This window comes from Dipodomys merriami, unplaced genomic scaffold, assembly GCF_024711535.1.
Source record: "Dipodomys merriami isolate MVZ:Mamm:240054 unplaced genomic scaffold, mDipMer1.0.p SCAF_28, whole genome shotgun sequence".
Lineage (NCBI taxonomy): Eukaryota > Metazoa > Chordata > Mammalia > Rodentia > Heteromyidae > Dipodomys > Dipodomys merriami.
Genome location: NW_027204270.1, coordinates 17,693,761 through 17,834,806, shown reverse-complemented (window position 1 = coordinate 17,834,806; position 141,046 = coordinate 17,693,761). Strand labels below are relative to the sequence as shown.

Sequence of the window (141,046 nt, the reverse complement as noted above, 5' to 3'; positions counted from 1 at the left end):
TGGACCACCAACCCCTGACTACCCGCATGGGTAGCTCCAGGAGAAGGAGCAGGCCCGGGAGCCGTGGCTCACGCCCGTCATCCCAGCTTCTCAGCGAGCTGAGATCTCAGAATCGTGGTTTGAAGTCAGCCTGGGCAGATAAAACCCGAGACTCTACTCCAAGCTCCGGATAAGGGGGTGCTCGTGCCCCGGCCCCCAAACAATCCACAGTGAGAGGCAGGTGCGTCTCCCTCTGTCTCTGCACCCCCATTTCTCAGAGGCAAGCTAAGCTCTTGGTTGGAGATTTGTTCTGGTCATTACTGCGTGTAGCAGGCAGTATGTATCTGACTTTGAAGAGCATTGATCTTCAGCCTGGTCCCATTCTAATGAGGCATGGGCCGGGAGAGAAGCCATTAAACCCACATTGCTCTTCTCTCTGGAACATTCCTCCCTCGTGGTCCAGCTGAGGAGGGGCTGACAGCCACGAAGCCCACCCCAGCCCCAGCCCCCGCCCCCCAGCCCAGGACAGGGGCGCCCACATGCCAGCTCTTAAGCAGATTTCTTCTCTTTTCTTTTTCTTTTCAAGATGGCCAGTCTAGGTTTCTATGTGAAATCGGCTGATTTGTGAATATTGGCAACTTATTCAATCGTTAAAAAGACAAACTGCTGAGCAAGGAGGGCAACTTTCACAGCAGGAGCGGCCGGCCCTGAGGGCTGACAGGACCCTTTCAGAGAAAGGAGACGCAGCCCCGGGCCCCAGGAGGGCGTTGGGGGGGCCTGTCAGTCTGATGGAGGAGACGCAGGGGCTCTGCCCTGGAGAATCACCCCGTTCTGGGCTCTGCGGGATCTCCTAAGGCTGAGACCCCCGCTGGCGGGGAAGATGGCGTGGATGGGCAGCGGGTGAGCCCGGCCATGTCTCCCACATTCTCCACAAGCTCTTGGAGGCTCAGCAGGATGGGGGACAGGGTCGGGTGCTCAGGAGGGGCCCGCAGCCAGCATGGAATCTCCGGGAAGGCCGAGCAGCCTGATGGCCGAGCACGGAGACGCAGCCTTGGACGCTCTGTGCCTGGAGGGCCCCCAGGGACCGCAGGGCCCACCGTTCCAACACACATAGGGGGAAATGGAGGCTGGAGGAAGGAAGGAACACGCCCCAGGCCAGACCGCAAGAGGGTGACCCAGCCCGGGAGATGAAGTCCCAGGGCCCGGGAGCCGCCCTGGCCGCCGGCTTCATGGCCCCCTTCGGTCTGAGAGATGGCACCGTCGCCAGCCACGGCTGCCCTTTGAATTAACCTTCAGTCCGTGCAGATAAATGGTCCCTCCGTCTGCCATCTTCCACTCGACAGGCCCAGACGTCAGCGGGAGCCTGGGTGTGCTCCAGAGAGCCCTTACCAGAGCTCCAGGCCCCCGGGGCACACAGACCAGCCCCTGGCGGCCCAGGAACCCAGGGCCAGGCTGCAAGGGAGTCGCACCCCTGATCCATCTCCTGACCCCACAAGACCAGGACCCTGACACCTCCTGCCACAGCCAGAAGAAATAGCTCTGGGATGGGGAGCTTGTCAAGAAAAGAGACAGGGCCAGGGCACCGGTGGCTCCTGCCTGTCACGCTAGCCACTCAGGAGGCTGAGATCTGAGGATCACTGAAGTTCAGGAAAGTCAAGAGATCCAGGTTCCCGGCTATCAGGAAAGTCCATGAGACTTTTATCTCCAGTTAACCACCGAAGAGCCAGAAATGGATCTATGGCTCAAAGTGATAGAGCATTAGCCTTTTGCAAAAAAGCTCAAGGACAGTGCTCAGGCCCTGAGTTCAAGCCCCATGACTGACAAAAAAAGGAAGAAGGAAGAGGAAGAGGAGGAAGAAGGAGGAGGAGGCAGAGGAGGAAGAGGAAGAGGAGGAGGAGAGGAAGGAAGGCAGGAGAGAGGATCTTGTCACACCGTAGCTGTGACCTCCCCCCTCCCTTGTGCCACCTTCATTCAGGCTCTTACTCTGATCGCCCCTTCACGCCACTCCTCACAGACCTGTCTGTAGCTGCTCACCTGTCTGTACTTGTCAGAGCCATGAATGCAAAGGCCCAGGGCTGGGCTGTGGGGACCGGCAGCTCCGACACGGGGGAGCTGCTGAAGACTTGGCCCTTGATGCTAGCAAAATCAGGCTTTCCTGTGACAGCTTCCAACTTTTTCTTAACTGCTGCTGGGCACGGGTTGCCCATGCTTGTGATCCCAGCTTACTCAGGAGGCTGAGATCTGAGGATCAATCACAGTACAAAGCCAGCCTGGGCAGGAAAGTCCGTGAGACTTATCTCCAGTTAACCAGCAAAAAGCCCAGAAGTGGAGTCGTACAAGTGATAGAGCACCGGCCTGGAGCACAAACGCTCAGGAACAGCACCCAGTATTGGGGCACAGACCCCACACACACACACACAATCATCATCGTCACTGAGAACAAAATACATAAAAGTACGAAAGTCACGGACCTTAGGTGGCGTGCTCCAGGACTCCCCTCTACCACCATCCACAGCCTCTGCACACTCTTCACTGGAGAAAATGTCCAGCCACCCCCACCCCCCGAGGCGGCCACCTGTGTCCCCAGCCACCAGGGCCTCTTCCCCGGGTCCCCTCCTTGTTGGAGTGAGTTCTCTCCTTCCCTGGTCCTCTCCCTCCTCCCACCCCCGTCCTCCCCTTCCTGGGCTAGATCCAGGAGCCATCGGAGGTGAGGTCAGCCTCTCATTGTCTGGCCACAGGAGAGCCACAGGAGTCCGTGGCACAGAGCTCGGCATGGGGATGGGAACTCAGTTCCCAGGACAGGGGGCAGCAGCCAGGACACAAACAGCCTGTGGCCACCACAGAGAGAAAGGGCTCAGGGCTCTGGCCGGCTCAGGGCGGCTCCCGCCGGGGAGGGGATCCCGGCTGCCCGCCCTGCCTTGCTCCCTCAGGTCAGGCCCACCTTCCCCATCTCTCGAATTCCCATTCAAAGAACAGCACGCGAAACCCAGCCCCGAGATTACAGGGGAAAAAATAGTATTTAAAGGTGCTTATTAAGGGTACTCGGCAGGCCGTTCGAATGTCAAACAGCTGTGCGCAATCTCTAATTTGATGATCTACGTGTTAATGAATCCCAGACATGCAGATTAAATTCTCTTTAAGTCGCACGTGGTTTTAAAATGTATTTCCTTCCAGCATGTCTGGTTCCGAGCAAGGTTAAGCAAACACCTGTGAGGTGGGTCAGCTCCGGAGAGGAGAGCCCGGACTTCCCCCTCCCGCCCAGGCTGGGGGAGTTTGGGAGGCAGTAATCCTACCTACTCCTGAGGCTGAGATCTGAGGATCAGGGTTCAAAGCCAGCCCGGGCAGGAAAGTCCATGTGACTCTTATCTCCAATGAACCACCAGAAAACCGGAAGTGGCGCTGTGTCTCAAAGTGGTAGAGAGCTCACCCTGAGCTGAAGAGCTGAGGGACGGCGCCCAGGCCCAGAGTCCAAGCTCCCTTGAAGTTCAGACCTTGGTCCCCGTGGCCACAGGCAGGGACAGAATCAGAGCCCCAGCACTGTCCCACCAGGCTGACAGCCTCAAGTTCTCTGACTGAAGTTCATCTGGACCACGCCCCTGGCCAGGCCGGGAACAGAGTGGGAGTCTGAATCTCCCTCTTCCTCAGCTGGGGCAGGGGCAAGCTGTATGCAAATGAGATGCAAATGACAATGCAAATCTCCCCAAGGTCCCGCCTCGGGACCCTGTCTCACATTGACCCCACACCCCTAGGCCCTTCAGGGTGCCCCCCTCCCATGCCCGGGGCTCAGGCCCCGAAAGTAAAGGGTAGAGGATGGAGACCAGACCCCATGGTGCTGGTGGGGACCCCAAAGCACACCCCACGCCCACACCCTATTTGTCCCAGGATGAGCTCTGCTAGGCCCAGGGAGCTGCAAACCCCTTGTGCACCCAGGTTAGATAATTGGCCTACAGCCACAGACCCAGCGGTGACCGCCGGTGCAGAGCCCGTGGCTCGGGCCTCCAGCCACCTGTGGTGGACAGTTCTGCCTGCTGGGGCCAGGCCCACCCCTGCGCCTGCCACGCACCGGCCTCCACTGTCACCTGTCCCACAAGCTCACCTGCAGCTACGCCGCCTCTCTGCTGTCACACGCAGAGCCAGCCTCTCACCAGGCAGATGGCTGCCACCTCAGCCACACTGGCCTCCGGTCACTCTCCGGCCTTCCGGCCACCTGCGTCCCCCTGGACCTTTGCACCTGCTGTTCTCTGCCTGGAGTCCAAAGCCTGTGGCCGTTTGCTCAACGGAACAGAAGGTTTTTGTCTCTGTGGACCCCAGAAGCTGGTGTCTCTGGGGTCCCCCCCGCCCCGGCCCCCGCCCACACCCCCCACCAGCGTCCATGTGTGCCATTCCACTTCCTTAGGACGAGACCCGTGGGCGGCGCAGAGCAGACACTCAATAACCGCAGCCCAGATAAATCAGCGAGCAACTTGCACCGTCGGCGGTGGAGAAGGCTTTATTTCATTCCGTTTTGAAGAGGCTCCAGTCAGCGCTGCGGGAGCCGGGAGGCAGCACCCCCACCCCCTGCGTCTCTGGTCCTACGCTCAGTCGACCAACACCGGCCGATCGTGCACCCGGCACAGAGCTGCAGCCGTGGCCCGCCCCACGTCCCCAAGCTCCACGGCCAGAACAGCAGTTACACAGCCGTGGACAAAGCCACCTGGGCCGCCGGGCATCTCCCGCCACCTTCCGGTCATTCATTCATTCAGTCAGCCAGTCAATGTCTGCTCACTGAGGAGGAAGGGGGTCATGTGATTCACCCTGAGGACCTGAGTTCAAATCCTGCCTCTGCCACCTATGAAAGTTTGACCCTCCATGCTCCGTCCAGGCCTTGGGGTCCTCAGTTTGCCCATCTGCCAATGGGGTCAACCACTGTGTCCGCCTCAAGGGACTGCTGATGGGGCAGGGGCTGGCTCATAGCATGCTGTGGCCGCCATCACCAACGCCGTCTGTGAGGGGCCTGGCTGGGCCTGCAGACACCCCTGGCCAGCGTGGTGGCATGCACGCACAGGAGCCCCGGGGCGACCCCGAGGCCCCGGCCCCGGCACCTGCAGGGCGACCTGCAAACCCCATCTTAGCTGTGCTGCTCAATGCGCACGCTTTTCCTGCCCAGCCCATTTCTAGATAACGAAATAACTGCAATACAGAAAGAACTCATTTTAAAAATAAAGCACGAAAGTGTGAGGAGAAGCTGGGCGCGGGTGGCTCACGCTGACACCCCAGCCGAGACCTGAGGATCGCAGTTCAAAGCCAGCCCGGGCAGGAAAGTCCGTGAGACTCTTATCTCCAATAAACCACCAGAAAACTGAAGTAACGCTGTGGCTCTAGTGGTAGAGCACTCGCCTTGAGCTGAAGAGCTGAGGGACAGCGCCCAGGCCCAGAGTTCAAATCCTGTGACCAACAAAAACCAACAAACCAACGAACCTGCACTACAGAAATCTGAGACAAGGATGGGGGGGGAGGATGCCGGCTTGGTCCCCCCAGCCTGCGTCCCCCAAGGGCTCTGGGAGCTGAGCAGGACAGCCACTGAGAAGTTGGGGTCCCCTCCTTAAGGAAGGGGGAGGAGAAGCGGGCTCCAGCCAGGCCCAGGCCTCCCCCCTGCCCAGAGCCCGTTGGGGAGGGGAAGGAAGAGAGGCCGAGGCGGGGGGGGGGGAACCAAACAGCCCCCTGCCCCTCAACCAGGCCAGGAACAAATCAACCTGTCACACCCTGCACAAATGGGGAAACTGAGCCCCCAGAGGCACGCGGCCTTGTCCGAGGCCATGCAGGGGTGAGGACCGGCATCCTGGTGCCTGTGGCCGCCGCCTGGAGGGGTGACGGGACCCCAGCTCTGGCCCAGCCCGCCCAGGCCCTGCCCAGGCTGCGGGCGGCTCGCTCGGCCCCTGGCCTTGACTCTGCTGCCCTCTGGTGGTGGCCGGCGTCGGGCACCGGCCCCTGTCCCCTCAGGAGCAGAGTGTGGAAGGAACCAACCCTGGAATATTCCGGAAGGAGGAAGAGTGGACTCCACTGGTGCGGGGGAGGGGAGCCGTGGCCTCCTCCCCAAAGCCTGGCAGGCACACCAGGCCAGGCCGGACGGGGCATGGCGGGCCGGGGGCCGGGGCCTCCCTGGCACCATCGCCAGTGTGGCCGCGGGGCCTGACCCCTGCTGGCCCCAGAGCTGGGGCTTGCCCCCCCACATCCTGTCCGTCCCCCGCATTTACCCCACCCCAGCCTGGGCCTTGAGCGAGCAGCAGCTTCAGTCTCCCAGCCCAGCCGCCCCACATCCCGGCCCGGGACCCCAGGGAAACCCAGCCAACTCTCCAGTGAGACCACCGGCATCTTTACCTTCATCGCTATCTCCATCATCACCACCATCATCATCACCGTCGCTATCACCACCATCACCATCACCACCATCACCGTCTCTATCACCACCATCACTACCACCACCACTATCACCTCCACCACCACCTCCACCATCACCACCACCACCACCATCACCATCACCATCACCATCACCATCACCACCACCATCACCACCATCACCTCCACCACCATCACCATCACCATCACCACCACCATCACCACCACCATCACCGTCTCTATCACCACCATCACCATCACCATCACCACCATCACCACCATCACCATCACCATCATCACCATCACCATCACCACCACCATCACCACCATCACCATCACCACCATCACCATCTCTATCACCACCATCACCACCACCACCACCACCACCACCATCATCACCATCACCATCACCACCACCATCACCTCCACCACCACCACCACCATCACCACCACCACCACCATCACCATCACCACCACCACCAACACCACCATCATCACCACCATCACCATCACCATCACCACCATCACCACCACCACCACCATCATCACCACCACCACCACCACCATCATCACCCGTTTCCATCCTGTCACCTTCGCTGTCATGGTGTCACTGTTTCCATGGAGACAATGCTGTGGCTGTCAGGGGCGGGGGGGGGGGGCGGGGAAGGAGACCCGGCTCCTCCCCTCACCGCGGCCTCCCTGGGGCTGGGCCCCCAACATGAGTTCTCACGCAGCAAGCCTGGCCGAGCGAGCCAGCGGCTCAGTGTCCCAGGTTTCCTTCGGAGCCGGGGAGCTGGGAGGGCCCCCGGGCCCTGGCGTCCAGCACCCCGCTCGGTGGCCGGCCCTGGCACCCCCGTGCCTTCGTGCCTAGCCCCGCACGGAGCGGCCCCCAGCCGTTCCCCGGCCTGCACCCAGGCCGAGCCCAGAGCCAAGCGGGCTCAGGCAGGCCTGGGCCACGGCCACCCCCGGTGCCCACGCCCCCGGGACACGCCACGCCCCTCTGCCCGGCACGGGCTGACCAGCAGCGCGCCTCTGCCCGGCACGGGCTGACCAGCAGTGCGCAGCCTCACCGGGAGCGGGGAGGGGCGGCGGGCTGTGAGAGGCCATCGAGCAGAGCACGGGACCCCAGGACCGCCCGGCTGAGCCTTGCTGGCTGCTGAGGGCCGCTCTTCTGGCCACTTAAAGTCCACGGGAGCTGCCAGCTAGCAGGACACAGGACCAAGGACCACTAAGGACACAAAACCACTCCGCAGCCTGTACATTCCCAGTTGGAAGCTCTGGAACTTTCTTTTTTTTTTTTTTTTTTGTCGGTCGTGGGGCTTGAACTCTGGGCCTGGGCGCTGTCCCTCAGCTCTTCAGCTCAAGGCGAGCACTCTACCACTTGAGCTACAGCGCCACTTCCGGTTTTCTGGTGGTTTATTGGAGATAGGAGTCTCACGGTCTCTCCTGCCCGGGCTGGCTTTGAACCGCAATCCTCAGATCTCAGCCTCCTGAGTAGCTAGGATTACAGGCGTGAGCCACCAGCGCCCGGCAGCTCTGGAACTTTCTATGTATAAACTACTGGCAAGGGTCTAAAGAGCACCTACTATGTGCCTGGTCCTGTTTGGAGCACCAGGGAGAGAGTCAGTGACCGAAACAAACGTTCCAGCCTGCGTAGGGAAATCTGAATATCAAAAACTCAGTACATGAAGTGGGAAATGAGCAAAAGAGAGAGCAAATGGGGAAAAGGAGCCGACACTATGAAGGAAATTGCAGTTTTAATAAAGTGGTCTGGAGGAGGTGACAGTTGAACAAAGACTTGAAGGTGAGCACAGGAGGAGAGGAGAGGTAAAGCCTGTGCAAAGGCCCTGGGGCAGGAAGGAGCCACCAAGCTCCCGGACAGCAAGAAGTCAAAGGGCCGGGGTGGGCACGGCCCCCTCGGAGGCTCACTGTACTAGACCAGACTTGAGGACAAGGGTGGAGTCGGGAAGACAAGGGAGCACTGAGCAGCACTGAGGGCCGGCAATGGCACCTCAGAGAAGCCAGCCGGTGGGGGGGTGGGAGGGAGGCTCACGTCTGTGACCCCAGCTACTCAGGAGGTTGAGGTTCAAAGATCAAGGTTCAAAGCCAGCCTGGGGCAGGATAGTCTGTGAGAGTCTTGTGTTCTATTAGCCACCAAAAAGCCAGACAGGAAGTGTGGTTCGAGGGGTAGAGCGCCAGCCTTGACTGAAAAGCTGAGCCAAGAGCTCAAGCCCCAGCACCGGCACAAAGTAAATGAGAGATGAAGGCCACGCCTGGAGCCCAAGTTTCTATGTCCTTAACAGGTGAGCGAGAAACTCGGAGCTCGGACACTCAGCCCTGCGTCCTGGGGTCGGGGTGGCGAGCATCTCTGGGGGCCAAGCTGGGTCCATCGTCCTTCTGGGCGGGGGGAGGGGGGCACCAGCTGACCAGGGGCGGCCAGCTCCCACACCTACACCTGCGGGGCCCAGGCCGGCCTCCGTGGGGCACCGGCGCCACCTTGTGTCCACCCGCAGCACTGCAGCCTGGCACCTGAGCAGGGCCAAACCACCAGAGCTGGGGTTTCTCCATATTCTCTTTTCTTTCCCCCCCCCCCCGCCCTTTTTGGTTGTGGGGCCTGAACTCTGGGCCTGGGCGCTGTCCCTCAGCTCTTCAGCTCAAGGCTAGCGCTCTACCACTCTGAGTCACAGCACCACTTCTGGTTTTCTGGTGGTTAGTCGAAGAAAAGAGTCTCACAGACTTTCCTGCCCGGGCTGGCTTTGAACTGCAGTCCTCAGACCTCAGCCTCCTGAGTAGCTAGGATGACAGGCGTGAGCCTCCAGCGCCTGCTCTCACCTGGCTCCCCCACACTGCTGGCCCCTGGTCCCAGTCTGCCTTGTTCCTAGGATCCAGGCTACTGAACAGCACCAGGACAGGAAGTCCCGCCCAGGCGGGGAGCCAGGCTCTGTGTGCACCCAGGATGGCAGCCTGTGGTTCTGGGGTGCCCAGGGGACCCGGGCCAGACCTCACTGAGAACCAGAGGAGGCTGAGGAGGCTCCTGGGGCCAGCGGGAGGGGACCCCCTGTGGAGACCAGAGAATGAAGCTGAGCACGGCTCCTGGGGTGGTATGGGTTCATTCCACTGAAACCAAAGACCAGCCAGGCACAGTCAGGCACACCTGGAACCCCAGCACGCAGGAGGCAAGGGCAGGAGGAGGTCGTGAGTTTGAGGCCAGCATCAAGAAACCTTGTCTTCTCTATCACTTGGGGGAGGGGGCGGGGCAGGAGGGAATAACGGGGAGACGGGGAGGGAAGGGGTGATATTGTCCAAAAAACAGACATACTCCACTCATTGCTTGACTTGTGCAACTCTAACCCCTGTACGTTTTTAGAACAGGAAGATAGAAATAAACCCCGACTTAAAATCAAAGTTGGGGGGAGGCAAAAAAAATTCCCTCCACCTCTCTGCCAGTTTGGATATGAAGTGACCCCCAAAAGTCTTTACCTGTTGAGGACTCTGTCTCCAGAGATGCCACTATTTGGGGAGGTTCTGGAAACTTCGGGAGCAGGGACCTGGCTAGAGGGAGTAGGTGATGGAGCGTGGGTCTCGGGCACATCTTGCCCTGGCCCCTTCCAGTCTCTGTTTCTGTCTCCCCCCCCCTCCCCCCGCCCCCAACTTCTTGTTCACCATTTACTGCCATGATGCTTTTGCCCAAGGGCAAAAGTGTGGTTACCTAGCAACCTTGGACCAAGTCAAACCCTCTACAGCTAGGAGCCCCAAAACTCCTTTCCTCCCTTAAGTTGTTCTATCAGGTGACAAGAAAGGTCGTCAAAGGCGACCTCTGCTCACCTGGCCTCTGCTCACTCGCTACTTCTGTGTATGTGAGTATGTGTGTGTGTGCGTGCGTGTGCGTGCGTGTGTGTGTGTGTGTGTGTGTGTGTGTGTGTGCCCTTCCTTGGCTTCTTCAATCAAGGCTGGCGCTATACCACTTGAGCCATGGCTCCACTTCTGGCTACAAGTCTCACAGACCTTTCCGGCCAGGGTTGGCTTTGAACTTTGGTCCTCAGGTCTCAGCCTTCTGAGTCGCTGGGATTACAGGTGTGTGCTAACATCCGGATGGCTCTCACCAGGCTGCTGGGCTCCGCTCTGTCAAGGTGTCTGATGCTCGTGGAGGCTGCATCTGTTCCACAGGCTGACCGAGGGCGGGGCCAGGTCCAGTCAGGTTGCTGCAGCTTGATGGAGGAGGGTGGCCCGCGGCTGCGGTTTGAGTGGGCGTTGATGACTGCTCCACAGCCTTCCCCTGTGTCTGAGCACACGCCTGTAGTTTTGTCCGTTCTGGAGGCAGATCCTTAGAGGATTGCTTCCCATGGATTCCTTCCAGGTGAGGTGAGACCTTGACCTCTAATTCAAGACATGAAGTGCAGTTCCCAGACTCACATCTGGGTTTGGACTCTGCTCACAATACAATTTTTTCCCTTTAGTTTGTGATCTATCTATCTATCTATTTATCTATCTATCTATCTATCTATCTATCTATCTATCTATCTAAATATATATATATTACTTTATATAAACAAATGTATCTATTGCTGGGCGCTGGTGGCTCACGCCTGTAATCCTAGCTACTCAGAAGGCTGAGATCTGAGGATCACAGTTCAAAGACAGTCTGGGCAGAAAAGGCTGTGAAACTCTTATCTCTAATAAACCACCAGAAAACCGGATGTGGTTCTGTGGCTCAAGTGGTAGAGCACTCACCTTGAACTGAAGAGCTCAGGGACAGCGCCCAGGCCCAGAGTTCAAGCCCCACAACTGACAAAAAAGGAAGGAAGAAAGGAAAGAAGGAAGGAAGGAAGGAAGGAAGGAAGGAAGGAAGGAAGGAAGGAAGGAAGGAAGGAAAAGCAAAGCAAAGCAAAGCAAAGCATTAATCTTGTGTAATGGCTTCTAGACTTGGGGGACAGAATTAGAACCCCTCCACCATAAGAATGTCATGAAGGAATTGCGACCCCCCATTTCCTGCGCAAACACTGAGGGGCTCCCTCACATGGCTGTCTGTAATGTATGTGGGCTACAAGGGAGGCATATGGTCTGTGCTCTGGCGGGGACAGAGGCGGCGGGGGAGGGGGGCGGGAGAAGGGGGTGCTGTCTATGGCCTCAGGAAAACATATTGGGTAATTCCAGTGCCCAGTGCCTCAGGGGTGCACTAAGCCGATAAATAGTCAACTCCCTTGAGCTCAGGCTGGTCTCTGGCTTTCTACTCCTCATTCTCACTCGAGAATTTATGGGTGACAGCCACAGGGCTGTGTGTGTGTGTGTGTGTGTGTGTGTGTGTGTGTGTGTGTGTGTGTGTGTGTGTGTGTGTGTGCACGTGGTACTGGGCTGGGACAGGGCCTCCAGGCTAGGTAAGCATGTACCCCTGACTATACCCCAGGCCCCCAGCCACATTGTTTCATGACAGAAAATTCCTACAGGGCTGGGGTTTTGCCTCCAAGCGCTCTCCTTCCAGAATTTTCTTAGACATGCTAACTACTTAATTTGTTCACCTGAGCTTTGAGCATCAGTCATTGCATTTTAAAAAATAATAAAATAAAAACTGTTGCTGAGCCAGGCGCCGGTGGCTCACGCCTGTCATCCTAGCTACTCAGGAGGCTGAGATCTGAGGATCGAGGTTCAAAGCCAGCCTGGGCAGGAAAGTGATAGAGCACTAGCCTTGAGCATAAAGAGCTCAGGGATAGCGCCCAGGCCCTGAGTTCAAGCCTCATGACCCCAAGATCAAAACAAAAAACAGAACAAAACAAAAAACTGTTGCTGTTTTTTTGTTGTTGCTGCTGTTTTTTGCGTGTGTGCGCGTGCACATGCGCTTGTGCTGGTCCTAGGGCTTGAACTCAGGGCCTGGGCACTGGTGAGTCTTTTGCTCAAGGCTAGCACTCTACCAGTCTGAGCCACAACTCCACTTCCAGCTTTTGGTGGTTTATTGGAGATAAGAGCCTCATGGACATTCCTGCCCGGGCTGGCTTTGAACCTTAGTCCTCATCTCTCCGCCTCCTGAGTAGCTGGGATTACAGGCGTGAGCTACTGATGCCCGGCTCTTTTTCAGTTTTGAACCTAGGGCCTCGCACGGGCTAATCAAGTGTTCCATCACCCGAGCTCTGCACGCAGCTCTCTCCAACGGTTTTCTCAAGGCCTGGCGTTTATACACACACACACACACACACACACACACACACACACACACACACACTCGCTCTGTGCCAGGCACTTCTGAGACTCCACTCCCCAGGCTCCCCTGCAGCTAGAGGAGGCCCCATGGGTGAGGCCCAGTCCTCATGGGGGCAGGAGAGGGGGCCTGGGTGGAGCCCATCTCTTTCCGCCCTCCACAGTGGGTGAGCCACCCCATCCTCCCCCCCCCACTTCCGGCATTAAACACCCCACAAGGGGGCAGAGATGCTGGGTAGGAAGCAGCCTCCTGAGACCCACCTCTCTGGAGCTCTGTGGCTGCCCACACTGAGCTGTGGCCTCAGGCCATTAGCACCTGACAGCGAGACTCCAGGACCGTTGGTGTCTGTAGCATCTTGTATGGTCTACAAGGCAGAAGCCGGGGCTCTGGATGCCACCTCCTGTGCAGGGCAGACTGGGACTCGCGTATTCGGATCCAGCTGAAATAGTTTTTCCTTCTCCTGGGCACCTTTTAAACCCATTTCCATGGATGGGCATTTCTGTTGTCCTTCCTCAGTCGTGGGGCTTGAACTCTGGGCCTGGGCGCTGTCCCTCAGCTCTTGAGCTTAAGGCGAGCGCTCTACCACTTGAGCCACAGCGCCACTTCTGGTTTTCTGGTGGTTCATTGGAGATCAGTGTCCTGCGGGCCTTGAACCTCAATCCTCAGATCTCAGCCTCCCTGAGTAGCTAGGATGGCAGGCGTGAGTCACGGGCCCCTGGCTGTGTGGGGTCTTTAAAGTGGTTCATGGGGCGACTGGCTTCCTGGGTGCAGTGGGGAGGTCGGTTATGTAGAGTCCCGGCGTCCCGGGGTAGTTTGCACGGCAGTGGGCTGGTCCGCGTGGTGGGATACTTGGGGAGGTTGCACCCCGGGGTCCTGCCTGCTGGTGCGCAGGCCGGGGTCCCCGGCTGAGTTCTCTGACTGCGTGCCCGCCATGAGGCAGCCCACACCTGACCGCGTGCTTCTTCAACGCCAGGACACTGGCCCTGGCAGGGCTCTGCGGGGATGAGGGCTGAGTGTGGAGGGAGGGGTGTCCTCTCTGGGGTCCGGCAGGAAAGGGTGCATGGTGGCCACTAGGTGGCAGCGTTGCTCTGTGGAGAGGGCACCTTCGCGTCCAAAGGAAGACAGTTGCTGGCACGCCCTTGCGACATCCCGGGGAGTGGGGACATGTGGCTTCTCCTGGGGTCCAGAACCATCCATATCCTTGGCAAGTTCCATGTACTGGCCCACCCCCCAAACAATTGTCCAAGCTCTCAGTGAACATGGGGCTCCCCCCAGTAGGTTCATTTGTGGGGGGGGGGAGCTGAGGACAGGGAGGGGAGAGGAGGGGCATGCGCCCCTGGGGGAGAGGAGGGGTGGGGTATGCACCCCTAGGGTCCTTCGGCGGGCTGGCAGACCCCCCCACACCCACCGAGAGGACTCCCAGACTCACAGAGCAGAAAAATAGAACCAAAAGTCATAGCAAGCCTGGCGCCGCGAAGCACGCCTGTAATCCTGGCAGTCCGGAGGCCTGAGGACGGTGAGTCAAATCAAAGCAAAGGAGTTACACTTGCCCCTGCTTGGCTGTCTGTAAACACCCAGCCTCTGTGTTACAATGACTCTACCACGCGGTTTCCTGCCCCCCACGGGTCACACCTCACAAGAGACGTCTCCTTCACCCTACTCGGGGCGGCCTCAGAACCCAGCAGCCAGCATGGCGGGTGGCCTCTGCACAGGGGAGCGGTAGGCGTGGAGCGGTGCCTGGGCCCGGCGCCCCCGTGAACCGGGGCATCGGGAATGGATGCACCTGGAAGGAAGGCACCAGCGCGGCCTCTGGCCGGTCCCAGCGCCTCCCTCCCCCGGGGCCACCTGTGAACACTGGCCCGAGATGGGTCCCTGCCTCCTGACAGGGACACCGTCCTAGTGCACATACGTGTGTGTGCACTCTCTCTCTCTCTCTCACACACCCATGATCTTCCATTTCATAATAATGTGGCCTCCCGGAGGTCTATGTTGAGCACATCCAGATGCCTTCGTGTGCCTCAGTTTCCCACGTATGGAGCACCTGCAGGCTCCACACTGTGTCCTGGGGGGTCGTGGGGTCACAGATCCCCCACAGCACATCCGTGTCCCTGTCAGCACCAGCCACACTGTGTGCCATGTTCCCCTCCCCCCACATCCCGCTCCCGGTCAAGGGCTCCATGGACCAATGGACAGATGGACGGACCGACTGACTTTTTGACGGATGGACAGGGCCTACCACTGTACATCCACAGCACTGTGTCTCCCTGGCCGCTGCCCCCCCTTGGGTCCTGTGGCACTGCTGCCCCTGCCCTCCCCCGCCCCGGCCCTGGTCAGCTGGCACTCGACCACCTGAACCACACCTCCAGTTGCCTTTTTTTTTGCTAGCTGTTTTGGAGATGGAAGTCTCTGGGACTTTTCTCCCTAGACTAGCCTAGAATGGTGAACCTCCGGATCTCAGCCTCCTGAATGGCTAGGGTGACAGGTGTGAGCCACCAGCACCCGATGGACGTGTTTGGAGGATTGTGGGTCCTCCTCACAGGGCTGGGGACTCCACACCCCAAGAGAGGGAGGGAAGAAGGAAGGCCAGGGCTGGGGTGGAGGCTACTCAGACCGGAGAACCACCAAAGGCACGGAAGCAGCCCACACATGTGGCGCCCTGGGTTCCCCTGGGTGGAACTCAGGCCCCTGGCCCTCGGGCAGCTGGGGGTCTCCGGGAGATCTCGCAGCCTCTCTGGGGTCTCTTTGGCCTCCAGCTCGGTCCTCAGAGCCCAGAGCACCCCCCATCTCTGCCTGCACGCCCCCTCCCTGCCCCTCTCTGCCCGCACACCTCCACAAGGCCCCCTCCGCCCATCCAAAGTTAATTCCTTGCAAACTTTTCTTGGGAGCAATTTCTGCTGGTGATTACGCCTGCTGCGTGGGCCAGAGCGGCGCTATCTACCTCCGTACAGCAGGGACAGCGGCGTGACACTTGCCTGGAATAGCCCAGGTGACAAGGCGGGGGGGGGGGACTCCCAGGATTATGATAAGGGCTGCGGGCCCCCTTAGTATGCCAGCCCCGGCCCGCGCCAGGCCATCCGCACTGGGCAGATAGGGACGATTCTCCACGCTGCCCTATCTCCTATCGCGAGCGCACATTCAAACGCAGGCCCGCGCCTCTCTCTGCCCTCACGCTCCTGCGGGAAACGGGGCCCGGTGATTGGCAAGGGGGAAAGAAATTAATTGAAGTAGCCAGGTCATTCCCTTCCTATGGATTCCTGGATTTAATGAAAAACCAGAGAGCGTTTTGAAGCCACGTGTGCATATTGGGTGCGGGGAGACAGAACGGGGGCGTGGGGGAGGGGGACGGGGGACGGAGGGTGGGGGATGGAGTTAGTGGGCTTGGGACAAGTGCCACACAGGCCACCAGGAATGACATGCACTGGGCCCAATCCTGTAGGTGGCTCAGAGTTGTAAAATCTGATCACAGTGTGTGTGTGTGTGTGTGTGTGTGTGTGTGTGTGTGTGTGTGTGTGTGTGTGTGTGTGTGTGTGTGTGTGTGTGTCTCAGTTCTGGGACTTGAACTCAGAGCCTGGGTGCTATCCCTCAGCTTCCTTGCTCAAGGCTGGTGCTCTAGCACTTGACCCATACCACTAGTCCTGGCTTTTTGGTGCTTGATTAGAAATAAGAGTCTCATAGACTTTCCTGCCTAGGCTAGCTTTGAACTCCAGTCCTCAGATCTCATCCTCCTAAGTAGCTATAATAACAGGCCTGAGCCACCGGTGCCCGGCTCAGAGCTAAGGGGAGGGGGCCGGGGTGCAAGGGGCTGTGGCGGTAGAGGGACAAGGATTTTCCTTTGTCACTAGATTTTAGCCGTGGCGGGGCACAGTGGCTCACACCTGTAATCTTAGCTACTCAGGAGGCTGAGATCTGAGGATCATGGTGCTGTAGCTCAAGTGGTAGAGCGCTCGTCTTGAGCTGAAGAGCTGAGGGACAGCACCCAGGCCTAGAGTTCAAGCCCCAGGAAAGGAAGGAAGGAAGGAAGGAGACAGTCCCCAGCAAACACGAAGTAGGTCAGGCGCTAGGGCAGTATGGAAGGCTGCCGGGAGGAGGCGGCCCATGAAGCCAGCAAAGGATGAGACCAAAAAAAAAAAAAAAAATTTAGCAGTGAAGAGGCTTCCGGATGGCTTGGCCTCTTTAGTTGTCTCCACTGTCATTATTCCGTGATTCCTATTGTCACAGGGTTGGAGTTGTGTCTGGGATGGGCGTCCACGGTGTGCGGGGCACCCTGCCCGCCAGGCCACCCTCCCGCCCTCTGCCCCTTCCCACCCGCGCCGTCCCCTCTGAGGTCATTCTTTCTTTCTTTCTTTCTCTTTCTTTTTTAGGTCATTTTTTCTTCCTTCCTTCCTTCCTTCCTTCCTTTCTTCCTTTCTCTTTCTTTCTTCCTTCCTTCCTTTCTTTCTTTCTTTCTTTCTTTCTTTCTTTCTCTTTCTTTCTTTTTTAGATCATTTTTTCTTCCTTCCTTCCTTCCTTCCTTCCTTTCTTCCTTTCTCTTTCTTTCTTTCTTCCTTCCTTTCTTTCTTCCTTCCTTCCTTCCTTCCTTCCTTCCTTCCTTCCTTTCTTTCTTTCTTTCTTTCTTTCTTCCTTTCTTTCTTTCTTTCTTTCTTTCCTTCCTTCCTTCCTTTCTTTTTGCCAGACCTGGGGCTTGAACGTGGGGCCTGGGCTCTGTCCCCGAGCTTCTTTTGCTCCAGGCTAGCACTCTACCACTTGACCCACAGCGCCACTTCTGGCTTTTTCTGTGTATGTGGTCCTGAGGAATCGAACCCAGGACTTCATGCATGCTAGGCAAGCACTCTACCACTGAGCCACAATCCCAGCCAGGAGGGCAGTTTCTTTTCTTGCTGGCGAAGACACCAGCTCAGGAACTCCACTGCCATGGAGATGGGGTGGCCCAGGGGCTTGGGGTAGGGCGGGAGAGGGCCAGGCTTTGGGGGCTCAGTGCCCAGCTCGGCCCAGAACTCCTGGTCCTTCCCCTCTGCCCAGTCACCCAGAGATTGCTGGCCCTCAGGGGTGGGCTGGGGGCTGGGGGGTGTGGAAGGCACCCCCCTCCCGTGGGAGCTTGGGGAACAGAGACACCCAGCCCAGCCTCCCACTGGCCAGCAGCCTCCTTGACTGGCTTTGCCAGAGGCCTCCGCGAGGCACTGGAGATTGGCTCAGGGAAAAGGAGGCTCCTTACAGCTCAGACCTGGGGGGCAGGGGGGCGTGCTCTTCCCAGATGGACACCCCCAGCAAGTATGGGGCTAGGAGAGTGTTCAGAGTGGGTTTCTGCTTCCGCGGGTGCTGTCAGGCACCTGCCCCCATTTGATCAATGAGGAAGGCAGGGAAGAAGGTCTTCACTCCGGGAGGGGCTGTTCCCCCCCTACGCCTTCCCCTCTGCCCCCCCTCCCGTCGCCAGGGGGCACAGCAAGGGGACAGGGCTGGGTTGGGCCTGCATCTCTACCTGGCCGGGTCCTCATCCACGCATCAACCTGGGTCTGGAATCTCAAGCTTTCCCAGGTTTTCCCCAGCCACCAATGCAACCCATTCCAGGCCGCTGCCGGGTGCGGCGCAGGTGAACCGGCCCAGGCCTCCTGGGCAGGGCGTGGAGAAGACAGCCAGGCTGACTGGAACGCTGGCCAGGACCCCCGGAACCCCCCGGGACCCCGGGTCTGCGCCCCTCCCCTCCCATGGCTGTAAGGAAGCACCGGACCCTGGGTGCGTTACGAAGGAGAGAGGTTCTAGAGATGTAGGTGCATGGAGCCAGAGGCCTCCGGGGAGAACACGGGCCATGGTGTTCTGGGCGGGGCTGTGGGAAGGGAGAGGCCCCAGTACCCGGAAGCCTGAGGGACTGGGGGCCTGGGCTCCATCTTCTCCAACAGCCCACTCTTCCAGGATGCCACAGTTCTGAGCGCACCCCAGTCATCCCTGTGAGGGATCCCCCAGTGATACCCCTCCACCAGACCCCGTCCAGGACCCGCCAACTCTCAACACACACGTCCCCCCCACGAGTCTTTGGGGGGTCACCTTTTTTTTTTTTTGCTGGTCGTGGGGCCTGAACTCTGGGCCTGGACACTGTCCCTCAGCTCAAGGCTAGCACTCTACCACTTGAGTCACAGTGCACCACTTCTGGCTTTTTCTCCTTATGTGGTGCTGAGGAATCGAACCCAGGGCTTCATGCATGCAAGGCAAGCGCTCTACCACTGAGCCACCTTCCCAGCCCCCAGGGGTCAGCTTTAAATCAAATCCGGGTTTTGCACCCCCCCCGGCCTGCCCACCATCTTCCCCGACTCCCCTGCCAGCGAGCAAGGGCTCTGCTGCCCAGGACTGGACTGACCCCGGCCATCGGGGGACATCTGTGCTTTGTAGGGGGCTCAGTGCCCCCAGCCTTCGCCCTCTAGAGACCCCAGCACCCCTGGCCCCCACCGGGACAACCTCCAGGCATCACTGAGTGTTATCAGGGGCAAAGTCATCCCTGGTTGAGAACCGCCACCCCAGCAGTTCAAGCCCCAGGCCAGGTACCCAGTCCAAACCCCCTACCCCAGGCACAGCTTCAGCCAGGCACCCAGTCCAAACCCCCTACCCCAGGCACAGCTTCGGCAAGCACCGTCTGGGAAAAGAGGTCATGGGGATACACAGGATGTGCTCTGACAAGCCCACAGGATACAGCGTGTGAGCCACACATGGGGTACTCTGCCCAGCACCTGCCTGAGCTACACGTGGAGTACTCAGCCCAGGACCTTATAAATTGTGAGCAACCTGTGGGGTACTTAGTCCAGCACCTGCTGAGTGGGCAAGCTGTCTGTAAGGTACTTAGCCCAGCACCTGGAGAATGTGTGCTTAAAAGAAATGGCCATATTGCGGGAGGGACAAACAGCACCACCTGGGGGAGCCTGCCCTGTTGGAAGTCGCCAGAACTTGAGGTAAAGGTGCAGACCCCACATCGAGGTTTACTTCCCGGAGGTGGGTCGAGGGCTCTCAGCCATGGGCAGGAGGAGGGGTGACAGTGTCACAGCCGGCTGGGGCGGGAAGGAAGGAGGGAGGCACCAGCAAAAAGTTACCCAGCGCGTTGACTGGGAAACCTGTTCACAGAATTCTACCTTACTTCTTTCCCTTTCTGCCTTGGCCACCGGGGAACTCAGCCCAAGGTTTTATACTCGATCCATACTGCTTTTTTTTTTTTCTGTGTAGGCAAGCCCTCTATGACTGAGCCACAGCACCACTTCCGGTTTTCTAGTGGTTTTATTGAAGAGTCTCACAGAGGGGCTGGGGAGGTGGCTCAGTGGTAGAGCGCTTGCCTTGCATGCTTGAGGCCCTGGGTTCGATTCCTCAGCACTACATAAGCAAAAAGAAAAAAGCCGGAAGTGGCGCTGTGGCTCAAGTGGTAGAGCGCTAGCCTTGAGCTGAAGAGCTGAGGGCCCCACGACCGGACCCCCCCAAAAAAAAAAGAGTCTCACAGACTTTCCTGCCCAGGCTGGCTTTGAACCGCAATCCTCAGCTCTCAGCCTCCTGAGTAAGCAGCATTGCAGGCGTGAGCCGTGGGAGCCTGGCTTGGTGTGGATTTCTGGTTCAGCTTTCTCTCCTCCCCAACTTCTCAGCAGGCCTAAAGAATCTGTGTTTTGTTGTAATCGTGCTTTATTGCTTCAGGAAGAAGACACATAAACCCAAATCCAAACTAACCCCTTGGTGCCTTGTTGGTTTGTTTTTAAACACAAAAAAACCCAAGGCCTCCTGTTTGTTTTTAGGGCTTGCAGACTCTTGGGAGTTATTTCATCCTCTCAACAGCAAGCAGGTGAGAGGGGAGGCTGGGCCCGAGGCGGAGGAGATTACGGGAGTGAGAAACAAAGCTAGGACTCACTGGCACAGGAATGCTATGAGTTAGTCAGAACCCATTCATCTGCTTGATGGACAATCATAGCTTTTCAGGTCTTCACCTGAATTAACCCATTAACCCCCGCAGCAACCTTTTCAAACACAGGATTTCCTTTTCAAAGCCCAGAAAGCCAAGAGGAGGAAGAAGGGAAGTGGGGAGGAGGAGGAGGAGGAGGGAAAGGGGAGGGGGGGTTAGCCCTCAGATGGCTTCCTTTCTGGGCCCACTGTTTGTACAAGCCTCCAAAGGCCGGCAGGCGGGCAGGTGAGGGGGCAGAAGGTGGGTTCGAGGCCCTGGAGCACTCAGAAGGAGAAGGAGAAGAAGGAAGGGGTCAGGCCAGGGACCCCACATGGCTGTCAAAGGAATATTTTGTCTACCCAGGGCGGCACAGCTGGTTCAAAGTTAGGGATTTTGTTTTCTTTTCTCTCGCTCGGACTGGCTGCTTTAGCTAGGTGAATAGGCAATCTGAGAATGACTGGGAAAAATAATATTTTCTCTCCAGCCCAGGGCTCCAAATTGCTCAATTAATGGGAGCCGGGCGGGTCTGCTCTTTGAAGGAGCTAGCCGCAGGCCTGGTGTCACCGCCGAGGCCCGTGGGCCACAAGGGAGGAGAGGATTGAACAGGTGTACTGGGGTTAGGGTGGAGGGGGGGCAGGCGGATGGTGGGTGGGAAGACAAACCCCAGAATCTCAGCTGGAAACAGCTAGGGAAAGGGTTGCATGGATCTTAGCTATTAAACGCCTTGCCTGGAAAAATAAAATGAAAAATAATTTTTAAAAACCCATAAGGACCCAAAGAACTCTTTTCATATAGATTCGAGTTTGATTGCAAAGGTAGGAACGGCGCGTGGCGTGGTGGGGGTGGGGGGGTGGGGGGGAGGGGGCTGCGGGGGGAGGGGGGTGCGCAGAAAACGCAGGGCGCCCGCTGAGTTCCAGGCAGACTTTCCACCTTCATTCTCCAGGCTTTGTAAGGAGCCCGTGTGGCTTTTATAATCCAAACGCATCTTCTCAGACTCTTTCCCGGGAATATCAAGGCCCGGCCTTCCCTTTGAAATAGCTTCGAGCTTGCAAATGGTCTAAACGCTTCTGTGCGGCCTGTGACTGCTGCCCTGGGAGGGGGGCTGGGGGGCGTTCAGATCACACAGCAGTGGGAAGGTGGGGGCTGCGGGAGGCTCTGGGCTCCCTCCCAGCCATGTTGCTTCAGCTTCTGTGTAAAGCAGGTGACCAAAATAATCTCCCTGTAGACAAGAATGGGGACCAGGCCTTGCAAGTGGAAGAGCCCCCAAGAAAGACGACTTTGTCACCTCTGGGGGTGGGGTGGGGGACATCTTCTAAATAAGTATGACCAGTTCTCTCGTCTCTCTCCTTTCTCTCTCCCCACCCCCTCCCTCTCATTCTGGCTGAGGATCAAACCCCAGGACCTTTGCACATGCTAGACAAAGGCTGGACCCCACCCCTCACCCCCAGAGCCACAACCCCAGCGCTCCGATTCCTCTTCTATCCTGATTCCCCCCACTCCTGTTCTGCCTCAGAACTGGTCACGTCCTGGACAAGAAACTGATTTGATCCACTCACCAAGGAGAGCAAAGCCTTCAAATGCCAGTCCCAAGGTGTCACAGTGACCCGGATGTAAACCTGCACTCAGGCTCCCGACCTGGAAGTCAAACTGTCATTCAGGCCCCTCGTCTGGCTGGGTGCCCGTCTAGATCAGCCCACGAGGCAGACACTCTGCCAGGAGGAAGCCCAGGCCCCCTGCCCCCCCCCCAACCCCCTCCAGTCACGCCGCTGGGAAATAGCCAGGATTCTAACCCAAATCTCTGGCCATAGACCAGAGTGTGTGCTGTGTGTGTGTGTGTGTGTGTGTGTGTGTGTGTGTGTGTGTGTGTGTGTGTGTGTGTATCTGTGTGTGTGTCAGGGTCTGGGCACTGTCTCTGAGCTTTTCTTTGCCCGAAGCTGGTGCTCTACCACCTGAGCCACAGCATCACTTCTGTTTTTCTGGTGGCTAATTGGAGAAAAGAGTCTCATGGCCGTTCCTGCCTGGGCTGGCTTTGAACCGCGCTCCTTGGATCTCGGCCTCCTGAGCAGCTGGGACGGCAGGTGTGAGCACCGGCGCCCGGACTGTCCATGCTGTGTTGGCAGCTCCTCATCTTTGCATCACACACCCCTCTGTCTGTTGCACAGCAGGGCCACATTTTAAAGAATCGATGACCTCAATACACATCTAACTTGAGCTACTGCCTCCGCCCCCCCCAGTGCTCCTCACCCCAGACCTCTTCCCCCTCACCTGAGAGGCAGGGTTGACAGTTAACCTCAATCTACACAGGAGAGGCAAACCCTCTGAGCCGAGTCACACAGCTGGGGAGTCCGAGGAACCCAAGCCCTGGCTGCGGGGGTGTCTTGAATATCGCAACTCCTCACGTGGTGGGGCTCTCCCCGGGGCCCCTGCTGAGGGCCAGGCGGCCACACTCCGAGCCTGAAGCCCCCAGCAGGCTGTGTGGCAGCCAGGAACAGTGGTGGAGGTGGCCGCGCGCGCTGCAGGAGGGAGGTGAGGTGTGCTGAAGGGCAGGGGTTCAAGCACAGCCCGGCACAGAAACCGATGCCACGAGGGACAGCCAGGGCCACTTGCACTGGAGACAGAGGCTCAATCTGCTACACACCCATGCACACACACCCATGTGCACACATACCCATGTGCGTGCGCACACACACGGGGCTCAGGCAACCCAGACATTAGCCCCGAAGGAGGAAGGCTGGATTCAGGATCCAGGGGCATTCTACCCCACCCCTATCAAGGGATTTCTTTTCACCTGAAGGAACATGAAGAATGCACCTTGGGAGAGCTTTCAGAGAGAGCCAAGTGCCACTGCTCACGCCTGTCATCCTAGCTACCCAGGAGGCTGGGACCTGAAGATCGCAGTTCAAAGCCAGCCTGGGCAGGAAAGTCCGTGAGACTCTGATCTCCAATAAACCACCAGAAAACAGGAAGTGGCGCTGTGGCGCAAAGTGACAGAGCATTCACCTTGGGCAAAAGAGCTCAGGGACAGCGCCCAGGCCCTGAGCACAAGCCCCATGACTGACCAAAAATAAAAGCTAACGTTCAGAGATTCCCAGGGGCTCCCGGGAAGCCCTACTTTCACGCAGAGTCGAAGCCACTACCAGAATGGCTCGGTCAGCGCCCATCACGAGCACTGCTCTGCAACGGGCCCTGATCCAGGACCCGCCCTGCTTTTTGGGCACAAACCTCTGGAAGCATAAAGAAGAAGAAGGTAATCGACTCTGTGCTCATCGTCCCTCCTGTGGCTGTCAGCCCGCAGCCTGTGGACCCGCCTGTGGACACAAACACACCACAACCCACGAACACACAGTCTCTCTTTACAGCCCCCCCCCCACTCCTTTAGACTGTAGTTAGTGCTTGAAGCATACAAAGTCTCCATCCCACCCAGAATAGAAGGAGATCTCCAGTCAGCTCAAGTCATGAGCGACAAGGCTGAGGGACCCCGGACCCTGTGGCTCACGGGAGGGGTGGGGTGAGCAGAAGTGACTTGTCCAAAGGTCATTTGTGACTGCACCCAGAATCCCCTGCGCCCCAGACCAGCCCCGCCCAGAGAGACAGGCCAGGGCCAGGAGTCAGAAACCTCCCTTCGCCCCCCACTCCCTGTCAACCCCCCAGAGGAGCCGCGGAGGAAATCTTCACAGACAGCTTTTCAAAGACTCTCCCTGTGTCATCTATGAGAAGAAATCTTTGGGGAGCAGTCTCCATGAATCAGCTGTCAGCAGTGTTGTGAGCAGGCGGGGGGGGGCGGATGGGGGGAGAGGGGACAGGGAGGAGGGGGAGCGCACTAACTCATTTCCCAGGTCTGTCTTCCCAAGTCCAGAAAAAAAAAAAATGAGTTTAGCAGAGCCAACCACTCTGGGGGCATCTGAGGAAAATGAGAAAGATTAGCAGCATAGTCAAATGTTCCAAATCCTCACGGGGATGCCTTAGAGTCTTCTAGAAGCCTTGTTTTGGAGCAGGGCACCCGTGGGGCTCTTACCTGTCATCCTTGCCGCTCAGGAGGCTGACATCTGAGGATCGCAGTTGGAGGCCAACCCAGGCAGACAAATCTGAGACACTCTTATTTCCTGTTAACCGCCAAAAGGCTGTAGTCAGTGCTTGAAGCATACAAAGCTTGAGCGGTGGCTCAAGCAGTAGAGCACCGGCCTTGAATGAACTCAGGCCCAGGCCCTGAGTTCAAGTCCTAGGACTGGCACAAAAATAAAATGGTGACTCCACCTGGGAAACAGTCCTTGGCCAATTCCCAGACCACACTTCGAGATTCACATCCCTCCCCCTCCCCCTCCCCCACGTGCTATTGTAGCCAATGGTGAGGCTCAGGCAAAGAGGCATCCAAGTGGCATTACCCACCTGGAAGTCGGATCAGTCAAAGCCCAGTCCATGAAGGTCGGCAGAGGCTCTGGGACGGCCAGCCCTAGGCAGACACCACCATACCGGCGTGCAATCCGTGTGTATTTCTGCATTTGCCTTGGTTGATGGGTGGAGGAAGATGACACCAGGACCAGCCCCCTCCTAAGAGCAAAGCGGTGTAGAGACAGCGTGTCCCAGCCCCGCAGGGACCAGCGGCTTCCTCTTTGCCCTTGTCTTGGGTTAGGGGACACTTAGAAGCTCACGTGCAAGTGTGAGCCCAAGGCCTGCTGTTCTCACTGATAGTCACTCATTTTTTTGGCATGGGATTTGAACTCAGGGTCTCTCCTTGAACTTCTTGTTTTTTTGTCGGTCATGGGGCTTGAACTCTGGACCTGGGCGCTGTCCCTCAGCTCTTCAGCTAGAGGCTAGTGCTCTACCACTTGAGCCACAGCGACACTTCCAGTTTTCTGGTGGTTTATTGGAGATACGAGTCTCACAGCCTTTCCTGCCCAGGCTGGCTTTGAACCGTGATCCTCAGATCTCAGCCTCCTGAGTAGCCGGGCTTACAAGCAAGAGCCACCATCACCCAGCTTCTCCTTGAACTTCTTTTGCTCAAGGTTAGCACGCTGCTACTTGAGCCACAGCACCACTTCTGGCTTTTCCTGAGTAGTTTATTGGAGATAAGAGTCTCATGAACTTTTTGGCCCGGGCTGGCTTTGAACCACGATCCTCAGATCTCAGCCTCCTGAGTAGGTAGGATTACAGGCGTGAGCCACTGGCACCCAGCTTTCCGAGTGAGACTCTTATCTCCAATAAACCACCAGAAAACCGGGAAGTGGCACTATAGCTCAAACAGTAGAGTGCTCGCCTTGAGCTAAAGAGCGCAGGGACAGCACCCAAGCCCAGAGGACCCCACGACCGACAAAAAAAAAAAAAAAGTTAATAATCCTCATTTAGGGGAAAATTAAAATTAGCCAGGTAGTGGTAGCTCTCGCCTGTAATCCTAGCTACTGCAGAGGCTGGGATCTAGAGGATCACAGTTCAAAGCCAGCCCAGCGGCAAGTATAACATCTGATTGTTGGAATTTGCTTTTCTTTGTTGTTTGGGAAGACTGACAAGATTCCCCTAGGTGTATGGGTTGCCTGTGTATGTATGTCCCCGGCCTTGAAGCTATCCCTTCCTCTTATTAGTTTGCAACAGCTCTTTACATAGCGAAGACTTGAACCCTCGGGGACAGGGAGACGCTCAGTCTCTCCTCTGGGTTGTCACTGGGCTGTTTTGGTTTTGGCAGGTTGGCTTCTCCTGTGCGTTTTTCTCTTCCCTGCAGTCCAGGGCAGCCCTCTTTCTCACCAAGACCTTCCCCGCCCAGCCCACGGTCCCCCCATCTCTCCACACTGCCTGAGGCAGTCCCTTTGATTTACTGTCCCAAATTGGAAAGTGGTCTTAATGATGTCTCTCTAGGAAGTCCAAAATGAGCCAACCCACTGGGCTCCGCCCCCGCTGGCAACCTCCTAGGCCACAGGTCACAGGTCATCATGCTCCAACAACCCCCACCCCCCCAAAAAGGGACGTCTCCAGCCCCCTGGGGATGGCCGTGGAAGGCCGCCAGCTGGTCGGGAAGTCCCCTTCTCTAAGGCCTGGGAGGGGAAAAGCACAATTCAGTGGAAGGCAAGTGGGAGAGCGGCCCGGTGGGGAGCCCTGCCCAGGGCCAGCGCTGCTGAGCATCATTTCAGCAAGCCAGGGCTCTGATCTTTTCTTTCCTCATCCTGGGGCTTGAACTCAGGGCCTGGGCGCTGTCCCTGAGCTCTTGTTTTGCTCAAGGCTAGCGCTCTCCCACTTCAGCCACAGCTCCACTTCCAGCTTTTGGGGTGGTTCACTGGAGATAAGAGTCTCATGGACTTCCCTGCCCGGGGACTGGCTTCAAACCACAATCCACAGATCTCAGCTTCCTGAGCCACCAGCACCGGGTTCAGTCGGCCCTGTTACACTTTTGACAGTGACATGAGTAGCACCTTCGTAGGTGAATTCACAGAGTTACACGCATCTACTCACCCCTCGCCTCACAGATTGTGCAGTTACACACACACAGAACAGACACACACAGAGATGGAGATGGACCACCAGCCCCCTCACCGCTGAGAGTCACACTCATCCATCCATCCATTCATCCATCCATCCATCCATTCATTCATTCATTCATTCATTCAGCAAACAGTCATTGTGCTCCAAGACTTGGGGGCACAGGACTATGAGGCTTCAAGGAACTCATACTAATGCACACACAGGTACACACACACACACACACACACACACACACACACACACACACACACACACACAGACGTGACATAGAGTCTCCTCTCCATTTGCACTTTCCTTGCTTGGAAGCTTTTTGATGTCAGATGTCAGAGACCCAGGATGCCCGCGTTCCTGTGGAGCCAGCCCTCCTGAGACATGGGAAACCTGTGGCCCCCAAAGTCCTTTCAGAACAGGGTCCAAGGGATGTTATTCTGCAGGGGCAAAAATGATGCCTTTCACAGCTCACCTGGCTCCTTCTATCAATTCAACTCTTGCTCTCTTCTTTCTTTCTTTCTTTCTTTGGTGATACTGGGGCTTGAGCTCAGGGCCTCATGCTTGCTTGGATGGAGCTTTACCACTTGAACCACACCCCAGCTTTGCTTTTGGCTGGTTATTTTGGAGATGGGGAGGGGCCTCTTGGATTGTTCTTCCAGGCAGAAGTGGGGACACCTCTGGAGGCTCAGGGGGACAATCCTTCCTTGCCGCTTCCACTGCCGGGGCTACCGATGGCCACGAAGGGCCCGGCTCCCAGATCTCTGCCTGTGCAGTCCTGTGTCCTCAGCTTCTGCGTGTCCTTCTGCTCTGACAAGAACAGTCCTGGTAACACTGGGGCATACCCTGCTGATCCAAGACCACGTCTCCTCTGCGAAGACCTTTTGTCTTTCTATGGTGTCAGCTTCATGCTACAGGAGTGGGGACCACATGGCTGGTCACAGTCACTCCGGGAGAGAAGGGAGGGACAGCTCTGGGAGGGGGCCTGTCTGCTGTGTTAGTACACAGCCCATGCATTGTGTCATTTACTGAAATAATTGTTGGGGTACTGAGAACTGAACCTAGAGTCTCCATGCCTGCTCCTACCATAAGCAACGCCCCTTGCTCTTTCTTTAAGCCCCCTGTCTCCCAGCCACCCTCTCAGGCCCTACCACTGGACCCTCCTTCTCTCCCTGTCCTCAGATGCACAGGCTGCTGCGTGCTTGGTGCATCTGCCTGAGGATCAAAGAAGCATCTGGAAAGCACCTCGCAGAGCACCTGGCTCACCGTAAGCCCCGACACGCCCTAAATTACTGTGACTGTCCTAGCCACCCTTCCAAAAGTGAGGAGTGGTTTCTACAACCTACCTACGTGTGCACACACATGCACTCAAGAGCTTGCACCCACACTCACACAATGCACACACACACACACTCACAAGCGTGCATGCCCAAACACACAGAGATCCAAACACGTGAATGTGTGCATACATGCACACAGCTGCACAAGAACTTGCACATGCACACACAGGCATGCATATGGATTTATGCACACGTGTGTGTCCAATCTGCACAGTGTGCACACACAGACTCACACATGGACGTGTGTGCACACACATCCTTGCATTCACACAACCCACCCTGCAGGAGTAAACCAGAAACCTAGTTTCTGGAACTCAGCCTTGATGGGGGTGGGGGGCGGGGTGCCAGGAGAGCTGCTGATGACAAATGGGGAGGGTGGGGTGGGGGGAGGGGGCCGAGGGGGAGGGGTCTCGCAAGCACACTTTTTGATCTGTTCTAACTGCTGCTATAGAGAATTAGATGGAATTCATTTTTATGATGAAGGAATTAATGGCTATGGAGAGAATTGGGTTCAGGTGGAAGACTTGAATCCGAAGTAGGGAATAAAGCCTTGAAATTCAAATGAAAAATTACTATATAAGCATAAAGGAAACCTATTTTACACCTGTAAGACTGAATGTATAAATATGAACCCACGGCTCCCTCTGGGAAACGGGGATTGTGCTTTTAATTCACCTAGACAAATAGGCAGTGCGTTCTACCTTCTACCCATCCATTTCAATGAGGGCCAGGCACTGTCAGGGCTCCAGAGCACCCGCGCCAACACCTCCACCTCCGCCGGGCACCTGCTGTGGTCCCCAGAGGATGCGGGCTCCTTGAACAAGGTCATTGCGTCTCGAAGGCTCCCTCCCAGCCCGCATAGTCTCTGCTCCAGATTCCTTCACTCAGCCAGTAACGGCTCAGCGCCAACACCCCTGTGCCAGTCTCTGTGCCCAGGGTAGGGGATGGACACCAAGGGGAAAACTGGGGCCACGAGAGAAGCAACAGAGCCAGGCACCTCACTAGTCAGGAGGCTGAGATCTGAGGATCAAGGTTCAAAACCAGCCAGGGCAAGAGAGTCCATGAAACCCTTAGGTCCAGTTAGCCAGCCAAAAGCCGTAAGGGAACCGTGGCTCAAGAGGTAGAATGGTAGGTAGCTTTGAGTGAAAAGGCTCAGAGTCAGTGCCCAGGCCCTGAGTTTAAGCCCCAATAGTGGCTACTAGTGCGGTGGGGGGTGGGAGAGGGGGTGGGCATGGTGAACTTTCGTCCTTAGGTAAAGTCCCTGAGCTCCTCCTCCCCCGGCCTCGGGCTTTATTTCTGTAGTCAGAAGGGCTGCTTGCTGTCCACCCTGATCTTTCCAGAGCTACGGTGCAGAGGACACCTTCCAGAAGGTCACAGTCCACGTTATCCACCTGCCTTCTTTATTGAGCATCCTTTGTCCTGCGCTTCAGAGCTCAGTCCCGCTGCAGCAGAGAGGCATCCACCTGGAGCTCAACGGAAGTGTGGAGGAAGGCTGCCAGCATACATTAATCAGACACGCGGCCGCTCACTGCCTCCAAAGCGGTGACTGAGGGGCCTGGCTTTGAGTTCTGTTGGAGCAGCATTCATTCACAGATAGCCAGGTGTCCCCAGTACTGCCCCAACAGGGGAGTCTGCAGTTCACCCATGGGGACACATGGGCTCCCAGAAACGCCCAAGTCCAATGCCAAGTGCACTGCTGGCGTCAGGAAATGGCAGCCCAGGTCTTCTGGGTTGCCGATACCCTCCCTGTTCATACTAGCATCATTCATTCATTCACTCATTCATTCATTCCCCCAAAGTGCCCGGTTGTTGTTGTTGTTGGGTTTTTTTTTGAGCCTCTGCAATGGCACTTAGGAGACAGTAACACATCCGGCAGAGCAAATCCCTTCTCTTCGATCAGCTCAGTTTCCACCGAGTCCTCTACTCCTGCGCTCCGGAGAGGAAAGGCCTCTCCTCTCTGAATGAATCTAGAAGCAAGGAGAGGAGGAAGCAGGCCGTGGATGAAGGGATCTCAGTTCCCACAGCTGCTCCAAGCAGGGAGCCAATCTGAGGAGGAGAGCAGGAAGCATCAGATCTGTTCATCTGCATTCCCTCCCCAAGGGACACATCCCCACACCTGGAGGCCTCAGGGCTTTGGACTTTCCCTGGAGCTGATCCGTAGCCCCAAGCGCCAGGCCAGCGGGGCTCTGGGGGCAGCTGTCCCCCTGGACTGAACAACACTGCCTTTTCCAGCGATGCTCAGCCCTGATCGGGTAGACTGTCCAAGGCAGAGCCCACAGCCTGCTAACGCTGCACCTGTTCATTAACGCTGCGACTGAACTTGGACAGGTGATGGGCAGCAGAGCAGGCTGCCCGGGCCCCTGAGACGCTCGGCCGGCTGCTCAGGCCGCTGGAATCCCGGGAAGAGGCAGGTCTCCTTCCTTAGACTCCCACGGGGCATGCCTAGTGCACGCTAGTGTGTGCACATGTGCAGACATGCACACATGAGCACATGCTTGCTCGGTGTCCACAGGCTCTCAGCCTCACATGATTTCCAGCGCAGTCACCTGCTCTGTCCTGGTGAGGTCTGCAGGAGCAGGTGAGGCACCGCCTTTCACCTCCACCCCAGGAGTGCAGAGGAGAGAAGGCTAGCCAGGCCCGGAGAGGGAAAGAGTCGCCATAGGGACTGGGGACCAGCCTACAACAGGGCCTGGGCCCCGTCTCTGCAAGTCGGAGGGAAATCCAGAGAAGGAGGACAGGAGGCCAGCAGTGAGGAAGGGCAGCCATCTTTCCACCCCCTGGGCAACCGGCTACCTCCTCCACCCAGGCTTCACCTTCATCTTCTTGATTTGCTGAAGACCTGGGGGGAAATGGCTCCAGAGACTACATTGAGAGGAAGAACATGAAGAAAAGGATAAGAGAGGGGAGAAGATTAAAAAAGAAAGAGAGAGAGGAGAGAGGAAGAAGAGGATAAAGAAGAAGGAGTAGAAAGATGGTAGGAGGAGGGAGAAAACCTGAAGGGGAAGAGGAAGAGGAAGTGAAAGATGAGAGAGAGGAAATGGAAGGGGAGACAGGAAGAAGAGAGAGGAAGAGGAAATAGGGGGAAGGAGAGGAAGAAGTGAAGGAGGATCAGGAGGAAAAAAGAAGAGCCTACACCCCCCCCTCCACTTAGGCTGGGTGCAGGTGACTCAAGCCTGTAATCCTAGCTACTCAAGAGACTGAAAATCTCAGGATCTCAGTTTAAAGCCAGCCAGGGCAGGAAAGTCTGTGAGACTCTTATCTCCAATTAACCAACAAAAGGCCAGAACTAGAGCTGTGGCTCAAGTGGTAAAGTGCTGGCCTTGAGCAAAAAGCTCAGGGAGAATGCCCAGATCCCGAATGCAAGCTCCAGGACCAGCATGGAGAAGAAGAAGAAAGGAAGAGGAAGAGAAGGAGGAGGAAAAGGAGGGAGGAGAGAAGAGGAGGGAAGAGGAGGAAGAAGAAGGAGAAGGAGGAGAGAGGAGGAGGGAGGGGAGGAAGAGGTAGGAGGAGGGAGAAAGAGAGAAGAGGAGGGAGGAGGAGGGAGGAAGAGGGACAGTGGAAGGAGGGGAAGGGGAAGGAGGAGAAGAGGAGGAGGAGGAGGAGAGGAAGAGGAGGAGGAGGAATCTACTTAGCAATAGGCCTGCAAGAAACCTAGTTATTGTGATCATTATTCTTTTCCTTGGAAACTGGAATGCAATGCACATCATTCTAATTGTTTTCTGTCAAGCTGGAAACCCACTTCCTGTTCAGGTATGGTCAGGGACTTCAGCGCCACCCTTAAAAGAACACCGCTTCCTAAAAGAGAAAAATCGAACAATCCTTAAAGATCTGGGGGCCGGGCACAGGTCCTTCCTTTGTGAACAGCTCAGCAGCGGTCCCTGACCTCACCAAACCCACCTCTTCTCTCCCTCCCCCACCAGACTCATTCTGTGGGAGCCTTTGGCCCCTCCCCACAAAGAAGAGCAGGGGAGTGCTTAGGAGCAGAACAGGCCTGGCATCAACCCCATCTTAACACACACACACACACACACACACACACACACACACACACACACACACACACACACACACACACACACACGAAGGTGGGTTGGGTAATCACTCTCTGTAAATGCTCTTTGCATGGGGTCTGATTTGACAGTGACCTTGGGCAGGAAGACCTGCCACAGGCACTGCGGAGAGACAGGGAGAAGAGAATCACCCCACTGCTGCCCAGGGTCCCCCACCCGCACTTAACCTGGGCTCCCCATGCTCCACCTTGGGATTCTCTTCCTCTTTAGCTTCATTGAGTTAGGAAGGGTTTGATTTGGAAATCGATTGAGTTTGGAGGGGTCTGATTTTCACTGGCATTATTGGAGAGGGAGGGAGGAGAGAGGGGGGACAGAATTTGAAGACCAGACAGGAAAAGAGGAATGTAGGAGATCACCAGAAAGAGGAGGAGGGATAGGAGGCCCTAAGCAGGTTCTGGGGGCTGCACCTTCAGATTGAGAGGAGAAAGGGCAGGAGGAAGAAGATGGGGAGAGGGAGGAGGGGGCAGGAAGGAGGGAAAGGGGTAAGGAGGAGGGAAGGAAGGGAGTCAAGGAGGGTAGGTCGACCCCCCTTTCCTGAGGGCTTTGCCCAGCCCAATGGAGTCCGGGAGACTGTCTGAGGGACTTGGGGCCTGGAAAGGTCCAGCCCTGAGAGCCCTGGAGGCCACGCATACCTCTGGAAACCATGGTGATGGGGAGGTGGGCGGTGGACCAGGCTGAGAGATGCAGAGAAAACCCTCAGAGAAAAGGCAGAAGAGAGAAAGATGGGCCTAAAGCACGGGCTGTGAGGAGCAGAGAGAGAGAGACAGAGACAGAGACACAGAGAGAAAGAAAGAGAGAGAAAGAGAGAGGGGAAAAAGTTTAGAAAGGAGACAGATGGACAGAAAGAGGGCAGAGGGGGAGGACAGGGCTGGGAGATGGGGGTAACGGACTTGGAGCCCACTGCAGCCGGACACCCGATTGAGGGGCTCAGAGCCCTGCAGAGGACTGGGAGTGGGGGTCACAGTTGATTAACAGCTGCCCAGGGTGTGGATTTTGGTGAGGTGGGGGCCAGCTGAGGGAGAGCACGTGTCTCCGCCCCACCCAGCAGCGGCCACCCCCAGGTCTCAGGTGAAACCACCCCCCTTTCTCCTGCTGGTTGTGAAATTGCCATTTCACCCCGCCACACTTCTTAATTGTTGCAAAAATCATTTGTGAAATTGGTCTCCAACAGGCGAGCGCCGCCACGCTCATTCCGACAGACAAGCCCGCATCCTCCCCCTGTGAACACCCTACCGCAGCCCAGGATCCCGGCGACCCCCACCCCACCCCTGCCTTCAGCAGCTAAGACTGAGGGCTGGCCAGGAGAAGAGGAGGTGGCCCCCACAGAGTTCCAAGGATCGAGGGGACTGGGCAGTGCGCTCATCCCTCCCAGGAGATTTCAGGAGAGACCCCAGGGTGTCCTGGCCAGGTGCCCCCTCACCACGACTCGATCTTATTCACATTTCCTGATCAGGGCTTGGAGCCAGGCTAGAGTTGTTTGTGGATGCAACCCTGAGGGGTGGGGGGTTTGCATCTGTGGATTCCACAGATACAGACCTCACTTTCATGGCTGAACCCCAAATAGCCTCCCACAGAAACCAAGCTGTACCCAGATGCCTCTCCCCTCACCTGGGCCCACTCCACAGTGCCACTGCCGCGGTCAGCAGTGGGTAGACAATGGACAAATGGAGACGTGTCCTCTCCATGTGTGCATCTACTTACAGTTATAGGTGTGCATTCGCACACGTAACACATACGGCCCCAGCAAACCGCCGCTTTCCCTGGACAGAGAACTATCTTGGGGGCCAGGAGGGGCTGATGGTTCACGTCTATATAATCCTAGCTACTCTTGGGAAGCTGAGATCTTGAGGATCATGGCTAGAAGCCAGCTTGGGCAGGAAAATTGTGAGACTCTAATCTCCAAGGAACCAGCAAAAAAAAAGCCAGAAGTGGAGCTGTGGCTCAAGCGGTAGAACACCAGCCTTGAGTGAAAAAGCTCAGGGATGGCGCCCAGACTCTGATTTCAAGCCCCTGTACACACACACACACACACACACACACACACACACACACACACACACACACACACACACACACACACACACACACAGAGGCATCTTGGGAGACCCCTTTACTCAGCCAGCCTAGGCAAGGCACCTGGTGTCCTCTTTTCTCCAACTCCAGCCAACTCGAGCCTCTCCCCATTCTATTCTAGAAGCCTGAGTTTAACAAGCTGTCCCAAAAAGCCTCTCCCCCCCCCCAACAACTCTGAAGAGCCCCAGGTGCTAGAAGCTAGGAGGGTCTGTCACATACTGAGGGGGGCAAAGGTCACAGGTGAAGAGAAGGGGAGGGGACCCGCCTGCAGAGAGCCCCCCCTCCCCAGGCCAATACAGGAATGACCTCACCCCAGGAGAGGGAGGGAGGGCAGGGGCCGAGTTTGAGGGCTGGGTTAATTTTATTGTAGCTAGCCTGCAGCCCTTCAGCCAGAGACACGCTTTCCAGGGGGACACAAAAGAAATACAGTTGTGGCGTCATGCCCCGCTGAGAGGGCGTTTCAAGCCCCCAGGAATCGGGTCTTGAGGCTGGGGTCCACTGGTTGGCGTGGCCGAGGAGAGTACGGGGGTTGTGATACCTCTGGTTTCCTACTTTTTTTTTTCAATCGAATTGGGACACCCCACATGCACTAATGGAGGAATTCTGAGTTGGTACCAAGTTCTAACTGGCTTTCTCCCACTTGTCCCCCACAACTATGGACCCCGAGACTCGATCGGCAGCAACTGGGCACCCAGCTCCCAGCTGGAGAGGGTCCCAGGTTGGGGGGGGGGCGGGTGGAGGCTGGGGAGGATCACCTCTTCACATCATACTGGAGATGGGAACGTCGGGAGGAGAGGAAGACAAATGTCTCTAACCCTGGGCAGACAGTTTTCCAAACCCAGGTATGGTCTTGCCTCGGGGGAATCAGAGCCACCTACATCTCCTAGGGAAAGTCATAATCCCTCCCTGGAGGTCTCCCCGCACTCACCCCCAGGCTGTCTCCCCCGGAATTCGACTCTGGGAGATTTTGGAGTGTGTTGAATTAGAAGAGGGATAGGAACCACAGCACGCTCTACCTTGGAAGGCCCAAGCAGACGCAGCAGCATAGAAAGATGTGTTCCAACTGGAGACAGGCTTCCCACAGAGCTGGGGCCGCTGGCGGCCTGCAGCTATGAGTGACCTGCAAGTGTGTGTGTATGCATGTGCGCACACGTGTGCACGCATGCAGATCTGTCCATCCATCGAAGGAAGACACTAGGACAAAGTTGTCCCCACTTTCCTTTTCCCCCTAACCTCCAGCTCCTGGGGTTCTACTTCCTCTGTGTTGTGTGTGTATGTTCAAATTTTCTCTCTCTCTCTCTCTCTAACACACACACACACACACACACACACACACACACACACACACACACACACACACACACCAAAAATCGAGGTTGAGCCGGGAATTAGAAATGAGGGGGAAAATATTCGTTGGTGATTTCTTTTCGTTATTGGCCCTCCTCTCCCTTCCGTCTTGGCCTCCTGCCCTGTTCATGAATAAAAGAGAGGTCCCAACCTATCAGATCTTGGTGTCTGCCTCCTCCTCCTCCCCCTCCTCCCCCTCTTCCTCCTCCTCCTCCTCCTGTACTTGGACACTCTTACCCAACTTACCCAGCTGATCACTCCTGCCCCTGGTTTTTTCCTCTTCTCTTCCCCAACTCTGCCGCTCCCTGTCGCCTGCTCTCCAGCCTGAAACCTGAGGAGGCGCTCCCGCGGTCTCCTCCAGACTTCCCGGGGACCGGGTGGGAGAGCGCCGGGGCGAGGAGCAGAAAGAGGCGTGGAGAGGAAGGAGGAAGGAGGAAGAGGAGGAGGAGGAGGGGGGAGAGGTGGGGGGAACTCGAGCGAGACAATAAATATATAAATAAAGATCCCCCCCCCTCCACCAATAGATCCACTCCGCAGCGCAGTCAGGAACTTTCGCCCTGAGCGCGGGAGCGAGTGGGCTGCCCGCTCCACCTGGGGGCCCCCCGGGTCCCCACCCCTTCCCCAGCCGCGCTCCGCAGGGCACCACCACCGGCCCGGGCACCACCACCGGCCCGCACAACTTCTGGCAGAGCTGGGCCGGCGGAGACGGACTTGGGGTTGGAGTGTTTGTTTGTTTGAACTTCCCCGTCGCCACCTTCACCCCCTCCCTCCCTCCCCGGCTCGCCCCCACCCCGCCTCCGCCCCGCCTCACCCCCTCCCCAGCTTCTGCACGCGCACCCCTGCACCCGGGGTGGGGTGGGGGAGGGAGCGCGCGTGGAGGGAAGGGGGGAGAGGGTAAGAAAAAGAGGAGGAGGAGGAGGAGGAGGAGGAGGAGGAGGAGGAGGAGGAGGAGGAGGAGGAGGAGGAGGAGGAGGAGAGGAGGAGGAGGAGGAGGAGGAGGAGGAAAGAGCGAGCGCAGCAGGGGTTACAGGAACGTCCGGACGGAACGCGACCGGTGCCGACTGTGGATTCGTCCCCGGCGTGCGCGAGGATGGCGGCCCTTCCCGGCGCGGTTCCCAGGATGATCCGGCCGGCCCCGGGACAGAACTATCCCCGCACAGGGTTCCCGCTGGAAGGTAAGAGCCCGCGCCCGGCCCGGCCGCGCCCTCTCGCCCCGCGACGCCGGCGGGAGCCCACGGGGACCCGATCCTCCCCCCCCCCGACACACACACACCTTCTGCGTTGGGGATCCCCGTTCCTGGGGGCCGACAGGCGTCCGTCGCTAAGTGGGCTTCGCTGACCCGCGGCCAGGGCTTCGCGGGTCACCGGCAGCCGCCTGCGCCCGGCCGCGGGGCGTGGGGATCCCGGCGGGGCCGGCCGCCCGGACCCCGCGAGTCCGGTGAACCCCAGCCCTGGCCGCGCCGCCGCGAGCCGCTCGGCCCTCGGACCCTCTCCGGGGGCGCGGAGGGGTGATCTTTCACCCCGAGTTTGCGCTCGCTCCCAGATCCCTTTTATTTCGAAACGGCCCCGGGGCGCGCTACTTTTTGTGCGTGCGAACGCGGCGGAGGGGCCGGGGACCCCGCGCCCGGGCTGCCGGGGACCCCGCGCCCCCCGCCGCCCGGGCCGCCCGCAGACTGGCTGGAGATCATTCATAGCAAAGCCATTTCCTTCTCTCTCCTCCTCCAAAAAAAAAAAAAAAAAAAACCCAACGACAACAATTAAAAAACAAACTTTGTGCGCTCAGGCTTCGGAACTCTGCGGGTCTCCAGGGAGAGACAAGCGAGCGGGCGAGCGAGCGAGCGGATCGTTCTGGAAGGCCGGGCTCCGGGCACACCCGGGGAAACGCGCCGCTTTGCGGACGCGGTCTTCGCGATCCCGCGGGCGTGCGCCCCAGGCGGGAAGGGAACGGGGCAGAGGAGGGAGCGAGAGGGAGGGAGAGCGGGCGGGTTCCCGGCTTGGAGACTGGGGCCGGGAGCGCACGGCGGCGGCCCGGGCGGCCCGAGGTTTTGTTCTCTTTTAAACGAATCGGAGAGCTCTGGGCCTGTAGCCGAAGGGGGCACGGGAGGGGAGAATAGTCTAGAATTCCTAGAGAAGTAGTCAGACGTGTATGCCGCTTCTGTTTATTTATTTTGCTTGTTCTTGCAATCGTAAGATGGACCCCCGCTTCCCCCCACCGCACGCACCTCCTTGTCCTGGGGAAGGGGCGCGAAGGCGGCGGGGAGGGGGTGGGTGGGCGGGCGGGCAGCCCGCGATCTGAGCTTGGGAGGAGGAGGAGGAGGCGCCCCCCCCCCCCCGGGCAGCGAGATGGCGCCGGGCCCCTGAATTAGAGCGAGGCGAAGAGAGCGGCTCCGTGATCAAGTGCGCGCGAGCGGCCGCGCAGGCGGGGAGAGCGCGCAGCCCGGGGATTTGCGGGCGCCTCTCCGGCCGCCACCGCCGGTGAAGCAGGCGGCCGAGGACGGCGCGGAGGATTAGAACAATATTTGCCCAACATGACGCAGAATACTGAGTTGAGCCGAGTGCTGGTCGCTAAAGAGGCTCTTGAATATAAAGTTGGGCTCTCGAGAGCTCTCCAGCGCTAATGGCATAGCCCGCCACGGAGACCGGGTGACTCTGACTCGGGGACGCACGATTTCTGATTAAATCCGAGGGTGTCTTCAGACACCGACTTTTACAAAGAGAAGGTGGGGGGTGGGGGGGATCGGAGAACGAGGATGGGCGCGCACCCCCCACCCCCCCCAGGAACCGCTGCCGGTCCTCGCCTCCTCCCTTCCAATTATACCTTCAGCTCCCTCCATCCGGGCGGCTGTGAAATCGGTCTAATCTCACAGTTCTCCGCCGCCGCCAGTCCCTAAATTGGGAGTGGGGGGGGGGATAGAAGCTGGATTAAGTGCACCCGGTGTCCCCCTCCTTCCCTCTCCAACCTTCTGCGAGAAAATTGTGTAGACTTTGCATTAAGGCGTCCCAGCCTTCTTCTCTCTCCCCCGCCCCACTCCCACTCCCCGGCCCACACCAGGGGCCTCTTGGTTGGTTTTTTCCCCCCTCCATCCTGAGACTCTAGCCTGCCTGTGTTTCAGCAGAGCTGGTAGGAATAATTCACAGATTTCTGAGACCAACCCTGGGTATGGTTGTTACAATACAGTGTGTCCTCTCACCAACCCCCAAAAATGATCCCCAAACGAAATTCGCACGTGGAGAGTGATTGGAAGCAAAAGGACAGTCAGGTGCCCCAGGAGATAACTCCCGCTGAATGATGTCACCAGCCCCTGGGCTGTGGCCCTCGCGGGATAGCCGGCCTGGGATGGGACAGTCTTGCTGTTGACGCCGTAAATTCTGCAAACACGAAGACTCCAGCAGTCCTGCTTAACCACCAATAAAATAAAATGGGTCCCTTGTGACTGTCAGTCAGTGGCCTGGGACCCGTGGATGGGCCACACCTGACTGGTTATTGGCTTGTGTCCCAAGCTGCAGCCTAGAGGACTCACAGCCATGGCTTCTGATATGTCTAGACTCCACTGAGGCCATCATCCTGGCCCTTTTCCTTAGCTTCTCCCTTCCTTTCTTGGGGTGTTTGCACACAGACAGACAGACACACACACACACACACACACACACACACACACACACACACACACACACCTGCACACCTGCCCAGGTATGTTTACTTTCCCTGCTGGGTGCAGGAGTTTGAGGGCAGCAAGGAAGGGGATCCCGCAATCGATCTGGATGCCTTTCTGTGTTCCCCAAAGACCTTCTTCAGCCTTGGAACAATTGTCTCTGGGTCTCTGAGCTGCCACAGCTTCTCCAGATGTGCATAAGACCTTGGAGATCTGCTGTGTGAGGTCTTGGGGCTGAAACCTGGCTGAATGGGGGGAGGTAGTGCAGTGTCCCTCTCTTCACCTGCCCTCTTCTCTCACCTCTCCCTCTTTCCTCCAGTGTCCACCCCACTCGGCCAAGGCCGGGTCAATCAGCTTGGCGGAGTCTTCATCAACGGGCGACCCCTGCCCAATCACATCCGTCACAAGATAGTGGAGATGGCCCATCATGGCATCCGGCCCTGCGTCATCTCTCGCCAGCTTCGGGTCTCCCACGGCTGCGTCTCTAAGATTCTCTGCCGCTACCAGGAGACCGGGTCCATCCGGCCTGGGGCCATCGGCGGTAGCAAGCCCAGAGTGAGTGTCTTTGCCACCCAGGCCGGAGGAGACAGGCCTTTCCTAGCCAGGGGACACAGTCTGCATCCCCTTTCAGCATCCGGTGACATCTAGCAGCCCCGGGTTTTCTAGGTGCTTCCATGGGGAAAGCACAGCGGGAGGGTGACCCTGCCTTCCAGATGTGCCGCTGCCCCCCATTACATCCCCGTTATTTGGAGCTTTCAGGGATGGCTAATTGAGTCTGGGTTGTCCATGACCTCAGGGGTAATGGCCCATTTCTCTTCTGTCCACATATCTGTCCTAACCTGGAATTGCCACCCCACGCTAGGGGAGCTATCCCCAGTCTTGTCTGAGATGGGGGGTGGCTAGGGGCCCTAACTAGGTTTAATTTTATTATCTCCCCGTCTTCCCCCACCACCCCCAGTTGCCATCCTGGGAGCTGGGGACAGGTATGTTGTAAGAATAGAGCCTCCAGTCTAGCTCAGGGGTTCTTGAGAAGTTGGTATTAAAAGTATTTCCCTTCCTTTCGTCACCCATTCCACCGTCCCCCCCCCCCCCGCAACTTCTACTCTCCCACCTGCACCTCTGAAGCAGGTGGCGACCCCGGACGTGGAAAAGAAGATCGAGGAGTACAAGAGGGAGAATCCGGGTATGTTCAGCTGGGAGATTCGGGACCGGCTGCTGAAGGACGGCCACTGCGACCGCAGCACGGTGCCCTCAGGTGAGAAGGCAGCTGAGTCGGCCGCAGCCGGCCTGCCAGGACCCGGACCTGGACCCGGATCTGGCCTGGGCTCCCTGCCCCTGTGCTGGGGCCCAGGTGTGGGGGGCAGGGGAGGAGGGTGTGGTTAACAGGGGACTTGGAGAAAACTTGGAAGGAAAATCAAGCAAACAAACAAAAAAGGCAAAGACGGGAGCGCTAGGGGTAAATCCAAACAGAAAGGAAGATGGCAAGAAAGAGAGAAAGTGAAGAAAGGAGAGACAAGAAGGAAGAAAGAGAAAAAGAAGAGGAAGAGAGAGAAGAAGGAGGGGAGGGCGAGAGGTTAAGGAAACAAAAAGTTAACCCAGAAGACAGGCAAGGAGTGTTCTTGGAGAAGTGGCCTAGAGTGGTGTGGCTGGGGGTGGGGACCGGGGACGGGGGAGACCGGCCATAAGAGAGTTTAATACCCAAGGGCGTTTCAAAATCATTGTTTCATTCTCTGGCCACTGCCAGCCTTCAGTGGGTCCCAAATTTGGAGACTCCAAACCAAGCTGCCCAGAAGTGAGGACATCATTCCTCTAGTGTCCAGGCATACCAGACCAGAACTAACACCTGAGCTGGGTGCAGTAGGAGTTGGGGTACCCTGGGGAGGCCCAAAGCAGTGAGTGTGAATGCACATAGGTGTGCAAGGAAGCCTGTCGGAATGCTCTAGGCAGAGTGCCTGCACCCAAGTCTTAACAGTACCCAGGTGTGACCACGCTTTCACTAAGTGGCTACGTAGATCGGTACAAATGACTCTCAAAGCCTGCGTGGGGACGGGCAAGGGTCTGGCTGGCTCTCTCTCCTGTGCCCGGGGCTCGGCCAGCCTCTTTGCTCCAACAACTTATACTCCGTTCTTTTGCCTTTGAATTTCTGAGGTTTAGTGAGTTCGATTAGCCGCGTGCTGAGAATCAAGTTCGGGAAGAAAGAGGAGGACGACGACGCTGACAAGAAGGAAGACGACGGGGAGAAAAAAGCCAAGCACAGCATCGACGGCATCCTGGGCGACAAAGGTAGGGAAGGGTCGCAGGCCGCCATCGGTTTCTCCTGCGCAGAGCCTGTGGCTCACACCCGCCGCTGGTCCATCCCGGAGTGGAAAAACTGCACCGACCGGGGTGGCAGCGGGGAGCGGTTCACGCTTTGCCAGAGTGCCCCCATGGGGCACCTTCTGCCAGCCGGGGCAGAGTGCGGAGCCCACGTCTCTGATTGCGCGAAAAGGTGGGGAACGCGTTTGGCCACTTTATGCGAATGGCGGCGGCTGGGTAGCACGCGCGGTACAGACTACCTGCAATCCCAGCGCACGCCTGATCTACCTCTGTGCGTGTGTCCCTCTGAGCCACCGACTGTCTTGGCTTCAAGTCCCGGCGTCGTCGATCAATTATTTATAGGAAACTTGGGCACAGGGGTGAAGGGAGGGAGGCGAGGAAGGAGGAGCTGCTCGGGGCTCCCTAAATGAATTTGTTCGCCAGACCCTCACACGCTCTCTAAACGGTCCCTTGAAACCTAGCCTGACAGTTGACTGACCGCTGGAATCAATAAAAATTAGCCAGAGCGCCAGGGAGGGGTGGAGACAGGAGGGTGCTTGCGAGGGTGCTTGCCTCTTTGCCTTATGCCCCATGCCAGGGGGAAGGGGAGAGCCGAGCCCCGAGTAATGTAAACCCCCCCCCCGCGCCCTCTGTGGGGATTTCTCGCCGACGGTCTCTCCCCACTCTGTTAGGAAGGCACATGGTGGGTCGTTTTCTTTTCTCCCCTCTCAGCCCAAGGGAAGGGAATTGTGCTTTTGTTTCTGGACAGGGGGGAAGTTTCTTGGGAGAGAAGGGACAGGCTTTCCCCTTCCTTGCCCCTTCTCCTGTGAGTTCCCTTTGAGACTTGGTAAGTGTGTGAAAAGTGGAGCCGACAGGGAGAAGCAAAAATGGAAGCATCCCGCTCCCCCCCCCCCACCATCAACACACCAAAATGACTGGGAAAAGAAAGGAGCCCAAGGCTTGCTCACTGGGAGGGAGGGGAGCTGCAGGCCAGCACAGCAGATACATGCGCTCGCTCGCTTGGAAGCTCTCAATCAGTGACTCTGGAAAAAGGCGGGAGGTTTTGCTTCTCCAGGTTTGGCCTCCCTGGGCAGTGAGGCCAGATCTCTTCTTTGATTCTCCAAGAATCTTCCTAACCTTGAAGATGAACTTCACTGACAAAGCTTGCTTCCCAACACAGCTCCCAGAGAGGGAGGCCCAGCCCCCATCAAGTCCCATGGGGCAGGAATGGAGCCTGCCCCCCCCCCCCGCCGCCCAGCAGCCCCCTGCCCAAACAGCCCAGCGCTAGCTAGGGAAGAACAGCGCTATTGACATCCAGGGCCCTGAGAGGAGCGGCAGTCCCAAGGGGGGACAAAAGGCCGGCCAGAGAAGAAAGGGAGGGAGCCGGGCCTGGCACCCCGCTGTGCGGGGCCTGTCTGAGGGGCGGGGATGGGGGAACCTGCGGGAGGAGGCAGCCCCCCCCTACTGCCCAGTAGCCCCTCAGCTTGACAGGTTGGCCCAGAGCTCTAGTACCCCTGAGGAAGAGAGATGTTTATTTCAGTTGCATAGAAGAGATTGCTACTTTTATTTTATTTTATTTTAATGCAAGTGACAGCGTGTGGACATGATGCTATCTAGATGAATAATGTACACCCGCCACTCCTCAGAGAGTTACCCCAAGGGGAAGGTTTGCGTTTAGAGACGCGTGTGTATGTGTGTGTGTGGGGGGGGGAACACATGCCAGTCAATTTCACTTGCGAAAAGGAAGAGAAAGGGCATGCACATGTGGTTTGGGGGAGTTCATTGACACAAAGGAGTTTTTTTGGGGGGGCGCTTCCCGTGCTGGGCTGGGCTCACAAACTCCAGCAAAAAGGATCCGCTTCGCTGGAGAGAGGTTTTCTCTGCCTGAGAACCAGGGGACTCCGAGTGACCCAGGGGCTTAAAGTAGAGCCGGTGTGCGACCCGTGGGGAAGGCTGACCAGACAGGTGTGGCTGGCTGGCTGGCTGGCTGGCCTGCGGGGCTGGAGAGCTGCAGCAATCCCGAGATCTCAGGCCAGCGGGGTCTGGCGTGGTTAGAGTCCTCAGGGCTGCATGCAGTGTGTCCTGGTGTAACCAGTTGGTCACATAGGTGTCTGCCTTCGTGAGTCGTGAGGCTTGGATCCCTCCCCCCAAAAAAAGACCCCTGAGTGCGGTCTGTGCCGTGGGGTGACTGGAAGTGACTGGTTCTAGATGAGCAGGAGCACTCTGCCCATCTGTGGACAAATGTTTGAGTGCTGGCCTGCCATTGGGCATTTGGGTAAATCTCCTCTCCCCCCCCCCCCCCCCAGCCAGAGAGACATCAGTTGCGTGGTGAAGTTAGAGGTATAAAGTCCTTCCAGCTTCCACCCGAGCTATGAGCTATCCATGCGGGCTGGGAGAGGCCAGGCTACCCCTTGGGCAGAGCAGCAGGAGCAGGGCACCCCTACAACTTTGTTTTGGTCTCTTGGCTTTTGAGAAATGCTTTCTCCAAGGGGCTGCCCCTTCTCGTGGCGGGGAGCCACCAAAGAAGGGGTTTAAGAGCTCTCCTCTTTAAGCGCTAAAGAGAGATCCCTCCCTGAGTCCGTTTTTTTTTTTTTTTTTATTTCTTCTTCGTCTCCCTCCCTATCGTCCGCTTGGCATTTAATAATGTTAAGACTTATTAGAGCTAGTAATGAAAACTAGGGCTGCTGAATGGGAAACTGTGTTGGAGAGGGCTGTAATAGCTTCCAGGCATGGTAAGAAACTATTTATCCGCAATCAGTCCTCACTCTGAGAGTTTGAAGCACAAACGTTAAGTTGAAGGGTTTTAAAGCAGATTAAATTGAGCTTTTATTTCTGTGCACTTTCATCTCTGAACAGCTCACTCCTGCTCCCCTTGGGCTGATATTCATGAGACGGTCCGTGGGTCCCCCCCTCCCCACACACACACCCTCTTATCCTTGTTAAGACTGAGTTATGAGGATTGTTGGTTGTGAGAATTCTCCGACCGACCATGGATGCGGAGGAAGAGGTGGGGGGGGGGGGGAATGTCCTGGCCAACGGCTGCTCACCTGGACAGTTCTGGACCTTGATAGATTTAAATTCTTCTCCTCTTCACTCCCTTCTCCAACAAGTAAAGGCTAGAAGGACCCAGGAACTAACAGGGAAAGGACCTGAGCAGGAAAAGAAAAAAGGAAAAAAAATCCCAGTCTGTGAGGAAATTAGTGAGGACTTGCAAGGTGTTAAACTACGCACGGGTGGGAGCTGAGGGTGGAGTTAACTTAGACAATAATAATAATAATAATAAAGTGACAGTGACAGACATCATGAACAACAAAGCCCCCAGCATTTGACGTTGCTCAAATCGGAGCCAGTGCTGACCAGATCAGACATGGGGCCTGGCATTGAGGACTGTGTGCGTTACAATTAATATGAAATACTGAAGAAAAAGAATGTTAGGAGAAGGCAAGGAAAGGAGAAAGAAGAAGGGAAGTGTTGTTGTTTTCTATGTCAGAAAAACCAAAGAGCATCACAGAATCCATGGGGGTGGGGGGGGGAGGGAAATTGCAGATCTCCTGGGTCTGAAAGGCCTGTTAGAAGACTGGCCAGGACAAAATCACAGATAAACTTTTTTTTTTTTGGTCAGGAGAGGGAGTCGAACCTGGGACCTCACACATGCTAGGCAAGTGTTCTACCGCTGAGCTTCAGTCCTAGTTGTTTTTTTTTCCTTTGCATTTCCCCCCTTAATTTCTTTGCTAAGGCAGTAAACTTACAGGTGTGGAGTGGAAAGGAGGGAAGGAGGAGAGAGCCCGAAGTGTCAGGTTTTAGACACTTGTAAAAGGAGGTGGGAAACAATTTAATTTGGCAGTAGCGAGGGCTGCTAATGCGGTTTTCGGTGGTTTGCTACACCGGAGGAAGCTGTTTTGATTGTGTGTACAAGGATCTGCCAAATTTAATTAGGCTCCGGGGAGCGAATGAATAGGCAAGGGGGGCTGGCTCCCCTCAGCTGGTACTTTTTTCTTTCCCCGTTGGCTTCACACCTGGAAGGGACTTTGTTTATTGGCGAGGTGAGTGTGGGGCAAAGGGAGGGGCCTGGGAGGAGAGCGCGTGAAGGCCTTGGGAAAGGGGGCTCCGGAGGGCACCAAGATAGTCCATTTATCAAGAGCGATCTGCATTGATTTAAACCAACAAGTTCGCCGGTTCTGTAAATGTGTGTTTAGAGAAAGGTAATTGACACTCCACCAAATCAAAGGATTACCCCGGGTTGGCAATCTAATCAAACAGAGACCAGGCGGGATTTGAGGCTGTTCCGAGTAGGATCAGCTTCGCATAATGGGGGCTTGGAGGAAGATGGGGGGGGGGAGTGTCAGGCAAGTCCCCGGCTTTAGGCAGCTCTGGGCGGTGGATATTCTGAGACTAGAGCAAGAGAGGGAGGGAGGGAAGGGGTGAGAGAGGGAGGGGACGCCCCCGGAGAGGCGATGGTGGGGGATGGGTAGAGCAAGCGGAGCAGCAGGAAGACCCCCAGCGGAGGCCCCCCCCCCCCCGCAAGTCCACAAGGAGCTGACAAGACTCCCCTTTTTTCTCTTTATCCCTCCCCCCCTCAACCCAAGTCGAGAGGGGGGCGGAGGAAGCAGACACTAAAGAACAAGAAGAAGATAACTATTAACAAAAGCAAACACTGGCGCTAGTGTGCTTGCAGCCCCAGAACCCGTGGTAAATAAAAGTCGGCAAACTGTTTGCCAGATAAACTCGTGCCTAAATCGAGTGTGACGGGCCAGGGGAGAAGAGACAGAAGGAGATAAGGTTGGAGGGGGAATGAAGGAGCATAATCTAATAGAAGACATTTAGCAAACAAACTTGAAACAAGGGAGAACTGCTCGCCTGCTCCCTCGCTGGCTGACACGCTCGCTCACAGCGCCTAATTATCCACCCGGGAGAGCTGGGGGGGGGACCGTTGGAGGGTTGTGCGGGGTGGAGATGGGGTGGGGGGAGCTGGGAGTGCACCAAAGAGCCTTGGGTTTTGGTGTTCCATGGATTCCACATGGAACCCGGAGAGGGTCCTGGGGGTGTGTGTAAGGAAAAGGAGTGAGCTCTGGGGATGAGGATGGGAGCCAGACCGGGCCTCCAGACGGCAGGGTGGTAGAAAACTAGTAGGGTCCCTCCAAATACCCTCATGCAAGGGCATGCTGTTTACCTTGGGGCATGCACCGCCGTGCGTCGGCGTTGGTACCTAAAAGGCTCGTGTGCCTGGCACAGCAGTTAAGGGAATTAGATATTTACCAGTTGAAATAAGCCTGGCTAAGAAGAAGAGAGGAGAGAGAGAGAGAGAGAGAGAGAGAGAGAGAGAGAGAGAGAGAGAGAGAGAGAGAGAGAGAGAGAGAGAGGAGAGACATTGAAGAATGAGGCTAGGGGAAGACATCAAACGAATTCATCATTTGAAATGGTGGAGGAGAGATTTACCAGACAGTACTGGGAAGTTATTTAGATATTAATAACACATTTTCCTGAGGCGCGACCAAGACAGCCATCTACGCCGCTCTCCGAGCTATTTGGCTGGGTAAAATATGGGCGTTTCAAATGTTGGATGGAGATAAGGCAGTCGGAGCAACCCGGGTCCCCAAGACTGCATCCCAGCATTAAACCCGGATTAACCCCCCCACCCGCGCCCCCTCCCTTGCCACAGCTTTCCAAATTTTCACTGTAATTTACATGGAAGGATTTAAAAGCACATATAACAGTAGCCTTAAAGCAGTAAGGTGATTATTGGGGGCTTTTTTTATTTAAAAAAAGAAAATATCTTTCTGAAATTGATAGTCTTCACACATTATATGATATATAAATAATATACAGAAAACATATATTTTTTATAGAGAGAGGGCTGAGCAAATGAGATTTGCTTCCTGGTTACCTTTTTGGAGTTTCTATTTACCATTATTTTTAATCATGATCCACAAAGGTGGTGGTGGGAGGGGGGGCGATGGTACCAGCACGAAATGTATCAGGTCCCTGCCTCTGCTCCAAGATTCCGAACCAGGAGCCAGAGGCAACTCGCCCAGAAAGGGAATTTCTCAGCAAGAAGGTTCTAGTACAGAGAGACACCCCAAAGGGGGTGGCTCTTTGAGTCCCGGGGCCTTGAAGGCCAGGACCAGGGAGGGGGGTACATTCCAGGAATTCCAAAAGAATAACTTTCCCTCCCACTGCCAACTAATGGGGTAATTAGGAAACTCCTCGGGAGCCAGGCTGAGTGTCCAGCCACCGGGCGACTTGGGTGCCCTCCGAAATGTCCGCTGTGCTGGGCCTTTCCTCTTCCCCTCCCAACTCTGGCTGGACGAGTGAAGAAGGTGGCTGTGGGGTCAGTGCTTGCTGACCGGCTAGGGGGAAGCTCAGCCCCGCTGGGGTCGGGCGGGAGGAGGGAGGGGAGCTCGCCTTCCAAATCGAATCAAGGCAGAACGGTGACCTAAAGGGGAAACTGCGCCTTTAGCAGATCGATCTCTCCAAAACTTCAAACAAAGTAGGGTGGAGGAGAGGCTAGCCGCGAGAGGGGGGAACCCCTAGCCTGTGAAAGGGAGGAGCCTGGAGCAGGAAGAGAAGGGGTCGAGGGCAAAGGGGAGGTGGGGGCCAGGGGCAGGGGTGTGGGGAAACGGATGTGAAGGAGGGTGGTTAGCTGTGGAAGGAACTTCAGACCCTGGGGAAGAGGAAAAAGCATCTGTTAATCGGGCCAAGGGGGAAGGTGTGTGCACCTCAAATACAGTTCTGGAAAAGGCACTGGGATGGGTGTGCCTGGTCCTCTGTGGGGGTGAATCTGTAAGGGGGAGTCCAGGAGGCCCCACAAAGGTCTTCAGGTCCATTGGCGCGAATTGGCAGGTTTCTGAGACTGCAGGCCAGCCAAGGAGCCACTCTTATGGCTTGGTGGCCAGGGCTTTGGGAAGTTTGTTGGGCTGGAGGGGTGCAGACCAAGGGCGGGGGGGGGGGGGCGGAGGGGGAACAGCACAGAGACAGTGACCACAGAGGTGGAAGGAGAGATTTCGGAGAGCATGCACAGGTACTGGAGTGAGCAGCCGTGTGCATGGAGTTTGAGCTCCCTGAGAAGCTTGGAGGGTGCAGGAGGCGCCCGAGTAGCTGGGCGAAGGACAAAGGCACAGTTACCACATCACGGACCTGCTGGCTCTGGGACCGGCATCCGGGAGAGTGGAGTAGAGCCCCCCCCAAAGTGCTTGGGGCTGAGAGGGTGAGCCTGCAAGCAGGCTAGCAGTGGTGGCGGGGCGGGGGGGGGGGGGGAAAGCACCATCACCCTTTTGATCCCTGACTGCGTCTCCCCAGCGCTTTTGGTGACACTGGCACAAAGGCACTTATCATATTACAGCGCGGCCTGGCTATCGGCTGCTTAATTAGAGGCGAATGATCAGGGCCCGGTGGGGCAGGAGTGAAGCAAGCCAATTCAAGGAGCCCCCCCCCCCCAGCCGTGTGTGCCAGGCACAGGAGCAGCAGCCCTTGCTCAGTGTGTCCCCTAACGACACATTTCAGCAGGGGTGGAGGGCGCCAGGCATCATGCTGTCCTATCTGTCTGGTTTAACAAGCCTGGCTATGAAAAGTTGTGACCACGGAGAAGGAACTGAGTGCAGGCTACCTCTCCCCCGCTCCAGCCCCTATTCCTGGGCTTGGTGTTCCCTGCGGTGGGCAGGCAACTAAGGGAAAGCTTATTAGGGCTGCACGTGGAGTTCCACCCACGGCTCTCCCCACAGGCGAATAGTCCTTGCTTTCCTCCCTCTGTATGGGTGGATGAGGACCCAGGAACCAACTTATTCAGCCTGTCTGAGCCTCAGTTTCTCCCCTTGAGCAAGCAAGACAATTGGAGTAACACAAAGGTTCTTCCGATCCTTTGGAGTGCTAAGGTGGCATAGGGTGGCATGGGGGGGGGCGGGTATCCTGAACTCATTTCCAAATCTGGTAAAACACTAAAAAATCAAAACCCAATCCCGCACACACCATGGCTAGCAGATATTGTAAAGGGGGCCCTTGAGTTTCTTGGGGTTAGGCCTCCTTCAGAACCCCATATCATCTGCATTTCTGGTACCTGCAGTATTGCCTGGGGAGACATCAGGGTCCTGAGCTGGGGGGGGGGACAGGGAGCATGCTCTCTGGTGCTAGCAGAGAGCATATTTACCTCCACTTTCCAGAAGAGGCTGTGCCCCCCTCCCCCGCCTCTACTCAGAGTTTAGTGATGGAGAAGGGTCCTTCCGGAGGTGATCTATAGGCCCAGAGAAGCACTGTACGCGGTGTCTCCCTTTTGTCTGCACCACACCAAAAAATAAGTGTGTGTATGTATGCGGGGGAGGGGGGAGAATTCCGCTGGTGCTAAATCTGTGTGGCTTTCTTCATTCATTTGGTAAAGTTCGATGGAGCCCAGGCTGGCTAGGTGACCAGGTATGATGGCGGGAGGGCGGAGGGACAGCTGAGACTCAAAATGAAGTTGAGAGCCAAGTGGCTGAGACAGAAAATAAACACAGGAATCAACAAGATGTGTCTTGTTTGGGTTTGTGGATGGTGTGTGTGTGTGTGTGTGTGTGTGTGTGTGTGTGTGTGTGTGTGTGTAAGCACACAGCAGGGTGTTTTTTGAGGCGGGGGGGGGGGCTAAATTTGGTAGGAAGCCCCCAAGCTGACCTCTTGAGACACAGGCCACAGCCGCCGCAGCCTGGCTGCTCCGGGGTCTGGAGTGGAGGCGGAGGAGGGATGGAGCAGAGCGGCTGGGCTGCGTGAGGGGGGCTCCGGAGCCTCACGCCTTCAGTGGACTCTTTGTCTGACAACACCAAAAGACCAGAGATCAAAGGGGCCTAGCTCGGACAGAAAAAAGGGTGGGGTGGCAGGCTGAAGAAGTAAGCTTGGGGGGGGGGGGAAACCCCAAACAACAGAAAACTCCACCCTCAACTTTTCTGGGATTCTTTCTGTGGCACCCGAACTTAGTGAGAGCCCCCCCCCCACAATAGACCAATAGAGGGCCGCACTGGTCCGGCCTCCTCCAGGGTTCCAACCCCCTGCACACAGGGCAGGGGCAGACAAGCAGGGCTGTGAGTTCAAAATCAGACCCAGGTCTTCAGGGGATGGGGGAAGCTGGGAAGCTGAGGGGGAGGTGCCCACGGATAGATTCGCGGGGTACGAGATCCTGGCTGTGGGCTCAGACTTGACTTGAAGTCCACACTGGGTTTTATCTGGGCTACAAATCATCTTCAAAGCTCCCTAGAATTACCAGCAATAGTTTGGGTTGTCTGAAGAAACAGTTCTGAACCCCAGCTCTCATCCCCATCCTTGCCCTGTCCTAGCCCCCACCCTGACTGAAGTCCCCTTTGGGAACCCAAGAAAACCAAAGGGGGCGGGGGAGAGAATGTTCCAGCAGGGGTTGGTGGCTGGAGAAGGGGCAGAACTGGAGGAAGCCTTTTGTGGAGGGCTCGAACCCTCCCTCCCCATCCAATGCCAAAATTCAAAATGCCCACCCCACCCCACTAGCTAGCCACCAGAGACAATTCCGAACTACTGCTACGCACTCACATGGGTGGGGTTTGTTAAGAGATATTTACAGGGAACCCTAAGAAAAAAAAAACCCTAAAAAAAAAACCTGCTCCAGCACTTTCTTCTCAAATGGCCCTAAAGCTCCCTCACAGGAAGGTACTAAGTGCATTCATTCAGAATGTCGCCCCCTCCCCCTCCCTTCAAGCTATATCCAGGAGTTCTCCGGGCAGCTCTGAGGGTCCAACAAGGGGAGAGAGGGCACAGGTCCTTTGTGGCCCCAGCCGCCCCCTCCCCCAATAGGTTGTTTGTTCTCCCTGCTTGGCCAGGGTTGGCATCTGGGAGTGATCGCAAACTTGTACGACAACTTCCAGGCCCCGGGTCTCAGTTTCCCCTGCTGGGGACGGAACCCCTATCTGGATGGGGAGACCAGGAGGCCAGGAAGGCCGTTGGGACTGGCCGTTGGGAGCTGATCCCTGGGTCCCTGACGGGCTCCCTCCCTCCCCACGGCCAGCCTCTGCCTGGGCCTCAATGGTCACTTTAGAAATACAAACAACTTTAGAAATAAAGTAACCAAACCCCCAAAAGGGGCTTTGAAGGGCGAATGCCTGGTGGCGTGGCCTAATCCAGCTTTCATTTCCAGCCGATGGGCCTTGGGGGGGGGCGGGGGAAACGCTCCCGGCCTCCTGGCCCCTCAGGAGGCTGATTAGGCCACAAAGAGCCCCCATTATCCTGAGAAGAAAACCAGGGGGCGGTGCGGGGATGGGGAGGGGGGAGAGCAGGCCGCCCGAGCCAAGCTATTGACTTAGTGGATGAAGTCAAGAGCCGCACGCCGGGGGCCGCCGAGGGGCGGGGAGCCGGGACAAAACGGCTGCACAAAACCCACAACAAAACCGGGCTCCCAGTCAGGGGCGGGCGGTGGAGGGCTTGCTGCTGGAGCCGGGGTTGGGTCAGCTACACCCTCCTCCCCAAGCCAGCCTGGACAGAGAGGAGCAGGGAGCTGGCCTGTCCCCCCGCTACCCCTTCAGGAGTTGATGATTTGCTGGGGGGGGGCAGTCAGAGGGAAGGAGAGGGACACGTATTCTTTTCCTCCATTGTAAGCCAGGACGTTGGTTACAGAGGTCTCCAAAAATCACCCCAACTGAGGGCCTTGGTCACTGACCTGTGGTCAGCGGAGGGGCCTCCCAGTCCTGGATGGTGGCTGAGGTGGCTTTGGCCAGCAGGGCGGGGAAGGTGGGGTGAACATTATCTGGTGATCCAAAATGCTGCATTCACCCTTCAGGTAGAAAGGAGGCTGACAGGGCTCGTGACCCACCCCACCCCAACGCCTTCCCTCCCAACTCCAGCTGCCCCTCACCCTCGCCATCGTTCTGGAGGGGGTACCTGTGGCTGGGGGTGGTTGCCTGGGCCTGGGCCTGCTCTCCTGTTTGCCCGCTCAGCCCACGGCTGTTGGAAAGTCATGGTTTGGGGGCACCACACTGGGGGAGAAGCCCGCCCCCCCTTCCTCCAGGATCCAGGTGAGGGGCTCATCAAGGGGAAGAGCTCAGGAATGAGGACTTACTGCCAAAGCATTGGGGAGCTCTAAAGGGATAATAGCCAGGAAGGTTCTGGAAGGTGTGAAGGTTGCTTTGGTGACACCCCTCCACACACACACACCCAGGCAGGGAGAGGTACAGAGGGGCTGGGGAAGCAGAGGATCGTTCCCAGGCTCCGCTCTGCACGGGCTGGGCTGTCTTTCTGGGCTGGGGTCCTGGAGGGTGCCATCAGCTGCCTGTTTCATGGATGGAAACACTTAGGTCTAGAGGAAGGAGCTGGATGGAGGACAGGGCATGGGTGAAATACAATCCTTTGTGTTTCCTGCCCTACAAGTCCTGTTTTCAAGTCTTTGCTTTCAAGTCCCGGTCCACTGAGGTGGGTGGGGTAGGGAGGAGGAGGAGGAGGCACAGAGTGGCAGTAAGAAAGGGGATCAACCTGGCCCTGCTGTCCAGGTCCTCCCTAACTCTTCATGAGCCCCGCATCCTCAGTCCTGTGGTGTGGAGACTACGGCATCACTATTACCACCCATACCCTGAGCACACCCAGGACCTTCTGGGGTCTTGGACTTGACAGATGGTTCTGGGAAAGATCCATCCATCCATCAGCCCTAGAAATTCCTCTTCACTCCCGGGGGAAATGGCACCTCCCCAGGGGTCCAGTCAGTGGCTGGAAGTGGAACTCAGATTCCCCAACCTCTGGTCCATGCAGAGGCCTGTTGAGTCATTCTGGATGGTCTCTCCTCTGTCTGTCTGTCCCAGGTCCTTTTGTCTGCACTGGGACCAGCAGGCTCAGCCCTGTGGGGTTGCCAAACTGTGTTGGGTGGAGACTTGCGATTCTGAGCAGAAGCTTCTGGAAGGACATTCCTCAGAGGTCTGAGAGTCTGGTGGGCAGGTATGCAGTGGAGGAGGAGAAATAGAAGCCAGCCTTGTTTCCCTGTGGCTAGGCAGCGCTGTCCCCAGGGAGAGGTAGGGATCGTGGCTATCCGAGACTACTCTGTGGGAGGGGGAGGAGAAGCTCTGTTTACACTTAGAATTAGAGCCCCAGGCTACCCTTATTGGTCTTCAGAGATAAGGTGATACTGCTTATCTGGTGACAAGTGATGGCTCTCCTCCCCTTCCATCCCCCTGATTGGCGAACTTTCTCCGAGGCTGGTCAGTCTCTACTCTGATGTCTGCCTTCTGAGTGTCTGCCCAGCTTGCTGGGTGATGATGGGGTGAGGGAGAAGCAGCACTCTCTCTGGGCCTCTCTGGGGAACCTGTCAGTGTAGCTCCTTTGGAAGGCTCTCCTGGGATGGTTCTAGAAGGAGGGAGATAAACCCCTGGGCAAGCAGGGCAAAGGGTTGTGTTCCCAGAGCTACACAGTGGCTTTTGGAAAAAATCCAAAAGCTCAGGCTCTTTTCCAGATTGGGGACATCTGGGAGAAGAGGCTTTGGGTCATCTGCTTGGGTCATTTGATGGTCACTCTTCCTGAGAGCCACTGGTCTAGTGCAACACCCCCACTTTACAGAAGAAGGAAATGGAACCCCAAAGAAAGGAAAGGTCTTCAGGGTTGTACAACAAACCCAAGCAGTTAGAACTGGGATTCAGTTCACAGGTTGTTTCGTCAGGTGCTTTGAGGGAGCATTCTTCCAAGCTTACTGAGTCTGTGTGTGTGTGTGTGTGTGTGTGTGTGTGTGTGTGTGTGTGTGCACGCATGCACATACACTGATATGTATATACACACTGGAGCTTCAACTGAGGGCTTGAATGTTGTCTCAGATTTTTATGCACTCAAGGCTGGTGCTCCACCACTTGAGCCACAGCTCTACTTCCAGCTTCTTGTGGTTAATTGGAGTCTGGTGGACTTTTCTTTCCAGGCAGGCTTTGAACCAAGATCCTCTGATCTCAGCTTTCTGAGTAGCTAGGATTACAGTCATGAGCCTCGGGTACCCGGCTTGAGTCTTTGTCTTTTATTACTGTCACCAGTCCTGTTGAGTGTTGAATATGCCAGAGACCATGCTTAGGACAACAGATTTCTGCTTGTCCTTCCCCCCCACCCCCCAACCTTGGTCAGTTGTGGGCTTGAACTCTGGGCCTGGGTGTTGTCCTTGACTTCTTCAGCTCAAGGTGAGCTCTCTACCACTTGAGCCACACACAGCACCACTTTTGGTTTTCTGATGGTTCATTGGAGATAAGAGTCTCACGGACTTTCCTGCCTGATATGGCTTTGAACTGCGACCCTCAGATCTCCGCTTCCTAAGTAGCTAGGATTATAGGTATGAAACATGGGCACCCAGCTTCACTGTCTTTTGTCCCTGATGGTCTCTGGGCCTTCTCCTTCCAATCTGAGCCTTCAGCCCTATAGCCACACTGGAGTCCTGAGTACAGGGCCTTAGCTTCCCCCTGCCTTCTTTTCCAATACCCAGCCAATGGGGATGGAGAGGCCACAGAAGCTACAATGAACTACAATAAAGAAAAAGTGCCTAGCACGTGAGCCGGGCTCAAGTGGTCAAGTGCTAGCACTGAGCAAAAAAGATCCCAAGTGAGAGTTACAGCACACATACGGGCGCGCGCGCGCACACACACACACAGGTTTAAAAGAAGAAATAGGTGATTCATGAGGTAAAAGACCTGAGAAGAATTGGGGGAGGATAGATGACCCATAAAGATTTGCAAGGTGCCAGCTTCCCCAGCCAAACGTAAGGTCTACATTCCCTCAGGAAAGACTCAAGGCATAGATGTTTTGTTGTTGTTTATTTCTTTTTCCTCCTGTGATTTTGGAAAGATTGGCTGTCAAAGATAATGACTTATAACTGTTCAAAGAATAAAAAGCCCATAAAAAATGAAACTTAAGGATTTGTATCTATCTCCAGTAATGAATGATCTAACCGGGCTCAGGAAAATACAGCTGTCTAGGAGAATCTGCACATGGCTGGATCTGTGTCTGTCTGCCTATCCGTTGTCAGTCTAGACCTGCACAGATACATAACAGGAAGCATATGGCGGCAGCTTACTTAGAACTATAGAGGTTTTGAAGGATGTCTGTGAACCTCAGAGTTCTCAGTCATGGTGTATCGACAAGTATGTGTATTTCCCTTAGGTTTCTTGCCTTTTGCAACCCAGGACCTCATGCGTGTTCGTTTGAGCTGTAGTCATAACTTTCCCTGAATCTCCCAGAGCTCAGGGGCCCTCAGAAAGGTAAAGTCAGATTTTCAGGTGTTTGTCTTCACCGGGCTCAGTTTCCTGGTTCCCTCTCTCCCTCCCCTCCAGGGCCCTCATCTCCCCTCCGGCTCCTCCCCCCTTCCTTCATGCACCTGCCAGGGGCTTCCGGCCTCCTCCGCTTCAAAGCAGTGGGCTGGGGCTTTACCTGCTGCCTGGAGAATAGCAGCCCGGTTTGAAAGGGGAAGTGGGACTTGAGGCACTTAATTAGACCCAGGACAAGAATTGGAGGCTGACTCCGGGTCAGGCCCCAGGGAATTGTTGGGGATTAACACCCAGGTAAAGCCATCAGCGCTCACAGGCCTCCTGGCTGGGGGGGGGGGGGGCGGGGGGGGGGGGCGGGGGGGGGCGGAGTCCTAGGCCACAGGCAGAAAGCCTGGGCTACTGGGCTGAAGCCCAGAAGCTACATTCAGGAGGGACACAGGCAGTGGGGGGGGGGAGGGGAGGAGACCCCCCCAGCCACATTCCTCATCCCAGCTGGCTGCCTCCACCTGTGACAGGGTTGTCCTCCCTCTCCCTCCTCCCCAACCCAGTGGCCCCCAGAAGGTGACATTTAGAATGGTTATTTTATTTCCCTACCTGCCTCTTCCTAGTACCCCAAACAGGGTTGCAGGGGTGGCGGGTAGGGGGAGCCGCAGGTGTGAGCCCTGACCTCATGAGCTGCTGACACAGTAGGGGAGATAATTCACCAGTCTGCCAAGCAGAGATCCCCAGATGGCAGATGGGACTGAGAACTGTTATTGGAAGTGAGAAGTCCCACGGTTCAGGGAAGCCTGCCTGGAGGAGGAAGAGGTGCTTTTTGACCAGAGACTTGCCAGAGTGTCTTTTACCTAGGACAATAGTCATTTGTGGCCTGAGGATGTGACAAATGCGGGGTTGAGTACTCTGTAGGAATGGAGCCAGCAAATCCTGCCGCACAGAGGTGCAGCCAGGCAGGACCCTCTCCGCTCAGACTCCACCTGGTCGCCTTGGTGTGTGCTGTGCTGTGCTTCCCCTGCCTTGTCTCACCTGACCCACTGGCTTTGCCCCTAGACGCTCAAGATCCCAATCTTGGGAGATCCATCAAGAAACCAGGCATGGGGGGTTCAGGCTCACGCCTGTCATCCTAGGTACTTGGAAGGCTGAGATCTGAGGATCAAGATTCAAAGCCAGTCAGGCAGGAAAGTTGGTGAGACTCTATCTCCAGTTAAGCACCAATAAAACCTAGAAGTGGAACTGTGGCTCCAGTGGTAGAGTGTCAGCCTTGAGTGAAAAAGCTCAGGGATAGCATCCAGATCCTGAGTTGAAGACTCAGGACCAGCGCACGTGCGCGCACCACAGACAGACAGACACATAGGCAGACAGACAGACAGACAGACAGAGTTTGCTGATCTTTTTCTCTGATGGGGTACTAGCACCAGGTTCTTGAACATGCAAGGCGCGTACCCTGCCACTTAAGCCACCCTCAGGCCTTTTGTTTAAACTTTCGCCAAGGTGGCCTCTACCTTGTGATCCTCCTGCCCCTGTGTCTGAGGTAACTAGGATCGCACATGGGTGCCACCATACCCAGCCTCATTTCAGCTAGGCTGTGTACACCTGCATATTGCTAGGTCCTTTGTGGGGAGCCAGAGATGAGGCACAATTGGCCCTTTTGTGGGAATGGGGGCAGAGGCTGGCATGGCTGTATATTTGGGCACGCTGGCTGGGTGAGCAGTTGGGGTGTGTGGCTGCTGCTGCTGTGTGTGGGGTCACGGCTAGCTACACTTACATATGCAGGTCAAGCATCTGTCCCCATTTCACAGAGAGAGTAAAACCCAGGCTCAGAGCAGAGACATGGAGTCTGCGTTTGAGCCAGGAAGAGAGAGGAAGCCGCTTTCATGGCTCAGCCGTCTTCCCTGCTCCCCAGAGAAAGTTTAAGTGACAACAAAAGGTTTAAATGCCAGCGTGCGGTGCCTCTGCTGTCCTCACGGGCCCTGTGTGTAATCAGATGCTAACCTCTGCCCATTCCTGGGCCCCCCGCCCGGCCCCATCACACGAGGGCCTTTCTTTCTCTGGATTGCAAAACACACCAAAGATTAACGCCGGCAGCTGGCTGCGGCCCTGAACAATGCAAGACCTAGGAAGTGAAGAAATGGTTGGACGAACACAGAGCCCTGTCCAGAGAGGCAGAGGCCACAATCTGCCTGCCTGGCTTCCAGTGACCCAGCCCCGGCCCTCCCCCACCCCTGCCACATGCTCCCAGCTGGAAGGATAAACAGCCCCTGTATAGAAATTCTCACTGGAGCGAACTCTACACAAATACCACCTCAGACCAGAGATTAGGGGACAGTGAGGCCAGGGGTGTGGGGGAAACTACCAGTAAATATTTACATGAAGAGCAAGCACGCGAGAGAGACAGAGACAGAGCACTGGGGAACCCCCAAATCCCAACTGGGTGCTGTGACCCTCATCCTAGAGTGGGTCAGTTTCCAACTGTGTTTGACAAAGTAGATGGCAAACACCAGAGACATAATCGTGCGCTCAGGAGGCTGGGGCAGGAGGACCGGGAGTTTGAAGCCATGTTATATACATAGCACTCAGATGTAAGTAAGGTCTTTCTCTTCTTCGTCCTGTGAGAGCTTGAGGTGACCGATGCCACCTGAGGCTGTCACAGGCTGCCTGGGCTAGTAGAAGAAATGAATGGGGCATGGGGGGGAGACTGCAAGACTATCAGTGAGAAATGGGGTTGTTGTGTAGCTCAGGGGTTTGAGCAGCAGCCTAGAATACTCATGTCCTTGGGTTTGATCACTAGTGAAGAGGAGGAGGAGGGGGGGGGGAGGAGCAGGATGCCCTTAAGACAGCAAACTTGGACTTAACACAGGGTTCGCATCCTTGTGAGCCCCATCCTCATCTGATTTTACAGATGAGAGAACTAAGACGCAGGGAAGTAAAGTCACTTGGTTGAGATTATGGGACTAAAGCAAGAGGCTGTGGAGGCTCTGCTTTGGAATCTAGGACCCACTTCACCATGACCCAGGGGCTCAGGAGGACCCTTCCCGGGGAGACCTGATCTGTGAGGCTCGGGCTCAGTGCTGAACCGACGATACTAGCTCCTAGGTCAGGGCCACTTAAGGCTTTCTCTTCATTTGGGCCTGATGATGAGTGTAGGTACTGGGACTTGAACTTGGGCAGGGGGCTTGATCTTTCAGTTGCCTTTGTTTTTTTTTGGGGGGGGCATTGGCAGTCTACCTCTTGAGCTACACCTTTACTTCCAGCTTTTTGGTGGTTAATTGGAGATAAGAGTCTCATGGACTTTTCTCTCCAGGTTGTCTTTGAACTTCTGATGCTCCTGTCTCAGCCTCCTGAGTAGCTGGGATTAGAGGCGTGAGCCCCAGGCACCTGGCAATGCTGAGTAATTTTAAGTCTGCTGCTGTTCGAGGTTATGCCAACTCCTTCCCCGTCTCCTCACTCACCGAAAAAGAAAACAAAAAGATGGCTGCTGTTGGTGGGAGAGGGCACAATTCCTTCCCAGCCACCCGCCGCCTGGTCTCCCTGGATGCCACATTCCACGGTCAGAAGTGAGGGCTGTGGCGGGTCCCAACCCATGACTACCGAGTTTAGAAATGCAGGTGGCAAGCCCCCTCCACAGCGAAGCCACTTAATTAACACGCAATCAATATGCAAAGAAAGTGCCAAACTGAGTTTGACCCAGTGGGGGAGGAGAAAGGGGGGAGGGGGAACCCCACCAGGGGTGGGCTAAGGGAGGGGGGAGGACTGTGGATTGGAGAGAAAGGCTTTGGCCAAGGGCCGCCCCCCACCTCCCGGCACTAGAAAGGCTGTTCAGAGGGTTCTGGAGTCCCTGGTGTCGGGTGTGGGGCCTGGCTCCCACTGAGGGGAACCCCCAGGGTCCCTGGCTCCAGGCCACAGTTGGCAGGAGGCAGGGAGGGGGCTCTAGGCCTGTCAGCCGAAGTCTGGCGGCCTCCACTAATTCATTTGACTCGGAAATCTCAACCTGACCAGCTTCCCCCTCCCCTCTTTAAAACAAACTCATTGAACTTGTCAACATTCATTAGGCCTGTAAAACATTGAACTAGAGCCACTGGGGAGATTCCGAGAGGGGGTGTGTGTGCGCGTGCACACACGCGCGCGTGCACGTGTGGGTCAGGGAGCCTGCACTCCAAAGCTGAACCGGCCCCTGGGAGACCCCTTTTGGCCTTGGTAGGGCCGGCAATGGTATCCATTTGTTCATTGACTTTCTTTCTTCCTTGACTCTGCCTTTTAGCCAAGGCAGTACAGCAGGGAGTGTGTGTTGGGGGGAGGCGATGGGGGGGGATGAGGCAGCAGCTCCACAGGCTGACTTCAGTTTGAATTTGGCTTTTCCCTCCAGGCTGACTCTCCCTGTTCCTTAGCCCACTTGGTGCCTCAGTTTACCTCACCTACAACATGGGTGTTTTCATAAGAAGGGCGCCTCTTGCTGGGCAGGTGGAAAATGGTGTGGATTTAGAACAATGTTTGGTGTATTTTATGATGCAGCTACTGTAAACCGGTATGATTGTGGTTGTGAAGAGTGGTTTAGAACCTTGAGGGCTGGATTTGGTAACACTGGAGTCTGGACTTCAGATTCCTGCTGGAGACCTCCGGATCTCAATTCATTATTCAGAGTCTGTAAAATCCCCAAGCCAGGCACAGGTGATTCATGCCTGTAATGCTAGTTCATCAGGAGGCTGGTATCTGAGGATCATCGTTTGAAGCCAGCCTGGGCAGAAAAGTCTGTAAAACTCTTTAATCTCCAGTGAATCACCAAAAAGCCAGAAGTAAAGCTGTGGCTCACCACAGTGAGCACCAACCTTGAGCAAAAAGCTAAGGAGGAGCTGTGTGCTGGTGGCTCAATGCCTGTGATCCTAGCTAGTCAGAGGCTGAGATTGAGGATCATGCTTCAAAGCCATCAGCAAAGTAAATAGGACTCTTACCTCCCATTAACCACCAGAAAACCGAAAGTGGAGCTGTGGCTCAAAGTGGTAGAGCACTAGCCTTGAGCAGAACAGCTCAGGGACAAGCACCCAGGCTCCGAGTTCAAGCTCCACAACCGCCAACAAAACAAAACCACACACACAGAAAAGGAAAAACTGCTTAGAGAACAAATGACTCTACCCTTTAATCCTGACACCTCCAGTTTTTAGAACACGGCTAGATGTAAAGGAAACCACGTGACTCCCAGATCTAAAAAGAATAGAAGCTGTTGCTGGTCTCCATCTCTTTCTCAGATCTCCCCTCTGTCCTGTGAGGCTGAGCATCTAGGCACTGGCTCTGGGGCCCGGAGACAAGTAAATGCAGGCAGGCGGAATCTCACAGCGCATGAATAGCGGTTTTGTCTGAGCTCCTTTTGGGGTTTGTAGTGTGTTCTTTTTCCCTTTAAAGTGAGGTGTCTACAGGCCCTGGCTCCCTTTTTTTCTCTCTCTCTCCCCCTTTCCCCTTTTGTTGAGAATGTGCCTTTAAAAAAAGAAAGAAAACAACAACAAACCCACTCCAGCCTTCTGCTGTTTTTTTTTCCTCCTCTCTGAAAACGAGACCCTCAGCTATTCAAGTGGGTTGATGAACTCTCCCCAAAAGTTTATTAAGGAAAGGTTAGACAAAGGCCCCAGGCCCACAGGCAACTGAGCAGTCAGTATATATCCTGGGCCCTTTTGTCCCCTCAGGGCGGATGCTTGACTACCCCTGAATGGCCCTCTTCAGAGTGACAAGATCAAGCCAGACAACGGCTTGTTAAAAGGAGCTGCGTGCCCTTTCTGCAGCCTAAAGCCGTGCCCCCACTCGGCTGCATTAATGTGCATCTGCAGCCATAGGAATAATCGGCTGGAATTCTGTGGGTTTTTCTTTTTTCTTAAATATACCCTCCTCCTCCTCCTCCTCCTCCTCCTCCTCCTCCTCCTCCTCCTCCTCCTCCTCCTCCTCCTCCTCCTCTTCCTTTCTGCCCCCATCTTCCTAGTCCCTGCCCTCCCCTCTCCTCCAGGGCCATATGTTTCAGAGAGTGGATAGGAATAAGAGTTGGCTGTTTCATAGCCTCTGTCCTCTCTGGTCTGCCCTGTCCCCTCCCCCCCCCCCCCGATCCCCCACCCCATTCCTGGATGCTTTCTAGACCCTGGGCTGGGAATAGACTTTGTGACATCCAGGTTGCTGTTGTGGGTTCCCAAGTTATGGATCATACCCAGGCAGGATGGAAGGGCATCTTGTTTTGTACTGGTATTCAGGTTTGAACTCAGGTCTTGGGAGCTGTTTCGTTTTTTTGCTCAAAGCTGGTAGTCTACCACTTGAGCCACATTTCTACTCAGTTTTTTTCGTAGTTGATTGGAGATAAGAGTTTCACAGACTTTTCTGCCCAGGCTGGCTTCAAACCACTTTCCTCAGATCTCAGCCTCCTGAGTAGCTAGGATGACAGGCGTGAGCCCCTACATCTCAAGAACACAGTTCCAGGGCTGGCAACTGCCAGTTTCAGGATAAACTGGAGGCCCATCTCATCCCTGGGCCAGGGTGTCCAGGCAGAGGCTGTGCCGGGCTTGGTCTGCTGGGACCTGACCCTTATACAGTAGGGCAGGCAAGGCTGTGGGAGATCCAGCCAGGGCTGACAAGAAGGAACATGAAGAGAATCCTTTCTTAATTAATTGTCAATACTAAGGGAGGGCACGGTGGTGCACACAAGCCCGGTGAAGAGAAGAGTCCAAACTGCTCGCAGCGAGGCAGAGGAACAATGTGTGTGTGTGTGTGTGTGTGTGTGTGTGTGTGTGTGTGTGTGTGTGTGTGTGTGTGTGTGTACATGAGCATGTGCAAACACATTTGTGCTGGCACACGCAGACATATGCATACATGCATTTGCATGCAGTGTGCAGGTGTAAATGTGCAGACACAAGCCTGTGTGCACATATCAACATGCACAAACAGGTACATGCATACATGTAGACACACTCATGCATGCATATCAGCGCACAAAGGCGCATACATGCACATGAGTGAGTGTGCACGGGAGTGTGTGTGCGTGCTAGGATTCCTGGTTCCGGTGTCTGGTGCTGGGTCGCTGTCTTTAGGAATGAGGGCCCAGTTCAGATTCAGTGCCGGCACAGTGCTGTATACTGAGCAGGTGCTCAGGAAATGCTACCTGAATCTAGAACCTTCCTGAGACACGTGAGCCTGTGAGTGGTGAGGGAGAAAGGGACACCCCTGCTCTATCCTTTTGTTGTTGTTGATGGTGGTGGTCAGGGGGTTTGAACTCGGCCCCCTGAGTTCTTTTTGCTCAAGGCTAGCACACTTCTGGCTTTCTGGTGGCTCATTGGAGATAAGAGTTTCACAGACTTTTCTGCCTGGGTTAGCTTTGAACCACAGCCCTCAGATCTCAGCCTCTTGAGTAGCTGGGATGACAGGCGTGAGCCACCGGTGCCCTGCCCCCACCCCATTCTTGTCTTCCCTCTCTCCCCTTCCCACTCATGTTTGTGTGATCTATGCTGCTGGGCAGGACAGGGGGCTGGAAAGTGGATGCCCCTGGAGGCCATGGCTGGAGGGCAGCTCCCTGCACCTTCTGACCAGCCCCTCCTAGCCAGGCAGGCACAGCGGACATCCACGTTCATCTCCCCCTGAGATTGCGATGGGCTTTTCTTCCCCTGGGGAAAGGGGTAGCAAAGGGATGAAGGGACCTTGGAGCAGGGCCTGTGACAGGGGCCCACTTCTGCCCCCGATGCCCTCGCGAGGGACCCCTGATTGTCCTATGATACCTGAGTTTCCCCATCTGAGTTGGGGAAGCCCCATTCCAGCCTCCAGCTCAGGCTTGCCAGGCCTACCCGAAGCTCACAGCCCAATCCTTTCGGCTGCCCCCAGGCCCCTTGGTATTTTCTGGTTTAAAGATGGAATTCCAGAGGGAAGAAAACGGGAAATCCAGATGCTGTGTTTGACTAGACACGGACCAGAGATGAGGAGGTGGGGGGTGGGCAGGCAAGGTGGTGGGAGACCCATCATCCTTGACGACCCCTCCCTCCAGATAAGAGTTGGTATTTCATGCATGATTCTAGCTGAACTTCCCCTGAGGAGGGGCTGTGACCTCTGACCCCTGTAACCTGTATCTAGCATGTTCAAAAAGCCCCTCCTCGCCCTGGAGACCCCGAGTCCAGACCGGGGGCAAGAAGGCCGGCAGGGCTATAAACCAGCCTGGCAACTCAGACTCAGGAATCCTGAGTGAAAAACCAGAAGGGAGCTGGAAGGAAGGTTGGTCCGACGTAGCCCAGGGGAGGGTGAGGAAAGATCGCTCAGCAAGGGATTGTGAGATGGGGCTCCTGGAAGGGTGCACGGGACGCAGAGGGAGTGGGGGCAAAATAGAGCTACGACGCTTTCCTGGTAGGTCTTTGTAAGGATTCAGTGGCTTTTGGAGGTACAGGCCAGTCCATAGTCCGAGGGGAAAGATGAGCTGAAAGCTGGGGTGCCCAGTGAGGGCCCAAGAAGGAGGGTGGGAACACCCACTCTGTCTAGTCACCGTGGAAGCGAGCTGGGCATCAGCTGACCAGTGCATCGTGGCCTAGCACTGCTGGATATGGATGTATTTCTGCCCTCGGAGGCCCCGGTGTTGGTGAGGGACAGAGAAACATACACCCCTTAGGCATTGCCAAAGTTGTCATGGGAGATGGAGAGGGCCAATGGCTGGGGGAAAGTCGGACTTGGGGGAGTAGAATGAGATTGTCTCTTGTGAACTGCATCCCCCCCCAACCCTGCGTCTTGCTATAGCCCTCCTAATCGTCGCCCCCGCCCCCCGCCCCATCATCCCTTTCTTGAATTAGATGTCAGGTCTGTGGGAATTCAGATGCTAGAAGATGACCATGGCCGGTCCCTCTGGAAGCTCAAGCCTGGGCCCGTCCTGTTCCAACTCTTTCCCTATCATCTTGTAGTGACAAGAAAACACCTCCTGTGTGGTCTGGGCGGTTCCAACTCCAAGCACCGCCACTCCCTTGTGGGGGCCCAGCCGCGTGCCCTGTGCCATGCCTGGCACACAGTGGGACGCAGAGTGTGGAGGGGCCCACACTGGCTTTGTGCTGACGGACGAGAGCTCGGGTGGCCAGCCTGGGCCTTTGAAGCTTAGAAAAGTGCCTGATTACCGCCATTAATTACCGGTGACAATGGTGCAGAGCCCTGCCCTCTACCCAAGCCTTCCAATGGCCCGGGTGGAGGAGGAGGCAAGCAAGGGGAGGTTCAGCGCTGTCTGTTTGTTTAAGGGGTGCAGGAAGCACCTTTGGCTTTCACGCCAACCTGGTGGGAAATGAAAAGGCCTTTCCAGACGAGGGGGGGGGTGAAGCCAGCCCTTCAGTGCTGCCAGGGTGGCTTGGTGTATTTTCTGCCTGTTCTGGGGTCCTTGGAGGTCTGCACCAGGGCTGGCGGCTGTGGTGGCTGCTTTGCTGGGAACAGAAGAAGCCACCTGCCTTGGTGGGCTGGAAGGACCTAGAGCTTTGTTGTCTCCAAGCCTGAAGCAAGTGCTTCTAGAGTGTGTGGCCCATGCCGGACGGTCTGTCATCCTGTTTGTACTTCAGGGAGTGGGGGGGTGTTGAATGTGGGTAGAAAGATAACTCCAGTCCCAGAGCTGCAGTAAGGGATGCTCACTGGTGATATCGCATTAGGAGTATGTGTGAACTACCAGAATTCACAGCTGAGTCTTCCCTCTCCATCCATCCATCTATCCATCCATCCATCCATCCATTCAGCTACTCACTCATTCATCATTCATTCACCCATCATTCATTCATCCATCCATTCATCCAGCATTCATCCATTATTCATTTATCCATCATTCCTTCCTCCCCTTTCCTCCTTCTCTCCCTCCCTCCCTTCCTTCTTCCCTTCCTTCCTTCTTCCCTGTCTTATCCCGAGATTAAAACCATAGCTTCCATGTGGAATTAAAAAAAGGAAAGCTGGTTTCTATCGTCCATCACCTTTGCATTAGTCCTTCCTGTTACCAATATACTGTGAAAGAAATGCAAACCCTCAAGGAATGTAGAAAGTGAAGTTTGTCCTTCTCTGCTTTCTACTCCAGAGGTGGACAGTTGTGTAGTTTGGGCGTCTGATTTTCTAGATGTTTCGCTGTAGAGAAGTGTGCATATCTACCCCGGTGCTGCCTTCACCAGGGCGTAGTGGCACAGTGGCTACTCCTGGCCTCGATCAGGTGTGTCCAGGACTGTGTTTTCTGGGACAGGGCGAGAGGCTCCGCTGTGGATCACTGGCAGGTGCTGAGCTTTCTTCTTCCTGTGGTGGCTGTTGTCTGAGAGGTGGGCACATCTGCCATCAGCTCTGGGAGCTTTTGCTGTCCCTCTGTTTTGTGAATGGAAAGGAAGACCGAGGTCCAGAGAAGCGGTGTGGCTTCCTGGGGGCTCCCAGGTGAAAGCTGGAATTTGAATTGGGGTTTTTTTTTTTTTTTTTTAACTCTTATGTCCTGTGGAATATTTTGGAAGGCGCAGAGGACTGGGCCCGATCGTGAATTCAGGAGAAGGACTCACAGAGGCCTGGAGCACAGCTTGGCTCTGTGGTAGGGTAACAGGGCTGAGTTCTCTGAAGGCCAGGAGCAGCTCCTTGACTTTTTAACACAGCCTTGAAGTTCACCTCTGCCCTGCCTGGGAGCAGGGGGTCTGGGGAGGCGTGGAGCCCCACTGGCCTTCCAGCCTTAACAAAGCATGTACTTGTGTGTGGCGTGCATGTGTGCGTGTATGTGCACGTGTGTGCGTGCCCCGTCTCCGGCTGTACCGCCCCTTCCCAGCTCCCACCATCTTTGATTAGGGCTGGGGTTTGGGGCTGAAGGGCTTGTCTGACGTCAGAGCCTCCTAGGTGGCAGCTCTAGAAGCTTCCAGGGTGACCCTGTTGTGACAGATGGGGCAGAGGCTCCAGGTAGCACAGCTGACCGGCATCCGGTGGGGGCTTATCCCTCCCTCCTGGCCCCGTCATGGCACACAGCCACATCTGGGGCTTTCCTTCCCAGCTGTCGACTGTCTTCTGGGAGGGGAGGAGGCAGGAGGTCTCAGCAGAGGGTCTGCCTGTGACCTGGCACAGGAGGTGCTGAGGTCAGGAAGGTGGCTCCCCTGGATGGGGGCAAGGACCATCCTGGGGTCCAGGCTTGAAGCTATGGTTGCCTTGACATGAGCCTCACTTCACAGCTTGCTGGGCTTGTCCAGAGCCAGCAGCCTCCCTTCCCAGCCCAGTCACTGCTCATTTCAAAAAGGGAAACGGAGACATCAGGGGAGAATGCTGCCTGTTCAGCCCCCACAGTACGGTAGGGGAGGCCAGGCTTGTGTGGGCTGAGGGCTTGGGGCCTGTGGGCTCTGCCTCTCTCCTGTTCACATACGAAGATGGACCCCTCATCCGGGGGGCCAGGAACTCCTGTCCCTGAGCCCCTTCTGGACAGGTCAGTTCGCCCCAGTGCCTGAGGGCAATGGGGAAATGGGATAATGATTGGCCTTCCCCAAGGAACAGACCAGCCTTCCCACCAGGCTTTTTTGCAGAGCTCAGTAGGACTGGCCATACCCTGTAGTGTGGGCATCTCCATTCCTGTCTCCAGTGAGCTGGACGCAAGCCCAGAGTTCTAATCCTGGCTCTGCTTTGAGTCCTTAGGAAAGTGGCAGCATCTCTCTGTGCTTCAGTTTCTTCATGTACCCTTGTAGGCCAGGTCTGATTAGCTATGAGCATGCGTGCTCAGTAGCTCAGCAGAGATCCTATACATAGTAGGTGCGCTCTCGCTCTCTCTGTCTCTCTCTCTTTCTCTCTGTCTCTCTCTCTCTTTCTCTCTCTAGCTTTTTAGTGAAAATAAGACTTTCACATTCTCTTTCCCAGGCTGGGTTTGGACTCTGATTGTCAGGGTTCAAACCAGCAGAGCTGACTGGAAGTATTAGTAGCTCTCAGTTTCCAGGTCTTGACCACGTAACCAGGCGTGGATTCATTCCCCACACGTCTCTAGCCACCCCACAGAATGGAAGACTTGTGCCTGGGCACGCTTGGTGGGCTCCCGCTGTAGAAATGGTGCTGCTTCCTGGGAAGAAGGAAGTGTACAAGTTGTTCCAACTGCCACTTCCTTCCCCAGGCAGCCATTCAACTCATCTTGTTCCAAAGTAATGGCTCTGTCGGTTCACGTAGGACTAAGTCCAGGTCAAAGGTCAAGTTCAAGTAGGTCTACGGTCCCGATCAAAGGTCAAGTCCAATCTGGCCTCTGTCCTGGGAAGCTGGCTCTGGTCCACAAGGACCAAGACAGATCCTTGGGGGTGGGGTAGCCAGGGCTCTCCTTGAGCCCCAGAAAGACCAGCATGCAGGTGGACACACCTACAAGCACCGTATTCTCTGTAATAGACACCCCGGAGCCCACGGTGGCACAGGACTCCAACCAGCTGTCACTCAGCCCCGGTTGTGGGTCAGGTCCCTCTGGCTGTGACCCGTGGGAAAGGCTGAGGGAGCCGGAGGTAACTGCAGATGGCACTGGCTAGTCGTGGAGGCTGGGCACAGGCTCGGGGCGGGCTCAACCCTTCACCCAGGTGGTGCGCAGCAGTGCCCCAAAAGAAGACAGGCTTTGAAAGTCATTTATGCGAAGCCAAGGCAGCCAGGCCTTGGGCCTCTCGGCACCTCAGAGCAAACAAGCTCTTGGCAAGTGCAGAGAAAAGGAAACAAGATTGAATTTCCCTTCCGACTCACCTGGGAGAAATTCAGACTGCCTGGTGTGTGGAGGGGGCTCTGAGGTCGCCTTGGGGGTTGGGAGCCTTTTTGGGGGTCTTGGAGAAAGGCCCCAAGATATTCCACCGTGGCAGCTGCTTTATGGAGCTTTGGCCTACTGAGGTGGGGCAGTTTTTCCTTTGGTCTGACTTCAGTCCCTCCTACTGCAGATCCATAGATCTGGCTTTGCTGTCAAGTTGAAGAGTTGGGTTTTGAGGCCTGGCCTAACCACCGCCGCCGGCATACACAGGGGAACCTTTCTCCCAGGCTGCAGAGCTATCCATGATTGTGAAGCCCATGGAGGAAGATACTCTGGCAGATGGGTCTCTACAGACAGGGCTGGAGGGAAGAGTTGAGATCAGATGCAGGAAAATGAACATCCTTTAGTCATCACGAAGGAGGACTAGTCTGAGCAGAGGTGGAGTTGAAGAACAGTCAAAAGAACGCTAAGAACACAGTGGAGGCAGGCGGATCGCCTCCTCCGTGGTGGCCCTCAGACCTCTGGCACACCTGCCCTCTTGGGAAGGGACCTCTAACCTGGGTCTGTCCCAGCAGCCCTGGCGGCTGGGGAGGGTCCTGTCTTGGGTCTTTCCCCAGTGAAGGCCGGTGTCCACCTGCCTGCACCAGCCTAACATGGGCTCCTTTCCTTCCCAACACTGCCCGACTCCGTCCCCAGCCTGGCTGGCGTAGGCTGCATGGAATTCTGAGTCTGACCTACCAGGCCCACAGCAGCTGCCTTTGACCCCTGGCTGCAGAGTTTTTCAAGGCAGAATTTTTTTTCTTTGGTCCATGGTAGGGATTGAACTTAAGGCCTGGGTGCTGTCCCTGAGCTTTTTTGCTCAAGGCTAGCACTCTACTGCTTGAGCCACAGTGCCATTTCCAGTTTTCTGGGAGGTTCATTGGAGATAAGAGTCCCATGAAGGACTTAACTGGCCCGGGCTTTGCTTTTGAACCATGAACCTCAGACCTCAGCCTCCTGAGTAGCTAGGATTGTAGGCGTGAGCCACTGGCGGCCCTCAACACAAGGGAGTTTTAATGTTCTGGATACCCAAGCTGCTCCTGACCAATGGTGTGTGTGTGTGTGTGTGTGTTTAAAGGCATGGGGTGGGGGTTGAGGTAGTGATTCGCTGGTGATTCACTGTGGATAGCTCTATGACCAAGCCACACTTTACATTTTTGCCTTTTTAACCTGTTTTATTTTAATAAAAAGCCTCACCAGAGCTGTCCACAGGGCCACAGGCATCTTTGAAGGCAGGTCAGTGTGGGAAAGTAGACACACCTAATACATGCTTATTAAACGTTTGTGGAAGTCAAGATGGCTCCCCTTTTCCCAACTCCTACCCACATACTTTGCATAGCTGTGCATGTACTTTGCATATATTTGCATAGACATGTCCCCCTAGGATTGGATTGGCATGTGTATCTCCAAGGGGAGGGCTGCGTGCGGGGCACCTGGGCTTTGGGCAGGGGTGTGTCTGGAAGCCCAGCAGAGGGAGGAACCCCTGGCTGGTTCTTGTTTGGACACATCTTAGGCAACGTTGGGTAAACAGTGACTCAGCCGCCTGGCTGGAGATGAGTCTCTTCCCCCGACAGGCTCTGCTTCCTCAGGTTTCTTCCCACAGCGTGTCAGGGCTCGGAGGATGTAGCAAGTCAAGTGCATGTGTTGTGTCGATTTTCCCCCTGGGGGCCCTTGGGAGGGGTCTGGGGCCCAGGGACTGGGGGACAAGGGGTGGGGGCGGGGTCATCTCCTTTACCTCCATTTTCTCAAACCCCTGCTCTGCCATCTGTAACCTTCATGCTGGACCCAGATGTGCTACGTGCCTTACTCAGGGTATCCAGGCTGGGACCAACTCACTCTCAGCCTCCGAAACCTTGAGGTACTGGTCCCTCAGGGCCCCTGGGGAGAAGAGGAGCCCCAGCCTGGCTGGATCACCCATTCACAGGACTGGATGTACCTGCCTCTGTCAGGGGACTGGGTGAAGGGCGCCACAATTAGGAGACCCCTGTCTGTTGACTACTGTCTACCTTACAATGGCACACTCCCAAGTGTGTGTGTCCAGGAATCCCTGGGAATGGAGTGTGGGGGGGCGGGAGATCAGCTGCTGTGTGACCTGAGACAAGTCACTCCCCCTCTCTGAATTCAGTTTGCTCAGGGATGACACAGTGGGTGGGGACTAACGTTGCTGCTGGCTTGGATGTAGTCTTGTTTGTGTGTGTATGCATGCATGTGTGCGTGTGTGTGTTTGTGTTTGCCGGTACAGAGGCTGGCTCTCAGAGCCTGGATGCTATCTGTCCCTTGTTTTGTTTTGCTTTTTTCACTCAAGGCCAACACTGTACCAGTTGAGGCACAGTTCCACTTCCAGCCTTTTTGTGGTTCACTGAAGATGAAATCTTCTCAGATTTGTCTGTCTGCGATCCTCAGACCTCAGCCTTCTGAGTGGCTAGGATTACAGGTGTGAGCCACCGGTCCCTGGGCTAGACTGACTTCTGATACAGAAAGGAAGCCCCAGCCACAGAGACTAAGACTGGGGGAAATGTTCTTCCTGCCCCCCACCAGCGTGGCCTCACACGGCAGGGGGAGGGGGTGGGCGCTGCGTCCCAGGATGTGGAAAAATGGCCCTACCTTCTCTTCACCTCGTGCACCAGCACGAGGGTTGAATGGGACCACTGTGAGCACTGTGGCTCGGTGCCTGGTAAAAGATGGCAGCCATTGTGAAGTCAGTTATTGGCAGGTCCTAGCATCCTTTCCCCTCCCACCACGAGAGCGGAGCAGGAGAGTCCAGGAGTCGGGGAAATAAGGCAGGGAGCGGGGTCCCGAGTGTGCAGGCCCTGAGATCCGCCTGCTCCCCAGAGAACCCCCATGGCCCACAGCCAGTGCCACACCAGCCCCCTGCCAGCCCCATGCAGCCTGACTCTCCGGCCCGTGCCCTGGGCCCCTTCTTACATCTCCTGAGGCCAAGCCTCAGTGGCTCAGGCCTATAATCGTAACTACTCAGGAGGTTGGGATCTGAGAATTGTGGTTCAAAACCAGCCTGGGCAGGAAAATTCATGACATCCTTTTTTTCCTTTTTTTTTTCCTGTCAATTGTGGGGCTTGAGCTCTGGGCTTGGGCGCTGTCCCTCAGCTCTTCAGCTCAAGGCTAGCGCTCTACCGCTTGAGCCACAGCTCCACTTCTGGTTTTCTAGTGGTTTATTGGAGATAAGAGTCTCACAGACGTTGCTGCCCAGGCTGGCTTTGAAACTCGATCCTCAGATCCCAGCCTCCTGAGTAGCTAGGATTACAGGCGTGAGCCACCAGTGCCTGGCTTTCATGACATTTTTTATCTCCAATTAACCCTCCCCCCCCCCAAAAAAATCCAGAAATGGAGCTGTGCTTAAGTGGTAGACCACCAGCCTTGAGCCAAAAAGCTCAGGGACAGCACCCAGGTCCTGAGTTCAAGCCCCAGGACACACACACACACACACACACACACACACACACACACACACACACACACACACACACACACACACACACACACACACACACACACACACACACACACACACACACACACACACACACACACACACACGGTGCTCTCAACCCCTAATTCATGAGACTTAGGGTCCATGTCTGCAGACTCGGGGGGCATCGGCCATGTGTATACTCCAATCCCATAGGAAGCCTCGCTGGCCAGCCGGTGTCGGCCAGCGCTCCCCCTCCCCCACTCCCCCTGAGATGGCCTGGGCCAGGGGGACTCACTGTCCACCTGGCTTCTCCCATCAGGTGTCAGTTAAGGAGGAGGGACCCCTAAACGTGGAAGGCTGAGGCTGGGCTAGAGATGCCTTCAGAAATGGAAATGTGACCCATTTGTTTATGATTTTCTCCCTGACACATAACGGGAACCCGATGGGAGCAATAAAGGCTCTGGGCTCGCCCCGCTCCTACCTCAAAAGTGCTGGAACCAGTCCAGTTCTCTGGAGGCCAAAGCGGTGGTTCTCAAAGTGGAGCCGACTGCGTTGCTCCCTGCCCCGGGCCTCCCCCCTCCCCCCCCCCCACGACCACTGCTTCCTAAACTTTTGAAAGACCCTCTCTCTGTTCCCCAGACTGCCCTGGGGGGCACCAGCTCTTCCACACTGGGGGCAGGAAGGTAGGGGCTTTGCTTCTGAGGTAGGGAAAGGCAAGGACTAGAACACTCTGAGCACAAGGTAGGAAGAGAGGGGTCCAGGGATGGAGCAGAAATCCTTGAGAGAGAAGAAGGAAGGAAGGTAGGAAGGAAGGAAGGAAGGAAGGAAGGGAGGGAAATGAATACACGAGAGACAGAATAATTTTCCAGGGTGTCGGCCATAAGGAAACCTCCTTGAGACATCGCAAGTTATTAAAGAGGAAGAAAGAAAAGAAATGGTAAAAAAAAAAAAAAAAAAAAAAAAGCTTGCCCTCAGCAGGAACTGTACAATGTACTCTTATTTGCAAGAGAATTCAATTAGCTTGCAGGAGCTGAGCTAGGAGGGGCTGGAGGCCGGAGTTCTGGCTGGGAAGGGAAGAAGATGGACCGCCGAGGGACCGTCTCCTTCCCGGTGTCACGGGGGCTCAGGGGTCCGGATGTGAATCCTGCAGCTCCACTGTAGGAATCATAAGCCTGCCTGTGTGCACAGAGCGAATGCACGCAGCAGATCTGGGGCTGGCACCCTGCACTCTGGACCTGCGCCTTCCCACTATATAATCGGCGGCATGCTGGTCCCCTTCTCGCTTCAGCCCCTGGCCCTTTCATGGGTGCTCCCTGGCCTATCTGGAACCTGCCTGCCCAGTCTGGTGGGGAGGGGAGGGAGAGGAGGAAAAGGGAAGAACAGAAGTGGCAGTGTAGACACCTGGGGGGTGGAGTGGAGAGAGAGAGTAAAAGAAGGGTCTGGGTTCAAGTTCTTCTTCTTTTTTTTAATGGCTGGTCCTATGGCTTGAACTTGGCCTGGGTGCTGTCCCCTGGAGCTTTGTGCTCCAGGCCAGAGCTCTACCACTTGAGCCATGGTGCCTTTTCTCACCTTTTCTTAGTAGTTTATCAAGTTGCAGCCTCCTGAGTAGCTAGGCGGGTTCAAGTTCTGACAGCCCCCCAACCTGCCCCCCCATAGCTGTGTGACCTAGGGTAAGTCACTGCCTTACTCTGAGCCTCTCCCTTAGAACTGGGTTGGCATCTGTACCTACCAGCTTATGACCTGTAATACACACAAAGCTGAGGGTGTGGCCCAAGGCAAACCCTCAGAAATGGTTTGTCTCCACTCAGACACTCCAGCCCAGCCCTCCACCCCAGTTCCAAAAGGCTCAAAGTATGGTGCTCACCCCTCTGAGAACCTCTGGGCTATTTTAATGTAACCATCCTATGGCTGGCCACATTTTGGGAAAATAGCATTATTTATTCTATCAAGATTCAGCCAACAGAGCTCAGAGCAATAATTGCCACAGGGTGAAAGTAACAGATTTTATTTTTATTGATCAAAAAATATATTTTTTTTTATCAAAAACACATCAAACTAGAAAAGGCGTAAGCAGCAGGGGCAAATTGGATTTTAACTCCCTTTAAAAAGCCGTTCCCTCCAGCCGTGCATCTATAGATGCTGGGCTCTCTAGAGAGGCGCTCAGAGAACAGGGTGCATGAGGGGTCCCCAGGGGCTGGTGGGGGTGGGGAGGCTCTCTGGCAAGCCAAGCAAGTGAGTCTACATTTGCATTTGGGGGCCTCTGAGGGGACCTGGCACCTGGATGCAGATGGGGGGATGTAGTGGAGTGTCTGCTGTTGGTTTACAGAACGTCCATCCTCCAGACCTCTTGCAACTGTGCAGCTGGCTCGCTGCGCTTTCAGCATGGGGCCGGGCGTCTGGTGATGCATAAATGCATCTCTAATGAGATTACTGTGTAAGACGATCTAAACAGACTCACCAGCAGTCACGTTGTCTGGAAGAGCAAACTGCTGTAGGTGTCTGCAGGTACACGGAAAGCGAGTGCACAGATCGGGGCATGCAGAGGGAGGCCATCCATCCATCCATCCATCCATCCATCCATCCATCCATCCATCCATCTGTTGGTAGATCCATCCATCCATCTATCTACCTATTTATTCCTTCATTCCTTTACCCATCCATCAATTCACTCATCTTTTCATGCACTAATTCATCCATCTGTCCACCCATCAATCCATTGATACATCCATCTATTCAACTATGCATCCACTCATTCCTTCATCCATCATTTCATTCACTAATCTACCCATCCATCCAGCTACCAATCATAGGTCCACCTATTCATCCATCCACCCATTCATTCATTATTTATTTACCCATTCATTCCTTCATTAATTCACTCATTCATCTATTCATTCACTAATCCATCCATCCACTCACCAATCCATCAATCTGTCCATCCATTCATTCATCCACCTATTCATTCCTTCATCCATCGATTCATTCACTAATCCATCCATCCATCCATCAGATTCATCAGATTTATCATCAACAGACCCATCTGTTCATCCATCCATTCATTCATTTGTACATTCCTTCCTTCGTCCATCCAGTGATTCATTCATCTGTTCATTCACTTATCTGTCCATCCATTCATCCATCTACCCATTCATCAATCTATCCATCCACCCATTCATTCATTCATTCACCCATCTGTCAGTTCATTCACTCATCCATCTGTCAGTTCATTCACTCATCTATTCACAAATCATCCATCCATCAATTCATTTTCCCATTCATTCATTTGTACATACAGTCAGTCATTTATTTGCACATCCATCCATTCATTCATCCATTTAGTTTTTCATTCATTTATTTCCCCCTTCATTTATCCAGTCATCAAATAAGTCATTCATTCATTTATTCAATGAATGAGAAAGAATGAGAAGAAAACCCTGTCCTTACAGAAGGAACTCATGGCCCCTCCAGATAATTCAAGCGGCAGCTAGAAGACTATGCTGGAGTTGGCCTGTGGCAAATGTCCTCCCAGTTCATTGATAGTGTGACAGTCTCCCCCTGGTACACCCTGGAGATGGTCTACTTGATGGACTGCAAGGGAAAGCTGCAGAGAGAAGAGAGGGGCTTGGGTAGGAGCTGGGAGCTGAGAGGTGGTGAGAGGAGAGGCTGGCCGCTGGCTCCAGGTTTGATGGGCTCGTGGCTGTCAAGAATTGTCTGGTGATCTAGGCACTGGGGACTCATGACTATAATCTCAGCTACGGAGGGTGTGGTTCAAAGCCAACCGAGGCAGAGAAGCCTGTGAATTCCATCTCCAGTGAACCAGCAAAAAGCTGGACTGAAGATGTGGTTCAAGTGGTAGAGCACCAACTGTGAGTCAAAAAGCAGGGCAAAAGTGGGAGGTCCTGGGTTCAAACCTTGGTACCACCCCACTCCTAAAAAAGAAGAAGAAACTCTTATGGTGCATCTACCATGGAAGGTGGCAGGAGCAAGGCCAGGGGTTGCCCCTGGCTGAGCCCATCTGAGGCCTCCCAGGCCTTTCTGTCCCTGTCTTCCCATGGTGGACCCCTTCTCACAGAGCAGGTGGCTCTGGTGCTGTGGCTAACTTTCCCCTGGCTTGCTGTAGGCAGCACCTACCTGCCCAGGACCCTGTTGGAAACAAAATCTTGAGAGTGAATGCAGGAGGCGCCAGGAAGCTCCGAGCTGTGCTTACAGCACCCCACCCGCCTGCGGTTCCTCTCTCCCCATCTGAGTGGAGACCTAGCTCCTGGGCACCCTCCTGGGTCTCCGTACGTCTCTGAGTGCTGATAGAAGACCCTGGCCCCATCCGTAAGGGGACAGTGAGGATCTGTGAAGGGGAGAACCACAAGGTGAGAGCACTTGGTCCACTCAGACCCTCGGGAACCACCGCTTCCCTCTGCTCCCCTCTGTGGCTGCCTAGAGGGAATGCCTGTTAGAGCCCCAAGCTTCAAGGTTGGCGCTCCACCTCTTCAGCCACAGCTCTGTGTCTGACTTTTTTTTTTAAACTGGCTGATCAGAAATAAGCATCTCATCGACTGTTCCTGTCCAGGCTGACTTGGGTCTGTGATCCTCAGATCTCAGCCTCCAGAGTAGCTGGGATTATAGGAGTGTGTCACTGGTGCCAGACCCAACAGGATCTGGAGCGGATGCATAAATGTGCCTGCAGTTCACACTTCTTTTCCTTCTCTGCAAGGTGGTTTCCCTGGGGGCAGGCACCTGGGTAGGGGCAGACCCAGAGCCCCTGCCCTAGTTGGGGGTGGGCTGGAGGCAGGTGACAAACTCCCCCTTGTCCCTCCCACACACCCACCAGCACCCTGACATCCAGACCCAGCTCCGAGCCCGTGTCTCCCGGGACCCAGTGCTCCAGGACAGGGCGTCTGCCTGACATGGCGACGTAACAGTAATTAAGAAATAAGCTCCCTTGCCCAGCTTCACAGTGATCATTTGGCTAAGTAACTACCATGGTCCAGTGCCTCAAAAATCACCATTAGAGCACGCTCCTTACGGCCATAAAATTTCTCGTTTTCTGCCTTTCACCAGCCTCCCCCCGCCATCTTCGCCTTGCTTTATTTATACATTCGTCCTCAAACAATGGCAATAAACTCTTTCCCAGAGTGTTGCAAATCAGAAATTTGTCCACATTTTTCCACCACCTTCCATGTAGACCTGCTCTGCCTGGGAACGGGCCTGGCCAGGCCAGCTGGAGAGGGGCTGGGCTGCCTAGATTGATGGGGCCCTGACAGGAGAGGGGGGAAAGACAGGCGGGGAAGGGAGGAGAGAGGCCAGGGGAACATTGCATGAAAGGCCTCTGCTACCCAGGGACCAGCCAGCCACGAGGGGTCCAGGCCTGGCCTGGGGAGGGGAGGGGGGGGAAGGAAGGAGGAGGAGAGGAGGGAGGAGCCTTCTCCACTCCATCCTCCAAAGAGAGAAAGAGGGGCTTGGGCCTCAGGGAAGCCCCTTAGCCCCTGCCCCAGAGGGTGCAGATTGAGGCCTTCCTGTCCCCCACAGGAGTCAGTTATGACTGGGGTGTCCCGTAGTCCTTACTGAGGCCTCCAACTTAGAGTTCTAGTCCTGGATCTTCTTATGACAAACTCCCTTTCTCCTCTTCTCCCGTCCCCCAGTTTGTGGTCTTTTTTTCAAACGTCAGACATTATTTTTTCTCTTCTCATTTGAATTCGCCTATCTTAATTATACAAAGAGGTTCCAGGGTGATATTTTCCTACGAGCAGCGTAGAGAAGGGTTTGATCGAACCCCGCCTGTGACCAGCATGTATTGAAAGCCAGCGCTGCTGATCATGCTGTCCTCGGGGGAAGGGTTGGGGGAACAACACCTTTTCACTGCCTGCCGATTTGTCTGTTTATTATTTTTTGTGTGTTTGTCAGTACTGAGGTTTGAGCTTAGGGCCTGGGCACTGTTCCTCGGCTTTTTGCTCCAGGCTAGCATGCCACTACTACTTGAATCACAGCTCCATTTCTAGCTTTTAGCTGGTTATTTGGAGATAAAAGAGTCTCACAGATTTGTCTGCCCTGGGCTGGCTTTGAATCTCCATCCTCAGATCTCAGCCTCCTGAATAGCTAGGATGACAGATGAGAGCCATTGGCGCCTGGCTGAGTACCTACTTGTGGGGTACCCCGTGACATTTCGGTACAGGCACACGCCGTGTAAGGATTGGACCAGAGTCACTTGTACCTCTGTCATTTCTGTCTGTCGGGGGTGTTGAGAACCTTCCATCCTTACTGTTGTGAAACTGATTATCGATTGTCGGCTGTGTTCCTCTATTGTGTGTGCTCTGGGGAAATGACCAGGGGTCATCTCTCCTGTCCACTGCCAGTACCCCCGTGTTCCACAGACCACCTCTCTCCAGCCTTCCTCCCAGGTATTTGGGTGTGAATTGAGCTCCCCAGGGAGCCAGAGATGCAGGCTGACCCCAAGTTGCTGGCTTTGACCTCTGTGCATCTCTTGGGGTGAGGTCTTACTGCTGGTGGGTGGGTGGTGGGGGTTCTGGTGCTGCTTTCCATTCTAGCAGGAGAGGCCTGCCCAGGACAGAGCCATGGCTCAGTGCCGGGGTAGCAGAAGTAGGCTCTCCTCCATGAGTGCTCATCCTGTCCATGTTCCTCTGGACTCTGGGATGAGCCCAGTGTTCATCCTTCCTTCTGTCCTTCCTTCCTCCTCTGTCCTTCCTTCCCTCCCATCCAAAGGCAGGGGGAAGGAGGTTTGTCCCTGCTGGGGCCTTTGTCCCATAGGTTTGAGAGGCACCCAGGAAGAGGGGGAGTAAACCCCTACCAGATCGTGGCTCTGCTTGCAACAGAAGGCTGGGGCCCAGGGGTCCCCAAAGCTGGAAGTGGGGGGCCGAAGGGAAGGTGGATGGATGGGCTCCAGAGGGGAGGGGGCAGCAGGTTCCGGGAGAAGCTGTGGCTCGGGCAGGCTCCGGCCAGTCTGTGTGTCTGTGAGGATGCATGCCCCGGGACTCTGCAGTTGCAGTTCCTTCTAGCGTCTGTTAATGACAAACATTCTCAAGTTAAAAACAAAACACACAAAACAACCCTTACTATGAAGACCTGGTGTCTACTCAGGAGGGGTCCCAGTTTGGTGACAGACTCAGTTCCCACACTCACAAAGTTCAAATGCCCCCTCACACGGCGGGAGTATGAGGGGTATTTTGACAAACTGAATATATCCACCAGAAGACCGGAGAGGGTGGCAGGAAGGGCCAGGGCCCCAGAGGCTGGTGACACAATCACTGAGGGCTTCATGGAGGAGGCGAGTTTCAATCCACCTGGCAGCATGAAGGCATCAGCTAGGCCTGGGCAAGGAGGACCTGAGCATCCCTGAGGTGTTAAGAGGGGCTGCTGGCCAATGGCCTGGGCTCAACCATTCTCCGCCACTGGGCACATAGCCTCCATCAGCCTCCGTTTCCTCATCTGTATATTGGAACTCAGCAACACCAAGCTCTTAGGCCCTACTGAGACTGAGTTCCTCCAGGAAGAGACAGGGTAGGGCCAAGACACATAGGCAGATGGTTTCCGGTATATTCTCCACGACCTTCTCCCCTAGTCCAGCCTTGTCCCAGCCTCCTCATGGCTGAGCAGGGAGGAGAGCAACACAGACAGAGCAGGCAGGAGCCTGTGGTCCTGGAGCCAGGGTCCACGTGGGTCCGCAATGCCGACTCTCTGTTCCCGGGCTCAGCGTGGGGCTGGGCGTGAGCAGAGGGAAGCCGGAGGCCCGACTCCTCAGTCTGTACCCATTGTCCGTGCCTTGTGGGGTGGACGGTGTCTTCTGTGGGGACAGCTGGCTTGGACATCCTGAGCATCCGTCCCCCTCCTTGACCCTCGATACCTGCCACACTGATGCCCCCACCCCACTCCTCTTTGTAAATACCACTTGCATTCTGGAACATTCTCCCATAAAAGAGCTGGCACGTGAGGGTCTATGGGTGTGGCTGGGTCCCTGAGAAATTCCCATGTTGGCAAATGGGAAGGGGGAGGGCCGGGGAGGGGCAGGGAGGGGCCATGGTTCACTCATTCATGTATTCTTCACTCCTTCATTCGCTCAGTCATCCCTGCACTCACGCGTGCATCCGCTCTTCCTTGCCTTTGTGTTGCGTACCGGGCACACACTGGTCTCTGGGGCAAGGGGATACAGGGGTCAATTAAGTTCTCATCACCCAGAGGTGCCAGTAGTTCCCAGCCTCAGAAGGAAGGCTGCTGCTCACCAGGCGCCTGCTGTGGGCCAGGCTAGGCCGTGTGCTGAGCCCTTGCTTTCTGGCCATGCCTTCCATCTCCATGTAAGACGACTCCACGAGGTGGAGACTGTTGGTTTCCTGACTTTGACAGATGAGGACACCAAGGCACAGAGGGCCGCAGCCACTTCTCCAGGTTGGCAGGAACTGGACTCCATTAAATGGTCCCACATTCTCCCTCCTCTCTGACAGTGTGCTCCCTTCCCACGCTCTACACTACCTGCCCAGGACAACAGCAGGTTAGAGATCGAAGCTTCTTCAGCTCTGTCTCAAGGCAGGTGAACCTTAGTTTTACATTCTCTGTACCCGGGAAATCTTCCCTGACTCCGTCCTCAGATTCTTCCAAACCCTCAGCACCCAGTTTCTTCTCTTCCAAGATGTTCCTTGTGTTTGATTCACAGTTCGGGCCCCTTGAGAAAAAGCAGCTCTGAGATCTGCTCGTACAACAACACAGCACCATGTCAAGCCCTCTATCCTTCCTTCTTCCTAGATCTGCCCCTTCCTGGCAGGAATGTATAAACAGCGCCATCTCCTACATGCGTGTGTATGGACAAATCCATGCTGTTGGCATGTTGGCTCTGTGCTGAGAATGCCCCACATGGGCCCATGTTTGTTTCGCCCCTGGGTACCAGGCAGCAGAGCCTCAGCAGTGTGAAGGCCACCAGCCAGAACACACAATCCTCGAGGCTAGCCAGGGTGGTGGTGGAAGGTGGTGGGGACCGACACGGGACAGCATGCCACATGCCTGATCTAGGCGCTGCAGGCGAGGGGCAGGCCTACCCTGGGGGCATGGGTGCGGTATGGAGGGAAAGGAGGTGTAGCGTGGACGCTGGGCAGTGCCCAGCGCTGAGATGGGCGCCCAACAGCAGTGTGGCAGGAGAGGAGGACAGCAGGGCCCACTGCGTCCCTCGGCCGGGCCTCCAGGGCAGTGAGCACAGAGGGGAACCCCTGAGTCTCCGTGTTCCCCTCGGCCTGCCCCGCACACTGGTTACAGTTGAATGGTTTGCATGGAGGGGCCGGGAAGGTGCCTTGCTGAGGCCAGCCTGGCGACCCCCAGCTGGGCTAATAAATGACTTTTCCATTTTCCAAGGCCTGCGCCCAGGCCTGCTTGGTATTCAGGGGCGCCTGGCCCACCCTCGCCAGCTCTCGGCTCTGCCCGAATTACTTGATTAAAACGCATATCAACTATTATGTGATTCGTTTCTCTGCCACCGCTCCACGCCGGGGCCTATGTTAAACTGTAATAAAGCCTGGCTTGGGAGGTGGCAAGAGCGGGGCAGGGAGGGGGTGGTGCAGGCGTGGGCGAGGAGGTTGTCTGTGATAGGGACAGAAAGACGCCCCCCACTCCCCAAACCTCACCAGCACAACTCGCTCCCCCAGACCCGGGGAGACGACGGAGGGGTGCAGCCCCTTTCTACCTTCTGTAAGATAGACAGGTCCAGAAATGACAACCATTGTCTTTCAAGACGTTTTCTCCAGCAGGAGAGTGGAAGCAGCCACATCTCTGTAATCCTAGCTGCTACCTAGAGGCTGAGGTCCAGGGACAGTAGTTCGAAGGCAGCTTGGGCCAAAATGTCAATGAGGCACTTTCCCCCAAATAACCAGCAAAGATCTGGCCTAGAGGCCTGGCCTAAGTCAAAGAGCGCCCGCTGTGTACCAAGCACTGCCCCTGCCCCCCAATGCTCTGAGATCTCCAGCTCAGCGAGGACAGCACACTCACGCCCACTTGCGTTCAGTGTCTCTAGAAACTTCCATATGAACGCTCCTGGTTCCTGGTAGCTAATGCTTTCCGGACTCTGAGGATGGCACTGAAATCCACCTGCATTGGCCCAGGATACCGTGGTTTGGGGGAGGCTGCATGGCGTGGGGTTGCCTGGGAGGGCCAGACTCTGCTACACGGAAAACCCCCAGTTAAGGGGATGGAGGCGGAGGCAGGTCACGGGGTCACGGGGGCTTGCCACATTGCTGAGGCCTCCTGGCACACCTGGCAGTGGACACGGCTTCCCGGGGTGTCAAGCTGTGGGAAGAAGTCCTCAGAACAGGAGGGGTACCCACCTCCATGAGATTGAGAGCTTCCTCAAAGGACCGCTGATTTCTCCCCCATAAGGCTGGAGGGTCCCAAGGCGTGCAGGGGGTGTGTGTGTATGGGAGGGAGGCTGATCAGTGTGGACCTCCCTGTTCCCCGAAGCAGAGACAAGAGCCAGAGACAGAGAGAGGGCAGGGGGAGAGACTCTCTCAGGTCTGTCTGCAGACCAGCAGCTCCCAGCTACTGGAGCAGGGGGGAGGGACGGGGGGAGGGAGGGTCAAGAGCCACATGGCTGTCCAGGAGGCTGCTCCCAAGCCCACCAGTGCTCCGTGAACGCATTCCCAAGTCCCCTCTCCCCACTGCCCACTGCCCGCCCAGGCTTCATGCAGAAGCAATCAGCTTTTCCTGCAGGGGGGACACAGTCTCATCCAGCAGGGCCACTCTGTGGCCAAACTCACTTTGTCCTGCTGATGAATTTAACTGCAGGCTGAAAGATTCCTAGGGTTGGGAGTGGGAAAGATGCCCCAAGAGGGTGTGGGTGCAGGAAAGTGAATCAGGGTGGATCGGGGTCTTGTGTGTTTCTTTGGCTCTGTTCCTCCTACGTTCCCCCTCTTCCTGTCATCTTCATCGCCATCATCAGTGACAACAATAACAGTCCCTCTGCTGGCCTTTTTATTCCCAGTTCTTCCAGAGGTTTTGTTTCTATTCTCCAAGCCATCCCACGAGGTGTGAAGGGATGTGTTTTAATCCTGTCTTTCCTCAGCTGAGAAATTCAAGGCTCAGAGACAGGAAACAACTTGTCCAAGGCCACACAGCAAAGAAAAGACAGAGTTCAGGATCCAGGCCTTAGGTCTCCTAGTCCCAGAGGCCTTGAAAAAACTCTCTGCCAGTCAGTCAGTCTCTCAACCCCTGTCCAGGAAGGGAGCATGGGCTTACAGGCTGTGTGACCTCTTTCCATGGCAACCTCTCTGAGCCTTATCATCCCTATTCATAAACGAGCCAATGGTCCTTGTCATGAGACCTTAGAGAAGACTTTTCTCAGGGGGCTGCAGTCACAGGTGGGTGGCAGTGGTGCTCTCTTAGATCTGAGTCTCTGGGAGGCATGGGGCAGACTTGCTCTCTTCAGCATCCAGAGCGTTGCTATGGCAACGCCTTCCTCCGAGAGGACCATTCAGCATCGGCAGCCTGTGGGCCCTGCTTTGCCCTCTTCACTCTGGGCTTCCACTTCCATGGAGTTCCCCAGATCCCTGCCCAGCCAGGAGTGGAGAGGAGGGGGTGGGTAAACGAGACCAGAAGTCCATGATGAGTCTCGCAGCTTCGTGGAGTCTGGAGAGCAGGGGTGCTGGAGGGGCAGGAGCCCCGCGCCCCCCTTCCTCATTGAACATCAAGTAAACATTGGTCTTCAGTTCTGGTCCCAGCTCTGTAGCCCGCTGCAATTTTCTCAGTTATTTTATTTTTTATTACCAAAGCACATTTGAAAACCTGATGGAAGAAAACCAGTGCTCTTGTTGATGGCAAATGAGTGTCATTTCATAAATATATGTGTACATATGTATATAATTATACATTCACGGGATGGTAAAGACCACGGGTGTGAAAACCAGCACGGCTCAGTTCCACTAGACATTGTCATCTGCGGACAGCTCTGGGCTCCGGCCTCCCTCCCTCCCTCTCTCCTCTGAAGCTAGAAGAGCCCAGGCACCCCCTGCCAGGGCTGTGCTGCCCCGTGCTGCAGTAGCCATCCACCATCTGCAGCTCTGCAACCTTGAATTAAGATAAAGTAACAACAACAACAAAGATGGCCTCTGTTTTCTTCCTTGCGCTGGGACCCAGCTGGGGGTGGGGTGGGGTTCGGAGCACTTTTTCTGCCCTTGTCCATGGTCACCTGCTGGGACAGTTTGGGCGGAGAGAGGCCATCTCTGCCCTCCAAGGAGGAACTGAGAAGCCATGGGGTGAGGGCTTCCGCCAGGAAGGCCGGGCCTCTTCTGTCAGACTTGACTCTCCTTGCCTGATCTCTGCCTAAGGATTCAGCCCCAGTCTGCCTCCCTGTTTACACAGGCCTCCTCCTCCCGGGGTCTCCTGAGGGCTTGACCTCATCCCCATCAGAGGGTTTCAGGAAGGGGGTCCCTGTGACTTGTTGCATTTGACCGTGATGTTCTGGGAGGGGGCCCCAGTGGGCCAGCTGCACCCACCCTGCTCGGCTCAGATAGGGGCTCACATTCTTGCTCAGGATTGGCCTCAGACCATGATCCCCCTACCTGTGGTCTCCTTCCACATCGCTAGTATTACAGGCACTGTCACCACATCCAGCCTGTTAGTTAAGATGGGGCTCTCACTAACATTTTACCATGGCTGGCTTGGAACTATGATCCTTTCAATCTTTGCTTTCTTGGTAAAGAGCCACAGTACCTGGTACTGTGTCTTTGTCTTAAGGTCAAGTCTATTGAGGAGCAACTACTGTACAGTATGACTTTATTTGGGGTGGGGGGAGAAGATGAATTCTGACAAATGTATTTTGTATAAAACCGTCCTCCGAGTTTTACATCATGAATATCTTTCGTGTCTGTAAATAAATAATGTAAATATCCAATGGTTGGGGATTTGCTGCTTTTTTTTTTTTTTTTTTTTTTTTTTTTTGTCGGTCGTGGGACTTGAACTCTGAGCTTGGGCGCTGTCCCTGCGCTCTTCAGCTCAAGGTGAGCACTCTACTGCTTGAGCCACAGCGCCACTTCTGGTTTTCTAGTGGTTTATTGGAGAAGAGTCTTATGGACTTTCCTGCCCGGGGTGGCTTTGAACCGTGATCCTCAGATCTCAGCCTCCTGAGTAGCTAGAATTACAAGCGTGAGCCACCGACACCCGGCTGCTGCTTCTTTTTTTAAATGGGTTTTTGCCAGGGGGTGTTAAGCAATCCTCTAGGGCTGGGTGAGGAGGTGGCTTCTACGTTGGTCCAATCAACTTCCTTGTGCTCAGGAAGGGCTCCATCCTTGGGCAGTGTCCCAAGTGGGCACAGAGGTGGCGATGCTTCCTACCAACCCCAACGTTTCACTAAGCTGATGCCTTCTTCCCCCCTCTTGCCTGGCTGCAGGGAACCGCCTGGATGAGGGCTCGGACGTGGAGTCGGAGCCGGACCTCCCGCTGAAGCGCAAGCAGCGCCGCAGCCGCACCACCTTCACGGCCGAGCAGCTGGAGGAGCTGGAGAAGGCCTTCGAGCGGACCCACTACCCTGACATCTACACGCGCGAGGAGCTGGCGCAGCGGACCAAGCTCACCGAGGCCCGCGTCCAGGTGAGGGTCTTCCGCTGCCCTCCAGGGCCCAGATGGGGGGGCAAGGTCATGAGTTCAAGGTCATTCCCCCCTCCAACATCATTCCCCCTCCCAGGAAGACATAGCAGTGATACACCTGGCACAGAGGCAATGGGCAGGGAAGGTTGGTCGGGTGAAGGACTGGAGTGAGAAAGAGGGGGAAAATAGAGACCGAAGAGAGGGGGGAAGGAGAGAGAAGGGGGGAAGGGGAAGAGAGAGAGACATTAAAGAAGGAAGGAAGTTAGATATTCCGCCAAAAGAGAGAACTCAGGATAGATAAGCATCTCCACACATCTGATCAGGGACGGAGGTAATGAAGAGAGAAATTGCCAGACAAGCCTGGTTCCCCCCCCCCCCATGGGTAGCTGAGTTCCTCATTGTGAGAGGAGACGGGGTAGGCATGTCCCTGGCCAGAGCCGGGCAGACCCGAGGGGGCCGGGGTTAGGGGGTGATCGCAGGCCGGCGGCTGAGTCCTAAGCGGATTCTGGGAGACCTGCAGTTGATCTGCAGCTCAGGGCTGGAAAGGGCCTGGGCTGGGGAGGCCGGAGAGAGCAGACAGGCTGGGATGCATGGCTGTCATAGGAAGTCAGTCCTGGGCTGGTTTATCCACAGAGCAGAGAGGTGGGGAGCGGGGAGAGGGACCCCCAATGACACACTTCCACACAAGGGAGCCAGCCTCCCTCCAGAGTACCGCACCAGCTACTGTGGTGTCTAACTCTTGCGCCTCAGTCAGACCACCTTGTCTTTGGCGGGGCCACTGTGCAGAAATGGGGACTCAGAGCCGAGGTGTGTCTGAACCATGCCTGGCTGATGATACTAAGGCCATCTCGTGTGTGTGTGTGTGTGTGTGTGTGTGTGTGTGTGTGTGTGTGTGTGTGTGTGTGTGTGTGTGTGTGTGTGTGTGTGTGTGTGTGTGTGTGAACTCAGAGCCTGGGCTCTGTCTGAGCTTTTTTTTTTTTTGCTCAGAGCTAGCACTCGACCACTTGAGCCACGGCTCTACTTCCGACTTTTCGCTGGTTCATTGGAAACAAGATTCTCATTAGCTTTCCTGCCTGTGCTGGTTTTGAACCATGATCCTCAGATCTCAGCCTCCTTAGAAGCTAGGATTACAGGCGTGAGCCCCTGGGCGCCTGGCAAAGCCCATGTTCTTTCCGAGTAGAGGGATGAAAACGTTGACTCAGGACCTGGAATTTGAGAGCAATAGGGAAAGTTCTAGAAACAAATCCACCTTAAGCCCTCCAGGAACCTCCATCTACCCCCTACTGGCAGACCAGAGGGGCCCTTGGCAGCCCTTGTAGAGGTACCCAAGGGGAAGGGAGGGGGCTGGTGGCCCAGTCCGCCCCCCTCAGCCTCCCTCTCCTCTGGTGACAGCAGAGGCGCCCACCCCTCTGCCCCCTCCCTGCAGCTGTTGCCCTGTGCATTCTTCCCGGCTTTCTCATCCCCTGGGCTGGCTGCTTCCCACCACCTTGAAGCCTGGCTGCTTTTTGTAAAATTTCCTGGCACTGCTTTTATTGGCCCAGGGGACTCAGGAACAGGTGTCACTCCAGGCTGGGAATGGAGGAGTCCGCGTGGAGCAGCCCAGCATCCTCGTTCTTGCTGACTCCCAGCATCCATGGGGCTTCTCCAGGGGCTCACTGGGTCTCTCTTCTCTCACCAGAAGTCCCCCATCCCCCACCCCACCAGGCAAACCCAGGGTCTCTCCCCGCGGCCCCCCCCCCCCGCCTTAGCCCAAGAACTTCCTAAGCAGAGAGATGAACCCAAATAGTTGAGGTTTTAAAGCACAAACAAAGGCGGATGAAATCAAGGTCGGGAGACATGACTCCAGCACACAGCTGCTCACAGAGGTCCCTGAGGAGAGCCGGGCTCGGAGCCCTGAAACCAGCAACAAGGCCTGCAGCCCCCGCCCCGCTCCTGCCGTGTCCCTGTCGGCAGGCAGCTTTCTGTCCCCCGAAGTGGTGTCCCTCTATCGCTCAGGGGTGGCCTGCAGTGGTCACCAGGGCCCCTCTGAGTGACCGGTCCTCACTGACAGCAGGGGTGTCTGGGGAGAGGATGAGATTCTCGCCACAGAAAAGGCTCAAACTAAAGACAAGGCCACCGGATTGGAGGCCCTGGCAGAGGGACCCTGCTATAGGGAGCGGAACAGGGACTTCAAGGCCCCGAGATTGCTGAGGCTCCACTGTAATGTGGCTTGGAGATTTTGCCATCTTAGTCTCCTCCTTCTTGTCCTCCTCTTCTTCCTCCTCCTCCTTCTCTTTTTTTTTCTTTTGTCAGTAGTGTGGCCTGAACTCTAGGCCTGGCGCTGTCCCTCAGCTCTTCAGCTCAAGGCAAGCGCTTTACCACTTGAGCCACAGCGCCACTTCTGGCTTTTTCTGTTTATGTGGTGCTGAGGAATCGAACCCAGGGCCTCATGCATGCAAGACAAGCGCTCTAACACTGAGCCACCTTCCTAGCCCCTCCTTCTCCTCCACCACTTCCTCCTCCTCCTCCTCCTCCTCCTCCTCCTCCTCCTCCTCCTCTTTTTCCTCCTCTTCCTCCTCCTCCTCCTCTTCCTCCTCCTCCTCCTCTTCCTCTTCCTCCTCCTCCTCCTCTTCCTCCTCCTCCTCTTCCTCCTCTTCCTTCTTCTTCTCATTCTCCTCTCCCTATTCTTCTTCCTCCTCCTTTTTGTTTTTTTGTGCCAGAACTGTGGCTTGGACTCAGGACCTAGGCCCTTGTCCATCAGCTTTGGTGCTCAAGGTTGGTGCTCTACCCCTTGAGCAGCAGTTCTATTTCTGCCTGTTCAGTAGTTAATTGAAGGTAAGAGTCTCATGGACTTTCCTGCCGGGGCTGCCTTCAAACCACAATCCTCAGATCCCAGCCTCCCAAGTAACTAGGTTGGCCTCTACTTCTAAGAATCGATGGCTCTGAGATCTTGTAGTTCTGTGACATCTCAGTAGCCCTGCAGAGGGGAGAGCAGGTGGCCGGGGTGGGGGTGGGCTTGGAGCTGGGTGCCTGGGGCAGATTCCAGCCTCTCCATCCTCAGTCTCCTCACCTGCAAAGTGGAGATGACCACAGTAGAAATAAAAACATAGACATGGCTGCACAGCAGAGCGCTTGGGGGAGGGGGGTCTGTCGTGTGAAAACCTCACACCCTAAGCTATGACCGTATTGCCTCTTGATGTTTATTTTCCACTGCTGTTTGCCTGACACTACTCTGGGCACTGGGGGTTTGGTGGACAGTAATTCCAATCCACACCCTAGCACTGAGTATGAAGAGAAGGCTTAAAATGAACGGTCAAGCTGGGCACTGGTGCTCATACCTATAATCCTAGATGCCCAGGCTGGAGGTCCACAAGACTCGGATTATCTCCAATTAACCAGCAAAAGGCCAGAAGTGGAGTTGTGCCTCAGGTGGTAGAGTGAATGAAAAAACTCAGACACAGCACTCAGGCCCTGAGTTCAAGCCCCAGTATTGGCACACACACACACACACAATAGAATAATTGGGGCCAGGAGCAGGGCTCAGTGGCAGAGCAGACTCAGTGGCACAAGGCCTTGGGTTCCATCCCCAGCACCATCACCACCCACACTTACCACACACTCATGCATACACGTACTTGTACACACACAGGCACGCACAGAGGAAAGAGTAATCAGATCCAGCTCCTGTTTTCAGAGAGCTCAACCCTGACCAGGAGGTCGTGGCTGAGAGGTGGAGGTTGCCACTTCCCTCCGGGAGTCCCCATTTCCTGTCTGGAAATGCAGCTGGCATCAAAGTGGCAGAGGGCCCCGCGGGGTCAGTGGGATGTCACGCGGTGGCTCTCAGCGCCTCTCCTGTGTCAGCTCACCTGAGATCCAGAACCACCCCCAAGTCAGAGGGTGTTAGCCCCGTTTTTGGGAAACAGAACCAGAGAGTTCCTGGGCGGTCTCCATCGGAACCAGGAGTCAGAGGTATAGCTGCAGACCCAGCTTCTCCAGAATATGGTTTTCTAAGCAGGGTGAGGTGAGGGTGTCCTGGGTGAAGAAGAGATGAGAGAGCGGGCAGCAAGGGGCAGACCTTCTCCTCTAGGCAGCCCCCCCCCAACCCGTGCCCTGCCTGCCTTCCTGCCTGAGCTCACTGGGGCCACTCCTTGGCTTGTCTGTTCTGTGCCAGGCAGAGGGCAGCTTGGGGACCAGGACTGGGTCCAGCCCATCTCTCCACAGTATCTTGCTTGGTGTAGAGCAGAGTCTCCTTGAAAGTCTGGGGTGAGGAGGACAAACATGAAAGGAGAGAAAGGGGAAGAGCAGCAAAGGGAAGGAGGAAGGACCAGAAAAGACCAGTGACATTGTGGGCTCTAACCCCGCTCCCCCGCCCCCACTGAGCTGCCATGTGCTCATCTCGGCAGGTGTGTGGTCATGGCGGTTGGAGGTCTTAAGTAACCTGGTGCCAAGGGGTATTGGCATCTTTACCCCACTGGGGGAGACTCAAGCTAAAGCCTCATGGCTTCAGTTCCAACAAAGACATAGGAGAGCTCCCCTGTGTTCCTTGTTTTCCATCCATTCATCCGTCCACGCATCCATCCAGCTTCCATCCACACAACATCCACACATTATCCACACAGCCATCCACACATCCTTCCATCATCCATCCACACGTCCATCCATCTATACACACATATCTCTGTCCATTATTCATCCACAAATCCACACATCTATCCACACATTCATCCATACAACAGCCACACATCCATCCACACATTTATCCATCATCATCCATCCATCCACACATTAACCCACACGTCTCTCTCTATATCCATCCACACATCATCTACACATCCACCCATCCACACATCATCCATCCATCTCCGTCCATCATCCATCCACACGTTTAAGCATCTGTCCATCCACATGTCTACCCACACGTCTATCCACACATCAGCCATCATCCACACACACACACATCCATCATCCATCCACACATTTATACATCATCATCCATCCATCCACACATTAACTCACACATCTATCCACATATCCATTCACACATCATCCACACACATCCATCCATCATCCATCCAACCACCATCACACACATCCATGCACACGTTCATCCACTAACCATCATCCACCATCCCTCCACACATCCATCCATCATCCATCCATCCATCAACCATCATTCATTCATCCATTCATTTATCCATTTGCACATCCATCTAGTCTCCTGTGTATGCGCCCATCTATTCATCATCACAGATACGTCCATTGTTCATTCATTCAGCATATACTCATTCATTCACCTATCACTCATCCATCATTCATCTGTCCACCATTCATTCAGTGTTTGTTGAGTGCCTATGGAGGCCTCTGTCCCATGGGGCCTAGAAGCTTACAGGAAACACAACCAAACAGCCAAGAAACCACATAAAACAAAGGGCTGATTACAGAAGTGTCATGCGGAATCTACCTGGGAGAAGGCGGGGAGCCACCTGTGCCCATCCCTAGGCCTCAGACTAGGGAGGGTCTTCCAGCTGCAGGAGGAGTATTCGGGTAAGAGAGAAGAGCATATGCAAGTACCACAGGTGAGACCGAGCCATTTTACACTTCCATTCTCCTTGTCTGGCAAGTCTTAGGAAGCTTGTGAACTCAAATGAGAGGACTTGAAGGACAGAGCAGCTCTAGGGCCTGGGGCCAGCTCTATGGACTATAGAGAGACACCTAGAGGAAGGAGAGACTCAAGCGTGGTTATTTCCCAGATGTTTAGGAAGTCCCCGTGGGTTTCCGATTCAGTGAGACCCAGGCTGTTAAGCAAGCAGCAAGGAACTGGCTTGCACAGCATGGTGTGGAGGCAGGTCCCTCAGCAGCTTCCAGACAGGAGCTCTTCTCTGGGCAGAGGGGAAAATGAGGGATGGAGAAGAAAGAATGACAGGCGGGACACCAGTGACCCCCGGGGCTGGAGCTGCAGGAGGAGGAGCACTGGACTCAGAGCCTCACAGATACGTGCGGGGCCCTGGCACTCCCTGCCTTGTGGCCAGGTCATCCACGTCCTGTGGGCCTCAGTTTCCTCTTCTGTCAAATGGGGGCAATGGTAACACCTGGGAAACTGTGGGGACAAAAGGGGATCATGCCTATGGCTCTACAAACTGTGCTGGGTGCGTGCGTGGAGGTAGGGTCCCTTCCCTGGAGGAGGCTGATGGCCAGGGATCTGGTTCTAGCTGTGTTTCTAGCTCTGCCAAGAGCCAGGCTGAAAGTTGTTTATCCTCCATTCTCCATCCTCAGGTCTGGTTCAGCAACCGCCGTGCCCGCTGGCGTAAGCAGGCAGGAGCCAACCAGCTGGCCGCATTCAACCATCTTCTGCCAGGAGGCTTCCCGCCCACCGGCATGCCCACGCTGCCCCCCTACCAGCTGCCAGACTCTACCTACCCTACCACTACCATCTCCCAAGGTGAGCTTCCTGCCCACCCCACCTCCTTCTCCTGCCCCGCCCACCAGCCTGCCTGTCACTCACAAGAGTGTTCCTCCCTTATGACTGGGTACAGACCAAGAGGCCACAGACCATTAAGATAGAGAAGATACAGTCCTGTGGTCCTGCCCTTGAAATGCGTAGCTTCCCAGAGGCCACAGTCGCCAGGGAAGGTGGCAAGGCAGCTTCTGCACCCAGTTACAATGAACTTTTCAAATGGGGGCCTCTTAAGGGTCTCCTTGCAATGCCAGGCTGGGGTTTGAGATGCTGCCTTCCTACCAGGAGATGCCCATGCAGGGAGGGAAGGCTCAGAATGTTGTCTATTGATTTGGGGCCAAGTATAGCCAGTCTTCAATTAAAATGAGAATGGAAGCTGGGCACCAATGGCTCATGCCTGTGAGCCCAGCTACTCATGAGGCTGAGATTGGAGGGTCACAGTTTGAAGCCAGCCCGGGCAAGAATGTCCATGAGACTCTTGTCTCCAGTTGCTCAAGTGGTAGAGTGTTAGCCTTGAGCAAGAAAGCTCAAGGGACAGTGCTCAGGCCCTGAGTTCAAGCCCCAGTGCTGGCAAAAAAAAGAGTAAATAAATGAGAATGAAAAGTGTGTGCATGTGTGTGTGCGTGCACACGTGTGTGCTGGCATGTGTGTGCCAATGCTGGGGGCTGAACTCAGGGCCGCTGGCTCTCACCTGGCTTTTTCACTCAAGTCTGTCACTTTGCCACATGAGCCAGTGCTCCATTTCTGGCTTTCTACTGGTTAATTGGGGATGAGAGACTGGTGGGCTTTTCTGCCTCAGCTGGCTTCCAGTCGATACTCATATCTCAGCCTCCTGACTGTCTAGGATTGCAGGTGTGAGCTCCTGAGGCCTGACCTATGATCTTGAGATGAAATCATGCCAAGGTCGAGGGTGATGAGGTCCCAGCCTCAGAGGGCCACAGAGAGGGACTCTGATGGCAGATTCTCAGTCCAGTGACGAAAAACAGAAAAGGCTAGAGTTAGATTAGTCAAAGCCTGCTGCAGGAGCTCTCTAGGAAGGACTGAATACTAAACACTAACTAAATCACTAAATACTGACAGGTATGTGAGTGAAGTAGAGTCCCTAAGAAAGTTACAACTTTCAGTTTGCCCAGCGTGCATTGAACATAACTGTATATCTAGCACCAAGCAACAAGGCCCATGTGGGGGCTCAGTTGAACTTGTGCGATCCTGGGTCACCGGAGAAGAGGCCGTCTCTTCTCTCAAAGGACCAGACTTGGCAGAGGCCAAAGCAACATGGCCACTTCCTCCCCACCGAGATTCTTTCCCGCTCAGGACCTCCCTTGGGTTTCTCCACAGATGGAGGCAGCACCGTGCACCGTCCCCAGCCCCTCCCACCGTCCACCATGCACCAGGGTGGGCTGGCGGCCGCTGCAGCCGCTGCCGACACTAGCTCTGCCTATGGGGCTCGCCACAGCTTCTCCAGCTACTCTGACAGCTTCATGAACCCAGGGGCTTCTTCCAACCACATGAACCCCGTCAGCAACGGCCTGTCTCCTCAGGTAAGTGGCCTCCCCATTCTGTCCCAGGTCTCATGACCAAGACAGCTGCTGGTCCAGTCGGTGGAGTTCCAGGTCAGCTCTTCCATGGGCAACACAGGGGCCACTCAGAATCCACTGGTCTCCATGAAACACTTGGTTTTGGGGACCTCAGGAGGTGGATTGGGTGGGTCCTCTACCTGCACTTGTCTTATCTGTGGGCCATGGCGCCAGGCTGGTTTTTCTCAGTCTGCAGAGATTGGATTGTGGATTAGCTCCTGACCTAACAGCCATCAGAGTTCATAAAACGCTGGCCCCATGGCCTTCATACGTCCGATGCCTGAGAGGCGGGCATGTGGGAAGCTGTGGGAAGTTTTGTTCTAAAAACCAAGAGTTCTTCCTGGATCTGTCCTGTTCTCCATCTCCAGCCTTTCTCAGGGGTAAATGGATCAGTGAGAGTCAGGGCCTATCCTATTGGTGGAGTGAATTGCAAATCAGGTTCTGGGCCAGGACCTCTACTCTGATTGGGTCTTGAGAAGTCTGTTCACTTACGTGATTGGTTGCTAGTTAAGCCCTTATTGCCTTGTACTGTATTAAAAGTCTGGAGACCTGCTCTGGATAGAGTGGCAAACAATGCGGGGCTTGTGGCAATTGTTGGTGGATTTGTGGACCGGATACCATGATGCTGGAAGTCCCTGTGAACTTGAGGTTCATTTTTATAGCAGTGACAGGCTCCCCAAAACCCCAGAGGAAAGGACTCAAAGCTGAGACTGATTTTATTTTGTCTTCTACCTGCGATGCCCTTCCTTCCTTCCTTCCTCATGTCTACAAGAGGAATGGACACAGGACAAAGGATAAACTAGCCAAGACAGCTGTAACATGCTGGGAAAGGTCTAGGCTTTGGGGCTAGGTTTAGAGTTCCCCCATCCTGTTGTTTGGAGGTGATCTGGGGCTGCCTGCTACATTCACTCATTTGCTGACAGAGCAAAGCACCCAGCACAAAGCCCAGTGCAAAATAACACTAAGTAAATATTAGTTCTTTAAAGATTTGTTCTAATACTAGTTCTATTTTTCCTTCTGTTGCTTAGACAATATAATTAATAGGGGAAAACTGTTACTTTAAAAAAAAAAAAAAAGAAAGTAAGCCAGTCCCTCGTGGTTTACACCTGTAATTCTGATCTGATGATCAGGGTTTGAAGCCAGCCTAGGCAGGAAAAGTCTGTGAGACTCCTATCTCCAATTAACCACTAAAAAAAGGCAGAAGTGGATCTGTGGTTCAAGTGGTAGAACATCCACCTTGAGCAAAAAAGCTAAAAGGCCCTGAATTCAAGCCTCAGTATTGGCATGCGCGCGCCAAAAAGACTCAAGCAAACTCCATCCTGTAGGTCATACCATCCAGCTATGCATTTGTGTTTTTTTTTTTAAAGTTTTATTAGAATGCCTGTGGCTTTTGGGCAATGGCAGCAGGGCTGAGTTTTTCAGGAGACCATAGAGACCACAAAACCTACAGAACTGTGTGACCTGTACAGAGAACAATGCCAGCCTCTGATCTCAGCATGCTCAAGGGGGCTAACAGTCCGCCCGGCAGGCTCTCTCCTGTTTACCCCCATTGGGTGGAAGATGTACAGTCCATTTAGCTCCATGATTAAATTGTGGGGAAGGCCTCTCTGTGCCTCGCTGTGATTTTCTTGGAGTGGGGATAATGCTGGGATTGTAGAGTTTGGAATGCGATCCATCTCCACAAAGCGCCTAGCTCAGGCCTGGAATGGTATGTGTGCCAGGGAACCCTAAGCAGTTACAGGGAGAAGAAGCCCTTTCCGGTACCTTCTACCCAGCATGTCCTCTGGGCACTGCAGATGATTCTGCTGGCCTGTCTGCACTCGCCAGCCCTGGGGAACTGGTCTGTACTGGGCTTGTCCCAATCTCTTGCTGATACCCCAGGCAAATGACCTCCTACATCTACAACAGAGCCCCGTGGGTTGCCACGCTTCCCTGGTGAGACTTAATTTGATTGGCCCCGTTTGGGGGCTCAAGATCATGACCCTCTGTTGCATGATGGCCAAGGTTAACTGGCCAGGCTGACCTTCCAGAGCTGGGGCAAGAGAAAGCATCACATGGGATCCCAGAATCCTCTGGGTTAGGACACTGCTGAGACTCGGGGGGTTCTGCACCCCACAGTGTGATCCGGACATGTTTGGAAAGGCTAAGGAGGGACACCGAGGTATTGAGGTCACCTCTCAATTCAGACGGCAGGCCTAGGCCTGGGCCTAATCGCTCCTGTGCTGGTCCGACCATCTCGTGTGCACCACGTGTGATCCCCAAGCAGGAGGCTTCCCACCCAGCAGAGGAGAGATGTGCAGATGAGAGGTCCCTGGCCTTCAGGGAGGAGTGGGGAGAGGGAGAAACGCATGCACTGGTATGAGTGGCCAGACCCTGCAGAAACCTTCTCCATTCCGGGTTGGAAGACACAGCCATTAGATGATGTGTTTGCTGCCCCTGCCTTCATTCCTCCTTCATTCCTCCCTTGACCCTGGGGAGGACAGACTCTAACAGCAGGAGAGCCTGGGGAGGCGTCCACCTGGTCTACCTGGTCTGTAATCCTCGGTGGAGAGGCTGTGGGGACGTGATGGATCGGTGGCTCTCTGAGTCCACTGCAGCTTTCCCCTCGAGGCGTGAAGAGTGATGGGGGCTCTGACAGGGGGAGAGGGGACCTGGCAGGGGACAGCTGCGGAGAAAGGGCTGCACTGTGCTGTGAATGAGTGGATGTTGGACTTCTGCCCAGCACATCCTGAACTGGCGTTAGGGAGAGGGGGTCTAGGTGTAGGACAAGCTCTGGCTTCATTCTCTCCTTTCTGAATAGACAAGGTTGGTGACCCATCTGCTCATCCCTGGGATCTTGGAAGGGGTAAGGTGAGGCTAGGGTTCTCCCCAGTTAGAAATCTGTGTGGGGAGAGGGTTGTTCCCTATAGGAAGGGCTTATCTGTAGCCCCTCTGGGCCACAGGGAGGGCAGCTTGGGCTGGACCAGCCACCTGACCTGGAGAGCCCCTCCAGCCCGTAGGCACTGCTACCCTGACGGCTTTGGCCTTTGAAACTGGACAGTGGTTTGTTCACCCAGCACTCAGTGAGAGTCCCGTTGGAGGATGAGGCTGGAGGTTTGTAGGACCCCTGGTCAGCTAGTTCCTCACACTGATGTCCCGAGTCTGTTCTCTCCTCCAAGCCTGGGACATCAATGCCCTCGAGTCTTGGACCTCCTCAAGAAGGCACTCCAGCAGAACTCTGCAGAAAGGCTCTTCTGCTTTTTCTGCCCTGAGCTCTGAGCCCTGGCTGTGCAGTGGGCAGCTAAAAGGACAAAGACTGACCCAGGGCCGGCCACGAGCCAGTGCTGTCTCCCTGGCCCTCAGAACACATCAGGGAATCAGGAGAGCACTGAGACTGAGGGCAGTCGCAGGTGGGCTGACACCTTTGCTCGGCTTCAGGGGGCTTCTCTATAGCCCTCACCATCAGACCCCACCTAATAGGGTCAGGTCCTACGAGCTCAGCACAGGACTCCAGCAGAGCCTGTGTGCCTCGGGCCCTTCAGAAGTGGCGTCGGGAGAAGCAGGCCTGTTCTCAGCACCTCACTCAGATGCCTTGCCTGGGATTGGGCCCCTCACACCAGCTGCTCTTACCCCTTTGCTTCAAGCGAAGGGTCAGTTATTAGGAAGTGACTCTTTGTGCGTGCATGCATGAGTGTGTGTGTGTGTGTGTGCGCGCGCGCGCACGTGCATGTGTGTCCGATGGGGCATGAACTCAGGGCCTAGGTGCTGTCCTTTAGTTTTTTCCCACCGAAGGCCAGCACTCCAGCCCTTGAGCCTCACCTCTACCTCCAGCTTTTTGGTGGGTTAACTGAAGATAAGAGTCTCACGGACTTTCTTGGGTTTCAAACCTCAGATCTCAGCTTCTTAAGTAGCTGTGATTATAGGCATGAACCACCAGTGCCCAGCTTGGAAGAGACTCCTGGAGAACAACTCGGGAGACTTAAGTTGGAGACAAAGGACACATCTTATAACAGGGGAGTCCTCCGCTGGCTTCACAGCGACTCTGTCTAGGAATGACAAGCCGGGCACCCAGAGACAGGAAAGAGGATGCCAGTCCTGCCCAGAGTGGGTCCCATTGGGCTCCAGATCCCTAGCCTTTGTCTGCGCATTGTAGAAAGGGAGACTTGCGTCCGCCACCGTCACTTCTGGTGCTCCTCATCACATCCTCGCCGGCTGTCATCTCCTTCGTCCCCCTCGGGAGCTTAAAATGAAGGCATCTGTAAAAGAGATTTACATATTTACAATCCACCCATACTGACCTACTGAAAACTGTCTTCCAAGTGTGCTGTTAATCACAGGACTGTGGGGGCACACCAAGCTTTCCTGTCCTTTCCTGCTAGTGTTCCCCCTCCTTTCCCTCTAGTGCACACCAGAGTTGTGGTGATAGCAGCTGGGCTTAGCACTCCTTTAGCAGGTGGGAGTCCCCAAGTTCAATCCCTTGCAGCACAGAAATAAGTATGTCAATAAAAATAAGTAGTCGCAATGACCGTCAGTGTGAATTGAGTGTACACAGCTAGCCAAGCATGAGCAGGGTGAAATGTCATGGGCTTTCACACGCTGAATCTCAGGGGTTATGTTGTGACCCTTATTTTACAGATGAGGAAAGTATCTTATCCAGAGCTACCCATCATCATTATCCATCCATCTACCTATATATTCATCTATCTACCCATCCATCTATCTACATATCCACCAGTCCATCTGTACATCCATCCACCAATCCATCCATCCATCATCAATCCACACATCCACCCATACACACTTCCATCCATCCACACATCTACCTCCTCACCCACTCATCCATCTATCCATATATTTATCTATTCACAATCTATCCAAACATCTATCCACACACATATCCATCCATCCATCCATCCATCACCCATCCATCCAAATTATCCATCCACACATCCATCCATCATTCACCTATATATGCATATGTCCATTCACAATCTATCCACACATCCATCCACATATCTTTCCATTTACCAGTCTGCCCATCCATCCATTTATTCATCCATCCACCCATATACACTTCCATCCATCCACACGTCCATCCATCCACACATCTATCCATCTACTAATCCACCAGTCCATCTGTACATCCATCCACCAATCCATCCATCCATCTATCAATCCACACATCCACCCATACACACTTCCATCCATCCACACATCCATCTACCTCCTCACCCACTCATCCATCTATCCATATATTTATCTGTCCACATTCTATCCAAAATCTATACACACACACATCCATCCATTTATCTATCCATCCATCATTCATCTATATATGCATCTGTCCATTCACACATCTATCCACATATCCATCCATTCACCAGTCTGCCCATCCATCCAGTTAATCATCCATCCATCCATCCACACATCCATCCATCTGCCAGTTCATTTATCTTTCCATCCATCCACCCACATATCTATCCATCTGTCAATTCATCCGTCCAACTACCCATCTATTTATCCATTCATCTATCCACTCACACATCCATCTCTCCACCAAATATCTATTGAGCTCTGTGGCAGTAACAGAGCTATCCAGTGCAATGATGCTAATGTGCCATATTTTCTTCTTGTGAGGTCAGTCTAATGGTCCACATTCAAGTTCAAGGTCACAGAGACAATTAATGGGAGATTGCCAAACTTCCCCTTCCTCCACAAAGCTCCAGGCTGTATTTGTGATTGATTGATGATCAGGGGTCTCCTAAATGCTTCTCAATAGCAGATACTCAATGTTGCATTCCACCACCGTCCAGGACATCCAGGGGAGGGTCAAACCAGCAAGAACAGAAATTTCACCAATAGAACCCTCCTGGGTTCCAGAACCTACCTGAGCACTTGGCCTGTTTAAAATCCTTCAAACCCCACCACAAGCCCACACTTAAGGAAATGTACCCAGAGAGGTTAAATAACCAGCCCCAGAGCTGGTGAGTAGTGGGAACAGGTGTTGGAGATCTGCTTGACCCATGAAGATCACCATCCTTCAACCCTCCCCAGCACAAGAGCAAGGCATACTGCTGGCCCTAGGGAACAGAGCCCTGCCCTGCACAGGCACTGGGAACTCCCTACGCCTCATCCTCTACTCCCTTCCTCTTTGTCCCTGTCCCTTTATTGGTGACATTGCGTTTATAATAAGCATTTAAAATGAGTCTTGCTGGACCAGAGACAAGGAAGGAGGAGGGAGCAAGAGATTTGTAGGCAGGAAGATGGGAGGGGGATTGTGGGGTGTTAAATAGCCCAGAATTTTTAAAAAACTGATGCAAATCACTAGTAGGAGAGAAAATTATATGCAATTACGTCCTGATATTGGAAGGTTTTGCCTAGCCCAGGCAACAAGATCTCATTAACAAGCAGAAAATAAGATTGAAATGGTGTGTAAAAGAGCTGAAAAATGAATTTGAATGCTGCGTTTGTCCACAATTACCCCCTCCTTCACACATATTTTATTGCAATTTTTTTATTATTCTTAATCTCTCTATTCCTCAAAGCAGATTGGGGACATCCTGGCATTACCAGGGCATCGGGAGGAGGTGTGGAGGATATTTTTTTTTCTGCCCCATTGAAAGGAGACCCTTCTCTCAAACATTTCCCAAGGTTGGGGTTTGGAGGGATCAGAATTCATTTCTCCAGCTTAGTGGGTTGTCAGAACACGGAGCTTTAACCCCAGCTGCCTGCTCCTCTGAGCCCCGCCCCGCCCTTCCCTTGCTTCCCTTCCCTAGCAATTCCTCTACCTCCCACTTCCTTCTCCTTGCCTTCTGGGGGCCTCTTGTGAGCTCTTCTTTCAGGGATCCTCTCCCTCAGGTACCCAGGGGGTGTGAGGAGGCCTGGAGAGAGAGCACACGCAGGGCCTTTGCCAACAAGCCATCCTGACTTGAAGTTCTGGGGCTGCCACCGACCCTGGGGCAGCTTGCTTCTGGGTGTCGTATTTCTCACCTTGGGAAGAAAATGGAATAAAGGGACTGACGCATAGTAGGTGGTTAGTAAACGTGCCTTCTCAGTGCCTTGCCCTCATCTGTGCCCTGGGCCCCAGTTCTACACCACCTCTCTTCCCTTCCTCTCTTCCCCTCTCACTTTTTTGGTGTTGGTGCTTGGGCTTGGATTCAGGTTCTGGATGCCATCCCTTAGTTGTTGCTGTTCTTGTTTTTCAGTCAAAGCTGGTGCTCTCCCACTTGAGTCACAGCTCTGCTTCTGGCTTTTCGGTGGTTACTTGGAGATAAGAGTCTCACCGTCTTTCCTATTCATGCTGGCTTCAAAATGCGCTCCTCAGAGCTCAGCCTCCTGACTAGCTAGGATTGCAGGCGTGAGCCACCAGCGCCCAGCTCCTTTTCTTCTTGATCTGCATCCCTCCTGCACCCTGCAGGCTGTTCTGCTGATCCTGCCTGGGGAAGGGAGGTGGCTGCCTTTCTCCTCTCCCCTCTCTGCCCTGTGATATGGAAAGGATGAGCTGGGAGAGACAGACAGGGACAGGAGCTCCATGTGATGTTCTAGGATTGGGGAAAACTGAGTCCTCCTGAACCCCCATTTCTCATGGCTGCTAGTGACTCTGGTGGGGGCCGGGGGTGGGGATCAGAGGTTAGTTTGGGGACAGTACCAGGAAACTGAGTTTTCTTTTTTTTGTTTTGTTTGTTTGTTTGTTTTTGGCCGGTCATGGCGCCTACCACTTGAGCCATAGCGCCATTTCTGGCTTTTTCTGCTTATGTGGTGCTGAGGAATCGAACCCAAGGCTTCATGCATGTAAGGCAAGCACTGTACCACTGAGCCACCTTCCCAGCCCATGAGTTTTCTTTTCTTTCTACTTTTTTTTGTTAGTGGTGGTGGGGCTTTGAACTCTGGACCTGGGCACTGTCCCTCAGCTCTTCAGCTCAAAGCTAGTGCTCTACCACTTGAGCCATAACCCCACTTCTGGTGGTTTATTGGAGATAAGAGTCTCACGGACTTTGAACCTCGATCCTCAGATCTCAGCCTCCTGAGTAGCTAAGATTACAAGAATGAGCCACCGGCGCCAAGCATGAGACTGAGTTTTCTTGAACCTAAAGTCAAGGGACATCTTTTTAAAGTGTCCACCCTCCAGACTGTCAGTATATCTGTATCAGCTCCCAGAGACCCCTCCAGACTCTGTCTGCCAGCCCCTGGCCTTCGCCTGATGGGGAGAGCAATGAGGGAACATAGGTGTTCTCTACCCTGTTTCTCAGTTGCCCCATGCCTCCCCAGCCCTGCCCTTTTGCCCCTAGCCAGGCAGGGATGTGGCTGCCCCAGAGGTGTGGATTGATGATTTTCACCACAACTTTTAGTTCTGACCCTCAGGACTCCCCCATCCCCCCCCCCATAAGTCTCTGCGGCCCTGGAGTGCGGTTCCTGCCAAGTTCTGGTTCTCACGGCTCCTCTGCCTTTGTGAAGCTCGCTTGCCCACCTCTGTGGAAAAGCTGAGCTGTTTCCCTGCTGGCGGCTGGCTCACCCAACCCAGTCCACCTGCTGTTGTCCATCACGTGCCCGGCTCCAGCTCCCAGGGAGAGGCCAGGGCAGAGCCATCTTCTGTGAAAACAGAGCTGTGTTTATGTGTCTGCCTTTCTTGCCCCTTTTCCAGGGTGGAGGGGTGAGGAGGAAGGGGGAGGGGACAGTCATGCCTGCTTTGAGATCCTCCAGGAACAGGGGTGAGGGGGTGGGGGGGTTGGGTCTTGGTTTCCAGGGGTGTGTGTGTGTGTGTATGTGTGTGTGTGTGTGCGAGCGCGTGCGCACGCGTGCCCTTCACTGAGAAGGAAGAGAGCCAGCTGGTCTTTTCTCCTTTTCTAGGACAGATTGAGTCTAGGGAGCTGAGCTTGTGCTTCAACTGAGTGTCTAAGGAGGACAGTGGCCTTCAGGGGACAAGTGTCCACCACTGAAACAGCCAAATGCCAAGCCAAATTCGGAAGAAGGCCTAGAGTCAGTAGGGGAAGGGAAGTGTCCGGCATGGGATGTCTGGGTGCCTCCATGCGTGGCCCAGCCCACAGTCAGCACTGAACTGCTCGGCCCGTGACATTGACTTTGGTGGCTCTCTGTGTCTGGCATCCTCGTAGACCACCAAGAACCAATGGTCAACCCCAAACATAGGCCTGTCTGACAAGACACAGCCACACTGGGCTCCCAGGAAGAGGGTGAGGCAGCTGCTCTTGGCTCTGGCCCTAGGTTACACTGTCATACCTTCAAGTTCCAGGATCTAAAAGATCCTTGTGAACACGGCACATGGAAGGTTCAGAGAAGAAAGGCTCACGGCTGTCTCTACTCTGATGTGGTGTGTTTTGGGGGAGCCGGTACCCTCTTTACAGTGAGCCTTTGGAGATCGGTTGTGGAGCAGGCAGTGTGGTTCAGGGAGAGCTCCCTGGAGGAAGAGGGATTGGATCAGGGAAAGTAAAGGAAGAGAGTGGAAGTGGATCACAGCCTGAGCCACAGGCAGTGACTTAGTGGCTTCTGATTTCCATGCGCCATGGACACAGTAACCAGCGGACCAAGATTTGAATTCTAGCTCTTCTAAGCTACAAGTCTTCTATCTGCACCTTCTTCCCATCTTCCCTGGGGGAGGGGGGGGTGGAGGAGGAGGAGGAGGGAACCCCAGCCGGGGGTTGCTGGGTTTCCCAGCAGGACAGGGGCTTAACAGTCCAGAGCTGCCTGGCTTGGTGGGAAAGAATGCAAATAGCGGATTTGTCCTTCTTTCTGATTAGCACGGGGGGCTCAGGACGAGACAGTCCCAACAGACAGAGGGAAAGAAAATGAGGGAGATTAGCAATTAATACTGAGAGCCTCTCAGGCCCATCCCTAGGGCCCCTGGTAAGATCCGGGATGGGTGGGAGACTGGATTTGGGAGGCCCAGGCAGGATTCCTGGTAGGAGAGGCAGGTATGACTTTGAGGGTCCCCAGAGACCATGCCCTTCCTGTCTCCAGGTGTTTAACCTGCTGTTCCTCCTGGGCCTGGGACCCCCCCCCCCCTTTACCATCTTCCTTCCCATTCTAGGCAACCCATGCAGACTTTGTTCATACATTGGCTGCCTCCTCCGTTACTTCCCTTTCCCCGGCTTCATGAGCTATCTATCTGTGCTGCCTCTGGGCGCCTGTCACATTTTATCACTCTATGCAAAGTCCTCCCCCCGGCCCCCACCCCCGACTTCTAGACCACTGCTGTTCTATAATACTAATAATGGTTAAATATTTTGATGGCTCACCACAGGTCAGATGTGTGCTGAGACCGCTACCCGGGTCATCTCAATTCATCTCTTGACGCACCCTTGGGGAAGGCGCTGGAATTATTTTTAGTGGTACAAAGACAGTTTCAGACATTTGTCTCAGGCATGTTGCTCACTGAGGAGCAGGGCCTAAACTTGAAGCCAGCCTGCCAGGGGTTTGTGGCGCGGGGGAGGGGGGGACAGGGGGGGAGCGCGGCGGTGGACGGCGAGAAACCCTTCCTACACAGGGAGTGTCATGATCAGGGTATGTTTCCTTCCCGTTTTCTGGGGAGACCTTTTCAGAACCCCAAAATGTGAGTCTGATTTCCACAAAGCCCAGCGCCCTCCAGAGGCAGAAGGGCAGAGAGCAGGATGCAGGGGCTGGCACTTCAATTTGGGGCTATCTCCAGCACTCAAGTCTTACCAGTCAGGCTCAGCTCTGCCTCTCTTTCTCCCTCTGTAAACCCAGACTGAGGAGGAAGCTCTGATGCTGTAGCAACCTACTGGTGGATGGCTCCAAGGTTCTGTGTGTGTGTGTGTGTGTGTGTGTGTGTGTGTGTGTGTGTGTGTGTGTGTGTGTGTGTGTGTGTGTGTGTGTGTGTGTGTGTGTGTGTGTGTGTGTGTGTGTCCACACCCAGACTGGGACTTGAACTCAAGACCTACGCCCTGTCTTTTAGGTTGTTTATGTTTTTTCCTCGAGGCTATCGAGTCTCTACTACATGAGCCACAGCTCCACTTCTGGCTTTTTTGGTGGTTAATTGGAGATAAGTCTCATGGGCTTTCCTTCCCCAGCCTAGCTTTGAACCTCGACCCTCAGATCTTAGTCTCCTGAATAGCTAGGATTAACAGGCGCGAGGCACCGGCTTCTGGCCCTGAGGTTTTGGTAGATAGGGACTAGATGCACACAAGTGAATCAGTACGGGGCCGGACCCGAGGCCTGGCATTTCGGAGCCTCCTTCCCCAGCACCTTTGCCTGGCAGCGTCTGTCTCGTTCCACCCCCTTTCTCACTGTGATCCTCCAGTCCCCACTCCCGGGCTCCTGCCCGGAGCCTCAGCCACAGGGCTCCCCTCTTACCCCTGTCCTCTTCCCAGCTGGGCACATTTCTCCAGCACCTTCACCAGAGGGAGCAGGGGTTCTGGCACCAAGGGAGGCCAAGGGAATTTGAGGAGTCGCCAGGTCTGGGCCTACATCCGCAGGACATAGTTAGAGATCCTCGGAAGGGAAGACCTGGGTGCCCCACCCCACCCCTCATTCCTATGTACCTGCCTTGCCCCCCCGCCCCCCCAAGAATGGAGCCTCTGTTGCACATTCTTGCCTCCCCCTGGCTGCTACCGGTGGTTGAGAACTTCCTCTTGGGCGGGTGGGAAATAACATCCCCAACTTATTTTTTGCGGGTCCCTTCTTCTCCCACCCCTTCCCTCCCTTGTCTGACTCTCCTGAAGGCCGTCTGTGTGCTCGGCCCCCCTCAGCCTCACCATTGGACACCCATCCTCCCTTGTCCCCCTTCTCACCTGCCACGCACCTGCAGGCAGGATCCTGGACCCTCTCTTTTCCCTCTTCCATCTCCACTCCCTTCTTTCAGACCCTCTTCTTCTGCCCCTTCTCTCTCCTCCTGCTCCCCCCATCCTCTTCTCCTAATCTCTTCACTCTGTTTTCATTTGGGGGCGTCCACCTAGAACACATCAGCCTCTCCCATGTCGCTCAGTCGTGAACCCCCTCCTCCCTCCCCCACATCATCACCCTCAGCTCCACTGGGTCTGGCTGTGCAGGGCGGAGGTGGGGAGGGGTCCCCCAGGCCAGGCAGGGTGGGGGTGGCAGGCAGGGGGACAGGGACAGGAGGCGGGGCACGCGTGGCCACCCCTCCCATTCCACCGCTGCCTCGCCACCACAGCCGCGCCTTTGATCCATGGCCCGAGGCCGCCTGACAGTGGAAAATGCGGGGAGACAAAACCACTCAGTCAAAGTGATTCTCAACAACTGTCTCCCCGAGATAAGGACTCGCTCGGGCTCAGCGGCCTGCTTAATTCCGGCCTACCCGGCCTGGGATCCGGGCACGGCAGCGAGCTGGCCGCTGGGCGGGCCTCAGCACAGGCCTCTGTGCAGGTCTGCCTGGGGGCGGGGGGGGGAGAGACACCCAGGACCCAAAGTGTGAGAGACCCCTTCATGCTACCAAGGGTCCCGGGCTGGGGCTGACAGCCCAGGGACAGCTACCCAAGGTCCTAGGGAGGAGAAACTTCCTCACCAGGCATGGAGGGGTGCCTTTCCTTCTTCTTTCATCAGGAATCCCCCCCACCAACGTGCTTTGCCCAGAACATTCTCACCCTCCCCTCTGCCCTTGTGCTATCCCTATTCACCCCTGGCTTCAGCTTCTGCCGGATCCCCAATCTAGGGGGGTGGGGGCGAGGGTGGCATAAGTCTTCCCAGACCCTGGTTCTTCCCCAGGGTAGCAGCATTGTTTCTGAACTCTTTCTGGATACTTCTCTCTCTACCCCCTCTAAAACAAAGTCCAGACTAGCTGCTGTCCCATGTCCCCAGTGCAAAGCCTCGTAAGCAGTAGTGGTCTACAAGTGTATTCCCAAACCAAGTGGACTTTGCTTGCCCACCCCCCACCCCATCTTCAAGAACCTTCTATTAGGAAAAGCCACTAAGCAGACAACCCTGAGCCAGAGGCCTCTAGAGAGGAAAGGATGCTCTGGCTAACCTAGGGAGGCTCTGTGGCCCTGGTCTCCTCCATCAAGGGAAATTCTTTACTCAGGGCTTGGCTAACCTGGCAGGGTAGACAGGGCTTAAAGGCCAGGCTTTGCCCTCTGACCCTCGTCCACCAGCAAGTTGGGTTCCAAATGAAGATCGGGAGACACCGGAGATTCTATTGCCAAGTGTGGCCAAGAGAGAGCTCCAGCCATGGCCCCCGGTCCTATATGCTTCTCTTGTGGGTTTGTGAAGCGTGGAAACAGCTTCGTAGGCAGGTGACTCCGCCCAGGATCTGTGAGAGCTGGGGGTGGCAGGACCAGTGGTAGAAGGGGTATCCCCAAGGTCCCTCTGAGAGCAGGGGTGAATCTAGATGACCATTGGAGGATGGATCCTTCCCAGGGCAGGTAGACTCGAACCACCCCAGTGGCTCCCATCAGAAAGTCAGCTCCGGGCTGCCTTCACACCTGTTTCCAGGGAAGGCCTGGCACTAGCAAGCTCACCCAGGTATGAAGCTGGAGGCCCTGTTGAAGGCCTGTCTAGCCTTCACATGCCCGGGGACCCCTGGAGCCCCGACCACATCGGCGAGATGACCTCCTTTTTTTGAGAGTGAACTACCCTCCCCCGAAATCTCAGCGCTGGTCACCACCCTAGAAATAGCTAGGCATCCTTCACTGCCTGGATAGATGACAGCCAGTGGGGTGAGGGTGGCTGTGACTCGAATCTTCTTCATCTCTGCCTCTGCGTGGGCGATGTCACCAAGTCCTGAGAAATCAGGCATTCCACGTTGAAGCAGCCTCGTGGTGAGCCAGCACTGAGTGAGGGGGAGGAGGCCTCAACTCCTCAAACCCTGAGGACATCCGAATGGAGCTGGCCCAGGTCCAATAAACGCGACCCTCACCAGACCAGGAGGGGGCCTCTGACCAGCAGCATAGAGGATTACCGTCCCACGAGAGCCCTGCAAGTATCTTATCACAAAGGAGACACGTCCAGGCTGAAATTGAGACGTGAGGCCCAGGGGCAGAACTTCCCCAGCCTCCCCTAAGGGCTCCCCATCCAGACCTCAGACAATCCGGTCCCTGGCCTGAGAGCTCCAGCCAACTACGTTCATCCGGTTGAGGCCTCTGGGGTACAGCCACTCTTGTCTTTAACCCCCACCCCCAAAAGTAGAGTTGGTAGTCCAGTGCTGTTTACAATGACAGCAGTGATACCCTGGTTGCTCAGAACCTGGCAGCTGACCCCTTTGCCCAGCCTGGTTGTGGTTCGATGCTCACAATCATCTTGCCCATTTTGCAGAGTCAGAGGTAAAGTTCAAGGTCATCAGTGTAGGACAAGGTCAGAATCCAGCACCTAGGTCCTGCCAGGGACTGGATGTTCCCTCTACTGTGGACTGCCATGTGGGAGGGACAAGATCAGACCCTCTGGGTCTGGTCTGCACACTAGCAAGATGACCAGGCACACCAGAGACCAGTGGCTCACACCTGTCATCCTAGCTACTCAGGAAGCTGAGATCTGAGCTTCGTGGTTCAAAGCCAGTCAGTGCAGAGAAGCCTGTGAGCCTCCTGTTTACAATTAACCAGCAAAAAGCTGGGAAGTGGAGATGTGTCTCAAGTTGTAGTGGCACCAAACCTATGCAAAAACAAAGCTCAGGGACAGAGCCCAGGCACTCCTGTCCTTTCTCCTCCCAGATCTCAGGTGCCCCCTGAGCTCTTTTCAGGGACTGAGAATGGACTCCCCTGCCCCGGGTAGCAGAGAAAATAGAAAGGAAGTGGCCTAGAAGGAGCCAGAGAGTCCCTAGATGCAAGCAGGAAAGGATAGGGGATGACAGGCTCCTGCAGCTTTCCTCCAGGTCCGCGCTAGCCACCAGCTGGACCAGCCGGTTGGCTCCTGGTATGACAGGCTCAACCTTGGCATAGTCAGCTCCGAGGCTGACTTCAGGAAGGAGGCACACAGGCGGAGGGGGGGGGGGAGTGCAGAGGCGGCCCAGAGATGCAAGGGAAGGGAAGGGAAAGAGGTGCAGACCCGAAGGACAGAGGAAATGGCAGCGCACGCGGGAACCCATGGGCACATGGACAGGGGTAAGGGCAGTGGGAGAATCAGAGAGGACAAGAAGGCAGGAAGACAGAAGCAAGGCTTGAAGTGAGTCCGAGTGGAACTGGAGGCAGGGACCTGCAGCTGGAGGCAGCCAGAGCAGAGGGCTCAGGTGCAGAGAGGGGCTGGAGGGCTCCTAGGGGAAGGACACTGTAGCCAGATAGCCCAGATTGGAATTCCAGTCCCACCAGCTCTCAGCCACGTGGGCTCGGTCTGTCTGTTCCTCCCCAGAAGCAGTAGGGGTGGATGGCCCCTTTGTCCCCCGGTGATACGGTAACCTCCCAAAGACGGCTTCTTTCCACGGTCCCTGAAAAGCCCCCTCCCACCCACTGTCCAGGTGTCTGTCTGTCTGTCTGTAGAAGGTGGCTTTTCCCATGCTTCCTGGGTCTGAACCCCAGATGCTCTGGTCTCCTGGCGTGGCAATAGTTGGTCCCTGAGCCCCCACTCCCCACACCAGTTTCCCCCACCGCCAGCTTGGGGTGAAAAGTCTTGCCCTGTGGCCAAGTGTTTCGCTTTAGTTCCAGATGCCACCCTGACAGGTGCTCTCTTGTGATTAATGTCCCCAACCGGAGCCCTGGGACTGGCTCCTCCTCCCCCTCCCCCTTCTTCCTCTTCCTCCTCTTCTTCCTCCTGTCCAGGCCTTCCAAAAGTCTCCTCCTGGCCCACTCTCTTTCTGAACCTGCCCTGGCCATCTCAGCTGGCCAAGCCGTGTGCTTCCTTCCAGCCTCTATCTTCCTGGCTAGGTGATGCATTGACAGTCAGCCAAGTGTCTGGAGCCCCATGGGGCAAAGCAGAGAGGCTGCTGGGACATCAGAGGCCCCAGACAGCCCCAAGAACAGAGCCCTGTGGGTCTGGGGTACAGAACACTTCTGGATGGGCCAGAGACTCAGAGAGAGGATGCTGACAATCGTCACATTTACACATGGGACTTTCAGGTCCTGTGAAGGAGGGAGGGGGGAGGGGGAGTGGATGGCTGGGAATAGAACAATGATTAAGAGCCTTGGCTGCTTGGGGCTGTGTGTGTGTGCTATCGGAGTTGGGGGACCATGGCTGGAGTCAGCACTGGCCGCACTGGAGAGTACTGTTTGAATGGGATCCGTGGTTTACCAGCTGTGTACTCTTGGCCGAGTGACGTGAGCTCCCTCTGTCTCCTCATCCGTCACAGGTGACGACAGTGGCTCCTGCCTCCCGGTTACCTCTGGGAGTCAATGAGTTCACACACCTAAGATACTTAGAACAGGCCCCAGCCACGATCGTATTAAAGGAATGTTTTAGCAAGGATGATGAATGGGAATGGCGGCATTGGGGGAGAGGAACCAGCTCCAGGTGGGGGGTGGGCAGGGTGGATTTCACGGGGTATAGGATGGAGGGAGGATGCTTTGCTGGTTCCTTCCCCACTTTGCCCAACCCTTTTCTCACACAACCAGTGGCATCGCCTTCCGGGGCCCCGAGGTGCCAGCCAAGGAGCTGAGCTGCCTCTATCTCCTCCCGCATCTCTGTGCGGCCTGGGGACAGCGCGGCTGAGCAGCAGCAGCAGCTTCTTGCTTCTTGTTTGTTTGCTACGTCAGCCCCACGGGGACCCTTTTTTTTTTTTTTTTTGCTAATTTTGTAGCTGCCTTTATCAAATGGGGATTCACAGGCGTTTTATCCTTGATAAGTGGATTAGTCGGTGAGCTAAACAAGAAGGTGCGGGATGAGGGGCCTCCGCTCCAGAGAAGATATTTGTTTCTGGAAGAATGGAGCCTGCGTTCTGTGCCCTGTGCGGGGAAGGAGGCGGGGGGGGGGGGGGGGACAGGGAAGGCTAGAAGTAAGCAGAGCGTGGAAGTAGCTGGAAGGATCTGGAAGGATCATCAGTGCTGCTGCTTCCAGGAGCTGGGGGCCAGAACCTGGGCAACTTGCTGCAGAACAATGGGAGAGCAGGAGGGAGTCTGGGTGCTGGGGCAGGGGGCGGGGAATCCCTTTCGGGGAAAGGGGGTGATAGAAACCTGTATTGAATCCAGGCACATGGCAAACCTGGGCTGGCTTTGAGTTGGCATCACTTACCTGGGCTGCCTTTATCTTCTCTTTTCCCTCTACCTCTCTTTTCCTTCCAGCCTTCTCTTCCATCCCATCTGCCCCTCTGAGCCCCTCCAAGGATCCGTACTGTGGTCTCTGAGGAGTGGCCACCTGGTGGGCAGGGAACTGTCCAGCTTCTCTTCCTGTCACCCCCAGTGTGTGTCCTCCAAGCCCCCAGCTGGGTTATCACAGGGAGTTGCATGTACAGTCTTTAAAATGTATGTGTTACTCTCCTTGCTAGGATGAAACCGTACATGTGGGTGACCATAATGCGATACCTGACTGTGGATGCTCTCCCCCCAGGAAGTGGTGCCATGTTGATCTTGAGGGTCAAGGGACCAAGGGAAGGTGACGGAGACATACAGAGTCCTAGAAACAGGAAATACAAGGAATACTTGCCGAGGGGCGGGGGAGTGTGTCCAAGCCAGCAGGTGACCACAAGGGTCATGCTAGGTAGAGATCAAGGCCAAGATGGGGATTCCAAAGCATCTCTCTGCAGAGTGCTAGAGACAGAACCAGATGCTTCAGGGAGAAAGAAGAGAAAGAGGCCCGAAGGATGCTGGGGTAGATGGCTGGTGGGATGGCTGGTGGAGAAAGTGAGGGTGGGAAGGGACACCCTGATGCTCTCTTTTTCATGCGAGTAACCGGGATCTTGAGGTTCCCAGCCCAGGAGCAGGAGGAGTCTGGCAGAGCAGGGTGGGCGAGGAGAGCAGGGGTTGTGAGAGGGAAAGAAACGGTTGGAGCAGCACGCCACCGGTCCTCAGCTGGCCCTTCGCCGCGCTGTCCTCCCCACGCTGCCTCCAGCTGAGTGTGATTTTGCTATTTATTTACATGTAATTATTGCTATGAGGTGCAGATATTAACGCTGTCAAGAGCAATTTGCTCTGACATTTTTCACTCGCTCCGTGCCCCCCGCCACTCTCGACGGCGCCCAGGGCTCTCCAGGCTCAGCGGCTGCACACTCAGTGGCCCTGGCCCTGGGAACCACCCAGCCGGTAAGGAGTGGTGCCGGTAAGCTCGCCCGATCTTCTGCAAACTCATTAAGCTTTGAAATTGAATTTGGTCTGGGAGAGGGTGGTTGCCCCCCTCCGCCGCCGCCCACTCCACTGGCCAGGCTGGCTCCGGGCCTCCATGGGCTCTGACTTCCAGAAGAGATAACCAGACAAGGCCTGAGCTGGCCAGGGCCAAGGCTGGCAGAGGGCAACAGAGGAGACAGCTGGTGGAGATGGAGAGGGCCACTGTCAGGGACGGGGGATGTAGAACGCCATGCGGGCACCACCCAAGATGGCAGCTCAGCTTCTCCTCCCTGGGTATCGCACGGGAAAACTCAACAGCCCTGAGATGGAGGGATGGTACGTACGTACATGGTAGTGGTGCCCAATTCATGAAGAGACTTTCACATGGAACCAGTCCAGTCGTACACCCAATGGCCTTTCAGAGCACTCCACCATGCATGGGCACCTGGGGAAAGGTGTGGGGTGGGTAGATGCTAGAAACAGTCAACTCTCTTGTCTCTCCGTTTATACCTTGTGAGCTCAGACCCCTGCCCTTTGACCATTTATCCTTATGATACTGGCACCTCACTGGATCTAAGATGATCCAGCCTGGCTCTTTTTTGGACCTTATAGGAAGATGTCTGCAGGAGCCTCTTCATAGGTCCACAGTTACCTGGCCATGGTGGGGTGGCCAATGGAGGAAATGTGTATCAGAAAGACACCGGGGAAAAAGTGGCTGGAGTCTGTCATTCCTATGATACACAATACCGACAAAAATAAGACCACTGGTTTTATTTGGATGGATGGAGGGATGGATTTAAGTGTCAGTCCCAGGGCTTGAACTCAGGGCCTATACCCAAGCTTTTTTCTTTTGCTCAAGGCTAGCGCTCTACCACCTGTGTCACAGCTCCACTTCCAGCTTTTTGCTTGTTCCTTGGAAATAAGAGTCTCACAGACTTTTCTACCCAAACTGGCTTCAAACTGTGATCCTCAGATCTCAGGCTCTTGAGTAGCTAGGATGACAGATGTGTGTTACCAACCCCCAGCTTGGGCCACTGAGGCTGGTTCATCCACTCAGTTCACAGCAGGGATTTGATCCTCTGAGTGGGGCGTCAGCCAGCCATCATGGCTGTGGGCCCCTAACTCGCTGTGATCAGTGCCAGCTTGCCTGCCCAGGTACTAAGGAGGTTTCCCTGTCACCGCTCAGCCCCTGCCACCATCAATCTGTATATTTGTCTCTGGCAATTAGGGAGGGGGGAACCTCCCTCCCCATGCTGGGGCAGGGTGGGGGAGGCCCAGTGTGTGGGCCTCCTGTCCTCTAGAATCAAGGAGGCCCCTTCTCTCCCCTACCTCCCCTCTTTTCCCTCTCCCCCTTCCCTCCCCTCCCCTCCCCTCAGCTCAGCCAATTAGGCCCCTGACACCTGGAGCTGCTGACAAACTGTTTCTGTCACTTGCTTTCTGTCTTTCATTAGGGCCTGGGAGGAGGGGGAGTGGGGAAAGGGAGGAGGAGGGAGATGGGATCTTTCATGCTTAGCAAGGCCAGATACATTAATTACAAAACGGCCATTTGCGCGTGAAAGTGTGCTAATTAAATTTATGCAATCATTATCTTTAAATAGTCCTATCTTTCTCAGCGATCAGGGGTGGCGGGGGCCTTCCTTCCCCAGCCCGCTACTGCTCCCAGCAGAGCTGGTCTAATCCCCGGGCCTGCCATTTATCACCCCATCAGAGATGGTCTCTGAAACTCTCACTGAGCCCCTTCCAGTCCCAGCCCCCGCCCCCTCAGGGGCCAGGAACCAGGGGACCCAACCAGGCTTGGATAGATTGGAGCTGCCGACATCTCCAGCTAGGGTTTCAGATAACTTTAGATGTGTCCAGATCTTTGGAGGGTGACATATTGTCAGCCAGACATGGTGTGTGTGTGTGTGTGTGTGTGTGTGTGTGTGTGTGTGTGTGTGTGTGTGTGTGTGACTTCATTCACAAGTAGGAAGTCACAGACACACAAACTCTGCCCCTAGAGTAGCAAAAAGCCTCAGTGGGGAGGAGGGGCTCCTGGAAATCCTGCAGGTTGGGGCACGGACTGAGCATACTAAAAGCTCTTGATTTATTTCGTTCAATCAATTTGATGCCAGGCTCTGGGCTACAGATAAAACACCAGTTCATCCATTCCTTCATGAGCTGGCTCACCGTGAACATCTGTTCTCCTACTCAGTGTCAGGCATGGGAGTAAGACAGCACTCCCCCGCCCCTCCCGCACACACAGCTCCTAGCAAAACCCAGGGATGTCTTGTCCTCAGGAGGCTGCGGGGGGGGGGGGGGCGGGGGGAGGATGTGTGTGTATGTGAACACATGCATGTGTGCAAGTTTCAGATGCATGGAATGGCACAAAGACAGCGGGCCAGCCAGGGCCCAGGCTGAGGGGTTGGGCTACAAGAGGGCTGAAGTTTTCCTGTGGGTAAGGTTGGTAACCAATGGGCCCACAGCATCTCTGGCCTGAGTCTTCCGGCATCTCTTCTCCATACCAGAAGGTTCTGACTCCAGTCTTACCTGGATCCCTTCTGCTGTAATTTTGCAAATGTCCTGTCCCCAACCCTCCTCCTTCCTGTCCCTCCCTCAGTGCATTCTGCACATGGGTAATAAGAGCCCCAGCTGGGCTGGTGACAGGACACAGCGCTGTCCCAGTGTCCCCATCAGCCCCAGCTGCTGAGGCCTTGCCTCCGCCTGTATGCTTAAGGTGGTCCCAGAGGAATACGCAGGACACGCACCTCCTTGCGCAAAGTCACATGCAAACTCAGAGGCCCACGGACATGCGTGTGTGGCACAGTGCACACATATGCACACGTATAATAGCCACGTACACTAGTACACAGTACCCACACACAGGCATGCACATGTGGCACTCACATGTGTGCACGCAGGCACGCACTCTGATGTGTACAGAGCAAGAGTGTTGAGCTGGAAGGCAGGAGTTCTGTTCCAAGCTGGGTGCCGGTGGCTTCCGCCTGTAGTTCTAGCTTCCCAGGAGGCTGAGATAGGAGGATCAACATTCCAAGCCATCCCAGGTAGGAAAGCTCATGAGACTCTCCGTAACCACCAAAAAGCCAGAAGCAAAGCTGTGGCTCAAGTGGTAGAGCACCAGCCTTGCTTGAGCAAAAAAGTGAAGGGACACAGTCCAGGCTCTGAGTTCAAGTCTCAGTCCCAGGAAGGATTAAAAAAAAGTTCTACAGTAGTCCAATCCTGCCACTCCTCTGCTGTGTGATTCCAGGTGAGGTCCTGAGCCTCCTCTGGAGGACAGAAGCAAAGGGTAAGGTGCTAGGTTCCTTCAAGAGGATGACGGCTGCCAGGCTGAGCGGAGCCTTCCTGGCAGGCTGGGGTGGCAGGGGAGGGGGGGCTAGCTACTTGGGGGGGGGGATGGAGTGGAGGAGGAGTTAGGGAGTGAAGGCCATAAGCAGAGATGGCTGGTGAAGGGTGGGGTGAGGATGGGGAGACCTGCAGGAAATCTTGTTTGGAAGCTTCCAGAGTCAGCACCCGAAGCCCATTACCGCTGTCCACAGGGGGCAGAGAAAGGGGTGGGGGGCAGATCCTCTTAGCGGAGAATTGAGGCGGAGGGGGGACGGCACTGGCTGGCTGGCTGCCTGCTTCGTGATTTCACTTCTGCTAATCCCAGTGTGGAGCCGGGCGCAGGCCGTGTGTGTGTGTGTGTGTGTGTGTGTGTGTGTGTGTGTGTGTGTGTGTGTGTGTGTGTGTGTGTGTGTGTGTGTGTGTGTGTGTGTGTGTGTGTGTACACACGTATGCATGCCTGCATTCAGGCTTATGTCTAGGTGAGCTGGTAAATGTGGAATAGCGCAAGCATTCTTTGTATGTGTGTGTTTGCTCTGTCTACACCACGCTGTGTGCGCCCCACGTCTTTGTGTGTATGACAGTGACTGTGTCGTTGTGTCGTGGAGTCTGTGTGGCGATGGCGGGGATGGGGTGCGATCTCTGGGTCTCATGCTTGCTGCCCACTGAACTCCACAGCAAGATTTCTTTCTTTCGTCTTCTTTTTTTTTTTTTTTTTTTTCTGGCTAATTGGAGATAAGAGTCTCCTGGACTTTCCTACCCTGGCGATCCTCACATTTCAGCCTCCTGGGGCATGAGCCATCAGTACCCAGCCTAAGGGAGCTTTTAACACCTCTCAACCCCCAGGCCTCCAGGGGATTCCAGCAGACAGAGAGGGAGGCCAAGGCTTGGGGAGGGGAGGACCGGCCCTGGCCCCTGCCCCCACTTACCCTGCCTGGACAGAGACAGACTCCAGGTCCCAGGCCCCTCAGCACCCAAAGGCCATCCGTGAGCCAGCCTGTCCTGGCCACCCTGGCCCAGAGACGGCTCTTGGCCCATGAGACTTTCCATGCATTTCCCACAAACATTGCAGTATGGCTCCTGGCAAGTGGTTTTCTGACCACGGGAGCAGGCTGTCCCCCACCCCCACCCCAGTGCTTCACCTCCCATCACCAGTGGAGGTGAAGGGGGTGAGGTAGGAGCAGGGCTGGAGGGGGGTGGGAGGCTTGAAGGAAATCACGCTCTGGGCCCACGCCATCAGGTCCCCAGCTAGATACCGGGAACAGGATGTATGTGTGTGTGTGTGTGTGTGTGTGTGTGTGTGTGTGTGTGCGTGTGCGTGCGTGTGCGTGCACATGCCGCGTGTGGAGCTGAATTTGATGAATTTAGCCAAAGGAGGTGTGCAGAGGTGCTGCTGGCTCATTGGGATCTGGAGGGAAAGCTGTTCGTTCATCAGGAGGAAAGCCATGGGCATCGGCTCTCATCCTGGAGTCCGTGAGTCCTGTAAGACGTGGGGTGTTACATGTACAGGCGCCAGAGGGGGGCCGCCCACCCCTGAACCCTGGCCACCTCCTCTCCATCACTGAACACATTCAGGACAGAGGAGGTGGGACTGTTCCAAGTGCCCGGCACCCGACCCCTTTCCGCTGTGCACCCCAACTTCCCTGGGGGGTGGGAGGAGAGAGGGTGGAGCCAGACTTCCCCCCAGGGGTGGGGGGGGAGATGAGAAAGGCATCAACCATCCAGGGGGAGTTCCCGGGCCTAGTGCTTGCTTCCGTCCCAGGCTACCACTGAGCCTTCTTCCCCCTCTCCGCTCCCATCTCAGCCAGCAGGAGGGAGACACGAGGCCAGTGAGCTCTGTTTTGAGCTGGCTCTAGGTGCCAATTGCTTTCATCCTCCCCTGGCCCTCTTGGGTGGCAACAGTCAGCACCATTCCCATTATACAGACAGGAAGACTGGGCCCAGAAGGTTAAAGACAATGCCCAGGGCCAGTCACTCAGGGACAGGGCACCCAAGCTAAAGCAGATATTCCGGCCCCCCCCCCCCAGCCTGCAGAAATAACACCCCGGCTCCCCCCCCCCACAGCACCCGCCAGCCAAAAGCCCTGAGTGAGCCTCAAAGACCCCCCCCCCCCGGCAGGACAGAGAAGGGACCCATGCACATCCAGTTCCCAGAGCCCTTGTCCCGATGCCAGGGCCTGAGCCCCTTCCAGCCTTACCAGTCTTCAGGCCCTGTGCCCTCCCTCTCTCCTGCCGCAACCCCACCCACTACGCGGGCTCTGCCAGGGAGCCGGCACCGTGGCCCTTCTAATTGTATCCAAGCTCGCAAGCCGCTGTTAAGTTATCACAGAGGGTGCAGGCCTCCCAGCCCAGCCTCCTCGGTCCCGGGCCCTCAGGGCCAGCTCAAGAACGGAGGGAATTAATTACATTTTTTCCCCATCCCCTTCTTTTAAAGTAAAGGAGTGCATGGAGGCGTACGCGGTCCTGGGGGAGGAGAGGGCAGAGGCTGGAAGGGGAGGGAGCCTCTCTGCCACCCCCCCCCAAAAGCAGCAGGCCTCTCCCCAGGGGCGGAAGGGGGGCCAGGCTGGCTCCTTATTGATTTAGTCTGGTCTAGGCTGCGACTCATTTGGAGCAAGGGGGTGAGGGGTTGGGTGGGGGGGAGGGAGAGGAAGGTAAGACTGTCAGTCAGCCTGATGGACAGCCCTTGAGATTTGCCTTCAGATAAAACCTTACAGATGTGGAGGTCGGTATTGATTTTGAGTTAGTAATGGTAACGTACCAAGAAGTAATACATTAGTAAAACCAAGGTCACCGGGAAAACGTAAGCCCCGCCCCGCCCCCACCCCCCATCCCGGGAGAGGCCTAGAGCATTCTTGAGGGAGTGGATCACCACAGCCCGGGCCCAAGACTTCCTCAAGTTCAATAGTTTGCAGACCCCAGCCCTCCCCCAGGCCCCTTACTGTGGGCAAAAATGCTTCCTGTGTCAGCAGGCACCAGGGGCCTTCCAGAGTTCTTAGGGACAGCCTGAGGCCAGGAGGGGATTGTGGGTACTTGGTGGGGGGGGGGCGGGGATTGAGGCCAACCTCTGTGCAGCTCTCCGTGTGTGTGTGTGGGGGGGGGGGAGATAGAGTTCCTTTAGGTGCCAGAGACTAGGTACAGACCCCAGGGAGGTCTAGCTGACCTGTATGATCTCAAGCCAGCCTTCCCACTGCCCCATGCCTCAGTCTCCCCCGCCTCCACGCAGAACAGGGTACTTAGACTTCCGCTGGCTTGAGGAGCCCCCCTGGCTGGGGGCCTTGGCTCCACCGTGGGCCCCTCCCACCCCACTGCAGTTGGGTCTTGTTCCACTTGAGGAGACTCTGCTATGCCTGGAGACAAGGGTGGGATGAAGTGGAAGCCCTTTGATCCACGGGCCTCCTCGGGGGACGTGGAGGGGCTGAGCGGATGCCACAGCAGCCTTCGTTCACACCTACCCCAGATGTTCCAGGCCAAATCCTATTGAGCAAATCCCATTAGAGGAAAAGCTCTCCGGGTGCCCAAGGACCACGATGAGGACGTTTCTGAGCTGTCTGTTTCTAAGCAGGGTCCAGGGCCTTCAGAGCCACCCACTGGGTCCCACATAGGCCCCTTCTGAAGAATCGCCCCAGGGGGGCCTCAAGGTTCCCAGGGCTTCCCTTCACCACACTGACCTTCTTGCTGGATGTCTTCCCACCCCAGGGCCTTTGCACTTGTGGCTTCCCCTGCTCCAAAAGCTTTTCTGCTTGTGGACCCATGGCTGGTTCTTTTTGGACTTGTTGACTCTCTCTTTCTCTCTCTCTCTCTCTCTGGCCTAACTCCCTCCTCATGCCAGCCCCATCTATTTTTCCCTCTATGGCACTTACCAGTCCCAGAAATCACATTCTTTATCTGTTGGTTTGTATGTAGCTAGTTATTTGTCTTCATTTCTACTAAATAGAAAGCTCCAGGAAGGCAGGGGATTGCTGTCTGGCTGTGTCTGGCAGTAGTAAGTGCACAATAAATACCATGAGGCAAACATCCACGACAGAAGGGCTTAGGTGTGCCAGCCTTCTCCTTGAGAGCCGACAGCAGGCAAACCAGGGGTGGGAGGCAGATCAACCCAGCCCACGACTGCTTGCTCGCGGGCCTGCCACAAGGTCTGGGGGAGCCATGGCCCTTTGTGGGCTTCAGTCTCTTCTGAGAAATGGGCCCCATGGCTCTGCCTCCTCTGTGCATCTCTGTAAGGCTGCTGTTTCCTGGCTTCACCTGGGCTCTGAGCAAAACCACGGCACAAAGCTCCTCGTGGCCTTTCGGCCGTCTCTTAAACTGGGAATGGCCATTCCCATTTCACAGAGGGGAAGAGACCTCGCTCTCTCACGTCTCTGCCTGTCCTGCCCTCCGACCTTGGTGCTCAGGACAGGGACAGAGCAGGAGGGTAAAGTGAAGGTGAACAGGGTCTGGCTGGGCCCTTCCTTAAAGCCTGCATCCTGCCGTCTCTCAAGAGGCAGCTGGGAGTCAATTGACAAGGTCTCTGCCCTTTCTGTTCCTGTACTCCCTTCATAGACTTCCAAGGCCTGAGCTGTCCTCACACAGACTCAGCTCTGTGTCTTGATGGTCTTTGCTTCTGTGTGTGTGTGCGGGGGGATGGAGGGGTCCTGAGGCTTGAACTCAGAGCCTGAGCTCTGTCCCCTACCTTTTATGCTCAAAGCCAGCACTCTACCACTTTGAGCCACAGCACTACCTCCGGTTTTCTGGTGTGGTTAATTGGGGATAAGAGTCCCACAGACTTTTCTGTCCAGGCTGGCTTTGAACCGTGATCCTCAAATCTCAGCCTCCTGAGTAGTTAGGATGACAGGTGTGAGCAGCCAGCGCCCAGCCGGTCTTTGCTTCTTGCCTACCTGACTAGACACTACCTTCCTCTTCTCCTTACCCAGGGCAGGGCCCAGGAATGCTTCCTCTCCTTTTCAAAGTCTCAGAGCCCAAGGCCTGAGGCAGGAAATGGTTGTTGAATGAACAAGCAAACACCCTGCTGTCCCAGCAGTAGGTGTCTGCACTGTGTCTCAGGAGTTCCTGCACAGTGAACCATGCCAAGGCGGGGAAGGGAGGTGGTCACAGAGGCTGAGGGCTGGCAGAGTCACAGAACAGCAACCGGGAAAGGACTTAGAGGACTGGCTGTGTGTTTTGCTGGAGTAGGAGCAGGAGCTAGAGACCCAGAGAAGTTGAAAATGAAGCAAACGCAGCACAGGGAAAGGGACTGAATCCAGAATGGATGGAGTCCTGCTTTCAGATGTGTGTTGGAAGATGGGGAATCTTCATCTAATAGGAGAGGCACAGCTCCCTAACTGAGATCTCCCTGACTGATGGGAGAGATGCCATTATCTGTGTAGTTTATACATGTACACATTCATCATCCATCTATCCATTTGTACATTTATCCATTCATCCATCCATTCACCTATCCATTCATTCATTCATCCATCCACTCTCCTTCTATCCATCCATCTACCTATCCATCTACCAACCCATCCATCCATTCATCCACCCATCCAGAAGATGAACTGCTGCTTATTTAGTTAGGTTTTGTTGTTATTTTGGTTTTTGTGTCTTTCCTGGGGCTTGGACTTAGGACCTGCGTCTGATCCCTTGTTGTTGTTGGGGTTTTTTTGTGTTTTTTGGGGCTAATTCTTTATTGTGATTAAGTGATTTCACAAATTTCACAGTATTGTGGGATAGTGAATGCTTAAAGTCGCAAACATACTCTGACTCTCCTGGGGCAAATTGTCTATCTTGGTCTATACCATTTATGAGTCCTATGAGCTTTGACAGTACAGTTATTTCTTCCACATTGGGTGATGTGTACGTTTCTTTCCTTTTGCATAGCATCAGCTGTTCCCTCTTTCCCACTAGTTCCCTTCCTCCCATCGCTGCCATTGAGTTGCTTAGTTTGTTTTGGTCAATGTCCAGTGCAGCTGATGGGTCCCACTATTGTATGTTTTTCCCTGAATCCTTCTAGTTCTGTGTCCTCCTCCTGGTCTCCTGCGTGTGTGCACACCTTGTTTATTTGCTCAAGGTTGTTGTTCTACTACTTGAGCCACACCTCCATCAATAGCTTTTTGGTGCTTAAGTAGAGGTAAGAGCCTCATGGACTTTCCTGCTTGGGCTGGCTTCGAACCAGCATGATCAGATCTGTGTCTTGAGTAGGTAGGATTACAGATGTGAGCCACCAGCACCCAGCTTCGGTTAGTTTCTTATTCATGCATGCAGTAGTTCATTCACTAGCAAGACTCAGACTGACCCCTTGGGCCAGGACCTATGGGCAGGGAGGTGAATAAAGACCTGCCCTGACCCCTGGAGCTCTCCATGGAGAGAGGCCCGTAGGTTAGGACTCCAGGAGAAACGCTGAAGCCCAGAGGCTGCTGTGACTTTAGACTCAGCAGGCGTGGTCTCGGTGTCCAGGAGTCCCTGGGGCCCGTCCTCAGCGCCCAGTACTGACCCCATCTCTCCCACAGGTGATGAGCATCCTGAGCAACCCCAGTGCAGTGCCACCGCAGCCGCAGGCCGACTTCTCCATCTCCCCTCTGCACGGGGGACTGGACTCGGCCTCTTCCATCTCCGCCAGCTGCAGCCAGCGGGCTGACTCCATCAAGCCGGGCGACAGCCTGCCCACCTCCCAGTCCTACTGCCCACCCACCTACAGCACCACGGGCTACAGTGTGGACCCCGTGGCTGGCTACCAGTACGGCCAGTACGGACAGAGTGAGTGTCCTGCCTCCCTCCCCGCCCCCGCCCCCGGTGGGGAGCCACGGGTGGGGGTGGGGTGGGGAAGTGGGGGTGCCCTTCCCCCACACGGAGAACATCGCTACTATAAGATGATACTGTGCTGGGTAGCAAACCCAAGCCCGGCATCCAGGCTCCTGAGGGGATCTAAATCCAAACCAGTCATAACCCGTAGCCACATTTGACACGTTGAGAAGAAAGTGGTAGGATTATTTCGACCAACATATCGATGGATCAGAAAAATGATCCTTTCAGCAAGTAATCCATGTGAGATTCTGAGAGCAAGCCGGTGGCCCTCCCCAAGCTACCTTCCACCCCCAGCATGCATCTCCCCCCAGGGCCGGAACACACGAAGTTTTCATCAGCAACGCCCCGTCTGTATTTACATTTCATCGCTCACAGCTGAGGTCGTGATTTACACACCCAAGTTGCTCCAAATAGACTTCGAAGTTTTCCAACCATGAAACAACTAAATCGAAGATCCGTTTTTACATTTAAATTAGATAAAACTAAATAAACATCTGAAATTCAACTCCCCCACTTACAGTAGGCACAGATCGAGTGTTCCCGCAGGGACCGCGTGGCGGAGGACCCTGCCGCCCGCAGGCTTGGGGAGGGGGGTGGAGGAGGCTGTGTCTGCAGTTCTGGCCCCCATCCCACCCCCTCAGCCTTGGTTTCCCCAGAAGGCCAAAGTCCTACAGCGCCTCCCCTCCCCTCCCCACCAGCTGCCATCCCCTGGTTGCTTGACTGGAAGCTGCAACAGGGGATCTTCAGACCAAAGGCTGGGAAGGGCAGGCCAGGCTGCCACCTCTGGCTGCTTGGGAATGGGGCTGCAGCAGAGCAGACCCCGGGCAGGACAGGGGTCACTGGGCTCCAGTCCTGCCCCACCTGCTGGTGTCAAACTAATCAGAAGGCGTGTTGGGGAGACCCCCCCCACGCCCCCAGGGTGTCCTCTTCTCTAGCCACTGCTTGGCCCAGTGCACTGAACTCTGCTTCCTGTAGCCGCAGCCCCCTCGGACTCCCATAGCTTGCCTAAATGAAGGACAGCTGTGCAGGTCTCGACCTTCTGTGTGTCCACACCGTGTGAGTGTGAGTGTGTGTGTGTGTGTGTGTTTGTGATGTGTCATTTCAACACCCAAGTAGAATGCATTGCAGGCAGGGGTGTGGGTGGGTGTGTCCATCATGTGTGCATATTAACAGCTCTTTGCACACCTGGCATGCATCTGAGCGTGTGCCCGAAGTCACATACCCACCCACATGTGAGTAACACAGGATGCCACCAGGGGTGGGCATCTGGGCTCATGCCTGTGGCGTCATCATGAGTATGAGGAGCCTGTATGCACATGCACAGGTGTGTAGGAGTGTGTGCTGCGGTGTGCTGCTGTGCACACACCTGTGTAGATGTGGATCTGGTGTGTGTGCCTGCTTGTGTAGGTGGCCCACGGCTGTGTGGGTTCGCGTGGAACGTCTGCATGTCTGTGTGTGTGTGTGTGTGGTGCGTGTGTGCATGTGTCTGTGGGCACGCTTGGGCGTGGGGGGCACTTGTGAGCACACTTCCAGAGGGGCCCCAGCGACCCCCTGACCCTGGGCTTGTTCCCCGCACAGCGGGCGTGGGGCACACATGCTCTAGATAAAGATTTGAGAGGGAGCGCAGGGCCCCCGGCCGGCGTTAGTCACACCCGGAGCCCGTGCCCTGCTCCCGAGGGCGCCTGCCCAATTCGGAAATAAAATTAACCCCAAAGTCAGCCTGGGGGCGGTGGGGGAGGGGATCAAAAGAGAAGGAGCCCAGGAGGCGAGAAAGGAGGGGCCGGTCTTCCCAGGGAAGGAAGTAGGGAGACATTCCCCTCCCTCACTGAGCCTTTCTCCTCCCTCCCCCCTCCCTCAGCCCTCCCCCCCACACCCTTGCCCCTCCTTCTTCCACTTCCCTCAGCTCCACCCCTGCTCCACACTTCCGAAGAGCTCAGAGCTCCTCTGGGAACCTCCCTGCCCCCATCATCTCCAGCCCCACCCAAAGGGAACCCCACACCCCACTGAGTCCGGGCCTGGGCTCCGGTCTGTCACCTGAGAGGCTCAGGCCCCTGGGCCACTGGACACACCTGGGCTGTCCCCCCCCTCACTTCCATCCTGACCTTCCCCATGCATTTGCCCTGCCCACCTGTCCACGGCTTGCACCCCTCCTGTGAATGCATTCAGCACAGGGGGGCGGGGGTGAGACGTGTGCCCTTCATCCAACTAGTTTCTTAAAGGTATTTATTTATAACTTCCAAAGCTAGGCTCAGAGAGGATGTGTAGCTTTCCCTAGCTGGCACAGCCTGGGAGCCTCAGCTTCCAACACAGACACTCAGCCCCTGCCTGGGCCTGGGTTTATTCCCCCAAGCTTCCACAAGGGGACAGGTGCCCACTGAGAGAGAGGGCCACTACACAAAGACACCAAGAATACATGCCCAAAGAAAGGAAAGACTGTTTAGTGAGCATCTACTATAGGCCACCCACCATCCCAGAGGCTGTTCTGTGCCGTGTGCACCGAAAGGCAATGACATCCAGAGAGCTTCTTCACCCAGGGCCACTCAGTCATAGGATATGGAAGTGTGCACAGCAGCGCCTGTCCCCTCTCCCCAGGGGATCTCTTACACAGCAATCTTCCTCTCCATATTCCTCAATCTTCCTCTCCATGTTCCTCTCCCATTTCCAGGGACATCCTTCTTCCTACCTTTCTCCAGCTCCAGTCACTGTCCATCTGTCTGTCGCTCCCCATCCCCTTGGGGATGGGGTGGGGGCAGAAGGCCAGGGATGGGGCACATGGCAGATTAATACGGTCCTGGCGCTCCCAGAGGCCAGGGCCGTACTAATGATGGGGCTGATAGAACGCAGAAGTGTGAAAAGAATTTTAATAGATCTGACAAGTCTAATAAGAATTTGTGTCTGGAAGGGTCCTCCTCTGGGGCCGCAGGCTGCCGAGGCTCTGACGGCTGAGATTTGTTTACTGGTTGGCATCACCGCATCTCCTGCCAACCTCTGATTAATCTAATTTGAGACGTTGAGAGCTCAGGCAGAGGCGGAAGGCAGAGGACATGAGACACGGAGGGACAGAGGGACAAGGAAAGCTAGTGACAGAGGTCCTGATGAGAAATGTCACAGCCCTGCCCTCACCTGCCCTCCAGCTCCACCCCACAGAAGGACAGGCTGTGCAGCCTGCTGGTTGTCCTGGGTCATCAGAAAAGTTTGGTCTCTTGGTGTCTCTTGTCCACCTGCACGAGGGTGCAGACAAGCCCCTACTATGTGCTGAGGGGTTCAGACAAGCTCCTACTGTGTGCTGGACTGCAGAAGGTAAACTTGGAAGACAAAAGAGGGAACACCCAGAGTGGCCAGAGGCACATAAAAGGCCAATTCAGCCTCCTCTGTGTCATGCACCGTGTATAACTCGGCGCCAGCCATTGTCCCATGCCTCAGTGTCCCCATTTCCCAAGTGGAAACAATTGTACCTAAAGCAAAGAACGAAGGGGCAGTTGACAGAATGAAACGGGATCACGTCCAACTGCCTAGCACCTGCTCGGTGCTTGCCTAGCAAGGGTGCTTACTTTGCAGTGGACAGAGCACCTGGTGGGTTAACCCAGCCTGTGTCATCAGAGTCCAGCACAAAGTAGCTCCAAAGCCACCTGTGGGTGGGGCTGGTAAGGAGGTGTCTGGGTGGAGCAGGGTGAGATGGGCGGCAGCCTTCGTGGGCTTGGGGAAGGTCACCTGAGCCTGGGCACATCCCTGCTACTACCCAGCGGGGAGAACTTGGCAGAGCTCTCATACTCCTAGGCTGCAAGGGACTGTGGGAAAAGCCTGGGAGCCCTTGAGCACCCAGATGCACACATAGAACCGCGTGATGCTGTCCCACTGTGCGCGGTGCTGACCCACTGCGCGCGGTGCAGTCCCTCCTGTCACTCCCCTACCCCTGCCTTTGAGCTGTTGAACACCCAAAACTCCATGCTGCAAGTGCCCTCCAGCCCAGGGCCAGCTCTTCCTCCTCCTGTCACCACCCTGAGAGAGAGGGCCCTCCCACTGGAGGGGGGAGGGTACCCCGGGAAGAGAGAGGGCATAGCCAAGGCTGCAGGGTCTTTTCCAGGCCCCAGATAAGAATCTCATTCTCCGTTGCCAGCAGGGCATGGCTGGCCACCTCTGCTGTATAGCTGGGGAACTTGGGGACATGTGACTTCAGCAGGATGCTGGCAGCCCCGACTGCCTTTCCTTCCCATTCTGGTAGAAGAGAGAGTTAACACTCTAAAGAGACTTGGGACATTTTCATGACCTTCAGGCACATAGGAGCCTGGCCCAGGGCCTCTGTGGCCAGTGTCTCAAAGAGCATTTTCTCATACGATCCTCACGGCTGTGGGTTACGCAGCTGGACACTGGTTCTTCCACATCCCCTCTTCTGCAGCAGGGAGACAAGCCTAGAGGGGGAAAGTGGCCCCGAGGTCACACAAGAAGGTGGCTGTCCCCACCGAAGATCACATCTGTTTACCACACCCCAGCCCTGGGACCCCGCTGCATTTGAACCCACATCCTTCTCATACACCAAGTGGCAGGTTTAGTGCTAACCTCTGACACAAACATCACCCCATCCTCCAGCACAGCTCTTTGCCTTCAGTGCCTTGACTTCCCTTTTGCAAACCAGGAAATCAAGGCTCTGTTGGGGAGGTGGTATCCCCTAAATCACATGCCAAGAGTTGGCAGATGGAGGATTTGACTCCGGATAATTGGAAACCCTAGACAATGTGGCCTCTCCAGGCTCAATTGTTGGTATTGCCCAGTGAGCCTCCCTGGCCTGGCCCTTGGGACATGTCTGTCACCTCCCAGTTCTACCCATTTACAAGGTGCCAGGTGGGGTAGGGGATAGAGCAGATGCTGGCCATCACAGAGACGCTTTGTGGACAGATCTTTCCGTTTGCCACTCCCTTTCCAGGTCCTGGAGGTCCTGAGGGCCGGGAGGGGTAGGGAGGGTGTGGACAGGCCACCGCTGTGAGCCCAGCATGGAAGGCAGCATCTCTGTGTCTCATTGGTCACAAGCCATCCAGTCACTTGGTCAGGGTGACTTCTGCTGTAGCTGCTGTGGAGACAAAACACATGTGCATGCTAGTGGGTGGTCATAGCTGCGGCCAGGCAGACGGATGCAGACACCCAGCCCGGGGAGCTCACACGAACACAGAGCCCGTCCATGCATCCGTGCACAGGCATGCAACTGTGCCTCTGCTCACGGAAGAGCCCGTGACTCCCACCCATGTATAAACGTGCACGTGCAAGATTGCTCTGTGAACATTTGTACACATGCCCACTACCACTTCATGGTGATTTGTTTTCACTGTATGCTGCGATCACTTACACACACACACACACACACACACACACACACACACACCCTCAGATGCTCATCTGTCTCTCTCTGTAGGTCTCAACTTCCTGCTCCTTCTTCTCTGTGCCCTCCTCAGCTCACTCAGAATGGCTCCTTTGCTTTGGGGGCAACAGTCTGGCTTTGTTTCATCTGTGAGCTCAGGTCAGGGGTAAGAGGAGGCAAAATGGCCTGGCCTTCATAATCACCTGGACTCAGTGGGGGCTCATTGGCTCTCTCCTGTAGAGGACTATGTAGTGTGTTTGCTGGAAGGCAGGACTGCTTTTTCCCTGGACACTATAGGTACCTTTCTGTACTTCCCTATAGAACCAGTGAGAGAACTGGCTGATGGCACATGTTAAGTAAGAAACTGTTGAATGATTAGAGATGAAGTGAGGGAAAGAGCTTCATGAAGAGGAAGGAGAGAGGGAGTAACAGAGGGATGGAAGGAGGAAGGAAGTGAGGGTAGGAAGGAAGGAAGAGCCAGCCAATTCAAGTGGATGGATGGATGGATGGATGGATGGATGGATGGATGGATGGATGGATGGATAAGGAGATAGATGGGTGGGTCATTAGGAAGATAGATGGATGGATGGACAGATGGGGAGATGGATGGGTGGATAAGTGGATGAATGGCCAATAGGCAGATGGATGGATGGAAAGATGGCTAGATAGGAAGATGAATGGGTAGATAGATGGATCAATATGCAGATGGATGGATGGATAGATCAATGGGAAGATGGATGGATGGATGGACAGATGGACAGACAGATAAAGGGATGGATGGATGGAAAGATGGATAGATAGGAAGATGAATGGATAGATAAATGAATCAATAGGTGAATGAATAGATGGACAGACAGATGAATGGATGGGCAGATGGATGGATGGATAGATGGGTAGATCAATGGGCAGATGAATGGATGGATCGATGGAGTGACAGACAGATGGGGAGATGGATGGGTGGATAAATGGATGGATGGCCAGTAGGAAGATGGATGGATGGACAGGAAGATGAATGGGTAGATAGATGGATCAATAGGCAGATTAATGGATGAACAAGCAGGTGGATGGACAGATGTATGGAGGATGGATGGAAAATGGAAGAACAGACAAAAAGAATCTCAATTTCTAGACATTTTTTTCTCTTCTTTCCAGCTGCTGTTGATTACTTGGCCAAAAACGTGAGCCTGTCCACACAGCGCCGCATGAAGCTCGGGGAGCACTCTGCTGTGCTGGGACTGCTGCCTGTAGAAACTGGCCAAGCCTATTAAGGCCCCGGGTCAGTTTGCCCTAGTCCAAACCCCGGCCCAACCCTTCCTGACCCCCAAGTCTCCAAGCCTCCATCCCTTCAGACTCCTGAGGTCACAGGAGGCCAGGAAAGGAGCCCACTCTCTTCTCATTAGTAGCCCCCTGGAGATGCATGGCCAGTACATCCTTCACCTGTGGTTAAGAGTCCCAAAGGAACTCTGAAGTCCACCCTTCCTCTGTCTCTGGCCAGCCTGCAGTGCTCCCCAGCAAAATCCACTGTGGACTCAATGCTGTCTCCGCAGGGAAACGGAGGCTCACCCTGAACAGTGAGTGCATCTTGGGACCCAGAGCACAGTGCCTGAGATGAGGTCCTGGCACCTTTCGCATCTGAGTCCCAGGGTGGCCTGGCCAGAGGTGCAGGTGAAGCTCAGAAGCATTCTCAGCTGCCAGCGCTGGAGCTGCTGTCCTGCCAGGGGCCTCTGGCTCAGCCTCTTCCTCCTCTGGTCACTGGGACTCTGTCAGATAAGGTTCCCTCCTCCCTGGGGGCAATCTTGGCTCCACCCAGGACTTCAGAGGACTTCCAGATCCTCCCCTCACACTCCTGCTGGGTGTCAGGAAACCTAGCCCTAGTAAGGAGATAGGGGGAAAGCAGGAAAAGACTCTATCAGGGGCTGCAGGTAGGGGGAGCTGTCAACCCCAGGCTGGCCCAGGGTACGAGAACCTCCAGCCCCCAGGAAGTAGGAGGCTCTTCAGCTGATGCCCGATTTTAAGCTTGCCCACTGCATCACTGCCTGGGATGCAGGCCGGAACTTCTGGTTTCCTCAGGACAAGAAGAGAAGTCTTGAGATTCACAAGAATTCAAGATGGGCCCAGAAAGCCTTCTATAACCAGGATTCCTTGACTCCTGAGCCATCAGCCCTTCCGGCCAGAGCCTTCCGCTCTCAGCTTGCCAGCCCACACCCCAGGAGTTGAGCTTGCACATGTTGCTTCTCTCTGAGATGCCAGTCCTCTAAGAGAGGACTCAACCCCCCCCCCCCCCCGTGGACTAGTCTCCCACACTGAGATGCCTGCAGAGCTCTGGACCAGGGTCCTGGGAACAGGGTGGGATTGCTCTCCCCCTAGCTAAGATGACCATTCCCCTTGGTGTTCCGATGGGGGCTGTGTCCCTGACCCCCACAACATTGCCTGGCTCTTGGCCAGTCAAGAGGCCTCTGTTTCTTGATCCCTCACAGTTGATCTAGGACACATGTGGCCACCACCCCTGGTCAAAAGAAGACACAAAAGGTTCTATTAAAAAAAAAGAGGGGGGCACATAAAGGTACCTTGAGCCTCCAAGGACTTCCTCAAACCTACTCTCTTTAAGAGATAGGACCTTTGGGGGATGGTTGAGACCCCTGATTCCCTTCTCCCCAAAAACTCTCTACCACCTCCATCTGTTTGTGCAAGTTATATACATCTTCATCGTCTCCATCACTGCAGCCGATGCCTGGAGCGCCTCCATTCACTGCTAAGAGACACAACACAAAACCCAGCCACAGAGGACCCAACTGCTGCTCCCCCCCGTATATACATGAGGCCACTGAGATGTTCAAGCCATGCCTCTTGCCCTCAGACAGCAAGACATTCAGAGAGGAAAGAGGCTGTTGCTTTGGCTTTCCAGAGTTCCTTCCTCCTAAGGAGCCAACTAGACAAGATGCTAAGACATGAACCTGTGTGACGAATGCCCACCTGTTTCTCATCTTCAGACCGGGTCTATCAAGACTGTCCTGGGCCATGACCAGGATGGCTCCTAGCTGTGGCTTAAAAGGAATTTATGAATAACCAGGGGCAAACAGACTCTTGGGTAGCAGTGGGCACCAGACAGATGGCTTTCAATGGAGCATCACTCGAGAGACTGGGTTCTTCAAGCTCTGGACAAAGGGGAAGAGGGTGGTGTTGTCCCTTGGAAACTGAGTCCCTCCTCACCCCCCCACCACCACCTTGGTAGCTCTCACAGCTAGAAAGCCATCCATAGGAGACCAACCATACTTTCATCCACATTCCTTGAACAGTCAGTTCTTTTCCCCTTAAAAGCCAGGCTCAATACCTGCCTGAGTGACTCAGGCAGGTGACCTCAAAACTGCCAAGCCTCATCCCAGGAGGCAGCATTCCAAGGCTAGGACCAATCCCAGTCATCTACCCCTATGGTGGAATGAAAACTAGTAAGACCTGCTTGGGAACAAACCAAATGCTTTCTCCTTATGTCCAGTACATCTGCAGTTCTCCCGAGCTATCATCTTGGCACAAAACGGAACTTGCTTTCTGAAGGGCCCTCGACTCCAATCCATTTTCCCTAGTACCCCATGTATTCATGTACCTCACCAACAGAATATAAAATTCAATCTTGTATTGGCAGCTGACAACTCCAGGAAACAGAATGTTGGTTGGACAAGAGATACCAGGTCTGTATCTCTTTGGGGTTGACCGTAGCCTAGAAAAAGGCCTGAATTCCCATGGCCAGGTCAGCCCTAGAAATCATTTCCTCAATACCTGTAAATAGAGCCCATAACAAGATAAGAGACATCATCCCCAACAATTTATCCCTAGTAGCTACTGGTCCTGTCCATGGGGGCCCTTCTTCTGAGCTCATTGTACATTAGTTGGCAATGTGGTGATGTGCTGTTTGTTTATAGGAAGTTGACTTTTTACATATAAATATATATATATATGCTTTAAAAAAAAAAAAGGGAAAGAAAACCCTCACAGTGTGTGTCGTGCTAGTGCCAGGGGACCATCTGTAGGGATATATCTGCATATCGTGTGTTTCAAATTATACATTCCGGGCTTTTTGTTTTTGTCCTGTTGTCTTTTCAGTTGGTATTTTTCTCCCTTGCTATGAAGAAAAAGAAGCGATGTGTCAAGAACCAAGCTCTGCTTTTATACTGTTATCATTATTATTGTTGTTGTTATTTTTAATTCTCCTTTGCTGCCCTTTTTGCCAGAGAAACAGAGAAATGGGGGGAGTAAGAGAGAAGGAGAGAAGGATCAGGAGAGAAGTTGGCCCAAAAGACAAATGAAAAGTCAAATTTCTAGTCTGGTGGTGGCTGGAGAATAGGACAGATTGTGGAGGTGGACTATTCCACCCAATGTGGGTGCCATTTTGTATGGAACTGGCAGAACATTCTGAGATTGGAACGCTGGATCTGAGTGCAAAGTCCCACAAGCACTATCACAGAATACTTTCTCATCAGGCCCCCAAATATATCTTTTTCTAATGGATATTTTTAGGGTACACAGACCTTCTCTCCTTCTCTCCTATAGAAGCAACAGCTCAGACCAAAATGGGGGTACTCAGGCCACCATCTTGAAATGCTCCAAGACATCTCTGTATTTAGTGTTTTCTCCTGTCAACTCTGATACAGCCAACTCCCCAACAGGGGAAAAGATCCACATTGTGCTCTAGAACATTCCTTCTTCCAAGTAAGCACCATGTTGTTGCTTCCGCGTTTCACTCTCAGCCATTTTCCTCCAGGCGGAAGCGAGTGTGCGTGTGCGTGTGCGTGTGTGTATTTGTGTGTGGGTGAGGGTGTGAGTGGGACATGTGTGTGCACGGGACATGCGTGTACACATGTGGGCGTGGGTTTAAATATAATCGCACCATAATTTATTCAGCTATAATGGAGTCGTAGACTAGAAAAGAGAAACTGGTATTTGCTTTAACTACCTGCTGCTTGTAAGCGCTGCCTCTGTAACTCAGGCGTTAACTGTTATACATTAAAAGAAATTAAAAAGCATTTTGAAGGTTCTGCGTACTCCATCAATTGTTGTGTGGCTGGGGGCTGGGGAGGGGGTCCCTCTAATTCAGAGGATCCGCATAGGAGCTATTTTCCCTTGTACGCACCGCACTCCCTCACCCCCTCCAGTGCCAGGCAACTGTAGCAAACAGTGGTGCTTTATCTCAAATTACTACTCTTGGATCATCAGATTGTGGTCGGTCATGGAACCCCTCTCAGAGTTCAGAGGAACCAGCATAGGGGCAGACGGGGGTGGGGGGAGGGGGAGACACTAGAACACACCACACCTGCTATTAATGTTGAGAACCTTCTGTGTACCCAGGCTTGGGGAGAAACTTCCCTCCTGCCTCCTCCCTCAGAACCTGATGTGGGGACTCTTGGACAGGCAAATTATTGATGGAAAACATTCTGGGGAAATCTAGAAAGGAGTCATGAAGCCCAAAGGGGAGTAGGGGGAGAAGAAGTGAAGCAAAGAGGTAGATGTACCTGAGTCCAGCTACCACCAAGGAGTCTGGGGTGTGCCCTATGGCACTCCAGCCCAGGGAGCTGGCCTTGCGTGCCCCACCAGTCAGGGCTGGCTGTCTCGGATGTGGAGGGGGTGGAAGCAGGTGGGTAGAAGGCTCATCTGCCGAACATCTTCAGTTCATCTCACAGCGGTGAGACCTTACCAGCAACATGTGTTTCGTTTTGAAGACAAGTTCACTGTCCCAGTAAGGGGACTGAGCAGGGTCCAGCACGGTCCACACCACCATGTCCCCTGGCCCTAAACTGGGACCTCTGTGCAATGCCACAGTGCTCCTTTCCTGGGATGATCTTCTGCACAGAAAGAGGTGGGGTGGGAGAGCATCTGGGGGAAGACAGTGTATGTGAAGAATGAGTAGAGCCGGGCACTGGTGGCTCGTGCCTGCAACCCTACCTACTCAGGAGGCTGAGATCCAGAAGGTTACGGTTCAAAGCCATTCCAGGTAGAAAAGTCTTTGAAACTCTGTTCCTAAAAGTACCCAGGTTAGAGGCATGGGTCAAGTGGCAGAGCACCAGCTGAGCCAATGAACCCAGGAGGCCTTGAGTTCAAACCCTGATGTCTGAAGAAAAACAAACATTGGTGAGGTGTTTCTTGCTGATCGGAGCCTCGTTGGCAGCTTGGACTCTCCAGGGCAGGACCTGGAGGAAGGCCGGGTCATCCCAAGGCCTGAGACTAGCAGGATACTGCCCCAGAACCAACCTCCATACAGTCTGTGCAGGGCCACAAGCCCTATACTATCCCCCAGTGAAACCCGGGTGGCTTCTGTCAGAACTGGTGCTCCTAGCCACGGTTTACCCCACATCTGGACTACCTGTGGTTCAGTCAGGAGGATAGACAGAGCATCAAGGACTCATGAAGCTCTGTCCTCTGTTCTGCATTGGACCTTGAGTCCTGTGATTATTACAACCCCACCATGGATCCTTTCTAGGATCCTTTCTAGGGAGCTGGCTGGTTGACGTCTCAGGCTCCTCCAGGTGGCCATGGCGATCAGCGGAGTCCGAGGGGCTGGGCTGAAAGACTGCAGGCCTGAGCGTGGGTAGTCGGAAGCTGTCAATCAGCACACCGAGAAAGCAGCCCAGCTTCCAGACCTAAGCCCCTGCCCTCTGAGACCCACACAGTGCTCTCTGACCTTCTCTTGGGGAAATTTCCTAGAAATCCCCTGCATACCACCCCACCCCTACCCCAAATAAAACTTTGTTTGCAATCCACAGAAAACTGAGAAATGCAGACGAGAGCAGGCCCAGTTTAGTCCAGTTTTCTGTAGGTGAAAGGAATGAACAGATGTCATGTGTGGGTTAGTGATTCCCACAAAGAGCAGAGCACAGTCACTGGCTTCATCCATTATCCTGTGGGGACCAGTTCCCAGCCTTTCCTTGGGGGAAACTGACTGAGCCAGCAGATACAGGAAACCCTCGACAACCTGAACAGAAACTGAGGACAGTTCCACCTGCCAAAAATCTGGTTCTCCCAGAACTTCACCCCTCGGTTCCCCAGGCTGCTATGACTCTCTCTGAATGGGGACTTGCTGCCTTGCTCCTAGTGGTACCATGGATTGCTAAGGCTTCAGGAGAGCGCTCACAGAGTAGGCCTCAGGAAGAACCTTAACGGGCTCCCTCAGATCGAGAGTCACACGTGGTTCCAGGTCCCTCTGTGTGATCGCAGATGGGTCACGTCTCCACAGCTACCCCGTCCTGCACAGAGAAGCAGTCTGTCCCCGAAGCTGGGCCAACACACAATAGGGGTCACCAAAACCCGCGTCTGGGTGGCACGGAACACCGAAGGCTGGTTTCCTTCTTGTTCACACTTGTGTGCCTGCTACTTATTGTCTAAATCAGTTGCTATCACAAAACACCCAGGACTTGGTGATTTACAAAGAATGGATGTTTAGATACACTCATGGTTCTGGAGCTGGGAAGCCAGGACCATGGTGTTGGCTGGTGGCTCACACCTTTAATCCTAGCCACTTAGGACACTGAGATCTGAGGATCTGGGTTCAAAGACAGCCAGGGCAGGAAAGTTGGTGAGTCTCTTGTCTCCAATTAACAACAACCAAAAAAAAAAAAAAAAAAAGCTGCAAATAGACTTACAGCTCAAAAGACAGAGAACCAGCATTGAGGGAAAAAGCTGAGGGACACTGCGTAGGCCCTGAGTTCAAGGCCCAGCCCCAGTATTGGCAGAGCAGGTTGCTAATTCAGGTGTCTCTTCCCCTTCTTAGACAGCTACCCGACCCATCCCTGGGGCTCCACCCTCACGCCCTCATCAAACTCTAATCACTTCCCAGAGGCCCACTTCCCAGCACCGTTGGCTTATGAATTTGGTGGGCAAGTTCCCAACGCATGAGCTCTTGGGTAACCTTCACATGTAGCCTAGTAGAGAACAGCGTGGGGACCACATGGAGTGGAAGGAAAGAGGGAGAGATGGTGAATCTGAGCAACTCTCAGAGCCGCCACCAAACCCAGGACACAGCTGGGCACATTCTACTGGCCACTGCAGGATGCATGACCATGCCACCCCCAACAGGGAGTCACATGACCACACCGCCCCCCCAATGGAGTCACATGGCCACACTGCCCCCAACAGGGAACAGGGAGGTGTAGTAATGTACCTCTGTGCCAGGAAGGTGGAATTCCAGCTCAGCACTCAGCTCTGACCTAACCCTTAGATTACAGACAAACAGACAGACACACACACACACACACACACACACACACACCTGCTCTGAGTTCCTCTCCTCAAGGGGTCCTGGGGGACTGGGGAGGGGCAAGAAAGGAGCAGGCAGCTGTGGGCAGCTGTTTAGTGAGTACGTTGGATGGGCCCGGGCAGAACTCTGTGTTCTTAACGTCAGCATAACACATTATGAGGTGGGACTTTAACCCTTCTCTCCTAAGAAGGCGGCCATGTCACAGTGTAATCCGAATGTACTTGAGAGGCATAGCAGGGTCTTGTCAGAGCTGGAGCTGGAGGCCACAGTCCTGAGGTCTCCCTCCCCACCCCTTTCAAAGTGGGGATAGGAGACGGAATGAACTGGGAGAATGGTACTTCTGGAAAAGAAATGGAACCTTCAGTAATTGTCACACTGACGCCACACGACAAACCACAGATGGCCCCCAGTGGCTTACAAATACACACCAGTCCTCACAGGCACAGGCCTGCACGTCGACCAGCACTGGGTCAGCTGGCTGGGATGGCAGTGTGACGAACAGCACTCTACGCTATCTCCTGAGACTCCTGCACAGTCCTGTGGGGCTCCCTCCCTCTGAGTGCAGGCCCCATCCTGTCCCCCGGTTCTATAGACTACCTGGCGAAGGAGACGGGCACACACGCCGATCATTCCCACAATCATATCATTTAAAAGAATTTCAGAGTAAAATAACAGTCTGTCACGTTTTATCCGGATACCTGACGTTTCTATCGCTCTTTCATTATCCTAAAGTTCCAAGCTTTCCTCTGCTGTCATTTTCCTTCAGCTAGGAGGACACACATTAGCTTTTCTTTGTGTGTGCCTGTCTGTGCGTCAGAATTCTGAGTTTTCTTTCACCCAAGACTATCTCTTTTATTACCCTTTTGCTCCAAATGTAAAGCTGATAGTTTATTTTCATTTAGAGCGGACGTCCAGTGTCTTTTAGCATCTATAGTTTCTGATAACATAGCTGAAATTCTTTAATCTATCGATTCCCTAGTACTTTGTTTCTCTGATTGCTCAAGTTTAAAGTCTTCTCTTTGCCTTCGGTTTTCAGAAGTTGGGTTCAATTATGTCTATGTGCGATAGGGGTGGAGGAGGACTTACCTCCTTTGGGTCTCCCCAAACCTCTTAAATCTGTGTATTTACTTTTTTTCCCCACTAAAATTAGGAAACTTGCAACCATTCTTCATTAAAAATATGTCTTTTATGTCTATTCCTTGCTCTTCCTTGTTTGGTTTTGTTGGTTGTTTTTGCTTTGTTTTTTGGTTCCAGTACTGGGGCTTGAACTCGGTGCCTCACGTTTGCTCAGTTTGTTTGCTCATAGTGGGTGCTGTATCACCTGGACCATATCTCCAGTCCAGTAGATGGCTGCTTAATTGCAGATGAAAGCCTAGGTTGAATTCAAACTGCAATCCTCAGAACTCAGCCTTCTGAGTGGCTGGAATTACAGGCATGAGCTACCAGTGCCCGTCTGTCTTATTCTTCCTATTCAGGAGTTTCAGTGACATCATGGTCAGCCTTTTGGTAATGGTAACCTGGGTCTCTAAGATGCTGTTTGCTGTAAAATCTATTCTTCAGGTTAGACCATTTCTATCCTCTGTCTTGTTGAGATGGGAGACCACTCAGCTTTGCTCAAGGTGGCCTCAAATCACAGTGTCCCTGACCTCCACCTCCTGAGTGGCCGGGATTACAGGCATGAGCCACTGTGAGTGGCCTAGCCACCAGTTCTTGGTGGCACGAGCATTCAGACTTGGCACTATTATAGGAACCCTCTGTAAGCTCTCTACCTACAAACTCCAAGCTTCTCTGCCTTCTTGATCCCAGTCCCCTCCCCCCGCCCAACACAAGATCTCACTGTGTACCCCAAGCTGGTCTCAAACTTTCAATCCTCCTGCCCCTGCCTCAGTCTAGAAATAATTTTCTAATGCTACATTTTGTACATTTCTCAGGATGGCGCATCTTGCATATCCTGCTCTGGGTCCCCTAGCTAGGGAGTGTTAGGGTAAGGACCACACACAGAGACCCGGTGACCCCAGACCCTGTGTCCAGCTACTGGGATACGCCTGTGACCCACAGGATCCTCTCGGGGCAGTGATGATCTAGAAGGCAAGAATGCTGGATCCTAGCTGTCTAAGGCAAAGAAGAAGGAAAGAAGGGAAGAGAGAGGGGAGAAAAGATGGAAGGAAGGAAGGAAGGAAGGAAGGAAGGAAGGAAGGAAGGAAGGAAGGAAGGAAGGAGCGAGCGAGAGAGAGAGAGAGAGAGGTAGGGAGAGAGAGAGAGAGAGAGGTAGGGAGAGAGGGAGGGAGAGGGAGAGTTTTGCCTTGAATCTGAGAAGAATCTGAGTGGAATCTGAGAAGTGGCTCAGCGAGAATAGGATTAACTTGCCAGGCTGATTTGAAGACTCCTTGTGTGTCTCACCTGTTTGAACAGATCTTCTCCTGAGAGTGCAGCCTTTGCCAGGGCCTGTGCAAGGTGGCTTAGCTGGGAGAGGGGACAAGCAGGAAGCTTCAGTGACACCTAGAAAGAAGGGCTCTGGAGGGCAGCCAGGGAGGAGCCCTGCCCCAGGGCTTCCCCTTGTGCAACCTCTGCGGGGGAGTGGGGGTCTGGAAAGCTCACCTGTGCAACCCACCACCCCAGCCAATGGATCTGCACCTTGAAGGCCAAACGAGACCTCTGAGCATCGCAAAGAGACAAGGGGACCTACCCACCTGTGGGTCTGGGCTCATGGGGGGCAGACTGGAAGCCAGGGACTCAGGAACAGGAAGCGTTGGCAAGCGCTGCTGGGCTGGCAAAAGCGGGCCTGGGGCTGGAGAGTGTCCACACAACCCCACCTTCCCTCCTGACTGCCAGGTGTGGGGAGTTCCAGGGACGGTCTTGGGGCTGTGCTTGCTGGAAGGACTTGGAGCATCGCTGGAAGCTGTTGCCATGGTGACAGTTTATCACAGTGAGAGGGCCCAGATGAGCATCAGCAGATGGTGGGATCATGGACAGGGATGAAGTGTAACTCCGTGCTCGGGGATGCTGCCTGAGCCTGTGCGGGCTGCTCTTGGCTCCCCAGACCCTCAGCAGTGGGGACGATGGTTGAGACAGGCTTTGCTGTATCAGCCAGGCTGGACCTGGCTCTTCCACAGAGCTGGCTAACCCTTGATTGGCCGTGTCCCCACACAATAAAGGTGCTCTTCCCATGGTGTTCCTATACCATTTGATCTCCTAGGCTACCATTGCAGAAGAGAGGAGAGGTGAGGCACACTTGGCCCAGAAGTTGTTCAAGTCATCTCCTCTCACTGACCATTGGTCAGGACTAGTCACATGGTTCCAACTTACTACTGCAAAAGTATCTGGGATGCCAAGAACAGAACATGGAGTATTTGCTGAGTGGAGACCTAGTAGCTGCCTAGTAGCTGCCATTCTTGGAGCATTAGACAATTCTCAACCCACCAGCCCAGGAGACGTGGATGAGTGCTGAGCAGAGGGCTGCTCACCTGTCCTGTACCCATGTCCATCCACCCTGTATCTTGACAGCATTCCTAGCGGCCTGCAAACATGCCAGCCAACTTCACCCAGCCCAGACAGGGGATAAGAGAAAGAGGCCATCTCCCACAGTGGAGACCAGGGGAGAGAAGCAAATGGATGGGAGGGTCTCCCTTCCCCCATGGCCTCAGCCAGGACTGTGGGGGATGGCTCACCTCACCAGGACTTCCTGCTGAGGCCCTACCACAGCTGGGGCTGAGGGGTGTGGGGAGTGTGCAGACCCCCAAGATTCCATTGTGTGGGTAACTCAAGTTTCATCTCTCCTGGGCACCACAAAGCCTAGAGCTCCCCTGATCATCCGCGCCGCACTGAGATGCGGTGCTGGGACCCAGCTGGGACCCCTGCCCCCTCCGATGAGGAGCCTGGGTGATACAAGAGGAACCCCACTCTTAGCTGTCAACCCCCACCTCCCCAATTATCTCCCCTGATCTAATCCTGAGAGCTATTTATAGACAAGCAAGCCAATGTGCGGAGAGGCAAAGAAATTTACCCATAGTTCCACCTGGGTGGCGAAGCCGGGAAAGCCTTGTACGCTAGCCAATTCCATAAGAGTAAAGATGCAGCCACCACCAGCTTCAAGGACTCTCCGGCAATATCATCCCATCTGTTCCTTCCGAGCAGATTCCCAGACTTTACACCATATCACACCTGAGAAATGTTAGCACCCATAAACAAGCAAACAGCCAGAACACCAAAGAACCACATATGTAACTACATAGCCTGGTGTTTTTGCTAAACTGAACAAGCACATGGTGGAAAGGATATCTATCTGTGAGTGCCTAGAGGAGGCCCCCCGTAATGAGGAGGAAGTCTTATCTCTGAGTTTGAGTAAGGAGGGGGAGGTGTGGGTACATGGTTTCCACTGCCTTGTGTGGAATCTCAGCACCCTGACACTGGGGATCCCCAATGGGAGGATTGAATGAAGACCAGGAGGTGGACACGTGTGGGCAGAAGGCCGGGCTGTGTGATGATGCCAGGTCCCTGACCTCTGGTCATGCACCTCATCCGTCTGGGCCTCGGTCTCCTCATCTGTACAATGGAGTGGTAACCCCCCTCCCCCCTGCGCTGTGGAGCTTGAGTTGGTCTGTGCTGACCCACAGTGTCTGCCATTTTGTCACTAACACTCAGTTCCTGGTAAGCTGCTTATTAGAAGCCTGTAGCATGGAAAGGCGCCATCCAGAGGATGGGTGACTGTCCTGCAGGCAGAGCCGCTGTTGCCAGGCTGTGCTTCTCAGCCAAGCCATAGCTCTTCTGATAGTTTCCTTCCAGCATCCCCCCAGAAGCCTTCTGCATCGAAAGCCTTTTCCCCGGCCACTGGTGCTACTGAGGAGGTGGAGACTGCCCTGCCCTCCTTCGTGAATTAATCAGCTGACTCATTCTTGACTAAATGGCGATTCGCCAGTAGGATCTAGTTAGAAGGAGTGGAGCACTAAGTATGCACATTTGAAGAGTGTCTGGCCCTGTCCTGTCTGTCTCTGCCTGCCTGACTGTATGTTTGTTCTCTTCCTCTTCCTCCTCCTCCCCCACCCTTCCCCTCCTCCCCCTTTTCCCCCTTCTCTTCCCTTCTTCCTCCTCCCCTTCCTCCTCTTCCCCCTCCTCTACCTCCTTCTCCCCTTCTTACCCCCTTCTCGTCTTTCTCCACATCTCCCTCTCCCTCCTCCCACTCCTCCCCTCCTCTTTCCCCTCCTCCTCTTTCTCTGTCTGTCTCTCTCCCACCCCTTCCTCCTTCCTGGCCACCATGAGGTAAGCGGCTCTCCCCTGCCGAGCCCCCTCCGCCATGATGTTCAGCCTCACCCCAGCCAGCAGCACCAGAGCCAACCAACCAGAGGTATCAAAACCTCTAAACCCTTGAGCCCAAACCAAGCTCACTTCCTTCCAACAGTGTCTCTCAGGTATTTGCTACCGCAACAAGCCATCAGGGTATCCCAGGTCACCATGGAGAGAGACTGTGTCCTCAGAAGACGTCCGGTTGCTGTGATCAGGGGGACGGTCCACTCCCGAGTCTGTGGGTGAAGGCCCGGTGCTGTGGGGCATCCTGCAATGCCCAGGATGGGCAGCACCACACAGGAGCCTCTGACCGGGAACACGAGTGCCAAGGCTGAGAAGCCAAATTAGGGCAAGTGAGGAAGGGACCGGCTCTGTTTCAAAGAGGCTGCAAGCTGGAGCCTCACCATCCAAGGCCCGGTCC

The 141,046-nt window shown here is 55.0% G+C and overlaps 1 protein-coding gene across 2 annotated transcripts; it reads left to right on the top strand.

Annotated features, from left to right (window-relative positions):
- Positions 1–36,820: 36,820 nt before the first annotated feature.
- Pax7 (paired box 7) lies at positions 36,821–128,371 on the top strand. Of its 2 annotated transcripts, none has more exons than XM_070037012.1 (9): positions 36,821–36,905; positions 39,703–39,938; positions 40,509–40,638; positions 41,538–41,666; positions 85,370–85,569; positions 91,819–91,984; positions 93,338–93,540; positions 121,459–121,705; positions 128,256–128,371. In XM_070037012.1, the coding sequence occupies exons 1-9, from the start codon at positions 36,821–36,823 to the stop codon at positions 128,369–128,371; spliced, it is 1,512 nt and encodes a 503-aa protein (XP_069893113.1). The 2 variants fall into 2 exon arrangements, with proteins under 2 accessions (XP_069893113.1, XP_069893114.1); XM_070037013.1 differs by lacking the exons at positions 121,459–121,705; positions 128,256–128,371 and adding exons at positions 54,610–54,615; positions 92,553–92,563 and having other exon boundaries at positions 91,819–91,988; positions 93,344–93,576.
- Positions 128,372–141,046: the final 12,675 nt, after the last annotated feature.

Coding starts and splice junctions, on each gene's coding strand:
- Pax7 (XM_070037012.1), top strand. CDS start 36,821: ATGGCGGCCCTTCCCGGCGCGGTTCCCAGGATGATCCGGCCGGCCCCG. Junction 85,570..91,818: donor TCACCGAGGCCCGCGTCCAG/GTGAGGGTCTTC, acceptor CTCCATCCTCAG/GTCTGGTTCAGCAACCGCCG. Junction 121,706..128,255: donor GTACGGCCAGTACGGACAGA/GTGAGTGTCCTG, acceptor TCTTCTTTCCAG/CTGCTGTTGATTACTTGGCC.